We start from the raw sequence: 136,415 nt of genomic DNA on the forward strand, positions 1-136,415 counted from the left end.
AATAGATCCCCTCAGTTCCCCCTTACATGTTCAAGTGTCCTCCATTTCCCTCTGTGTGCACCCAGATCTCCTCTGTTCCCTCCTCAAACACTCAGATCTCCTCTGTTCCTTTCAGTGTCTGCATAGGGCTGACTTCTCCCTCTGTGCATACTTACATCCCTCTTTTCCATGACCAGCACCACTCAGGTCCCCACCAACACCCAGATCCCATCCATCCCTTCCGTGGGTGCTCAGTTCCTATGGACTCCACTGTCAGGTCCCATCCCACTCTGTGCATCCTCAGTTCCTCTCCACCAGCTGCTCCAAACACTGTCCCACACGAGTCAGTCTCTCTGGGAGCCTTGGGGCTGCTCAGACTTCCCCACCAAGAACTAGGCTGATGTTGTCAAAAGCACATTAAACCAGAACCAATTGACCTGGCAGCCCCTGTTTGTTCTCCACGCTGGTTGGTGACTGGCAGTCAAGTGTTTATTGACTAAGCTGAGCTCTTCAAAGCTCCCAGATATGCTGTTCCCAGGGGAAATTCCATCCAAGGAGCTAAGCACTCATAGAAGAGACCATTCCAAGGACTCTTGCTGGCAAGGGGCTTATTCACAGCTCAGGAAGCTGTGCACATAGAACCACAGGCGTCTCCGACACTGCTTGTGTTTTATAAGGGCACAAGGGAAACCCAGCCTCATTTCCTCCTTCAGGACAAAGGAAGCCAGGGGTGGACGTAGGACCATTCACTCCACCCACCCCAGAGAGCACTACAAATGCCTCTGTGAGCCCTGCTTTGTGCTCCAGACGGCATTCCTGCATGGACACCATGGGTGAGTACAGGGCTGGGAAGTGGGGTGCTCCTTGCTAGCAATGGGAGGAGCACAGTTTGGGCAGCTCAGCAAGAGGGACTCACACACGGCTGGGGAGCAATGGCATTGGTGCCCTCTGAGGGCATCCTGCCTGCCACCCCTTCAAACACCAGCAGCTTGTGCCCTGCCTTCTGGCTTACCCCAGCCAGTCCCCTGCTTTAGGGGCCAGGAATGAAACCTGGCTCTGCCAGCTGTTGGGTTCTCTGCTCCATCCCAAACTGTCTCACACAGGAGCTTCTGGAAGCTGGTCAAGGGGCAGAGGCAAGGTTGTCTGCTCCTTGAGCAAAAGAGTAGAGGCCTTTAGGCAAGCTTTCCAGCTTGCACAGACCACTCTGGTGCTGTCTGCATGCGTGGAACACTTGGTCCTGTTACATAGTGCAGTGCTGAAGCCATGGGATTTTGTGCCTCTCTAGAGGGAGGGTCACATCTCAACTTGTCTCTGTCTTTTCCCTTTCTAGCAGTCCAGTGCCTTCTACTCCTTGCTTGCGTGCTGGTCTTGGCTGCCCCAGGCCACTCCGTGCCTGCACAAACCCTACACGGCTTCAAGAAACCTCCCTCCAACACTTCGACCAGTGCTCTGAAGAAAACCAGTAGGTACCATTCTGAAGGCATAGCAGTGCTCTCACCAACCCCTTCAGTGCCTTGGTCTGAGTCAGCCCTGGCTGGTGAAAAGCCCCAGCCCATGCTTTGGGGCAGTGGAGGCTTGATAAAGTGGAACTCCTGCCTGGGAGAGGGTGTGCTGTGGTGCTTCAGATCCAAAAAGCACCTCCATAATGTATACAGGCAGGAAGGCTGGAGAGATGTGACATCAACCCCAGGCTTTGCTCAGCTGGGAAGAGGAGCTCTGCCTATCTGGCAGGATGATCTTAACTGCAGTGGGAGGTCCTGCAGTCAGCAAGCTGAAGGCATGGGGACACCACACCTGCAAGTACATGGGGGAACCCAGTGTTGTGTGCTCATGTACATCCAGCTCCAGGTGGGGAAGGGGTCTATACCATCCCCAGCCCTGGCCCTGCTCCGGGATGGTGGATGTGAGGAGATGTGCCCAATGCAGGCTGCAGTGCTGTGTATGTGTGTCTGCGTGTGTGTGCACTTTGCAGACTGGTTAAGGGTGTCTGTGTGCTTGAGGGGTTACTTGTCTCCTGTTCCCTTGGTCACAGGCAGGGGCAAGGTTCTCTTCACCTTCCCCACAACGTGATCCAGTTTTAGTAGCACAACCCTATTTTCAGGAGACCCAAAGAAGCCCACTAGTGTCCTGGCCTGATAGCAGCATGGCCCTGTGTGTCTGGGGTCTTTCACTGGGGCTACCTCCCCTTAGGTGTCCCAGATGGAAGAGGAACAGAGGCTGAGGCTAACGTACTCTCACCTCCAGCTAAGCACATTGACCTCTCTAGGCTGGGATCCACCAAGTACACTGGCCAGATGTCCCTGTGCCACAGGGTGAAAAATGGTCTTGTTTTGTTGCATAGGGTCTTGTTAACTCACCCTCTCTCCCATCCCAGGTTGGCCTAAGGACTGCAGTGAGGTCTCTGCTGGCAGCCCCAGTAGTGTCTACATCATCCAGCCCACAGGACTGGACCCCATCGTGGTGTACTGTGAAATGACTGAGCCAGAAGGGGGCTGGACGGTCATCCAGAGGAACCGGCAGAGCACAGAGATCACCTGGGCTGAGTCCTGGAGCACCTACAAGTACGGCTTTGGGGATGTGCACACCGAGTACTGGCTGGGCACTGAGTACATCCATCACATCACCAAGCAGAAGGTCTACCAGGTCAGATTTGTCATCTGGGATGCCACAGACAACATCCATTTCGCAGACTACAACCTCTTCAGTGTCGAAGATGAGCCCCACGGCTACCGGCTGAGGCTGGGATCCTACTCAGGGTCAGCAGGGGATGCCATGACCTCAGACAATCCCAGGAAGGTGCACAACAACATGAAGTTCTCCACAAAGGATCGGGATCAGGACACTTACAGAGGGAACTGTGCCTCCCGCTATGGGGGTGGGTGGTGGTATTCAGCCTGTTATTCTGTACGGCTGAACGTCAAGGGGGGCATAACGTGGGGCAGCCTGTGCAAAGGGAACTGCAAAGCTTCTGCCATCCTCATCAAACCAGCTCTGTACCATTAGTATCCTTTCCCCCACCGTCAGCATTGGGCAGACATAGGGAGGCATTTTTCTGGCCTGGGGGTGAAAAGGCTTTTTCCTGTATATAAAAAGCTGTTTTCTTTTCCTTTTCTCTTGAGCAATACCAAAGTCCCATGTTTTCTCTGGCCTGTGGTGGGTTTGTAGGGATCATTGTTGGGACAAGTCTTTATAAATGCTGTGGTTTCCAAGCGTGTTCCTTCTGGGGAGAAAGCTGTGCTCTGAAACCTAAACCCCTCCTGATCCAGCCAGGTCTTACTCTCTTTGCTTTGTGGGTATAGATAACTTCAGCAGCAAACTATCAGTCATCACTAGCTAACCTGCTGTAGGCTGCTCTGAGCCCAGGCAGGCCATGTACACACCATATCCCTGCCGTGGTCTCTGTTCATCCTGCAGAATAAAACTGCTTTCAGAACCCGCACAGACATCACGAGTGTCCTTCTCTGTTTGGCAGCTTCTCACAGGTGCTGCCAGCTTTGTGCCAGGAGCAGACCTGAGGCTCCTGCTACAATAAGACTTCCAAAGGGAATTGTCTTTGTAAGGCTCATGCTGCTCCCGCGTGCCCTTCGCAGCACAGTGCCACCTCAGCGGGTTTGCACCATGGCCATGGGGCAGGCTGTGTGAACATGGGTCCAGCTAACTGGGAAAGAGGTGCTGCCTAAAGCCTATGTGCTCCCTGGCTTCTGACCAAAACACAGGCACGGATCACCCATGGCCACCCAGCATCACTGGCTCCAGGGTGGGAAAGCTCTGGCCATGCAGCAGTCAATGTGCTGCTGCCCCCAGGAGCCCCACAGCCCCTTGCCCCCCACTGCAGGAAGCCCAGACTGAGCTCCATGGAGCTGTCCCAAGAACCCCTACCCACCCTGTGGGGTCTCAAAGCATCACACCCACCCCATGGCAGGAACCCCACTCCTGGTGACTTGAAACCCCTCAGGGGCATCCCTGACCCCCCCACCCCCTTGCTCCAGGATGGAGCTGGGACCCCAGCTCCCCTTGCCATGGCATGGAGCAGTGCAAGGAGAGAGTCTCAGAGAGGGATGCAGCAAATAGCATCCCCCTGCCATGAACACGATGCCCCCTCAGCATCCTCCATGGCCCCAGGACCTTGACTGCTCCTGTGTGTGTGCGGTGACACTGTGGCAGGTAGGCACAAGGCAGCCAAGTCTGGCTCCAGGGTTTATTGCAGCTGACTTCTCCCACCATGGGTAGCAGAGCTGTGGGGTGCAGGAGGCCCAGGGAGGGAGCAGGGCCTGAGCAAAGCAGGGATACACTGATTGCACAGGGAAGGGAACTTGCACTGCTTCCCTCTGCCCAGGGGAGGAGAGGGTGCACCCACCCCAAGCCAATGCCTGCACCCCAGCGCAGGCCAACAACACAGCACTGAGCGAAGCTGCTCCAGGCAATGGCTTTTGAGCCCCAGAGCTGCTGTGTTTCAGCTGGTGCTGGTGCAGAGGCTATGGGCAGAGCAGGACACACAGAGGGACTGGCACAGAGCTGCTGGCAGGCTCAGGAATGGGGTGCTGAGCTGGGGATGGTGGCACTCTCCCAAGCTCCAGGGGGGCCGGGCACTGCGGCACGGTCAGCACACGTCTGTGGGTTTGACCAGGATGAGGGAGGATGCGCAGTCGCCGTTATCACAGAATCCTGGCCAAAGGATGCGGTTTTTGGCGTTGAGCAGGACATTCTGGCATCTGTCGTACCACCAGCCCCCATAGCTGCTGGCACAGTTCCCACTGTACTGGTCCTGGTCCTTGTCGGTCGTGCTGAACTTCATGTTGTCATGGATACCCCCCTTCTTGGGGTGATAGAGGGTCAGGTAGTCATCCCCTTCACCAGAATGCCGGCCCAGCCGCAGCGGGTACCCACTGGCCTCACTCTCCACCCTGAAGATGTCGTACTCAGCAAAATGGGTGACGTTGGCTTTGTTCCGCACGATGAATCGGACCTTGTAGGTGCCCTGCTGTGTCAGCAGGTGCAGGTACTCGGTGCCCATCCAGTGATCGCCCTGCACGTTCCCGAAGCCGTACTTGTAGGTGGTCCAGGATTGCTTCCATGTGAGCTCAGTGTCATGAGAGTTTCTCTGGACAACAGTCCAGCCCTTGCCTTCGGTGTCCATGTCACACCACACCACACGTGGGGGGGACCGTGCTGGTTGGATGACGTACACCCCACTGGGGCTGTTCTTGCGGAGGTGGCTACAGTCTGCGGGGAACCCTGCAGTGGCAGCAGAAGCAAACACAGGTTGGGGTGGGAGAGAGAAGGGGCATATGAGGCTTTCAGTGTAACAAGAAGCTCCTGCAGTGAATGAAGACTCAGGACAAAAAGGGCTGGTTTATCCGTGGTCTATTCCACAGCATAGAGTGGTGTTTCCACTGGTTTATCCATAGGGCAACCAAAGGTCTCTAAGACAATGGCCCTGGTAAGAGACCTAGGATCTATTCATCATGACTTTCATTTAGAGCCTTCTGATGCATCTGACCAAGAAAAAGGGGAAAAACATCTTCCTGATGCCAGTGATGTCCCCAAAGCATATCTAGCCCTCACACAAGACCCTTGATATATTGAGCTGCAGTTCTTGCAAGGACCATAAGTGCCCAAAAATGCTCCACTGGATAAGGCTATGTAATTAAAATGGATGTTTTCTCTAGAATCATGGCATTGCAAAAGAAGGCCAAGTTTCTCCTTCATAGGGACCTCTTCCATCAGCTTGTTGCAGTTTATCTGCTGGCATGACTTACTTGCCAAACTAATTTGCTGTCTAGTTTGGTTTTCTTTGTATCTGATGAAGGACAATTTGCTGTGGGCAGTTCCAGTTCAGCACAGGAATTTCTGTTTCCCTTGGGCACCCGGGTCCTGCAGGGAGTGTAACCCTCCCTTGCGGGGAGGAAGGGAATGCTCCTAATCCAACTAAACTAAAAGAAGACGCTGGAAGCATCTCTCCTAGAACTGAAGTATAAAAGCATCCCAGAGCAATCCTGCCAAGTTGTGGTGTTTGGACAGAAACCCCTTGGTTTCAGCATGAAGCTACCAAGGAGGTGAGGATGGTGTCACACTGCTTACCTTACCAACCATGGCCCAGGGTTTCTGTGTGTGCATCAGCCTGGGTGCATGATGGCCCCCCTAGCACTTAGCAGACCTGACAGTGAGTGCTGAGCTGAGGAGGCACTGTCCTGCTCCACAGCTTGGTGCCCAGCCAGTGTTCCCCTCATACTCCATACTCACCACTCCGGGAGCTGGCAGTGGGTGCTGCTGGGCCAGCACTTGCACCAAGGAGAAGCATCGCCACCACTGTGGGTAGGAGGAAAAGGCCCCCATGGAGCAAACTCGTCCTAGCCTGGAGCCCTGGGAAGGGAAGCAAAGGGCCCAGCTCCATTAGGATCCCTGAGCAGTTCCCTCCACCCCTGCCAACAGCCGCCATGGAGCTGGGATGAGGGAAGGCAGAGCCATGCTGTACCAGCAGGAGCAGGGAGCTCCCAAAGATGATGGGAGCTGTGGCTCCAGTGCAGGCTCTGCTCCTGCAGGGCTGAAGCAAGGTGAGAAATGGCTTTGTCACTTTTCCAGTCAATCCCTTCCCTGCACCATACAGTAACCTGCAGATCTGTTCTTGAAACCTACAGCCCAGGAGTACCTTAGAGGACAGTGGGGAGAGTAGTTTGCTGGGGAGGAAGACTGCAAGAAGAAGTTCTATCTGGAGTAATCACACTTAAGGCTGTTACACAAACCACTCCAGCCCAATGACAGCTAGTGAGAAACCAGAGCCAACAGATGGGTCCTGTTGCACATATGCCAGCTCCCAAGCAGACAGGAGGAAGTCTCACAGTGACACAAGCCCAAACCCTCTGTGCTGGCTACCAGCACACTCCTACAGCTTGCACTAGCTCAGTTACTGGGGCAGATGCCATCACACCTGGGGAAGGAGCCCTGTGCAACCACATGTGCCACATGCATTGGTCAGAAAGGGAAAGCACCATGTGGAAAGCTAGGTCTCCACATTAACCTCCCTTGACAGGACATGAGAATACAGGGCATAGGTAGCATGGGGAAAGCATAGGCAAGCACCAAGCACTTGGTGCTTTTGCCTTGTGTCCCTTCTGCTACCATAGTGCCTCACAGCATGCATCACCCAGGCAAGATCACGGCTGCTGTCCTGCTTGCCACCTTGTGCCTCTGTATACTCACCCCAGTCAGGTCTTGTGTGAGCCCAGCACCACACATGAACTAAGTGTGCTGCTGGGAATGTAACTCACCCATCACAATAGCACAGCTGAGCGGAGAGCAGGAACCCAGTGGTGCACCCTCCCATGCTGAGTTATCCACAGTGGCTTTATAGGCACTGCACACACCCACTTGTGTTCACACTTGGTATTTGTAAAGGCACAAGGAGGCACTTGCAGACTGTGACTCGAGCAGTTTTCAGATCTCATGACAGCAGAGCAGCTAAACCCCTTGAGGACAGAGGCATGCCCTTCCAGCCGGAGTACAAAGTAATACCCTCCCTGATGGGGGATTTCAATTATTGACTGTCCCAGTTACACAAACACTACACATGAATTGCTCACTTGGAGCAACTTCTGGAGAGCCGTGATGAAACTGAAGTGGTGAGACCCAGCTTTTCTAAGGACATACACACAGCAATTAGCAAAGAAGGAAAGATTAGGTCTCCTATGTGCCCAGTCCCAAAGGTGACCTTGGAAAGATGAGGACAGGTCCTCAAGAGACAAGCCTGCTCGCTAACTAGTGCCAGCTAACCACTGGGCAGGCTTCGGTATCAATGGGTTGTCATTGAGCTAGAACCAGGGTGAAGCAGCCAGAAGTCATTGTCCCCTGGCACCCCATTCTGCATGCTTTGAGTAGAGAGCAAGGGCTGCAGGTAACAAGCAGGTGACTGCAGGTCCCTTCACCACTCTCCAATCTCTGCCTGGTGAGACCCTGCAGATCCCCAGAAACATTAACCAGGGGTTGCTCCCTTTGCAGGAACAAAATGCTCTCAGGATTGATTGTCTGGGAGGACTGTACAGACAGCCCCAGCACTCTGTCAAACCAATGGCAAGAGGATAAAGATGTTTGGATAAAGATGTTTGTTCAAGAGGACAAAATGTACTTTCTTCTCCTGTGTTGGTTTCAGTGGCTTGCTGATCAGATGTCTTCTTTATGGCAAGCCAGTCTCCAGATGAGGCTCCCACCAAACCTTTGTACTGCAGGAGCCCACATCAAGCAATGCAACTTGCAGGTCTGGATGGGCAGCAGCATCCAGACCTCTCCAAGGGAAGGGATCCATGGATCAACTTACATCTGAATGCTTACATGACACCCCTGCTTGCTGGGTTAGAGGCTGGAGCCCTTCTCTGCAGCCTCATTTATTTCTCATCTCCCAGTGGATGGCCTTCAGAATTGTCACAGGTTTTGTGATCCAGGCTAACATTGGACCTCTTTCTAAGAAGACAACCACAAAAGGACCTCTGAGAAGATACAGGTTGGAAGCAGAGTTAAGCCCAATTACCAGTGATTGCACTCCGGAGAGGCAGAGCAAAGGGCACCCCGGACACAAGGGAGGAGGATGAAGGTACAAGCAAGCTCTCTGGGAGCAGCAAAGGCTGGCTGCTCCCAATGGGCAAGCAAGTCAGAAGCCAAAGGTGCACCCCATGGAGGCAATGCCTGCAATGGCAGAGCTCCATCCTAACGGGTCTGAGAAGAGCAAGCAGAGCTGTGTGTTGGCAACAGCTCCAGGCAAGGCATGCAGCCAACTGGACAAAAGGACACAATGCAAAAGGCAGGGTCGGAGATAAATCTACACCATGAATCTATCCATCCAGGAAATAATCTATCCACAGTGTATGTCTAAGATCCATCTGGAAAACAAGGCCAGAGAGGGAACTGGAGACCAGTACTGACAGCCCAGTGCTGGGCAGGCACCATGGGCCTAGGTGCAGGTCCAGTTTGGTCTGATCACCAGCAATTAAGTCCTGCTGGTGCACACAGGGTGAGGAAGAGCAAGTCCCACCAGCCTGGCTGGCTGATCTCATGCCCCATGGGCCCTCTGGCTTCTGCTGTAGCTCTCTGGGCTCATCAAGTGGCTTCTCAAAGACGTTCTGATGCAGGCAGCTCTGCATCTAGCACAAGACCCAGTGTCATGGCTTTGCTCCTGCAGATATACAGAGGCATAAGGGCTGGGGAGGGAGCTTTCCAAAGAACCAGAGAAGCACAGAGGCCAGAACTGCTGAATGCCTCTGAGCTCATCTCAAGGCCAAAGCGGTGCCAACTTCGCATGGGTTGCTTAGGGTCATGTCTGGCTCAGTAGTGAAACTGTCAAGGAATGGAGTTCCCACAGCTTCGCTCTCTCCCCATATACCCCAGTCTTTGAACACCCTTAGGCTGATTTTTTTCTGTTCTCTGATTTCCCTCCCTTCCTTCATGTCCATTGCTGCATCTCATCCCTGTGCACCTCCAAGGAGAGCCATGGAATCACAGGAACCACAGAGTGAGAGCTGGGAGAAATCTCTGAGAGTTCAATCCCTGCTCAAAGCAGATCTAAAGAACCAGGTCCTTGTCCAGTCAACTCTTGAATACCTCTAAGGGTAAAACTCCCACAGCCTCTCTCTGGACCATGTTCCAGTATTTGACCAACTTCATGTTAAAAAACAAGTCCCTAATTCTAACTGGAATTTCCATGTTCCAGTTTAGACCCATTGCTTCTCATCCCATCCCCATGCACATCCTTGAACAGTTTGGCTCCATGTTGTTTGCATGCTCCCATGAGGGAGAAGTAGTCAGCAACAAGACCTTGTTGCCTGCTCTTTGAGTGGAGCAAGCCCAGCTCTCCCAGATTATTCTAACACATCCTGAGCTCCAAGCCCTTGAGCAGTCTGGTGGCTTCCACTGGATGTGCTCCAGTATGTCAGTATGTTTCTTGAAGTGAGGGGTCTAAAAGGAGACACAGTGCTGTGAAAACCTTCACTCTGCCTGCTCCCAAGGAACAAGGGATGGGACAAGAGGAACCGGCCTCAAGCTGCACCAGGGCAGGTTTAGATGGAGCTGAGGAACAATTCCTGCCCCACAGGGTGCATTGGAACAGGCTGTCCAGGGCAGGGCTGCAGTCAGCATCCCTGCAAGTGTGGAGATGAGGCCTCAGTGCCATGGGGCAGTGGTGGCCTTGGCAGTGCTGGGAATGGTTGGACTGGATGATTTGAAAGGCCTTTTCCAACCAAAGTGGGTCTCTGACTCTAAATCCATGCTGCAAGCAGTCCTGTAGCAGAGAGGGACTTGCAGTGAGACCGTTTTACATCAGTGTCACATCACAACTCCCAAACTCCGCTGTGATTGCTGCAAGGGCCATGTGTCAGGGCAGACCGCACCAGGCATTGTGCAAGAGGCAGCATGGTGGTGGTCAGCCGGGCACGTCAGCAGGCACATGGAGTGGCACTTCCCGAAGCTCGGTGCATGGGTTCCCAGGAACACCAGAGTACCTCTTCTCTGGAGAGTCTAACGGGGTCCCCAGTGGCCCCATGCCCGTGACCTGATGTTTGATTTCCACCCAGGAGGGGGAATGGCATTTGGCTATTTACTTATGAGTTGAAATGGGCAGCGGTGCCCAGAGGATGCCATTCCCTGGGGAAACCCTGCCGGTGGAGGGGGCAGCCGGGCACTGTAAATCACAGGTTTGGTTTAAGGCGTTTGCTTATTGGCACCAAAGTATTTGCTTTGCCTCTGAAGAAAGCTCTTCACCTTTGTGAGACGCAGCCCCCGTTCCCTGAGGACATACACTCCATGATACAGAGCAAATAACCCTTTAAACCATTAGCTCTGTTGCCAACCAGAGGACAAGTGGTTTGCGTCTTGTGCCTCCTCCCCCTCACCTGCTGAGCCCTATAACTTTCAGGCTGGACACCCCTCCAGCCAGGCCAAAGCCACCCGGCTTCCCACTCCGCAGGGTCCGTGCAGTGACGGCATGGGTGAGTGTGGGATGGGATGGGATGGACAGCACTGCTGCATGCAGGATCGGATGGGATGGGATGGGATGGACAGCACTGCTGCATGCAGCATCCCGGCACTTTGTCTTCTGCAGGGCTCCCTTCTCTCCACCCCCTGGCCACCCCAGCACTCAGTCCATTACATTGTCCAGGCTCGCTGTGCCCCAGGCTGGGAACTGGAGCCAAAGTCTGCATGTTCTGATGCTTTCAGGCTGTATCAGTGTATCTAGATTGTCAGCCCATTTTAAAAGCCTCGTATTTATCAAACGTTCTTCATAATTTTCAGTTCTCCAAGGAAAGTATTGAATACCCTAGAATAGAAAACTAAGGTTTTAGATATTCTTGCTTTAGAAGCAATACTGAACAGGTATCAAGATCTGGAGTTTGGATGCTTGAAAGCATACTGTCCCCAGAAGAACAGCCAGGAGAGGCTGATACTCTTCCCTGCATCTTCCTCCTATTCAGACCTTTCATGACCATTCATGAGGGAATGGGCCAGCAGTGGAGTGTCCATTGCTTCTGTAGGGCTTAAAGAAGCAATGTCTTTAAACATGCCTCTAAACACAAGTGTATGAAGACACTAAATGTTATGTTCTCATACCCCTCTGAACTAGAACAAACCAGAGCATCTGGCTACCGGTGGAAATTCTGAAGCAGCCTTATAACCATATAAAACACACAATTTGCACCAGCCAGGCAGAAATTCAAGACAGTTCATGCTGCTCCTCTCAATCATGCTGCTTTCACCCAGAGCAGGGAAACGCACACAGCCCTTCCTGACCACAGACCTGGCCTGGAGGCAGGCATGGTCCCAGCTGACACCATGTGAGTGTGTTATGAGTGTGAGATGGGAGCTGGGAGGAAAGGGGATTCCTCACTCCATGCTCACCCTGTTTGTTACCTCCAGCTCCAAGACTTGGCTTTATAAGGATTTCTGGTTGCAGTCACCTTGAGTGTGGACAAGGTTTTCGCCCTTCTTCTGTCTCAAAACACACCAACGGCAGATGCCATCACTGATGACTCCTGTCAATGAGCATGTGTTAGCTCATCTAAATAGTGAACTGGGGCTTTGAGCTCCAAGAGGGAGCTCTACACATAAAGCAGTTGATTTTCCTATTTTATTCTGCAAGTCAGGGAGTCAAATGGGATTCATGGCTCTCCAATGGAAAGGTTATGACCACTTTCTGCTTTTTCCAATCTCTTCCCATTTCAGCTTCCCAGCACCTTTGTCCCCTGATTTTCACCTGCCTGCTGGCCCTGGCATCATGTCTGCCTGCCTTGGACATAAGAAACTTGCATCTCCTCAATGGCACGCTGGATGAAATCATGAATGTTCCCTCAGAGCCCTCCCAGTTCGGTAAGTGTACTGCTTAGAAGTGAGGGGCAAACAAGGTCACATTCAGTCAGATCCTACACAGACCTCCTCACCAGCCTAACCAGACCCCTGTAACATGGAGGAAGGACTAAATACTATGTGTGTGTAATGCCAATGTAATGTAGACAGCAAGAGACACCTCAGAGTCCTCCTCTGCTTTCTGCTTGTCTCTTCTCCTGTCTGGCATGAAGTTCTTCTGTCCATAAGTGAGTACAACAGCCTAAAGCCAGAGTTCTCAGAATCCCAGGAGAAGGGACAGGTTTGGTCTCACTGGCAGCAATACCAAGCCAAAGGTGTTGCAGGCATGGGCTCTTTCTCAGAGAAGCAGTATTGAAGATGTTAAGGCAAATAATCACAGTGTGTTTTGAGGACACGAAGAACAGTAGCTGCCTCTGGAAAACACAAGGCCAATGGAGGACTGAATTCAAGAGAGAGAGAATACAAAAAGGAGCTAAATGAAGTTAATACAAAGAGTCTAAGCAGTAACACTGACACAGAGCAAACAGCCAGTTGATGGCATAAAGTAACCTACAAATACCAGGTCATACAGGGGCAATGAGGTTATGCAATAAAACTGAGGGCTGTGGGTGGGACATGGCCCAACAGAAACGGCTGGTTCCCTTCCAAGAGAGGAGGAAGGATTCTTCCAGGAGAGCTCGAGGTCCATGTGTTTGATGCTGGTTTCATGTCAGCCTTCGTTTCAAAGCTCAGCTGTCAGGGGAGCTGCCAATGCAGGGAGTAGCCATGGCTGTGACAATGGGCTTCACCAAGAGCAGCAAGTCTGAGTAGAGAAAGAGGGTGTGCTCTGGGCTTCACACTCATCTCTCACTCAGATCACTCCGAAAATGTGAGCAGCATAAGTTCAAGATGGGTAAGGAGGGAGGCATGCCAGGGAAGACAGGGTTGACTTGTGGAGAGGCACTTCCAAATGGATGGGAAGTGAAGGCAGAAAGGAGCAGGGGCAGACTGTGGCTTACAAAACAAACGGGAGTGATTACCTTCATATGCTTGTGAGTAAAAGTAAATACCATGTTACATGAGTGTTTCTACTGCACTCTAGCAGCTATCTTTCCAGTTTTTTCCAGATCCCTTAAGTCTTTCCCAAACAGTGTGTCCAAGTCCTTCTCACCAAGGAAGCATCTGCCCCATTCTAACACATAAAACCCACTAACTACCGACTGGCTGATATCGGAAGTGGTAAAGTCCTGATGGAATTAGGAGCAACAACAGCAAAACAGGAATACCATCTGGAGAATACCCTGCTCTCCCAGCAGGCATTAGAGATCTATACTCTCAGCACTCACTCCTGTCTCCTCTGTTCTTGTTAACTCAGATAACGACACCCAACATGTTCGACAGGTCCGAGACGTTGCTCCTCGCCCACCAGCAGGTCATGGTGAGTCTCTCCTCAAGGAGTACATCTGCTCAACAGGTTCCACTATTGCTGGGCTCACAAGGAGCTCTCAGCCACCTTAGCCCATGTCCTGTGTGCACACTGGCTTCTCCCAGGAGAAATGTGGGGTTACTGACAGGCTGCAGAAGTGGCACAGCTCATCACCTTGGGGGGACCCCAGTAATAACCATGCCCTGGGCTCAGTAGCTGTGAGGATCTTTAGCAGGGGGAATTTTCCACCTAAAGATCCAAACTGGAAAGGGATGATTCATTACTGGCCTCTGGGAAGCTGTGATTGGTTATTATTCTCTTTTCACTAAACAGTTGATAGAAGGCTGGGTAAGGCAGGGACTGACTGTGTCACTGAACTGACTGAGTCAACAGCAGCCCATAGGACCACAAGATAGATCCTCTCTGGGTAGGAATAATCAGCATTCTCCCAGTGTTCCCCTGGGAAGTGGGAGCAGAGCAGGCCTCTTCCCAGAAGTGTGTAGGTGCATTCAGCTGTTTGCTTCATAAGGTGCTGATGCTCTGGAGCATTGAAAGGCCATAATAAAATCAAATGTCAGGAAGTCCCTAAAGAGCTGGTCAGGTAATCCCACAGAAAAGTGATGGATTTTCCCTAATGACATCACAAGGGCTGATTTAATCGTGAACAATATGGTTGTCTTGACCACACTCCAGGGTTTCTGAGACTACTATAAAGTAATATAAAGCTCTAAAGCCTCCATGCTGTAACAGCAAATGGCTTTATAAGCCAGGCTTGCACTTGTCTGTGCAGTGATACATCCCCTGCACGCTACAGACAAATCCCCACAGCACTGCAAGACTAAATCCAACCTGGCCTAAGTGCATTGTGTGCTGTGTGAAGGCAATGTCTGCCTTGGTCTCACCAGGCCAAGACATTTTGGCAGTGTGTTCCCATCAGTTTGAATTCTGTCTTGGAGAGATATGAAGCCCAAGTCTTATGTCGATCATTTCAAGATTTCAATTTCCTCCTGCAAGCACATGGCAGGAATATAGCCCAAGAATGTGTGTGCAGAAGGACATAGGAACAAATAGATACCAGATGCTTTCAGTGTCTCCTGTGGCATTTAATAACCATCTCTGCTTCCTGCCCCAGGCTGGCCCAAAGACTGCAGTGAGCTTCCTGCTGGCAGCCGCAGCGGCATCTACATCATCCAGCCGAAAGGGCTCCACCACATCGTGGTGTACTGCGAAATGAATGTGACACATGGGGGCTGGACAGTCATCCAGAGGAACCAGAAAGACACCCCAGTCACTTGGGCTGAGTCCTGGAGCACCTATAAGTTCGGCTTTGGAAACGTGCGCACCGAGTACTGGCTGGGCACTGAGTACATCCATCAGCTCGCCAAGCAGAAGGTCTACCAGGTCAGATTCGTCATCCAGGACTCCTCAGACAACACCCATTTCGCAGACTACAACCTCTTCAGTGTCGAAGATGAGCCCCACGGCTACCGGCTGAGGCTGGGATCCTACTCAGGGTCAGCAGGGGATGCCATGACCTCAGACAATCCCAAGACCATGCATGACAACATGAAGTTCTCCACAAAGGATCGGGATCAGGACACTTACAGTAAGAATTGTGCCTACAGCTATGAGGGTGGGTGGTGGTTCTCAGCCTGTTATTCTGTACGGCTGAATTTCAAGGGTGGCATGACCTGGGGCAGCCTGTGCAAAGGGAACTGCAAATCCTCCCTTATCCTCATCAAACCAGCCTCATACTGTTAGTGCTTCTTCTCCTACCTGTCCATGCTGGACACTCTGCAAAGGCTCTGCATGGCCAAAGAGTTCAAGCCTTTCTGGAGCGGAGAGAGGAGCCCAAGGGTAGTAGGGTTGTAGTGAAGTGTCACTTTCCAGTTACCCTCTCTGAGTGCAGGCTCCCCCTCTGCTCTGCTATTTTCCCCTATGCTTGTCAATGATTCCTTGTTAGTACATTCATAATCAAGAATAAACGATCACTTGTGAAAAGTGTGGGTTCCACACGTACCTTCCCTGCGGTTGGAAGACACTCAGCCCTGGAGTGACTTTTCATCAGTTTCTTAGCTGCCTCCATAACTCACAGCAACCAAACAAGCTACATGCCACAGTTTTCCATATGCTCTGTGCCTCTGCATTGTCCGGTGAAACACCCTAATAAATGTGCTTCCTTGAGCTCATTTGCCATAAATAAACATCTGTCCTGTTTCTCTGATGTGCTCTCACTGAGACCCAAGGGTGCCAGGACCCAAGCCAGGTGCTAGGACTGAATCCTGGAGCTTATGGAGGGGAAGAAAGCCTTGAGTGGTTCTCACAAGAATGGATGTAAGAAGTTACATCTAGTTACCCTGATCTAAACCACCTGTGATCTGCACAGCAGGGTTCAGAATGAACGTGGCATGGCAGAGAACTCTTCCCACGTCATTACCACACAGTCCAGAGGCAAGAGCTGAGCCAGTGTCCTGGTACCAAGGTTCCACTCCTGCCACGAGGCTGCATCTGTCAGGATTTGTTCCTTGCTACCTGTTGGCATAGTCATGCCTTGGTCCTGCAGAAACATGACTTCAAAGCCATGGGTAGATCTGTCTGCTGTGGCCAAGCAGCAGTGAACTTAAACAAAAGCAAAAGAGAAGTAGGTGGGTATTAGGAGGCACTACAGAGGGAAGAGATCACTACAGGAATAGGTTCACCATAGCCAAGTTTCCAAGAACAATTTAGATGGGCAAAGGTACAAGGTGAGTTTCCAGCAGAGATGTCCTGTAACAGAGCTGAGCCTTCAGGCAAGTTTCTGCTCCTTGAGTGTACCTTTTAAGGTCTCTGAACCCCTACAAACATTAGAGACCTCAATATTCTGCTGCAAGCAGCTCCCCATCATGAGTGGAGCAGCATCTCCCCACATTTCCCATCCCAGGGGATGAAGGGGACCTGCCCAGAGCTGGCATCTCATGGCTCCTGAGCAGCTGGGCACAGCAGTGTCAGGATGTCCACAGGATGCTCAAGTGGGTGATGGCACTGAAGTGACACATGGGATGTGCACAGTGGGGTGCAGCATAGGGCACACAGAGTGCAGTGCAGGATGCTGCACTGTGCAGCAAGGGATGCACACAGTGTGGTGCAATGCAGGATGCACACAGCAGTGTGAAGGCAGAGGATGCACGGAGCTGGGTGAAGAGCAGGATTCTCCCACTCTATTGAGCTCTGGGGAGACTTCCCCTACAGTTCTGCATCCAGCAACAACAGAAGAGGGATGTGGAGCCGTTGGAGCGAGGCCAGAGGAGGCCATGGAGCTGCTGCGAGGGCTGGAGCAGATCTGTTCTGGAGCCAGGGGACAGAGCTGGGCTGGGGCAGCCTGGACAAGAGAAGGGGAGACCTGAGAGCAGCTCCAGTGCCTGAAGGGGCTGCAGGAAACCTGGAGAGGGGCTTGGGACAAGGGATGTAGGGACAGGCCAAGGGGAATGGCTTGAACCTGCCCCAGGGGAGACTGAGCTGAGCTCTGAGGCAGAAGCTGTTCCCTGGGAGGGTGCTGAGGCGCTGGCACAGGGTGCCCAGAGAAGCTGTGGCTGCCCCATCCCTGGCAGTGCTCAAGGCCAGGTTGGACACAGGGGCTTGGAGCAGCTGCTCCAGGGGAAGGGGTCCCTGCCCATGGCAGGGGTTGGAGCTGGAGGAGCTTTAAGGTCCCTTCCAACCCAGACCCGCCTGGGGCTGTACGTTCCTGTGCTGACTCTATGACACCCGGGGGTGCGGTGCCGGTTTCCTCCCTCCCCACCCGGGGGCGGTGCTCTGCAGAACCGCAGCACCTTATTCTCAGCTACGGCTCCTTTAAGACCGGCGGCGCGCGGCGGGCACGGGGCGCGCCTGGCTCCCGGTGCCGGGGGGGGGGGGTCCCCTGCCCATGTCCCGGCCCATGTCCCGGCCCCCGGTGCCGCCCGGCTCCCCCCGCCGCCTCGGAGCGCTCAGCACCGCGCAGCTCCGCTCCCTGCTGCAGGACGAGCCCCGGCTGCAGCGCGCCGCCCGCCTCAGCAGGAAGGTAACGGGGGGGGGGGGGGCACAGCCAGACCCCGGCCGGGGGGGGGGGAGCCGGCCGCAGCACGGGCACCGGGCGCTGCGGACCCGGGGGGGGCTGATCCGCGGTGCTTGGATCCGTCCGGGGCTCTGGAGCTGAACCCATCGCTGCCTTGCGGGGAAGCCTCGGGCGGCGGCTGCCTCGGGGGCACTGGGCCCCAGAACAGATGCCCAGATGCGGGCAGGCCCTGGCCCCTCGCGGTGCCCTCTGTGCCCGCACCCCCCGCGGGAGCAGGGGCAGGGCTCGGGATCCTCCTCAGCCCCATGTCAGGAGCAATCCCTGGGCACAAGCAATGGGAATAAAATAGAACATCCTGGCACAGCGCAGCCCAGCTCCACCCCTGCCCTTGCCGGGATGAAGGTGTGTGCGCAGCCGGGGAAATGCGCGGCCCTCTCCTAACGTCCTCGGTAGCCAACCATGGGGTTTGCCCCATTCATGGCGAGCTGCCTGGTGCCATGCAGCCCCCCAGACACAGCCTGCGGCTCTCACTGGTCCTGCCCGTGTCTCCCGATGCTGACACACAACCCCTGCTCCCATGCCCACAGTTCCAGAGTCTGCAGTTGGAGCGGGAGATGTGTTTGGCTTCAAACTGCACCCAGGCCAAAGTGAACCTGTCCCTGCGCCCGCAGCTGGAAGATGGGAAGGCTGCCCTGGCCATCAAGTATCAGGAGCTGCAGGAGATACGAGAGGCATGTTGGGACAAGCAGCAGCGCCTGGGTGAGTGGAACACAATTGATAGGACGAGGCAGAGCATCCCACCCAGGTGGGCTCAGCATCCTCAAACCTGCTCCAGGGAAACAGCCTGTGATGCTGCTTGCAATGGGATGGATTCCATGGTGGGACACAGGGATGTGTTTAGGGGTGTTTCAGTTCAGAGAGGGAGGGAGCTGATGCTTGGGGATGAGAGGGAGGGAGCTGATGCTTGGGGATGATAAAGACCTCAGCACCAGGAATAGGGATGTCCTGGTGAAGGTTTGTTGGCAGCCCTATCCCTTCCTGACACAGAGGCGTACCTGGAGAACTGGAGCCCGCAGAGTGCCCTGGGCAAGCTCCAAGCCAAGCTCGATGCCTCCGAGGCAGAGTCAGAGGTGAGTCAGGCAGGACCCCTGGGCTGCTGCCTCTTCCTCACCTGGGCCCTGGTTACTCTTTGTGCCCTCCCACATGCCAGGCCCTGAAGGGTGCTCAGTCATCTGGGCTCCTGTGGTCCCACAGCTCTCTTGCCTTGGTGTCCCCCAGGCACAGGTAGAGCAGTTCCTGGCCCAGGACCTGCCCCTTGATTCCTTCCTGGAGTCCTTCTGCCAGAGCCGCACACGCTCCCATATCTGCCGGACGCAGCTGGAGAAACTGCAGGAGCTGCTGCAGAAGGACTGGGGGGGCAGGGATCCTGCGGGCCCCACAGGCTGCCGAGGGGCCCTCCCTAGCCCAGCACCAGCCCGCCTAGCCCCACTGAAGAATGGAGTAGTCCCCAAAGCCTTCAACCTCTCCTATGGCTTTGTGCCCACCTTTGTCATCCCCTCGGAGGCCGTTGTACCCTTTGCCGTGCCAACTGCACCTCCCAGGCACCATCTCCCAGCCCTGGGACACCAGCCAGAATCTCCCTGCTGCAGTATCCCCAGCCCTGGTTCACCCCTGCACCTCGTCGGACCCATTCCCCTGCTCAGCCCTCAGCCCTCCTGCAGGCAGCAGGAGCAGAAGCAGGAGCTCCCGCACCGGTAGCGGGGCAGGGCTGGGGGATGTCCCTGTGATTCCTGAGGGGCTGCGGAGCCTGTGGGGCAGGCACAGGGTGGGTGCTCGCAGGATGGATGTGCTTGGCAGGGGTGGGATGGGGCGGGTGCTGTGGCTGGGCAGTGGGTTCTGCACTTGGGAAGCTGCCTGGGGGAGGTCTCTGCATTCACAACAAGAGGAGCAGTGACAGGAGGTGGGGGCTGGTGGTTTGTGGGGTGTCAGTGGGCTCAGGCAGGTGGGAGGCAGCAGGGAGGAGGACCCGGGAGCACTGGGCACCATGTGCTTTCTAAATAAAGGCTCTTTTCCATGCTCTGTGTTACTCTGGCTCTGGCTATGGACAGAGGGATGGGACAGGCAGGGGGGAAGTGGTTCCAGGGGGGACACTTGCAGGGGGCTGAAATCTAGCAGAGTCCTCCAGCCTGGGGAGCCCTCAGGCACTGGACCTGCACTTGGCTCAGCCCATCAATGCCCTGCAGTGTCCCTTATGCTGTTTCTAGCTTCTGATTTGGTTTCATGTCCCTCTCATGCTTTCAGCTCATCTGGTTGTAGCATTTTTTCCCCTATTTCCCACATGCCTGCCCACCCTGCAGCTTGGCACTGGTATGTAGATTGCTTAGAAAACAGTTTATCCAACCCTGGTGTTGGTCCTCATCCAGTTTGGAGCACGTACTGCCCCAGAGCAGTGGTCCTGGCAGTGAGTGTAGGTGCAGCATTAGTGCACCCATAGCCTCTGGGGAACCTGGCAGCATTGGGCATCTGCCTCTTCACTCCTAGAGTGTGCAGTCAGCACCTCGCATATGGCAGCAACAGTCCCTTCAGCAGGGCCTGGGCTGTGGATGAAGCTCAGCAAATCACAGACAGAAGCAGTGGGAAACAGGCAGGAGCTGGCAGCAGCACAGGGGCTTGTACAGTGCCTCTCCTTGCCTGCACCAAGTGCTGCCTGTCCCGCAGGGCCACCTCAAAAGGAGTCAATGTGCCCCCACTCACCTCGGGGAGGAGGAGGAGGAAGTGTTGCCTTCAAGCGTGTACCTGCATTCATTTCTGCACGGCCCCGGCAGCAGCCTGGGGGAGCTCAGCCCCAGTGCACAGCCAAGGCCCAGCAGGGCAAGCAGGGACCCGGCCTCCCCAGCCCCTCCAGTGCAGGAGGAACAGGCTCCTGGGGGAGAAGGGGTGTCCCAGCACAGCTGCAAGAGACCCTTTGAGGCACAGCCCCAGGGCTGTAAACCCCCCAGGCTGGGCCCCTGCTGTGGCAGCACCCGAGAAAACTCGGATTAACCATTAACTCCATTAACAGAAGTCACTGCAGGAGATGCTGTGGAAAGGAGGGGGAGCTGCCCCCACCCTGTGCACACAGCCTGCAGCTCACTGTCCCCCGGGCACCCACAGACCTGCAGGAGCCCAGCTTAACCCCTTCCTTTCCAAAGAGCAGCCCAGCTTCTCCAGATGGAGGGGAAAGAATCAAGAGAATCCCAGGTTGGAAGGGACCTCAAGGAGCATCTGTCCAACCTCTCTAGGCAATGCATGGCCTAGACTAGATGTCCCAGCACCCAGTCCAGCCCAGTCTTAAGTAAGTGTCCAACTCTGGGGAGTCACCACTTCCCTGGGGAGACCATGCCAACAGCTGGTTGTTTTCATTGTGAGAAATCATCCTCTTGTGTCCAGAATCTTCCCAGGGGTAACGTGTGCCCATCGCCTCTCATCTTTTCATTTCCCTTGTAAAAAAGGAGTCTCCATCTTCTTTGTAGCCACCCTTTAAATACTGGAAGATGATGACAAAATCTCCCCTGACTTTTCCTCTCCCAAGGCTGAACAAATCCCATTCTCTCAGGCTTTCCTCACACATGCTTAGCCCTTGGATCATTTTTGTGGCCCTTCTATGGATCCTCTCCAGAGGGTACATCACACGTACACAGCAAGTACTGTGTCAGAGGCAGCACAGAACAGGGCTACAGCGGGCAGGACTGAAGTCCACAGTGTCTTAGGGAGGCCATTCTACCCATTCCCACTGACTGCAGGCAGCATACCCACCCCTCCCAGCACGACCTCAGGGAAACAGGACCCCCTCTCCCCACCCTCTTCCTCTGCCTGCTGCAGACACCATGTGGAACACCAGCTTGAACAATACCCTCCAACTTGCCAGCAAGTACAAGGAATATTTACCACCCAAACCCATCAAAAGAAAGATATGTCATTTTGTCACCAGCTTATGGCTGGGTATCTTTAATGTTCAAGAGACTTTATGGAGAAATGGAGAACCAGTAATATGAACTGCCACGCAGATTAGCTCCCTCATGGTGCCTTGGTACTTCACCCCCCAACTTCCAACCCAGACATCCCACACAGAGCAGCTGGCTTACTGGAGCAGCTCTTCTCTGTCCCAGTGTTATGGGGCAGAAGGATTCAGGCAGTACATGACCTAGCCTGCTCCTGCTCCATGCTGTACCATACCAGAGCCTCTCTCTGCCAGGAAGCTGGTTCAGACTCTGCCTGTAGGAACAGCCCCAGGCTTCAGCACTACACACATTCAAGAAAGGTCAATCCAGCCTGGGAAAGAACATTTCCTGCCAAACTTAGCCAGAGAAGCTGCCTCTGGTCCTTCAAATGACTTGTATACCACAAAAATGCACCAGCATGTGACACAGAGCCACAACGCTGGAGACTTTCACTCTGTAACTAATGCTCGGACAGCCAGAGGATCCTGGAAACCTCTCTCTGTCCCTGGGCTGAATTTGCTCCAAACACACAGCAGACTCCACAGTCTGCAGCTGGAAGTGGTACAATGCTTCCCAGACAAGGCAGAAAGCTCTCCTGTACAGCACATACCCTGTACCATCAGACATTACAGTCCCTGCCACGCTACTGCTGCAGGCTCAGTTCTGTACCACAGAATTCCACAGCTGGAGAACACAGGGAATTTGCTTGTAACATCTTTATGTTGGGGGAATACATAACCTGGGAACACTGTGGTGACAGGCCAGGGCTTGGCTCCTGCAGGCTGCTGCCAGCCAGACCCAGCAAAGCCAGTGCAAAGTAATGCAGATGAAGTCTTTGGACACTCAAGAGTTCAATACCATGAAGCTTCACTAACTTCATGTAGTACCAGCATAGCCCAGGTGAAGCTCTCACCTGAGGAAAGGCAGCAGCTCCGAGAGACAAAACCTTCAGTTCTTACAACACTCCAGTACTTAAACAGGCAAACACTCTTATGTGCAAATGATGCTTAGATACATGTAAAACACAAGTAGTGCCACTCAGTGCTCAGAAGTGTACCACTCCCAGCCACAAAGGCCCATGTGGCATGGGCTTGTGCAAAGCTCCTGGCAAGCCCTAGACAGGACAGGTTCTTCCGAACACAGAAGTGTTTTGAGCAGCACCTCCAGGTGATGTCACACACACTGACCAGGACACACGCTGCCACGAGCCCAGATTTCTTTCTTCCAGGCTGCCAATGCCAAGACTTCCTTCCAGGGCAAGCCCTGAACAGGGACAAACAAAGGCAATGATGCAGTGTGGAAACCAACACTCCTAAGATTCTCCAAAGATGTAGGTGTGACAGCACAGAGAGGTAATCTCTTGGATTAACAGAAAATCACAACAAGCCATAAATCAGCACCAGTGAGAACAGCCCTATGAACACACACCACACACAACCACCACTAACAGCCATTTAATCTCTGCTGCGGTTTAGGAAAGGCATGTGGCTCCCAGCAAGGTCAAACAGTAGTGCCAGTGGAGGTGACATGTCACAGTCCACAAAGCAGAGTCCATGAACCGCATTCACTTGTCAGGCACTGTGTGTAGGCTGTATCAGCAGAGGGGGCACACTGCAGCCTGTTGGTTCTCTACACGCATGTACAGGATCATGCTACCAGCAGAGGTTTGTTGCAGCCTGTGGAGCAGAGCCCACAGATGACATCCAGAGGTAACGTGCCATTGACAGGTCACTCTCGCAGAGGTCACATCGTGTGTGTACCATGCCTGCTGCATCTGAAGATGAGGCTGACAGCAGGGTCTGGTCACACAGCATGGAGCAGGGCCTGCACATGGAGCCTGCTGGTCACGTACTGGGTCTGAGGGGAAGTGTCACAGCCTGGGCAGCAGCCCCTGCACACTGTGAGACCGCAGGGGCTGCCCGCAGCTGCGGTGTGTCACCGGCAGCCATCCAGCCGCTGTGTCCCCGCTGTGTCCCCGCTGTCACTTGATGCCGTAGAGCAGAGCAATGCCCAGAAGTAAGAAGAGCCCGACCGAGAGGTCAGAGAGGAGCCGAAAACGTCCTTGGGCAGCGACCCCCTCCCGTCGGAGGCGCAGCTGCTCCCGCCGGGCCCGCAGCACCTGCTCCCGCTCCAGCTGCTCCCCGTAGTGCGCTCGGTAGAAGGCGTCGAAGTCGAAGGGCGTCGGGCCGGGCCCGCGGCGGGCGGGGGCGGGGGGCGGCGGCGGGGACGGGGCTGTGGGGCGGCCGGAGGGCCGCGGAGCTCCGCGCAGGTCCTGGGCGCTGAGCAGCCCTCGGTCGTACTTCCGGCGCAGGGCAGCGCTGCCCAGCACCCGGTAGGCCTCGCTGACGGCGGCGAAGCGAGCGGCGGCGGCGGCGCTGCCGGCGTTGCGGTCGGGGTGATAGCGGAACGACTGCTCGTAGTACGCCGTCTTGATCTGGGCCGCGGTGGCTGTGGCCGGGACTCCCAGCACCTCGTACAGGTCCTGGCGCTGCCGCACAGAGCCCCCAGCACCGCCCTGCGCTCCGCGGGCCGGCGGCGGAGCAAGGCCCGGCCGAGGCAGCCCCGGGCCGGCGGGCAGGAGCCGCCACAGGCGCCCGAGCGCTGCCGGCTCCATCGGGAGCGCTGCCTCAGGGGCCTCCCGCCGCCATCTTGAGCGGCACGGCGCGGGGCAGTGACGTCACGACGCGGTGACGTCACGCGGCAGCATGGCCGGCAGCGGGCGCAGGCCCGAGCACCGGGGACCTCCCGAGCTGGTGAGCGGCTGGAGGGGGGGAGCGGAGCGGACACCGGCGGAGGGGGCACCGGGTCCGGTCGGGTCGGGTCCGGTCTCATTGGCTCTGTCGCTTTCCCCTTGCAGTTCTACGATGAGGCCGAGGCGCGGAAGTACACGCAGAAGTACGGTGCAGTATTGGCAGCGTGGGGACTGCGCTGCCTCGGGGCACCCGCCGGGGCTGGGGGGGGGGGGGTCCTGCCGTGAGACCGGGGTGGGGAGCGGAGCCCTGCGGGGAGGTGGCGGCTGCCCCCGGCTGCCCGAGCCCCGGCCGTGCCTTCCAGCTCCCGGGTGGTGGAGATCCAGGCGCAGATGTCGGAGCGGGCCGTGGAGCTGCTGGGACTGCCGCAAGACCGGCCGTGCCTGCTGCTGGACGTGGGGTGAGCACGGGGGGCGGCTGGGGCAGTGCTAGGGCCTGGGGCACCTGGGGCACCGGTGTCTGTTGTGGCACGGAGGGGAGCAGGCTGCCGCAGCGCTGGGGCTGCCAGCATCGCCCTCGGAGCAGGCCCATGACCACCCTGTTGTCCCTGTCTCCCTTCAGCTGCGGCTCTGGGCTGAGCGGGGATTACATTTCTGAGGAGGGGCACTACTGGATCGGCATGGACATCAGTCCTGCCATGCTCGGTGAGCCGGTTCCCCTCCCCTGCTACCCCTGCCTTTGCCTCAGGGTGGTCCCAAAGGTGTGAGGTGGTTGCCTGAGCTGTGCTCTGTCCTGTCCAGATGTGGCCGTGGAGAGGGAGGTGGAAGGAGACCTCCTCCTTGCAGACATGGGTGATGGCATTCCCTTCAGGCCTGGCATGTTTGACGGCTGTATCAGGTCAGTTGATGCACTTGAATGAATTATTTGAATACCTGGCCTAAAGCGGATGCTTGGTGATTCTTCTGTGCTTGAGTAAGTACTGCACCCTGCTGGGTTTGGGCATAGTGAGTCTCCAGAGGGATTTGTGTAACTGCAGAACAGAAGGTAAAGCTACATGGAAAGAATTAGTGCTGGAAGTACTAAGGGAGGTGACAGGCTCTGCAAAAGAATTAATGTCTGAGTGTCCCAGGAGTCTTGTTTTCTTTCCCAGTATTTCTGCAGTGCAGTGGCTTTGTAATGCTGATAAGAAATCGCAGAGCCCTCCAAAACGCCTTTATCGATTCTTCTCAACTCTTTATACTGCCTTGGTAAGTTTCCCAGTCAGGCCTCTGCCTACTTTTACATCCTCACTGGTGCATTTTATCAAGATAGTCTGGTATTTGAAGTAAATGCTGCTCTGGAGGACTGGGAGGAGCACCCATTTCCTATCTCCTTGCCTGCCTGTGCGGTCTCTCATGCTTCTCTGATCCCTGCAGTTAAGCCTGTGCCTTGTGCTGTGGAGGAGCAGGCTCCCCAGTCTGAACAGCTGTCCCGGGAGACTTCTCCAGGAGGCTCTGGGGAGGAGGGTTCTAATGTCTAGGCTGGGAATTGAGTGACCTGCACTGACTCACTGACACTATCTCCTGTAGGCCCGAGGATCCCGAGCTGTCCTGCAGCTGTACCCTGAGAACTCAGAACAGGTAAAGACATCACTCAGTGGGGAAGAGGGACAGGCAGAGCAAGGCAATGAAGCCATGTGCTCTTTGGGGCTCTGAATTTCTCCACATGAGATCTGTTTCTCTGTCCTTCCCACCCTCTGTAAAGCTCTTCAAGAGCCCTAAAAAGAAACCTATAAGGAGAATGCTATTTCTGTGGCTTCACAGGTTGTTTTGAGGTGAGCCTTAAAATTAAAGAAATTGGCAGGACAGAATCTGAATCTGCTGTCCTGGATTTTGTGTTCTGTGACTGGGATTGAAGTCTGGCCTGCAGTCATCAGCACTGTCCTCTACCTGCCTAGAGCTGTATCCAGCCCAGTTTCCCTCTCCTAGTAAGTGTGCTGTGCCAGTGAATTCAGGTTAGACTGAGCAGCAGGGAGAACCAAATGAAGGCAGTAGAACTGGTGTCCTGATGGTACTGCAGAGCTGAGAGTGTGGTGTAGAGTCAATCAGGAGCAGGAACAATTAATCTTTGGCATACATAATTAGCTGTGGCCAAGCCAGGAGGTCTCTTGGGCATTGCTAGTGGATGACTACTAAATAACTCTTGCATGTGCTTATTTTTCCAGCTGGAGCTCATTACTGCCCAGGCCATGAGAGCTGGCTTTACTGGGGGAATGGTGGTAGATTACCCAAACAGCACCAAAGCCAAGAAGTGAGTCTTGTGCATCTGTGTATGTGGGTGTTTGGGGGTGAGGCCTGGGTTTAGCAGTGATTTTCTTTTCCCCAAGCTATTCATAGAATCATAGAACAGTTGGAGTTAGAAGACACCTTAAAGCTCATCCAGTTCCAAGCCTCTGCCACAGGAGGGTTGCTCAAAGTCCAGTCCAATCTGGCCTTAAACACTTCCAGTGATAGTCCTGGACAGAGGTTACAGATAAGAACCGACTCTGTTACAGACTGTTACAAACAAAAATCTGTCTTGCTTGGGGACTAGGAATTACATGCTGAATCCCAGCTTCATGCTCCTTATTCTTGTTCTTTTAGGTTCTTCCTTTGTCTCTTTGTTGGGGCATCTGGCACGTTACCAAAGGTGAGCTGCTCCACAACAGCAGAGTTGCCTTCCTGGCTGCTGGGTAATGTGGGCAAGAATGGGAACCAGGCAGCTCTGCACATGCAGAGTGATTTCATGTATACATTTGCTGTCAGCCTCACCAGCCCCTGCTCTCCCTGACATACAGTTTCTTTGCCACAGTTTCTGGAAGACCGGTTTGTTCCTGCTCTGGTCCTTTCTCTTAGAGAGCCCTGGGTTCACCTTAATTTAGGTGACATGACTGTTAGCTCTGTTTGTTCCAGACGAGGGCAGAACTTGCCAAATTTGCTTTTCAGGGCCTTGGTACTGAGTGTGCTGATGGAGAGGAGATGCACCAGGCAAAGTTCACCAATGAGAGGTATTGTGTAGGAGGTGAAGTTCTCCCCAAGTAGGGGGGCTTATAAGGGCTGAGTTTTCTAAGAAGGGGTGGGGTGGCTTATAAGGACTGGGTTTTGCTGACTGAGGGCCACAGCACTGCCATGTGACTGAAGAGAGGAAACTGGGAGGACCCTTGGCAACCCACATGGGCACTAGTTTACCTTCTTGAAGGAGCCCAGTCACAAGGAACAGAACAGGTTAGTTTGGAGGGCTTTGCTGTGGTTGATGCTTATCCTAGCACTTTCTGTCCAGCTCCTGGCTCCCCAGCTCAGTGCTGTAGTAGTGTAGGCCAGTGGTGATGTGAGGGGGGCTATTTACAGTGCTGCTGATAGCAAGCATAGTGGTTTCTGCTGGGGAGGCAGCCTGCTGTGCCTGAAGCCTGGTGTTGCCTTTCTTTTGCTGTCAAATTGTTTGCTTAACTCTGCTTAGCTGTGGCCTCGTGGGTTTCTCCTGCTGTCCAGGTCTCCTCCCATGGTAGTGGTGCAGGGAGAAGCCCCTCCTGCAGCCAGTGGGAGAGACAGAGAACAGAAAACAGAGGAAAGTCGTCATGGCTGCCAGGAGCTTGTGGCTGGCTTGTTTTCCTGCCTCTTACACTGCACTTCTATGCTCACTCAGTCCAGGGGGTACCTCGTGGTGGAAGGTAATAACAGAACTGGCAATTTGCTGGGAAGCCAGAGCTTTGTCTCCTTGCTTTGGAGTAGAGCAGACAAGGGGAAGGTGCTTGTGCTTAAGTCTGTATTCCCTCAAGATCCCACTGCCCAGCATACTGCTGAAGTGTCAGAAATGGCACAGGGGAGTGCTGGCCTGCTGCAGCCCATGGAGGGTGGGTGTCCCTCAGTTCAGAGCCAGGGCTGGAAGCAGCCTCTTCCTCAGTGCGTCTGGAGCAGGACTGTTTGACCACCTACCCCACTTCACCCCAAGGGTCATAGGAGAGGTACTCGCTGGTTTTATGAAGCAGAGGGCTTGCCCAGTTCTGGGTGGCAATCCTCTAGGGCAGGAAACTGTGCTCCTGCACGTCAGTTCCTCTCCAGCTGCCGTCTGCTTTCTGTACAGGACACGGTTCAGAAATGCCAAGGGCAAGTCTGTGAAGAAAAGCCGGGACTGGATCCTTGAGAAGAAGGAACGTAGACGACGACAGGGCAAGTAAGTTCAGCTGCTTCAGCTGAGGCTGTGCTGGTCTGGCCTGCTGTCACCTGGTCAAACTCCTGCCAGAAACCTGCTTCCCTTCCCCTCCCAGAACAATTGTGCTCAGTTGCTCTCTGGTTTTCTCCACAGGGAAGTGCGAGCAGACACAAAATACACAGGTCGAAAGCGCCGCCCTCGCTTCTGAATTCCTCCGGACACTGCTGATGTGGAATATAGCATGTGGATGTCTCCAGCAAGCCTCTCATGGATGCATAGATGGACACTTCAGGCCTGGGGCTTGCTGGGACTGATCTTTGTGGCTCTTGAAGGTATAAACTGGCTCCAGTGCTGTCCAATAGCTGACTGTGAAGCTTCCAGCCTTGTTTTCCTGGTGAAGGCAGGCAGTGCTCAGGCCCCTTGGTGTCTGCAATGCCATTGTTTATGTTCTTGAGAGTGCACTGAACCACCTGAAGCTCCAGGTGAGGCAGAACATTATGTTCACCCTCCACTAAACAGTCAATGAGGCAGAACTATCACTGGTCTCCTGTATCTTGCGCTTATTGCAAGGGAGTACTGAGGTAGGAACATAGCACCTAGTTCCTTGCCAGCTTCTCAGGCACCATCAAGGTGTGTCCCATGAGGGCAAGTCTGCCTTGTGGCAGAAATGTTATTCCTGTGGCAGTCAGTCCTGTGAGCACCCTGCATCAGGCCCAGCTTGTATGCTTTAGTTCTCCCAGGGCTGTCTGCACTCCAGCCCTTGTTCCCCATCATCTCCTCCCTTCCCCTGAAACAGAGGTGCCAGCCGGAGCTTTACAGTTACAAATGTTTATTCTACATAAAAATTCCACAAAATGGGAAGCTGTTTTGCACCCAGAGCTTTGGGAGAAGGGGAGGCTAGCAGGAAGGGAAAGGGTGAAGGAGAAGAGAGGCGACATACAGTGTCATCCAGCCCAGTGAGACAGAGCAAGCCAGGGTCAAGATCCACATAGAAAACAAGGACACTTAGCTCACAGTACAGCAACAGTACAACTCCACGGGGAGAGGGGACTTGGAAAGCTTTCAAGTACATATAATTACTAAAAAAACCCCAAAATAATCCCCGGTTCGAGTGCAAGCTGTGCGTGCCCCACACTGTTCGTGGAATACTGCATCGACACGCTCCCGGTGCTGGGAGGGCAGGTGGCACTTGGAACAGAGGTGGGGTAACCCAAAGGACAAGCGGTCTGAGGTCGGGGGCTGGAAAGAAAAAGTGAAATGCCTCCCCAAAGCACAACCACACTGTTGGTGATTTGGTCTGTACATGCAACAACAGGTAGGTAAAAAGGAACTGAGCGGGGCTTCCCATAGTGCAGGGGTAATTATTGCACCAAAACACCCTCCCCTCACAGCGAGGACAGTGTGAACCTGCCTGTGGGGCAGCAGTAGCAGCCTGCTCCTCTGCCTCCCATGTTCTGGAGCCTGGCACCACCACTGCCTGCAGGATCCCAGCAAAGTGCCAGTGGCGGAGCTGCCGACTGTGGCCCCATCCAGCTCCTGCTGCTGGCGGGCTGCTGGTGGTGGTGGTACCAACAAGGAAGGAGCAAGTGCCAGAGCCCCCTCATGCTGTTCTTAGCCTTGTGCCTTGACTCGGGTGGGCCACAGCCCTGATGTCATGTGAGCTTGTGCCACAAAAGCCGCTGCTTAGAAGATAAAAAGATCATCTTGCACTAGCAGTGGGCATCGCTGCAGGGCGAGAGCCTGAGAGGAGCTTTCCTGCCTGCCCTGCCAGCAGTGTTATTGCTTCCCAGAGGAGGGAGCCCAGCGTTCTTGCTGGCTCAGCACAGCAGCGTATGGTGACAGGGAACTGTACTGGGGCAGGAGCAGCAGGCAGCTCCCTCCCCTTAGATCAAGGACCCTGCCCATGCCTGCCTCCTGCCCTGGAAGGGCTCCAGAGCTGGCCTGCTCCCTCTTGTGGGGCTCCCTGTGCCCCAAGCCCTTTTGTGCACACAGGCTGCAGTGCTGTAGCTCACATCCGTTGTTGTGGGAATGTGAAAGAAGGGGCTCCAGAGTTGGCTGTTGTCATGGTTGCACCCCTGGGCTGGGCAGGGGACTGGGCTGGACACGCTTCCCAAGGGCAGCTGAATGCAACCAGGGGTTCTGCAGTGGGACTTTGGGTAACAGTGGTAGGGAAAGAGCCATGTCTGGGTTGCTGCTGGGCAGGGCTGTGTCTGAGGAAGGTAGTGTTGTGTCTTGGCTACAGCCCTCTTCCTTGTCCCCCAAGCCATGGGCACCACACATAGGGCCAGCTCCTGTGCTACAGCACCCAGCAAGGGTGGAGGAGCACAGGGACCCTGGTTGGAAGCAGAGAGGTGAAATGCAGCTGCAGCTGGAGTACTCATTGACATCAACTGCCCTTTTCCTCCTACCAGCACCTGGGCTTACAGCCAGACCCTGTCCCAGTGTGTGGCTCCAAGTGCCTGCCCTGCTCTGGGTTCCTCAGTGGTGCTTTGGCATGTGCATGGGCCAGCTGCAGCCCTGGAATCTACAGAGGAATGTAAGGGCAGAGCCCTGCTCCCAGCCTGAGGAAAACAGACAGTGGCACCACAAGGTTCTTGGGAGCTGCCGGTAGGCTCAGGCCACCACAGTAGCTGTGTCCACACAGTGGGTGCAGCAGAGGGTACCCAGGTGCCTCCACAGCATCCTGCCATGTGTGGGTCCTCTCCAGATGGCCCAGGGGATGAGCAGGCACAAGGGCCTTGTGCCAAGACTGGAAGGAGCAGGTGGGTGCCAAGAGGTGGCAGAGAGATGCAAGGGGGAGTCAGGCACTGCCCTGCTCAGGAACTGGTAGGACCAAGGAGGAGGAAGGCTGCTCCTCTTAGCTAGCAGGGGTGTGGATGCAACACAGACTGCTCCAGGGACCACAACAGGAGAAAGCTTGGCTGCCTCCAGCCCCAGCCATAGGTGCCTATGTGGAGAAGTGAGGCTGGATGCAGCCCTGATCCCAGGCAAGTGCTGCCAGGGACTGTGGGCATCAGAGCCAACTCCCAACCCCAGCAGACAGAGCCCAGGCCTACAGGCAGAAGGAGCCAGGGCCATTGTGTGCCAGGGCTGACAGAGAACAATGAGGCTTTGGTGCAGGCAGAGCAACCAGTGAAACGTGCTGGCCTTAAAGTACCTACCAGGCCAACACCAGCATGCAGCACATGTCCCCATGTGGCCTGTCCCCATCCCCAGGCACCTGATGGCCCAAAGCAGCAGCCCCTTATCCTACACTGCTCCATCAGGCACCCACTGTCATCAATGGAACATCCGTCCTCTGGCACCCACACTGGGGTGAGGGCTTGCCTTGGAGGGGCAGCAGGGATGGAGCCCTGCAGCCAGGCACGGCCACAGGACAGGGAGGGACAGGAGCAGGCAGGGCCTGTCTGAGCACACCCCTGGGGAAGGGTCCCGTGAGAGAAGCAGCCCAAGGAAAGGTGTTTGTAAGCACAGACACAGCTGACATGAGAGCTCTGGCTGGAGGTAATGGGGAGGCTGGGGGAGGCTGACTGGGCACTGTGCTCCTGAGGAGCCCTGACACCCTGCATCCTTGGTTCTCACTAATGCAGACTGCCAGCACAGGAGGAGCAGCAGTGCCCAAGGGCACCCCTGTCCCCAGCCAGCCATGCAGGCTGGAGCAGTGATGAGAACTCGGGTTCCCTCCCAGGGTCCCCCTCCTGCCCATCACCATCCCCTGCACCCTGCCTATGCCCCGGGGCTGGCGCTCCCTCCATACAGACGCACCGCACCGCACACACAGCGTCACAAACAACCATGCATTAGAAACTGAAATGCTGCTGGGAGGCTCCGGGGCTGCGTGGTTTGCTCCGGTGCGGCTGCGGCCCCATGGCACACGCAGCCCCATGGCACACGCAGCTCCGTCCATCGCACACAAACAGTCCCGCGGGGTGAGTCTAGCCGAAAATGCCACCGAAGGTGGAGGCGATGACGATGCCCAGGATCACACAGCAGATAATGATCATGATCTTCTTCTGCTCAGGTGTCCCAGCACCAGCAGGGAGAGAGGGGAGAGGGGGGTGTGAGTTTGGGGGTCTGCAAACTGAGAGCTCAGGGTTGCGCTCTGCCCCATTCCTGTTTCCTCCTGCCAGGCTATGAGCGGCACCCTGGGGGCCAGAGGGGCAGGGATGGGCACCCCAGCTCTCCCTTCAGCCCTGGGCTGGCAAAGCTGAGCTGGTGGCTCCTAGGTCCCTGAGCTGACACAGGGCCAGGCAGCTGCCTCTGCACTCAGGGTCAGAGCAGGACCATGCCTGTTTACTGCATTTTTGTCAAGGGATGTGGCTCTCACAGCAGGATCCACACAGGATCTCTACAGGATCCATCCACCCTTGTCCCCTTTTCTATCCCCCCAAGCAGCACCTCTGCCCATGGCTCATTGGCATTGTTCACACAGCTTGTGCCAGGGAGCTCTGCCTAAGCTGGTGACACCCATGGGACCTGTGCTGCACCCAGTGGTGTCGGGCAAAGCAGAGTCCAGGCACCTGTGAGGCTGTGCCAAGCTGCCCGATCCTTGGGGCAGGCAGTGGGGTCAGAGAGGTCAGCCAGTGCCGTGACTCACCCGTCTGGCTTTGCTCTGGTACTTCACTGCTTTTTTGGTGTCAGACACCGCTCGCTCCACGTAGTCCACTGAGTGCTCCACGTTGTACTCGATGCGGTCAATCATCTCGCCCTGCAGAACGGGGACAGAGCCCACGTGCCCGCACGCACGCAGACGTGAGCTCCTTCCTGCTCTGTTCCCCAGCACCGTGCGGACGCTGCCCTGCCCAGCAGCCCTGTGAGCGAGAGAGGGACCCTCAGTTCAAGCAGGCAGTGGCTGCCCCACAGTGCCCTGGAGTGGGGGCTCTGTCCCAGAAGGGCTGGGACCAATGTGCACATCCTAGCAGGGAGGCAAGAAAGGGGAAGGTCAAGGGGTCTCCAGCCCGGTCTTAGCCTGGTAGCTGCCCTACCCAGTATCTCCGGTGACATCAAAGCCACAACAGGATCTGCACCGACACCACGCTGCTGAAAGCAGAGGCATGGCACGGAGCAGGGACCGCATCAGCAGTGCCACGTGGGATGCTCACAAAACCATGCACATGCAGGGACAACCAACTGCTCTCATCTGCACCAGCACCCTGCTGAGAGTGCAGGGCCTCCCAGTGAGGCTGCAGGGCTGGGCAGGGAATGCAGACTGCTGTGGACATGGGGACATGGGTTGGTGTGCGCTGCCCATCCTGAATACACAGGGAAGCAGCCAGGTCCTGCAGCAGCCGGAGACAGAGCCTGACAGTTCATGTCACTGACAGGGGGTGGGTGGCTTGAAGCCCAGTGCCCTCCTGCATGGCACAGAGGGGCTGCAGAGCCAGCGGGTCCTGGAAAGCAGCTCTGCAAAGCTCATTTCTTGACCTAATGCAGGAGAGCATTGGGTGTTATCCCCAAGGCACTGACCCCCACCAGGCTTCTGCTGCTCCCTGCCTTGCCTAAAGCTGCTGCTTCTCCTTCCCATCTGTGCCATGCGTAGGGCAGAGCAGGCAGCTGCCAGCACCGCTGCCAGCCCAGCACCCTTCTGCCCCTGGTGCCAGCCTCCCACCCCACAGGGCAGTGCAGGGTGCTGGCACAGTGCAGCCCTTCGAGCAGGTCAGGGAACTGCAAACCCCATCTGTGCTCCAGGGCAGACAGAACAGGCACCAAGGCTGCCCCACACAACCGCCCCTGCCTGCCCAGCACAGGCAGGCCCTAGCACCACACGAGAGCCGCAGGCATGCAGGGCATGGCCATGCACAGCAGAGCATGCAGCACCGGCAGGGGCTCAGCGGGGCTTTACCTGCCACTGATGTCTCCTCGGGCCATGGCAGCGTGGTGGGCAAGAAGTGGGGTGAGCAGAGACACCGAACACGTGCCCAGCTCAGGGGCCGAGCACTGAGGCCGGTGGCAGGGCAGGGGCAGCCTGGCAGGACCACCACGTCTGGTGGCACCCCAAGCTCACCCAGCAGCACCCAGTGCTCCAGAGGAGATGGAGATCTGCATCTGCATGGCAGACACCCACTGCCCTCCTCCTGAGCCCATCACTGCACCTCTCACCCTGGGAATGCCACAGCCCCCAACTCTGGGTGGCTCAGCCCTGAGGAGCCCAGCTCAGCCCCAGTGGTACCCACATCAATCCCAGATGCAGTTTTTCCTCTCAGCACCCATCCAGGCAGCCCCATCATCCTTCAACCTCCCCACGCGAGCCAGCCACAGGGCTGCAGTGTCTCCCTACCTGGCTCTCCACCAGCATGGCCATGTCCATGAACATGTCGTGCAGCTCTCGGATGCTGTTCTCCAGTTTGATGATCTCGCTGTGCCGTGTCTCAATCTCATTCAGTGCCTGCTTGGTGATGTTTGAATCCATGATGATCTGCAAGAAGACGGGCCCAGTGAGCAGTGTGCTTAGCCCCTCAGATGCTGGGCATCAAGAGAGGGACACCCCACTCCACCCTCTGCTCAGGCAGCATCCTCAGGCGAGACCCAAGAGCCCTGCTGCACTCTCCCCTGTGGCAGCACATCCCCCAGTGCTTACCCCAGAGGAGAAGATGGCTGGGTTGCCACTCTCCAGCATGTCCTCCAGCTCCTCGCTGGTGGTGGTCCTCCCAGCTGCAAGTGACACAACACAGGTCAGCCGTGAGCCACAAGTCCTGCAGCCTTACTGCACTGTGCTCCCGTCTCCATGGCCTCTCCCTAGTGCAGCTTCCAGCCTGGAGAGGGCACCAGGTGGTTCAGGGAGCTGCCATCCCATACCCTGGCTCTGTACCAGCCCTGCGACCCTCTTCTTTAGGGGGGTCAAGCAGTCAGCTTGGCCCAGCTCACCCAGAAAGCCCATCTGCCACTGCCTGTTCCTGTTTGGCAGGGAGCGGTGCCAAAGGAGCAGCAGACACCAGGACCCAGTTGGTGGCGAACTTCTAACTTGTCAGTATTTTATAAATCATTGATATTCTGCAACTTGTACAGAAATTTGGATTTATTACTTATGGAAAGTCATTAAGTATTATAACAATTTATGGTTTTACATTCACATTTTTCTCCTGTGATGCTACAATGCAGGTGAGTTTACCCTGCTCTTGCAGGGGCCTTGGACGAGATGATCTCTCGAGGTCCCTTCCAACCTTTGGGATTCTGTGACTGAGAGCAGCAAGCCAAGAGCAGGGATGCTGCAGATCCCGGGCTAGCTGGAGGTGACGAGGACACTGGGCTCAGCAGGGTTTGCTGGCTGAGCAGGTACTGCTGCAATTGCTGGGCTGCCTGAGTTCTAGCGCTGCAGCTGCCTATCAGAAACCAGTCTCTGCCCTTCCCCCTGCAACACAGCCCTCCTCCTTTGGGAGCAATTCACCCATTGTGCATGGCTGCCTTCCCTTCCTCATGGACACACTCCACACTCCGACAGAGCACAGGCAGATTACTCACTCCCTGGGTTACACTGAGTCTCCAGCATGAACAGTGCTCCTGCTTCCAGTGCTGCTGCACCAGGGACTGGGGGAGATGCCACAAACCTTGACCCTGGTCCAAACCTTCACCACAAGTGTATCAGTGCCCAGGGAGCACGGAGGAGGGACCTGCCTGCCCAGCCATACCTGGCCACCACCCCACAGGCATGGAACACATTGCCACCTTGCATGGGGAGTTCCTTAAACAAGGACACCTTCACACTTCACTACATGTCTCTTTCTATGCAAGGTCCTGCACCTGAGGCAGGGCAATCTCCAGTACCAGCACAGATTGGGGGAGAGAAAGAGGAAGGGAGGAAGGGAGGAAGAGAGAAAGGGAGGGATGGATGGATGGATGGATGGATGGATGGATGGAGAGCATCCCTGTGAAGAAGGACTCAGGGATGCTGGTGGGTGACAAACAGGACATGGCCCAGCACTGTGTGTTTGCAGCCCAGAAAGCCAAGTGTCTCCTGGGCTGATCACCAGCAGTGGGACCGGCAGGGCCAGGCAGGGGATGCTGCTCCTCTGCTCTGCTCTCCTGACACCCCCTGGAGCTCTGCGTCCACCTCAGGGTCCCCAGCACAAGACAATGGTTTTAAAGTGATCAAGAGTAGGGTGAGGTTGGACATAGGGAAGAAATGTGGTACCATGAGGGTGCTGAGGCGCTGGCACAGGGTGCCCAGAGAAGCTGTGGCTGCCCCATCCCTGGCAGTGTTCAAGGCCAGGCTTGAACATGTGTGGTGGCCAGGGCAGTGTTACCCAGTGCAGCTCGGACAGGTTGACACTGCCTGCAGGGTGGTTGGGATGAGCTGACTTCATCTGTAACAGCCCAGCATGTCACAAACTGCACCAGCCTCCCTAGCCCTTTGGACCCTCAGTTGGCTGCAGGGGCCAACTCCAGCGCTGTGCTGGCATTTCCATCCAGCGACACACTTCCAGCTCAGATAAACACTGCTCATTCCCGACCAGTGTCACAGGAATCCTAAATCACCCATCTCAGCACCACGTGAGCTGCCAGGGCCAGAGCAGCCCCCAGACCTTCCTGGCTGAAGGGCAGCCTGGGTACATGCGCAGCTTGCCTCTCTGTACATCAGTTAACCTCTTGCGGAGTGAGGCAGAGGCTGATTCATTCTCACAGGGCTTTGGAGACAGCAGATGCCTTATTGTTGGCTCCTTGGTCTCGCATTTAACAACACTGTTCACAAAACCAAGTAGTTCTGTGCAGCACCTCCACACCCAGCAGAGAAAGCTCCTCTAAGCTTCAAATCCAACTTCCCCGGAGCAAAACCTCATTAGATTTGTCACAATGGCCAAAACAGTGAGGGAAAAAGCAAAGCAGCAACACTTCCCAGCACAGGCAGCACAGAGGCTCCCAGCAGCAGACACTGCAGTGGGGACACCGCTCGGTCCAGGCAGAGGACAGCCCCCAGCTGCTGTGCTGCCATCACCAACCCTGGGGCACAGCCCATCCTGGGATCCCCCCATGGCATCTTCAGGGCAGACCCTGGGAGGGCTTTGGGGTGCCCCAGGGGGTGGCTATGGCCTGGGGCAGTGACTACACCACCACTTCTGTGACTGCCCTGCTTCCAGAGCAAGAAGCAGACCCCAGCAGGCTGCAGAAGCTCAGCAGGTGTGGGGAAGCCTCCCCAGGGCAGCTGAGAAGTCCCTGCTCTCACACTTTCAAAGCCTGAGTGATTTGCTGACTCCAGTGTCAGAGCTCTTGGCTCTTTCTATCTTTGGATTCATAGCTGAAAAGAGAGCTGAGGATTTCATAGAGCTTCCTGCAGTCACCACACTGCAGCTGAGCTCCATTCCAAATAACATGCCCAAGAGCCCCCAGAGCAGCAGGGACTCAAGGTCCTCACTGGAACACATGAGGACAGAGCCCTCTGCCCAGGAAGCACTCTTGTTGAAGCTCAATAATCTTGTGGCTTTTTGTCAGAAGGGATTACCCAGTGTCCTGACAGAAGAACCCAGCTCTTGCAAAGGACTGTGCACAGGATCGTGTACCTTCCCAGCACCATCCTGCCTCCGCATCTGCTCCACACCTCCATGCAAAGGGGAAGCTGGTCCCTCATCATCACTAACTAGGACACCTCCTCTGCACCCAGCCACTGCACCAGTGTGTCCTGAGAAGCCTCAGACTCTGCCAGGCACTGACAGCCCCACAGGATAAACAGAGCAAAGAAAGGGATCATTTAATATAGCTCCATAATTTAAGCAAAGCATCAGGATCCTTCCAAAATCCAGGAGTAGAAAAACAAGAGGAAGGTTTTAGCAGGTCTGCAGACAGTAAGGACCTAAGTAAGCCCTTTCAGACTTTCTCTATTAGAAGGGAGGTACAGGGATATCTCAATTCCTGTTTCCATTCCAAGCCATCCCTCTCGCTGGAGGGGTAACAGCCTGGCATTAGCTGATGAGTGAGCCGGTCAGCTGGAGCAGTGACACACTCATCCTGCTTTACATGAAGGTATTGCTGAGCTTTGTGTCAGCCAGTCTTTCCATTCAGCCAGTGTGAATCATTGCTCTTATTATAATAGTTCATAAAGAGTAATCTCAACAGAGGAGAGGCTTGCACAGCCAACTCTCCTTCTAGCCCTTCAAAGAAACTCCCATGTGCTACTGCACGCAGATCCCTGGGCACCTGCAGCTCCTGAAGGACATTCCCACAGGTGGCTATCAAGGACACCATTCTGACTCAAGAATCTCCTACTTTATTATTCACTGTGAGTTGTGAAAGGGAAGAAAACCACACATTTGCTTGCGAGAAAAAACCCAACCCTGGACTAGGATTCAGACCCTTTCATTTGAGCCCCAAACCCACGAACACATCTGAAAATGAGATTATTTGCAGAAATCTCTTTTAATCCCTGCATTCCCTGACTTCTCCCTTGCTTGCTTATTCCCCTAATCACAAGGGTGGTGTGGTTCTTCTCTGCTGGGAGATGATTAAAACTAAACTCAGTGTCACTGATGGCCACGGAGACCCACCAGGACACAGCAGGTTTTGTGGACAGGCAGGACCAGGCTTCTGATCTCAGCGTGTGCTGGTGACATCCTTGGAGGCATCACCTGCCATCCACCTTTGGACACCAGAAGACACCACTACTGCTGTCAGGAGCCACCAGGGTCCTGGAGATGCCTGGAATGGGCATTGAGGCTTGTGCTCCTTATCCAGCAAGGGGAACTGCTGGGAGCACTGAGTGCCCCCATTTGGAGAGGTCTGTTCTCTGGTTTTATGTTCAGTTCAGTTCACTGGCAATGACAACCACCCAGAGGAAAGGCACAGCAAGACATGGGAGTCAGGAATCCCCGCCAGCTGCTCGGAATTCAAAATTAGCTGTAACCAAGGAAGGAATTGTCCTCCCTGTGCTCTCTACCCAGCAGTTAGGAAAACCTGAGGGGAGGTTTTTCGTGCTTAGCTGGATGCAGTTTGACACTGAAATGCAAATAGCACCACATGAAGTCCCTGCTCATTGCAGGGGGGTTGAAATAGATGACCTTTGAAGGTCCCTTCCAACCCAAACTGTTCTATGATTCAGTGATGCTGTGACTATGTCCCAGCAGGAGCTGTGTCCTGGTTGCTCCCACGGGTGAGAACACAGCCCCCGTGCACTGTGGGTTTCCAAGGGGGAGCTCTGCACAGTGGCAGGAGCTGCTTGGATCTGTGGGAGCCCGGGCAGGACATGACCCCAGAGCTTGGCTCTGTTCCCCCTCCAGGTTTACTCACTGATCTCCAGCTGCCTCTGGATCCTGCCCTTGCAGCGCTCCCGGTAGTCAGTCTGCGTGGCGTTGTACTCGGACATCACCTCCACAAACTTGCGTGACAGTGTTGAGTGCTGCGGAGGGGAGAGGAAGGGAGAGTGGGGTGAGGGTCCTGCAGGAGGGAGAGCCCTGACACCCCCGAGCTGGGGCAGGCTCAGCCCTGAGCACCCCCTGCACCTCCAGCAGCCCAAAAAGCATTTTGAGCCCAAAAGCTGGTCCAAGGAGGGGGATGAAGTGCAAGGGGCAGCAGGGGATGTGGCCCCAGGGGCATGGACCAGATGCACTCCTCACCCAAAACCAACCCAAGCATAACCTTCAGCCCCCAGAAGACAGCCTATGGTGGCGGCAGACCTGAGAGTCATGGTTGGCACCATCCTCCTCACCCAAACCACAGCTTGTGGCCAAGCAGCCCAGAGCTGAGGCCACAGCAGTGCCCTGGGTCTAGCCCTGCTGGCCTGGCCACACTGCCAGGATGTGCTGGACGTGGCACAGCACAGGATGGGCACACAGCAGTCACTCTGTGGTGCTGGGGTTGGGAGTGGAGGTCCTGGGGGAGCCCTGTGCCCTGAGCACCAAACCCCGACCTGTCTGCACATGGCTGGTGGAGGAAGCCCAGGGCTGGAGCACACAGGCTTGGCCAGGGCTTGCCTGGGGCCACTGTCCTCACTCCAGAAGTGAGGTCCCACTTTTCCTCCTCACACTGGAGGGCTCCCCTGGGCACCACAGGGACACAGGGGATGCCCACCTGCCCCAGGCTGAGCGAGCTGCCAGCCCTGCATGCAGAGCACGCTCACCTTGCCAGGCTGCTTCCCCTTCTCCAGGAAATGCACCAGAAAACCTTAGAATTACACTGACCATGGGGCTGCTGAGCACTGACCCCCCAGGCTGGCCCACCTTGCTGTCTGACCCCGCTGTCAGGATGAGCTCTACCAACAGCCCTGCAGATGGTCAGGAAGGGCAGGACAGAGCATCCTTCATCCAAACACATCTCTTGAATTAGCCCTTTCCCCGATATGCCAGAAATGGAGTTTCACAGTATCAGAACAGTTGAGGTTGGAAGGGGTCTTCAAAGATTCAGTCCAACACTCCCTCTCCCCCGCAAGTAAGCAGGGGCATCTTTCACTAGATCAGCTTGTGGGAACATTAAAGCCTTTGGACTGCTCCTCAGGGCTGTGGAAGGCTTTGTTTGGAGGTAGTTTTCCTTGCAGTTAAAAAAGGGCATTTCTTGTTCTTGATAATGGTTGAGCTGTTTATAAAGATGCAGAAAAACCCATCCCACCGCTGGGAGCTTCATTATGGCCAATGACACTTGCACAGCCTGAAGAACCACCAGCAGTAGGACATGGGGCTCAGCCATGCAGCTCTGCTGCTGCTGCCCTCACATCATGCCAAGCTCCTTGCCCTCCATGGCTGCTGGCAGCAGCATTCCAAGCACTATGCTCCTGTCCCCTCTGCTGTCCCAGCAGGAAGGGCTGGCAAGGGGGTGTCACCGGTCACCCTTGGTGAGAGTCATGTTCTGTCATCCTAAAACATGTAATGGTGGCAGGAAAACAGCTGTGGACCCTTCCCAGGGCTGGGGGAGAGTGGAGAGGCTGATGACCCAAGGGGATGCTGGCACTGTGCAGCTCATCAGAGCTGTGAGCGCACAGATGGCAGAGCTCAGCCCTCACCAGCAGCTGGGAGCTCACACAGGGCTCAGACAGGGCTCAGGCTGTTCTGCTGCAAAGCAGCAGCTTCTCAGGGCATGAGGGGTATTCATGAAAGGATCATGGACTCACAGAATCATCTGCATTGGAAGGGACCTTCAGAGATGATCCAGCTCCAACCCCTGCCCCGGGCAGGGACCCCTTCCACTGGAGCAGCTGCTCCAAGCCCCTGTGTCCAACCTGGCCTTGAGCACTGCCAGGGATGGGGCAGCCACAGCTTCTCTGGGCACCCTGTGCCAGTGCCTCAGCACCCTCATGGTACCACGTTTCTCCCGTATGTCCAGTTCAAACCCATTGCCCCTTGTCCTTTCCCTGCAGGCCCTGATTGAAAGTCTCCATCTTTCCTCTGAGCCCCCTGAAGTCCTGAGCAGCCACAGGAAGGTCTCCCTGGAGCTGTCCCTTCTCTGGGCTGCACAGCCCCAACCCTCTCCCCTTTCTCCACAGCAGCTGTCCCAGCCCTTGGGCTGCTTTGAAGGCTTCTCTGGATCAGGGAGACCAGCACAATGCAGCATCTCTGTAATGTCAGACATGCCCAGGGCACACCAGCATTCAGGTGTCAGTACACCCAGAGCAGCCCATGAGACAGCACTGGAGACTTCTTGAGGATATACTTGTGTTTGCTTTGGATATACTTGTGTTTGCTTTGCAGTGACTCTGAGCAAGCAGCAGCTTGGTATTTATGGCAGAGACTCAGAGTGAGCTCATTGTATTCCTCCCGGGCTGGCAAACCTCACACAAAAGCCCCCAGCAGCTCCAGCTTCCGCAGGCAGCCTCTGCTCAAGAGGTGCCTGGCCCAAAGCAGGGTTAAAGCAGCTCCTGAGCATCGTGGCTTGAAATCCAGCAAAGATGTGAGGTGCCATCCAAGAGACTCTTCCTCTGCCTTCTCCACATCCTCTTCCTAAAATCCAGTTCATTCTTATTAAGCTAAAGAGAATCAACATATTGTTTATCTGCAGCCAAAGATAGCCTGGCTGTTACATGACAGCCCTTTCTGCTGAGCAGTATACCCCACCAGGCCTCTTTTACTTAAGAAGTTATTTAATTTAAGGTTTCTCTTGTCAGATTGTTATTTTATGTTCCCACAGGCATCCCACATGTCTGAAAAATGCATTTGATTTTTGAAGGAACACAGAGTTTCACGCAAAATGGGCTGGAAAAAGCATTTTAAATGGCTTTCAGTCATGCAATAAAACTTCCTGTATATTCAGGGCAAACAAAAAGCATATCAAAACGTACCTTGTATTTGAAAGAAACTCACTATACAGGAAATATTAACTGAAGTTAGGAAATGGGGTTGTTGCACCTGGGTCCAGCAACTCTTCACTTCCCAAGCACAGGAGAAGCAGCCCAATTGCTGGATTTCCAAAGAGCTCACACAGCTCTGGATACCCTCACAGGGCTTTGACACCCCCACAAAGCATCCAGTGAAACCTGGAACCTTGGCCTTCAAGGTTTCTAATGAAGAGAAAGGCATTTCTATAGTGCTCATGCTGTGGGGGAGCTGGGGGATGCCAGCAGCAGCAGATCCACATTTGTGTTTGCTTCAGGATTGAGCCCGACACCAGCCAGATAAAGCAAGCACAAAAGCAACCAGAGCAAAAGCTGTTCTGAGTAACAAGGACCCAAACTACTGCTATTTGCTCTGTTAGAAACAAACAGAATAGGGACAAACAGAATAGTTCAAATGTAATGAATTAAGAACATGATAACAACCGTCCCTTGCTGCGCCCTGGCAGAAACTGGACAGCAAGTACTATCTACCTGTTTGGGTGTACTCTAGGGAATGATGGAGAAGTTCTGCTGCCTAAAAGTAGTTAGGACATCTGGCAATTCAGTACCATATACTGTTTCTTAATGCAAACTCACTCCACACTGTTTCCCACATGACAGCTACAGCCGGTGCATTGGTCCAGGTCACCAGAGCTCTCAGCCCCTCTAACCCACACTGTGTGGTGACAGGCAAAACCAGCAAGAGAACCCTGAGACAACACAAGCTCAGCATCAGCCTCCATCCCATCCTGTGCACACGAGTGTGCAAATGGCACACAAAGCACTAGTCATGGGGTCCCAGCAAGGGTCAGCATTCCTGAGAGGATGAGCAGCTGCAGGAGCCTAGAGCCAAACCAGCCAGGCTGGAAGCCAAAGCCCCAAAGCGGAGCAGTGTGCTACATCACCCACCTCAGCCTCCCAACACTGCGCAGGGGAGCTCCTGTCCCTCATTACCTGCAGCAGAGCCTAAAGAAATGCTCAGAAATGCCCAAATTACAAGAAAATCCCTCACTTCCTTGACTGAATCATGCATAGTTTGGGTTGCGCAGCTGTCAGAAGAGACCGGTCTGGGGGGACCTCACTGCAGCTGTTCAATATATAAAGGCAGCTTATAGGAAAGATGAAGAAAGACTTTTGACCAGAGCCTACAGGGACGGGACAAGGGGTGACAGTTTTAAACTGAATGAGGGTTGACTGAGGCTGAGGGTGCTGAGGCGCTGGCACAGGGTGCCCAGAGAAGCTGTGGCTGCCCCATCCCTGGCAGTGCTCAAGGCCAGGTTGGACACAGGGGCTTGGAGCAGCTGCTCCAGTGGGAGGGGTCCCTGCCCATGGCAGGGGGTTGGAAATGGATCATCTCTGAAGGTGCCTTCTGACCCAGATGACTCTGGGACTCTGGTGGAGCAGAGCCCTGAACCCTGCTCTCCTACATGCCACCATGATGTCCCAACTGCAGCGTTTCAGCATGGAGCAAGAATAAACCCTGCTCAAATTCAGGGCCCTAGGCTACACAGCACCAGTCTGTGGCCAGCCCTAGTTTCATCAGACACTGCAGAATCAATACCTTTCCCTGGGAAACATGGGCACACCATGAGACAGCCACTGTCCACTGCCACCTCCCTGCTCTCCCCTCCATGCCACTGCCATTCAACACCTCCATTTGAGATGGCAAACAGCTCCTGAAGGTCACAGTGGAGAACTCAGCAGAGCAGAAAGCCCAGTGGGGGTTTCACAGCACTGCTGTCAGCACTCTGCAGTGCCTCCAGAGTGGTAAATGCAGAGATGCTGCTTTGCTGTGTGCTGTTGCACCAGCCTTTGGTTTGCTTTTGCTGTGCCCCAGCAATTCTCCTTCCCACTTGTTTTGGAGACAAGCATTTCCCTCACCCCCCAGTTGCAGAGGACTGGTTCTCCACAGACTTAGGCTCGGCTGTGACAGCCTCTGGTGCAGGGCCAGGGAGATGCTGGGCTCCAAGCTGGAAGCTGCCTCTGCAGAGGTGAGCATTTACCATCCCCGTGGTAATGATCCTGCACCTACTGCAGCCCAGGGCAGATAACACAAGTGGCTTCCCACACTGAAAAGTAGATAAAGGGGAAATGCCAGAACTCCACAGCACAGTGCTCTCTGAAGGCCACCCCTCCTCTAAGGCTAGAGTGAAATTTCAGGTGTTACCCAGCTGCACTGAGCCTTGGGCTCATTTAAGGGCTGCTCAAGCATCCTTCCAGAAACACAGAGACTTGAGGTTTCTGAACACACTGAGGACAAACATTCTCCCCCTCAAAGCTGGAACTTCAGAAGGTTTATGTGCTCCACTCAAAATCACCTTCAGTGAGATGCTTCATGTGGATGTGAAGAAGCCTACCCCTGTGTTCATCCACGGAGACATCCAGACTTGCACACAAGGACAAAGCACACTGCTCTCCCCTCCACAGCTGCCTTGCCACATACTTAAGTCACAGGTCCTTCAGGCTGGCTTTTGCACTCCCCTATTTGGCACCATGCTGCATTCCTTTGCCCAGTATGTGCACACCACAACTTGACTGCTCTAAAGCTAAGCCCTCCTCTCCCATCACCTCTGGGAACACAGAATCCCACAACTGTCAGGGTTGGAAGGGACCTCTAGAGATCACCCAGGCCAACCCCCTGCCCCCAGAGCAGGTCACACAGGAACAGATCCAGGTGGGGGTTGAATGTCTCGAGAGGGAGACTCCAGCCCCTCCTGGGGAGCCTGTTCCAATGCTCGTCCATCCTCAGCAGAAAGAAGTTCTTTACACTGAAGACCCCTCCACTACCTCCAGCCGCATCCTCTCCTCCCCATCCCAGTGCCACAGGGCAGAGACTGACCTGAGTCTTCCTTATCCGCAAGTCAGCAGATGACCTGTTCAGTCCTTCCTCTTGTTCAATGCTCTGCTCAATACCTGGTCAGGGGAGAAGGGCATAGGTTATTTCATGCTGTTTGGAGAAGGAAAATGAATTGCTTGGCAAAGGGACTGTAAGAGATTGATGTTTGTGAACTGAGAAGCACCTGGCACTGAGCACTCCCCAGCTCCTCACCCTAGCCAGCAATTCAGCCTGGACAAGCAGCAAAGCCCCGTTCCATTACTGCAAAGCACTCGGTGCCTGGCCACCAGCTGAGGCTTGGTGCTGTGGAGGGCAGCACCTTCGTCCCCCAGGCTGGTAAGGGAGGATTTAAATGCAAAACTGATGGAATGCTTGGGTCTGATCTCCACACTTTACAATATACAAACAACTGGGGGGACCTGATGGCTCCCTACAAGTGCCTGGCAGGAGGATGGAGCCAGGAGGGGCTGGGCTCTGCTCCCAAGGAACAAGTAACAGGACAAGAGGAAACGGCCTCAAGCTGCATCAGGGGAGGGTTAGATTGGAGATGAGGACAAATTTCCTCCCTAGAGGGTGCATTGGAACAGGCTGCCCAGGGCAGGGCTGCAGGCACCATCCCTGCAAGTGTTCACACAGCATGGAGACGAGGCCTTGGTGCCATGGGTTAGTGCTGGCCTTGGCAGTGCTGAGGGTGGATTGATGATCTTCAAGGTCTTTTCCAAGCTGGGTGATGCCATGATTCTATGGAGTGCTGTTCTCCCCCTGCTAGGCACGAGGAGGAATCACAGCTAAAATGTCTCCGCAAAATACCAAAGCTCAAACTTCTCCAGGGACCCTAAAAGGTGTCCCAGCTGCCCATTCGTGCCCAGGCAGGACCCAGCAGGATGGTGAGAGCGTGCTTCACCTTGCTGCACAGTCCTCTGCAGCAAAGCATAGCTTTGCCCTTTTAATTATGCCCAGTAATGCAACTAAGTGAGATGAATTCTTCCCTTGTCCAAAACCCATAAATGACAGCAGGCAGCAGCACTGCCCTGCTCCGCATCCCATCATGATTTGGGCAGGGAGAGGGCAGGGCAGGAGGTCGGGCACAGGCTGCTCCTTGAGGCCAGCTTGGGACACACTAATTCAAAACCTGAAATGCAGGGACTTCAAAAGCCTGTCAGAAAGCTCCCAGCAGCAGGCTGGTCCAGCATACAGAGATGCATGGCACCATGTAGACCACCAGGTGTGAGCTGGTGGTGTCCCTTGAGTTTGGCTGATGGCACCTTCCCAACACAGATGTCCCACAGCCCTCTGTCCCCAGCACCTCCACAATGGAGTAGGTCCCATGAGCCCAGTATGGGGCAGGTTTCACCTGAAGCAGGGACTCCCCATTCCCTGGAGCAGCTCAGTATCTCCCCATCACCACTCAAGAGTGGCAAGGTGAGAGCCTGGGACATAACCACACGATGGGCATCTGTTTCTGCTGTGTGCTGGTTAGCATGTGTGGCCCCACAGCAGCAGCCTGTGGAGAGCAGCAGCACTGTGAGGAGGACTGTGGGCCTGGGGAACCCTCTGTGGTGCTGGAAGAGGTGTCCAGTGGCACAGCTTGCTCTGGGGAAGGGCTGGAGAACATCAGCACTAATTCTGCATTCCCTCCTATTCTCTCTTGGAACTAGCATCTGACCTACAGCTTATGTGAAAGGCTCTGTCTCACACAGCCTGATGGCCACAGAACGTCTCTGTGCATGCTCCTGCCTGTGTGCACATTGCCTGCTGCCTGCCCAACATACTCTGTCAGCAACTGGTCTTCCTCCACGTTCGTCACAAACTGTTCCCAAGGAACAGTATTGGCAAACATTGTGCGTTTATGATCATTAATAAATTCACATTTTCCCAAGAAGCTGGTAATTAGACTGAGCCACTGCATGAGCAACGTCTGTCCTAAAGAAGTTCATTTGTTGTCAGCAGATGGTGGTTTTGATGAGCCCTGACTGTTTTCTTTCATTGATCATGCTGGCCGTGACATGGGACAAAGCACAGGGACTAACATCTGTTGCTCCAGGTAAAAACGGTACCAGTGAGTCTTTTCTGGAGAAGGAAACAGGAATCGGAGCCTGTCCTGCAATCCTTCAGGCTCCTGAAGCACCCTAAAAACCACAGAACAAACACCTATAGGATGACACCTATGGAAAAGGATTTTTGTTTTGCATGGGCTAAACCCTGTCTGCATCTGGACACCAGGGAGTGATCCCAGTATAGCTGGTGGAGCTCTGGGCCATGGGAAGAGGTCCCCTGGTCTATGAAATGGGTAAGCTGATCCTTAACTCTCCTTTCTGGGTCTACGTGAGGGCATGTGTCAGGAGGACAGAGGGTAGCAAGGGGACAAAGCAGGTACAAGTCACCTTCTGCCATATGTATGGGACATGGCCAAGCCAGTGGTGACAAACCTAGCAAACAGATCTAGCCATATCTAAGCTCTCCATGACTGCAGGGCTCCCACGAAACCCTGCGATTAGGGGGAATGTTGCTGCCATGGGGGAAGCATCAGCTCCTCTCTGATCCTTCAGACACAGCCAGGTCTCCTACAACAGTCGCAACCAAATCCCACACTGATGTCCAAGGCAAATCTGAGCTGTGCTGGGAGGACCTGCCTCCTACCTACCATTCTCACTGACCACCTGCATTCCCTGGGATCTGATCTTGAGTTTCTGGGCTCAGACAAGTGCTGCAGCACAGCCCCAGCCACCAGCAGGCTGACAGTCACGTTGTTCTCACTGTCCACTTGTCAAAGACATTGATTGACTCTTCGATGGTGGAAACCAACAGTCCCACTGACCATGCTCTTTCCATGCACTGCCTAAGCAGAGGCATGCCAAGACAACAGGACATGTTGATTAGACAGGATAACCTGCGTGGGACCCCTTGGTGCTGCACCTGCCTTGGCTGCCTGTGCCAACAGGCTCATCAGGGAAGGGCCAGCTCTCCTTGGAGGCTTGCACATTCCCCAGCAGCACCTCTTCAACAGCTCAGCCCTGGCAAACCAACCTTTGGCCATGCTGGGGGTTTGCTCACTGCAAGAGCCCAGTGCCTGCCAGTGCTCACAGCCCCACTCCATCACCTCCACCTTGGGACTGGGGCACAAGGGGGCAAAATCACAAAGGGCAAATAAAAGCAGCTGGAGGATGCTAGGGGGACAGAAAGTGACATCCATCCCCAGGAGATCCCAGCAAAGTAACAGCAGATGTCTCTTCCCCATGCTCTGCAGCTCCCAGTGCCAGCTCAAGCTGACACCAGAGGATGCACAGATGGGGCAGGGCTGTGGGTCTGTAACCTGCCCTATCCCACCCGGAGCAAACCACCACAAAACTGTCTTGACCCCGTGTCACACCCCAGGTGCTGCCAGCACAGGGCTGAGATGACAGCCAGGGCCCCATGGCATTTCTGGTCACGGAGGATGAATGGTGAGTGCTGGGCAGTGGAGGCATGGAGCAGGGCAGCAACGCTCCCTGCATGCTGCACCCCTGCCCAGTGGAGAGCAGTGGGCAGAGCTCCAGAGCAGCATCACAGGCAAATACTCACTCTTTAGCTTGGAGCGTACTTTGTTTGCTGTCTTCTTTATGTCAGACATCAGCTCTTCCAGCTCCTCCTTCGTTTCTGAACAGAAAAAAGGAAACACAGATGTTTTGGAGACTGCTGAAATCTGCTGCCCAGCCCCTTAGCATCTGGAGACGAGTACTGCAAGCACCCCCAGCTCCAGGCTGGGAGCACTTCCACCCCAAGCATGCTGCTGGACTCTCCTAACAGTCCTGAGCCTGGAAATAACCAGGCTAGAGGCAGGAAGCCATCCTGCAGGACCAGCTGTCCGCACAGCCCTAACCTGCCCTGTATCCAGTGTTCTGCAGAAAGAGGAAGGAAATGGATACACAATCCACAGTGATGGTTCCTGCAGTGAAATGAAAACCACTGCTGGTCACCAAAAACCTTCTGCTCAGTGAGGCATTCAGCCCTGTGGAGAAGGACTCAGGGATGCTGGTGGGTGACAAACAGGACATGGCCCAGCACTGTGTGTTTGCAGCCCAGAAAGCCAAGTGTCTCCTGGGCTGATCACCAGCAGTGGGACCGGCAGGGCCAGGCAGGGGATGCTGCTCCTCTGCTCTGCTCTCCTGACATCCCCTGGAGCTCTGCGTCCACCTCAGGGTCCCCAGCACAAGACGTGCATGGACCTGCTGGGTCCAGAGGAGCTTTCAAAGCAGCCCAAGGGCTGGGACAGCTGCTGTGGAGAAAGGGGAGAGGGTTGGGGCTGTGCAGCCCAGAGAAGGGACAGCTCCAGGGAGACCTTCCTGTGGCTGCTCAGGACTTCAGGGGGCTCAGAGGAAAGGTGGAGACTTTTGACCAGGGCCTGCAGGGAAAGGACAAGGGGCAATGGGTTTGAACTGGACATAGGGGAGAAACGTGGTACCATGAGGGTGCTGAGGCGCTGGCACAGGGTGCCCAGAGAAGCTGTGGCTGCCCCATCCCTGCAGTGCTCAAGGCCAGGTTGGACACAGCGCTTGGAGCAGCTGCTCCAGTGGAAGATGGCTCAGCGCACTGGTACACAACTGTGCCCTGCCTGTGCAGCCCATGATGCTGTGCACTGCAGAAAGACTGGCTGGTGGCACCAAACACCCTGTGCTCATCCATGGGCTTGTAGCTGGCTTGCCAGGGATGTAGCTGTGCCCCAACCACGGTGCCAACCAATCCCAAAGCTCAGCCTTGACACCAGCATGTTGCAGTATCTCGAGATCCAGATGCAAATGAACGTACAAACCGCCTGCCATTCGAATATGATTTCTAGAGAAGCTGCTACCCCAATGCTCCCTCTTGATTCTGATGAGATCAACACTTACTTAATTAAATAGACTTTGTTTAATAGACTCTAGGCACATTATCTGAGTCATTCCAGTGGCTGTGGTAGCTCTGTGCCATACGCTCCCACCTGCCAGTCACAGGCATAATGAGAAAATCAGGATGATGGGAATGTGCTGGGGAAGGTCACATCCTATGGATGCTGTATTCATCTCTGACTCAGAGCTAAGAGCTTCGATGCTATTGTGAAAAGGAAAAAGGGAACACGTCTGTCAATACGTTCACCCCAGGCTCCAGGTATTCTGAGCAAGCCAACACAGCACCTTTCCAGGGAGAGCGGTACAGTTATGTATGAGCTACAGAATAAGCACAAAGGCAGGGAAGGAAGAGCTCATCCCCAGCTGGAGTTCTCATTTGACTAATTATTTATCTTTTTCCCCCATTCCTGAAAGAACTTGTGTTTGATGAGGAAATAAACCAGCCCAGGCTGAGGAACTGCTGCACCCGGACAGGCTGGGGCCAACTCCCAAGGAAGCAAAGACCCAAGAGTGCTGGGGGACAACAGGCTGCCACAAACACAGGGTCAGGCCAAGAGCCAGGCTTGTTCACCAGCAAAGGGGAAGGCCAAAGGGGCTCCTACTGCAGCCTGTGACTCCCCAGCAGGAGGATGGAGAGAAGCTGGAGCTTCCTGGAATCCTTGGACATAACCTTCTTGCCGAAGCCTGGAGGAGCACAGGGACAGGACAATCAGCAGTGAGCCAAGCTGGGATAAGGAAAATTCATATCAGACATTAGGAAAAGAAAATGTCATCATGAACGAAGTCAAATACTGGACCCAGGGAGTCTGTGAGCTCCATCCTTAGGGACATCTTAGCATGTGGCTGTGGGTGAAGGCCTGAGTAACCTGACTTGCTGGAGGGTACTGGACCAGGGGCCACCAGGGTCCCTTCCCACCCATATCCACCATTGATCCTAAGAAACAATTTCACATAACTCACCGCAATGTCATTTCCCCTCTTCCTGTCAATGTGAGCTGAGGGATTGGCTGCAGTGATGCCAGAACTGAGGATGCACAGGGCAAGGGGTGAGCACAGGTGAGAATCTCCCCAAGCTGGCTGCTCAGGAAGGGGACAGGACCATGTGGACAGATGGAGGGGACACAGGACAGGGAGCTCGGCTGCCTTTCCTTAAGTTATTTCCAACTGAGCAGCAAGGAGAAAACACTGCTGCTGCCTTTGAGTCACGGGATGTGTGAGGATTACTTGGCAACCTGGCACCACAGATTTCCCAGACAATTATTTTCACATCCATAGCGTCTGTTTAAGTGACTCACTCAAATCTATTTAACTGTTCACGGCGAGTGACATTCAGCAACAGGAGCTCAAGTACCACAGCATCACCCCAGCGAGCAGAGCAGATGTGATGCTCAAGAGGCCAGGCCAGGCTCCCGCATCCCACAGCCCACCAGGGATGTCTGCTCCACTCCTGCTGGCACCGAGCACAGCAGAGGAGCGGGGATGTTCCCATGCTCACCAGAACATGGGCCATGTCCCAGGGATTCCCTGTCAGTGGGGAGGAGGCTTTGGTCTGGGATGGAGACCTGGGCTGTGACCTGCCCTGGGGGGGGGGGGGGTCAGGAAGCACAGGGGAGGGGGGTGCAGGCAGGGGAACAGGCAGCAGTGGAAGCTCTTTCTCCTCCTCTTGCCAACAGCAAATGGGGCACCTGCAAATGCTCAGCCCAGGCTTGTAACACCTCTCAGCTCCATCGCAGCCTCAGCTACCTCGGAAGGAGGAAACCCCAATTCCCCTGTGTCACCTTCCCCACATCTCTCCAAGTTCCCAAAAGCATCTCTCAAGCAACAGGAAAAGAGGCAAACACAAGGAACTGGCACCCAGAGCTGCCATGCAGGATGCTCCTCAGGGCAGGAAGGAGAATCCGCCTGCAGCCCAATGCTCATCACTGATGTTCACCATTATCCATAAAGAAGGAAGAAGCCTCCAAACTGCCAATGGGAGGGCAGCAGCAGCAGGCACCAGACCTTCACCCTTCACAGTTAATGGGAAGCACAGCACGTCTGAGCATCCTGCTGACAGTGATTTTGCACACTCGATACACTTCTTGGCTGTCAAAGCTTCCTCACTCACTTATTGCTCACATTAATGAACTTCCACCCATTCGTGACCTGCAATTCATTACTGCCAACAATCAACCTACGTAATCCAGAGAAGTACAACTGCAGGCTCATTCATAACTGAGTTACCTGGCAAAGCTGGAAGAGGAATCTTTCTGACAGTTACCTCTTTGAATTCTAAAGGAAAGTCCTGACCACAGCTCCTCGAAGGACATGTAACAAAAATAAACCTTACAACTTGTCTTCTGTCTCTCGCAGGTTGCCATGGATGTGGCCCTTTACAGAACGTAGGCTATCTTCTGAAGGTGAATGCAAAGAGGAAGCTCAGACCTGGCAGCCCCACAAGCTATCTGGCCTCTGGGAATAAACCCCAAGGAATCCTTCCTAGGAATATACAGCATGGGTTGAAATATTTTCCATGGTGTTCTATGGCCTTAAAGTAATAAAAATCAAACCTGTTCTTAAAATCATCAGGGCAGAGATTGGCTCGAAGGGCTGCTGCATCCCCAAGATGGGAACTACTGATCAGGCAGCCTCACCTCCAAGCCCAGTAAGATCATGGAGCATGGTCTCCTCCTGGAAGACATGTTGATACATATGGATGGCAGGGAGGCGATGGGAGACAGCCAACATAGCTTCACCAAGGACAAATCATACCTTAGCTGGTGCTCTTCTATAATGGAGTGACTGCACAGTGGACAAGGGAAGAGATACAGATGCCATTTACCTGGACTTCTATAAGGCCCTTCATATGGTCCCCCACAATCTTCTTGCCTCTTATTTGGAGATATAAAGATTTCATGGATGGTCTATAGATGGATAAGGAATTGGTGGGGTGGGCACATCCAAACTGTTGCAATTAATGGCTCAATGTGCAAGTGAAAACCAGTAACAAGTGGTGTCGTACTCTGACCAATACTATTCTGCATCTGCATCTACAACACAGACAGCACAATTGAGGGCACCCTCAACAAATTAGTGGGTGACACTGGAGGGAAGAGTGGCATCAGAGGGACCTGGGCAGGCTGGAGGAGTGGGTCTGTGTGACCCTCGTGAAGTTCAACCAGCCCAAGGGCAAGGTCCTGCACCTGGATCAGGACAATCCCCAGTACCAGCAGATGGGCCAATGGAGGGACAAAGGGAGGGACAGATGGATAGATGGAGACCAGCCCTGCAGAGGACTTTCCATCTCAAGTCCCATTTGCCAAAAGAGATTCGGGATATCAATGACCTCTGTGCAGTCCTTCAGTTCCCTAAGGCTGATGACCCCTCCTGGAAATGGAGCTCAGAGTCTGACATTGCAACTTATTTATTCAAGCTCAGTATAATGGGACAGAACAGGGGAGCACACAGAGGGCTGGGCAGGAGAGAGCTGAGTGACCATGAGCAGAGCCAGGATTGTCCCTTCCACACAGAAGCAACACAAGGAGCTACAGCTGCTTGCTGAGCTGCAGAAATAGGACACACTGATGCTGTCCATCTGCCTTTGCCAGGAGAGAGGGCACAGAGACATCCAGTGCCATCATGGAGTGCTAGCAGCCCCGGGATTTGTGACTTCCAGCATGCCAAGAGGGACAAATCCTGCCAGAGGTGCAGCAAGGAGAGGCACTGCCAGGGATCAACGTCAGTGCAAGACATCACAAGGTTTTTACACAGAGGTGATGCCTGGAAGGGTCTAAGAAGCTCTTACAGACCCTCTGGGACTAAAAGTGCTCACTAAAACCCATCATCTGCACCACCCGGCTGCGTTTGGAGGCGATCTGCATCAGACTAAATTGTACCTCTTGACTTTCCAGGTCACTAAAAAAGGCAGCAGGTGAATAACTGATTTTTCTGTGACACCTTTTCAGGTAATTAAAAGGTGATAACATCAGTGGGACTGTACTTATAAAACACTGTTCTGCAGAAGCAGTGATGGATCCTGTTTCACACACCCTGTGAACCCAGTGTGCTCCTCACAGCTGCTGGTCCAGCCGGGCAAAGGTGCTGAGCTGCTGTGGTCACCAAGGAACATGGAGAACAAGTCCAGTGGCTGGACACTGAGAGCTCTGCAGCAATGGAATAACCCTTTCACAGCCTGCTGCTGAGCTGGGCAGCACCTCAGCTTCCCCCTTGGGTGTTCTCATCCCACAGCCATGCTCCTCCTGCTGCTCCAGGCTGGCAACAGAGCCAGAAAACCCCCATGGGAAACAAACCTGAGGATGAAGGGAGAGCTGTGCTATGCATTAACTGCTTCTGCAGCCATGCTTGTTGGCTGCTTATAAGCCCATCAGCACAAATAAGGGGATCAAAGTTTGCTCATAACAAAGCATTTTGGTGATGAACCTGTACAAAAGGTGGAGGGACAGATGGTGCAGCACAGTGACTGCTCCCAGTCCCCCCTTTCAGAGCAAGTGTTGGTCATAAAGAGCTAGGGATGAAGCGGAGCCAGGTAACCCTGCCTGGACACATTCACGTGAGCTCAAATCCAGTTTGTGCTCCCAAGATCTGCTGCCCGTGCTGCCTGCAGCAGGCTCACAGAACCACTTCCCATCACAGCCATGGAGGGAACGGTTCATGTGCAGCAGCAAACCTTGTGGGACCTGCAGCTTGCCTCCAGCATCCCCAGCCATGCTGGTGCTCCAGCCTACAGCAGGAGGCTGCTAAGCTGTCAGGAAACAGCGAGTAGTGATAGCTCAAAGCTGGGGGGAGTAGGATACCTTTAAATTAATTTCTCAACAATAATGATGTACCCTGACTTACAATGCCAGCTGAAGAACGTAGCTCTCTTTGCACAGCAATAAGGTCCTACTATAACACAGCTCAAAGCAAACAACAGGCCTGAGGAAGGCACACCAGCTTCCCACACAACCGACCTGCTGGGTGCTGGGTGGGTGAGGGAACTCCCCATGGCCCACCATCAAACTGACAACTGAGACCTCAAACTGTATGTGAATGAGCAGCTTAGAGTGGCTGCCTCTGCCAGCTGCAATGTGTCCATCAGAGATCTCCAGCCCTGGGTGTCTCACAGCATCCCTCACAAGGTTTTGGGGTGCCCACCTCTCTGAGAGCAGTATTTAGCTGGCTGAAGAGCAAACAGCTTGCTTTCCTCCCTGTCCTCCTCAAGCCTCTCCATCCACCCCCATTAGCTGCAGGGTGGCACTCCATGCCCTCAGGACCTTTTCTACATCAGCACCTTGCTCCTAAACCGGCTGCTCCCACCCCACCTGGGGAGCTGCAGGAGGGATGCAGGGTGCAATGGGATGACAGGGCCAGGGCTCACAGGCAGTAAAGCAGACTGAGCTCTCCTGCAGGCACACAGCAGACAGAGGTCCCAGGTAAAGATATCCTTACACCACCAGGTTGCATTAATTGTATTACCCTCCTTTCATTCTCTCAATTGAATTCCACTTCAAATACTCCATTGTTTTCCCCAGAAGGAAGGTTGGGTTAATCAGTAATTACTCAGCTCATTCCCCATCTCTTCCTTTCAAAATCCAGTGCTGTGCTACCTCTCAAGCTCCTGATGCTCCTGAAGTCTGTGGAGACTTGCTGGAAATGAACACTGAGGCACCATCTTACTCAGCTCTTGGAATACTTCCCGATGGATAACTTCAGACTGGACCCACCAGTGCCTATTTTTGGTGCTGACTGTTTAGCAACAACCAGAATTACTGTTGGAATGTAAGAATTTAACCATCATAAGATACATCATGTGCTTTCCCCTATGTTTCTGTCTCTTCTGCATTATTCTGCCATTCTTCTTCATTAATGCAGGCACTTCACAACCATTCAGCCCATACTTTGGGCTGCTGCTTGCTGGGTTTTCCAGCTGCCTGCCACTTCCAGCTCTAGCTTCTGTGCCACTGGGAGAAAGTGGGAAAACATTCTTCTCCTTCCCACTACGTATGGGAAAATGGGAGATGAATGTATACCAACGGCAAGTAAAACTCCAAAGGGAGTTACAGGAAAGTTGTAAGAAATGCATAAGGATGCATCAAGGATGTAATGCTTTAAATTTATTATGTGCACACATGACATAAAGGAGCAAGTCATAGAATCATAAAATCATAGAATCATAGAATAGTTTGATTGGAAAGGAGCTTGAGATCATCCAGTTCCAACCCCCCTGCCATGGGCAGGGACACATCCCACTAAACCATATCACCCAAGGCTTCATCCAACCTGGTCTTGAACACTGCCAGGGATGGAGCATTCACAACCTCCCTGGGCAACCCATTCCAGTGCCTCAGCACCCTCACAGTAAAGAATTTCTTCCTTATATCCAATCTAAACCTCTGCTGTTTAAGTTTGAACCCATTACCCCTTGTCCTGTCACTACAGTCCCTAATGAAGAGTCCATCCCCAGCATCCCTGTAGGCCCCTTCAGACACTGGAAGCTGCTATGAGGTCTCCATGCAGCTTCTCTTCTCCAGGCTGAACAGCCCCAACTTTCTCAGCCTGTCTTCATACGGGAGGTGCTCCAGTCCCTGAGCATCCTCGTGGCTTCCTCTGGACTTGTTCCAACAGTTCCATGTCCTGTTTACGTTGAGGACACCAGAACTGCACACAATGCTCCAAGTGAGGTCTCACAAGAGCAGAGCAGAGGGGCAGGATCACCTCCTTTGACCTGCTGGTCACACTCCTTTGATGCAGCCCAGGACATGGTTGGTTTCTGGGCTCAAGCGCACACTGAAGCTGCTCATGTTCATTTTCTCATCAACCAAGACCTCCAGGTCTTTCTCCACAGGGCTGCTCTGAATCTCTTCTCTGCCCAACCTGTAACTGTGCCTGGGATTGCTCCAACCCAGGTGCAGGACCTTGCACTTGTCATGGTTAAACTTCATGAGGTTGGCATCAGCCCACCTCACAAGGTCCCTCTGGATGGCATTCCTTCCCTCCAGTGCATCAACAGTACCACACAGCTTGGTGTCACTGGCAAACTTGTTAAGGGCACACTCAATCCCACTGTCCATGTCAGCGACAAAGATGTTGTACAAGGCCAGTCCCAACACCGATCCCTGAAGGACACAACTTCCAGCTGGACACTGAACCTTTGAAGTCATGATTATCATGAACCAAAGGTTCTCACTTTTTGTCCTGTCTTTGGTTCCCCATTATCTGCTGTGACAAGCTAGGGATTCTATGGTTCTATGACATGCACTGCCCAAGCTGGCTGCCTGCTTATTCCACTGTTGTGTCCCCATTCTCCACACCCTGGGCCCTGAGCAGTGGCCATCTGACAGCTCCAGAAGATTTGGCAGGGCAGCATCCTGACCAGGTCAAGCAGTTGTTGCAACCTGCAGCTATGTCAGGTGTCAGAGCAAATGGCTTTGGGCATAAGGAGGCCAGAAAGGTTCCTACCCACTGCACAGCAGCCCACTGCATCTCCATAAACAGCAACCCACAGGCAATAATCATAATGCATATAATCAACAAAGGGCTTTGGTCATTGGACCAAATTTGGTCATTTAGCAGCAGCCCAGGCCACAGAGCATCACGAGAGGCAGCAGGAAACGTATAGGAAATGTCAAAAAGGGAAACCCAACACCTCACAGCTACGGGCGCTTGCTCAGGTATCCTTTCCATAGAGCCATGGCCTCACAGCATGGTTTGGGTTGGAAGGGACCAGTCCTCCTGCCACCACCACACCAGCATGTCCCTGTGCCTCTGCAGGCACCGCTGCTGTGAGCCCCTCCTGCCACCACTGCCGGAGCCATGCTAGGGGCCGGGAGCTGCAGGCAGGGCTGACGTGCTCCCCGGCACGCTCACTGCAGCTGCCCGCTCCTCCCAGCACAGCTCACCCGCATGTCACCGGCATCACCTGCCTGTCACCGGCATCACCTGCCTGTCACCGGCATCACCCGCCTGTCACTGGCTGCCTGCTCCATGGCTCTCATTGATTCATTGGAGGGGAAACCTCTGATGGAGGAAGAGGGAATCCTGAGAGCAAACCGTGCTTGTTCGCTGCTTCACTGCTCCCACCTTCCCTTGCTGTCCTTGCTCAGTGCTCCTCGGATTGGGGCAGGTTACCTCTGACTGCTTGAAATAAAGCCACAGAAACTGGGAATCGTGGTAGGAAGGGAGGAAAACCAACTTAAAAAAGATGAAATGACACAATTTGAATGAACAAAAAACAACAGGGACCCTACAAAATTACCTCAAAACAGCACAAGGATGCATTCAGGCTGTTCAGAATGGAAGGGGGAAATAGAATGGATGCGGGTCTGGGATTGCACAGACCAACTGCCAAGTACCCATTCACCCTCTTCAGGTCTCGCATAGGAGGTAAGGACAGTTCTGTGCACTGTCTGGTGGTGGCCTGCACATTTCCTCCTTGGCTCACCCAGCCCCATCTCTGCAGCCTCCCTCACTACCTTGGCCTCGTCGGTCTCACCTAATTACAGATCCCCTTGCACGTTCCCTCCCTCCCCACGCTGGATTCCACTCTCCCTTCCCACTTCACTCTCCAGACTCCTTTCTTTGCCAGGATTTGCCTTCAGCATTCGCAGCACTGCCCTTATTAGCTCTTAGCTAACTGCCCAGCAAGACAGCGGGCTCTGTCCTGCGGCTCCCATGCTTTGCCCCAAGCATCCGCTGTTGGCACCTCCCTGGCCAAGCACTGTTACCTGTCAAATCGTTTGCATACTTAAAACAAAATCTCTTTAAGGTTTAACTGCTGTGCAAGGGAAGGCATCCGCAGGCAGTCCCTGCTGCACCTCCCTGCTGCAACACCACAGGCAGAAGCAGGACCTCATGCAAGAGAATAGGGTCATAGAATAGTTCGGGTTGGAAAGGACCTTAAGATCATCTGGTTCCAACCCCCCTGCCATGGGCAGGGACACCTCACACTAAACCATATTACCCAAGGCTTCATCCAATCTGGCCTTGAACACTGCCAGGGATGGAGCATTCACAACCTCCCTGGGCAACCCATTCCAGTGCCTCAGCACCTATAGCCCAGAACTTATGCTCCCCAGGACCTCAGCAACCCTGACATGGCCACAGGAGCTCTTCTCCTTCCCATCTTGCCCAGGAAAAGACATCCCCCCCCCTGCAGGTTGGTATTTCTGCCTTTTAGACAGCATGGTTTATATTCCCAAGGTGAATCCTCGGGGAAATCACAGACTCACACATTGGTTTGGGTTGGAAGGGACCTTAAAGCTCCTCCAGCTCCAACCCCTGCCCCGGGCAGGGACCCCTTCCACTGGAGCAGCTGCTCCAAGCCCCTGTGTCCAACCTGGCCTTGAGCACTGCCAGGGATGGGGCAGCCACAGCTTCTCTGGGCACCCTGTGCCAGCGCCTCAGCACCCTCACAGGGAACAGCTTCTGCCTCAGAGCTCAGCTCAGTCTCCCCTGTTACAGGGGCACAGACACCTCATACTGGGCTGTCTTCTAAACATCTGTGGCCATGCCCAGGGCATGCCGGGTCACAGAACATGGCTGTGCCCCCCACCCTGTGCACTACAGTCATGGTGCATCCTGCTCCTCCTCACCAAACCCTAACAAACAGAGGCTTTTCTTCATTAACTGCCTTCTTCCTAAGTTATCCTTTTCTACATTTCTGGCCCACGGATCCAAACCCGAAGTATTCACATGCAGGGAAACACAGCAGAAAACTCCAGCTGTTGCAGATGTGCAAAGGGCACTGCTGCTGAGCGTGCTTCGGAGGGGTGGGTCCAACACAGCTCAAAGCAAAGCTGGGGTCAAGAGATGGGAAGGTCTTAACTAAAGCAAAACATGCAATAAAGGAAAAGCAGCAAGGAGGGTATCTTGGCATTGCCTGCAGTATGGAGCAGGGACATAGAGGTGTATCACATCCATGCTGTCAGGCTGGACACAGGGACCAGATGATTAAAGAAGCAGAGTCACACTGGGGAAAAAGGATGAATGAGTCCCATGCAGGGGTCACTCATCAATTCAGTAGCTTCAATAAGAGCTTGCAGGCTGGAGAGAAATCCATTCACCAGCTTGCAGAGGCAGCACAGAGAACTGTGCTTGCTTCACCTATGTGATTTAAAGGCACACTTGATTAATGACAAAACCAGCCTAAAAAGCAACTACAGAGATACTGAAAAAGGACAAATCTCAGCTGGTTCCTATGGACAGCAATAACCCAACAGCCAAATACACCTCCAGGTCCTTGCATCCACTTGCACACTTGGGAGGACAGCTAGCAAGCAAGGCAGCAGCCGACAGCCAGAGCAGCTGACAGCCAGACAGCTCGTGCAGGGAATGAAGGCATTTTCTTCTTGGGAAAGGCAAATCTGAGCAAGAATCAGGCAGACAACTGCCTCCCTAAGCTCAACACAGCACCGTGCTGAGGATGCGCAGAGCAGACAAAAAGGGGCTGTGATTCCACCTCCAAACACTACACTGACCCTGTGTCCCAACAGCACTTCCACATTTCCCAGATGGGGATGTACAAGATAAAACTAAATGAAGCAGAGGAGAGAAAGCAGGATTTCACCAAAGGGCTGGAGCAGCTCTGCTCTGGAGCCAGGGGACAGAGCTGGGCTGGGGCAGCCTGGACAAGAGAAGGGGAGACCTGAGAGCAGCTCCAGTGCCTGAAGGGGCTGCAGGAAACATGAAGAGGGGCTTGGGACAAGGGATGTAGGGACAGGCCAAGGGGAATGGCTTGAACCTGCCAGAGGGGAGACTGAGCTGAGCTCTTGGGCAGAAGCTGTTCCCTGTGAGGGTGCTGAGGCGCTGGCACAGGGTGCCCAGAGAAGCTGTGGCTGCCCCATCCCTGGCAGTGCTCAAGGCCAGGTTGGACACAGGGGCTTGGAGCAGCTGCTCCAGTGGAAGGTGTCCCTGCCCATGGCAGGAAGGTGGAACTGGATGAGTTTTAAGGTCCCTTCAACCCAAACAATTCCATGGTTCTATGATTCTATGAATCATTTTATTTGCAGTTAAGAGCAAACATTTGGATGAGAGACCGCCTGGGAATCCCAGGTGCTGTAGGCTTTTTTCCAATAATAATGATAAGGGAAATAACAAGGGAAGAGAATACAACCGCTCACCACCCGCCGATCGATAACTAACCCAACCCGAGCAGTGATCCCACCCTGCCGGGTAACTGCCCCCAGTTCCTATACTGGGCATAATGTGCTGTGGTATGGAATACCTCTTTGGCTAGTTGGGGTCAGGTGTCCTGTCTCTGCTTCCTCCCGGCTTCCCCTCCTCCCTGGCAGAGCATGAGACTCACAAAGTCCTTGGTCAGACTAAACATTACTGAGCAGTAACTAAAACCATTGGTGTTATCAGCTCTGTTCCCAGGCCCAAAGTCAAAACCACAGCACTGCACCAGCTACTGAGAAGGAGAAATATGGCTGCTCCTGCTGAGCCCAGGACAAAGTTACACATCCTTTCACAGCTAATTCTCGAGAGCTACTGCATTTTATGGGGCTCCACCACTGCAGAAGTGGAACTGCTAAACAGGATATTCTTAAAACTCAGAGGAAAATAAGGTGGGTGATGTTCTGCTTATATCCTTCAAATCACTTTCCCACCAGGCTGCCTTCCTGTAGCACCATAAGCTATTAAAAGCCCTTGCAGTACTGTCAAGGCACAGAATTATCTTCCAGATTGGGAGCTCCAGATTCCTTTTGGTCATGGTGAGATAGATAATCCACACATTACCCACTCTAAGCACCATCTCTGCAAGAATCCAGATGGATGCCAAGAATAAGGCACTTCTTATAGCTGTAGCATTTGCAACAGAAGTTAACATGCTTTGCATAAAACTGTCCTGATTTTTGACTTGGATTGAACACATATGAGTCACTCAGCTGCATTCTTCTAAAAGTCTTGACCTGTACAGAAAATTCCCAACTTCTCTGTCACACACCCAACCTGCTTAGCAAAAAGGGCATAACCAAGACATAGACATGACAGGTTTTTCTTCATTATTCAAAACCTTTAAGCTCTCAATGGAAAAAACATTACTACACCCATCGTTTCCAAACCCCTCAGCTTAGGATGCCACTCACACAGTGTCATCTGGTACCATCACCACAGGCTTTTGCTCAAAAGGGCCTTCACTCCTGAAATTTAGGACTCAGCCTGAGGTTTGAATTGTCTTTCCTCAAAAACAACAGTATATGGGGTAAAAGAACTGACACAGACTCCAGGGCTCCCTCCAAGCTGAGGTACAACAGGGGAGATGTTCTCCAGCACACAATGACAGGACTTTACTGCCTGCATTTAGAGAGCAGATTCAGGATTGGGGTCTCTCCATTGCTCCTCCTCTAAAAAACGCTGCCTCCAAAGTCTCACCATTGTCAATTCTTCCCAAACCCTTTCTGCTAGAAAAGAACCTTGTTTCTTCAATGGAAAATACTCGAAGAGAAGACCTGGCTACCTGGGAACAGCAGCACCTGCAGCTGGGAAGAGGATGGCAGCATCAGAGTTCTACCAATGGGCCAAAGGCAAAGGGAGCACAAAAAAAACCCACTTCCATCTAGTCTGTCCCTGCTCTGCTTTTGAGCCAGAAACTTTTTAGGAGAACCTTGTGGTTTCCTATCCCCTGATTAACTGAAGCAACCACAGACACAAACTGCACTGTCCACCCAGCTCTGCTGCTTAGCTCTAAACAAGCACTAATGCACACTGAGCTGCTGCAGCCACTCTCAGGGCTCCAGGGCCTCCCAAGGGTCACTCCTTCTTGAACCCACGTGCTCTTTATCTGACTTAGAGGTCTTTTTGCTGAGCCTTTTCATGATTACAGCCATTCAGACAGCACTTACCTGGTTTAGGACATTAAAGAGCAGTCATTTTCTGAAGTGGGAAGTAAGACCTGGAGATAAAACCAGTGAACGTGGAACCCCCAACACAACAACACAACACAACACAACCCATCCAGTGCTGCAGACCAACTGCTCTGTAGCATTCTTAAAAACTAAACCGGCTCTAAACCTTTCCATTCTGCAGGAAAAGCTGAGCAGTATTCAAAGCATCATCCACAGGCATGGAATGAGTGATGTGACACATGGGAAAGGCTGGAAATCACACAGGCTCTGCATGTGGACATGTCAGCGTTTGAAAACTCCCCACTAAAACTTCCCTCCGGAGCTGTTCCTGTTCATGGCTCTGCTTCCAGGGACACAGGAAGAAGTTTCAACACTTGTACCCACCACTTCTGAGCAGACCCAAGAGGAAGAGACTTCCCACAGGCTCAGACTGGGAGCAAGGAGGTGACAGCTATGAGAATGCCAGCAAAGAAGCCTTGTAGGAAGTGTCACGCATGCCCCCAGACTCCTGCTCAACAGCTGTTTTGGAGATAGCTTCCATCAAAACAAGACTAAAACAACATCAAGGGCATTGGAACGAACATCTCTGATCTGACCAGTCTCACATGGGATCAGGAAACGGGTGGGTCCCCTGTGTATTGCCAACAGCCTCCCAGAACACTGCCATGGGATCCACCATGGGACAACCTTCTAGCCCTCCGACTCACCAGTGCACTGTGTGGCAGGGAGGAGAGACACTGCCCAGCTGGGTCTGGGTAGCAACTGCTATAGGGAATTAGCAGGTCAATGTGTCTCTCCTAAGGGCCTCCAGCTCTAACGGGGGGCCCATGGAGAAAACAGAAGGGCTCTAAGGACAACTAGGTACATACAGAGCCTTCCAGAAGCAGGCTGCTTGAATTAGGGAACACCATGTTTTACCGCAGGGACAGAATGCCAGTGCTCTTCTCTAAGGCAGAGAGTGAACCTGGTACAGAGATCCATCACCACACAGAAAAAGTGGAATAATGCTAGTTAACAAATGAGCAGGATTCTCACTCATCCCATGCTTCTCCTTGCAGCTTTCACCCTTTCCAGGATATGAGGTTTCACTTTGGCATGGATAAACGTTTTCACCTCATCCCGGGTAAGAGTCTTCTCATCCATACTGTCACATGGCTGTACTCAGAACCAAGCAACCCCACTCAGCCCCACCAACAGGAGCATGAGAGAGCTCAAAACACAAGAGCAGAGATGCTTAACCCCTTTCCAATGCAATGTGCAACATCTTGGTGCCATTTCTCATCTCCCCTCTGTGCTGTACAACTTCTCTTGCCGATGACCAAGTGTTCAACCATCAGCACCGCACACATCTTGCTCCCATTCCCACAGCCTGCCCCTGGGCACTGCCACCAGTACAGGGACACCGGGATGGCCTTCATCTCCTCTGTTCCTCAGTGCCAAGCTTGTATGTGGCACATGAGCTGTACTTCCCTTCCCGTGCAGAGTTATTGTAGATTTACAGGTCAAAACCACTACCAGCCATGACAACCTCCGGCAGTCTGAGCCAGGAATGATGGATTATTCTTCTCATTAGAACTATAAAAGAAGTGGTTTGCAAAGTGCTGGAGGCAAGTAATAAATAGTATCTATGCAAGATGGTCTTGCACACGCTTCAGCGGTGCAGACATCAGTATTTACAGATCAGAAGCCAAGTTAGATCCTACACCAGTTATTAATTATTTACCTTAAAACTAATTAATCATCTATTAACTCCTTGTGAGCTCTTCTACAAGCAGCTGTCCTCATGAAGTGACTCAGTGAATGCTTCTAACGGCTACAGCTTCACACCATTAAGAAGAAAAATTGTTCCTGGGAGAGCCCCAAGCCAGAAATCAGAGGAGGGCACATCCCAGCTGCATTTTATCTTCTTTCCCTGACAATTACTTGGCCTTGCCTGCCCTTTCATTTCTGCCACATGGTGCTCACAGCAGAATGCTTCCCATGGTGCTCACAGCAGAATGCTTCCCCAGACACACGTCTTCTTACCTGCAATCAAAGCAGCTCTTTTATTTGCTAATAATCTGATAACTCAGTTAGGGAAGTACAGTTATGCTCCACCTCTGTGGGGCCTGGGAGCTCAGGAATACTGCTAAGAGATTGCAAGAAGCTTAAACCTATTAAGCAGGCTCTGATGGCACTCAAAGCAAGCTCAAGGTGTACACTGCCTGTTATCAGATGACATTTCTGCCCAGTGTACCCACAGGAACTGAAGCAGGATCAGTGCAGGTCAGCAAGGCCATGGGTACAGAAATGGCACCACAAGGGCCATGTACTCTCCTCTGAAAGGCTCCAGTGCTGCCCGGCTGCAGCCTCTGCAGCCATCCTGCCTGAAACCGCAATCGTTCTCCCCATTCCCCCAGCCAAATGCAAATGAAACACCTCTCAAACCCCAAAGGTCTCAGGGTGTTTCTGCTGAAACACCACAGCTGGTCACCACTTTGCTTCCCATCAGCGTTCATAAGCAATGTGCAGGTTCTCCCTTGCTGTTTAACTCCACTGGTACTTGCAGATGCTCTGATACTTCTCTTTTGTCAGAGGAGTTCTCATTTATGCTTAATTCGAGGCTGTGCTGGGAGAACCCATGGCCCAACCTAACACCACAACTGTAAGAAATAAGAGCCAAAAGCGATGGGGACATCATCTGGCCATCACCACCCACCACAGCAGCCCCTTCACATGCTTGGAGGTTCGGCAGCTGCTTGAAGAGAAGCTTCCAGTCAAGCCCCCAGCCAAGCCCTACACAGGGTGACCCCTGGACACACAACAGCTTTCCTTACACGGTACAGCCACATTTCCATCCCAAATGCACCTCTCCTGGAGCACTGCCATCCAGCACCCCTATCCTGGGGGCAAAACCATCGGCAACAAGGGCTCACAATGTACCCAAAGTCCTCACTGAATAGCAAGCACCATGAGCCCACTCAGGAAGTGGGGCACGAAGCCAATACTTCCAGCACTCCTCAGACTCTAATGGGGACCCCTGTGAGAACCATAATTTCAATACCCAGGACACAGCAGATGATTTCAACATCAAACTGAAGCCCCTGTTGATCACACACATCTGGTTCTCACTCACTGGATTCCCATCATGTTGGACAGGGCTTTGAGCAACCTGCCCCATGGCAAGGGGGCTGGACTGGATGATCTTTGAAGGTCCTTTCCAACCCAAACCACTCTGTGAGTCCATGATTCTGTGGCGAAAGCCAAGCTGCTACAGGGGGAAGCAAATCAAATACATGGAGAGAGCGTTAGTGTGAAGCACTACATATATTGACCAACAGACCTATTGGGGAAATGGAAACCCTTGAATGAGGGTCACTACTCCTAATTTACAAACAAAACCATTAACAGTAGCAGAGACCCTCACATACTGGGAAATAAAGGAGAGCTTTGGCACCTTATCAAGCAACTCCAGATGAGATTTGTAATACTCGACTGAATACTCGAGGCATTTGTGTAATTGATACTGGTATTGCAGCATATATTCCATCAGGTTACTTTGGTTTGATAGCCCCAAAGTCTGCTTTAGCCATCAAAGCTGTTCAGATACCTGGGGGCATCATTGATCCAGATTATCAAGAGGAGATCAAGGTGATTTTGTTTACTAGTGGAGATCAAGATATCTTCATTCAGCCACGAAACCGTGTTGCCCAAATGTCAACTTTGCCTGTGTTGAGAATGCAAGTGAGTAAGGGGGAAGCCCCACAGAAAAGTATGGCTCAAGGGAACTGTGGGTTTGGATCCATTGACCAGTTGAATAGTGGAGCTAAAGTTTGGGTCCAAACACCCAACAGCCAACCCTAGCTGGCTGAAATTATTGCCACTGGAAAAGACAATGTGGTATTAGTGAGTAAATCCAGACAAGAAAAATGGAGCTATGTCCCTGCAAATAAATGCTATTTGAGAGAATGCTATTACTGTGGTATAGTTTTGTGTTGTACAGACACTACAGATTCTAGCCATCCTCCTACATCTTATGGCCACTTTGGGTGATGCCATTACCCCAGGAAGGTACCTGAAAAGGACTGACATCTTGCTTGTGCACTGGAAGTGGAAAAGCAGCACCAGACAAGATAATGACACCTGAGACATGAATGAACTGAATGAACCTTCCCTTCGTAACTAATCAACGTTTTCCCCAGGAGTACATCTGTGGACAACCCGTTTGTCAGGAAAATGCTACAAACGATTGCTTGTGTAACATCAAATGGAATAAGTAGTAACTACAGCCAATGCTAGTATTGCTGCTACAAAACGTAACCCTTTTAGTGCTAATAGTACTGAGAATGTACACAACATGAGTAGCAGTAGTGTGAATAAAACTCTAGCATCCCTCAGTGTGCGTAACAGTTGTTATTTTATTAACAATATGGAACTGCTGTCTATGGTCCAACCATGAGACATCGTGTCTCGTGTGTCTCCATCATGATCAGGAATCAAAGGACTGAGTGTAACGGATGGGAACCTCGCTGACAGTTGATTCTCTCTCATGTCTGAGAGACATAACAAATATATGTTTTTGTCAAAGTGTATTTGGTGAAGTATATATGTTTGCAGTCCTCATGACTGCCAATGGAGCTGATCAGCCCTTGGCAGGCAGCACGGCTCTGCCTGCACAGGCTGGAGCTGGCAGCTCCCAGGCACTTGCTAGGAGGCAGACCCAGGCCACCCAGCTCCCTGCGGGGCTCCCAGGGAAGGGCAAATGGGATCCCTGCGGGGATCCATCATCTCCCTGGGTGCAGAGAAACCACTACTGGCACCTCCTGCATGCAGCTGGTGCTGCACCCACACAGAGCAGGACATGCAGCACCCAGGGGTGGGCAGGCGGGCAGCACCCCTGGGAGCAAACCAGGGGAGCAGTAGGAGTGTGGTGGGCAGAGAGCAGGCAGAGGGGGCTGGCGAGACGTGTCCTGTCAGCAGAGTAGGCAGGAGCTGCATGGTGATGGTGGGCGGTGTTGTGAGGCATAAAACACGGGGATTTTGGGGGGAGCTTGTGGGAAAACAGGAGACACTTTTCTGTCTGAGGATCTGCTCCTAAAATGAGCGTTGAAAAGTTTTGGTGCAACATTCTAGGATTTAAGCACTTGATTATTGCAGCAATTCAAACGTACAGCAGCACACTGCTAACTGCCTTTTAGAAAAGGAACAGGCTTCTATTCCAAACCTTCCCCAAGAACACTTTTTGCCTTAGTGCATTGCAATATTAGGGCACGCTTCTGTACACTGTTTTTGAGTACTGGGTAAGATATCGGTTTGGGTCTCCAAGCCAAGAGTGGAGATTCTCTCTTTTTTCAGCATTCTCCTTGATTTGCCACTCTGAGCTTGGTGGTTTCTGCCCCTCTCAGTGCAAGTACACACACCCCACAGACCCACTGCTGTGTGATGGGCCAGCACAACTGGCCTGCACTATGCTACAATCTGATTCTAGGTGTCTTTATTTGGTCATTACGCAGAAGTAAAAACATTGTAGGTATCTCACAAACTTCCAGCCACACTGTCACAGAATCACAGTATCAACCAGGTTGGAAAAGCCCTTCAAGCTCATCCAGTCCAACTGTTGCCCAGCCCTGCCAAGTGTACCACTAACCCATGGCACTGAGGGCCTCGTCTGCACAGTCTGTGAATGCTTCCATGGACAGTGACTCCACTGAAGCTATCAGGGATGCAACAGGTACCCCATCCCAGCAGCGAGCCACCTACCCTGACATCAAACCCGTTGATACACCATCAGGGCTTTGCTTCCTGCACCTGTCTCCAGCACTGGGTACCATGGCCACCAGCCCTTCAGTTGCTCATCCAGATTCCCCTCCACGTCTTTATCAGTTGAGGCACATTGTTCTCAAACTGTGGACACCCCAACTGCCCACAGCACCAGCATCAGTTCACCCCAGAGGACAACAGAGAAGAACCAGGGACTCTGTGTTTCCGACTGTCACAGCCTGGACATGACACAACCCAATGGGTAAGAGCAGCTGCTTCTAACAGACTCCAGCCTGGTCTAGCATCAAGTCTCCTGGGCTGAAGCCACAGCCTCCACTCCTTGGCCCATGACTGTTACCAAACAAGCCCAGCCAACAGCAACCACGCCAGGCACCTGCCCTTCCTCCTTCAGCAGACCCAGCTCACCTCACTTCTTGCTGTGGTCCTTCAGCACTTGGATTTCCTGCTCCATCCTCCTGTTTGCTCCCACTTGCCTAAAACCAAATCCTTCTCCTCCCCTTCCTTCCACCTGGAGCAGAGCAATACACACCACCCCTGACATCCTCAACTACCAATAAGTTAGCTATAGATTTGGACACTCCACCCCCACCACAGCAGGAGCCCCTTGTTGCAGCAGTGCCCACAGAATGATGCTGGGGACCCAGGAAGTGACAGGACCTCTGGCCACCCTCCTGCCTGCACCCCTGCCCTTCTCTGCTGGCTGTTCCCTGCTTTTGGCATGCCTAGAAAGCACAAAGCCTTCCCCATGCCACAGCATGCGGCAGCGCCAAAGTAATCCTGCAAAGCACACTAACAGGATTTATGGCTTGCTCATATCAGCCCTCCTAAACTCATTTCTGCAAATAACAGATTATCCCCCACGTCAACACTGAGACAATGGAGATTTAGCAAGAGAAGGCTGAGATCCAGCTGCAAAGCTGGGATTGCATGAGGTCTGCTGGAGAGCATTGTGCTGCACCCCCAGGAGCAGCTCAGAATGCAGAATCCCAGGTTCTGCTGTGTTGTCTGATCAGATTCCAGGGCTGCAGCCAGTCTGGGTGTCCACATTGAGAACAATGTGCCCCAACTGACAAAGATGTGGAGGAGAAACTGGAAGAGAGCTGGCAGCCAGGGTACCCAGTGCTGGGAGAGAGGTTGTACGGTGATGGGACCAGTTCCAAGACACTCCTCTCCTGCCTGTGCAAGCAGCACCCGCAGACTCTCATGGTGCATCAGCCCCAAGGTGAGGGCACATCTCTTTGCTAGGAATTACAGAAACCACTCTCTAACTCAAACCTTCTCCAGCAGATGGAGAGCTTGAACAAAGTCACCCAGGACCTGTGCCTAAAGCCACCACCTTGAGTCTGCACAGCTTAAAATATGAAACTGGAGGTCAAGTGTACGTGGAACTGAGCCCCGCATCCATCCTGGTGCAGAGCCATAATGGGACTGCTTCCAGATCTTTACTGGGTCTTCTGAAGCCTGTGGAGATGGGCTGAGCTGACAGGCTGAAAGACACGACTTTGATTTGAAGATTTACATTCCTAGAGGCAATTTATTCAGCGAACATCATCCGTCACGTAACACAGCGAGAGGGCGCAGGGAGGATGCAACACAGAGAGGAAGCGAACGGCAGAGAAGTCCTTCCCAACCACCCCAGAAAAAACCCCAACAAAACCATTACTTCATTCCTCTCCAGCTGGCGACTTGCCACTCAAAGCCACCTCCCCTGGGAAGTGGCTCAGACGAAGGACTTAGGATGAACAGCCTGCCGCAAGTGCCAGGAGCAACAACAGATGCAGCAGCTCACCAGGAAGGACTTCAGGAACAGGTTTACCAAGACTGCAACTCAAATCAGAAGTAGCAGCAAACCAAGGAGGAACACAGCCCCTTACACAGCCCCTTGGCCACTCTGAGCCCATCTAAGTCCCAACATGATGCTGCCTAACTTGGAGCTGCAAGCACAGGCAGGCAGGCAGGGGCTGTCACCTCATTGGCATGATGGCAAAGCCAGCCAGCTGCCCACCCACCAGGCACCAAAATAAGCCTAGGCAACAGTGGCAGCATGGATCCAGGAACAGTCTGTGCAACCATAACAGGGATCAGCTGGAAGGGAGGGGATGGGAGCGGAGGGATGAGCTCTCTGTGCAACATGGATCCAGCCCAGGACCTTCACCCTGTGGTGGGCAGGTGGGTAGATCACACAGACACCCAAACCTCACCTTCTTATGCAAGAACAGGTGCAGGAGAGCATCAAGAGCTTACATCTGCCTTAGCACACAGTCATTTAAGAAACAGATTCCAGTAGGATTGTACCTGTGGAGTCTATCAGTGACCCTGAAAAAGCAGCAATGAATTTAGCCCGCAGACACTGTACATCCTTCCCTCCTTCCCCTTCTCCCTCCCTTCTTCCCTCCCTCCCTCTCTCCACTCAGTGCTCCAAGAGCAACTCCAATCACTGTTCATCTGTTTCCAAATTGACCAGCCCAGCTCTGCCCTGATCTTCTAAAGCCCCACTCCAAGGTCCTCCAGCTGTAGGAAGGACTTGCCAGCAGTGCTTAAGGAGAAGCTACAACCTCACACCAAACTGAGCTGCACCACACAGCACATCTGCTTCCAGACAAGAATGAGAAGTCTGTGCCTTTCTTCTGATACCCTGGAGGGTGATCAGCCATCATCTTGTAGCGAAGGTTTCACATGATGCTACAGTGCACAAAGATCACTCATAAGTAACTAAGGAGCTGTTCCAGGGGGGAGGAAGCAGCACCCAAACTCCTTGTCTTGCCTTGACTGTCATCGCAGGTATCATCCACTTACATGCTGGATTCAGCTGTAAGTTACTCTTCTCCTTCTTAGTAGCTGGTGCAGTGCTGTTTCTGCAGTTCCACAAGCATACCCATCACTGAGCACCTGATCAGACCCGCCTGATACATCAGACCCAGAACCTCCTGAACACACAAGAGTACAAAACACTAACCTGTAAACAAGGTGTGGGCTCCTATTTCGCTGCCCAAACAGGTTTTGGCATTATAAACTGAACTTTCCACGATACCAAGGCAAGGTAACACTGTAAAACAAAACCATGAGGACTTCCAACGTCCTGGATGCGTCTGGAAGTCATGTCAATGTCACCGCATCCTGTTCACTGCAGATCTCAGACTTTTAAATAGATTATGCTTTTAGGCCACAAATGCCCTTTGCAGCCTGAGCTGGGGCTCAGCCCCAAGCAGTCCCTGTGCCAGTGCATGCTGTATGAGCCCAGTAGCCACAGGCAAAGCAGTGACAGCTCTTCTCTGAAAACACCCAAACAGACACTGCAAGACCTTACAGTGCGAGTGCAGTCTAACAGAGCCTGAAGGATCACTGTCAGCAGCCTGAGACACGTGAATTTCCTTGAGAAGATCCCTCATTTCCAGGCTTGCCTAAGTACATTTTAGCTGAGGAGCAGCTGCCAGGGGAGGAGAGGGTGAGACAGTTCTGCAAGCACCGAGTTCTTCCAAGCAATTTTCAGTATCTATTGATTTGTCCCAGGGCTGGACACAAGAAAATGTGTGCACAGCTCCACAAACAACCCACAGTCAGAGACAAGTGCCCTGGAAGGGACAGGCTCTGGCCAGCCAGGAACAGAATGTCCTTCAAGACAAGGGAGGCTGGGTCGCAGGTGCACACTCACAGGCAAGCTGCGCCATTCCTGGGCCAAGCAGGCGATGCTCAGCCTGTTCTCTAACTGCTGCCTCTTCCCCAGGCAACCTGGGACAAGGCAATGGCAACCAGCACAAAACCGTTTGCTCTTTCATCTTCCACCCTTCAGGAACTCCTTCCAGCAGCCTCTCTGGACCCTCACCACCTCTCAGCACCAGAGAGCCATCCCTCCAACTCCCCACACAGGTCCGAGCCCTTCCTCACCCTGGCCATCAGCCACCTTGGCAGCTGGTGGCTTTCCAGCTGTGGCCACTGAAGACAAGAACTTCTGCCTGACTCCATCCACCCCACAAGTGGCCCAGTCCCATGCAGCCATGTGCCCACAGGCACATGGAGCTCCCAGCTCACTCACTCTCATCGGGGTTAGGCGAGGCAAGGATGGCGCTGTGCTTCCTCTTCACTTCCTCCACATTCTCTGAGATCTTATCGATGAACCCTCGAATTTCTTCCACCTGTGAGGATGGGACAACCAGAGAAGTCTCCTGTGAGATACCTGCACCTTTGGGAAGGGGAGGGATGATTAACCCCTATCCCAAAGCAACCATGACACATCTGACCCACAGCGAACATCCTCCTGGACAAGTATTTTCCAGTTGGATTCTCAAACTGCAGGACCACTGTGAAAACAGACCTTCCACATCACAGCAGCAGCTCTGCAGTCACAGCAATGGCACACAGACTCTGTGTCCTGTATTCTTCGTGATGCAGTGAGAAACATTTGGGGTTTATTTAAATTAGCATCAGATCTATGGATGCCCAGGCCCTGCACCTCCGCATGGAGAGCACTACTGAGGCTGCACAAGACAGGCTCAGTCCCCCATGGCTCTCTGCTCCAGAAGCCCAGTTTGACCCTCATCCCACAGGCCAGGGAGACCATGTTTGCCAGCAGATCCATGCCAGCATCTTCCCTGCACTTCTCAACCAGGAGACATGCCAGTATTGCTGAGAGGGGAACATCTACTTGTGCCCTCTGCCTGCTGAGCTGCCCACCTTCCAGCTCTGTCTTCTCCTTCGACTCACACCACAACTTTGCTCATTTTCTCCCATCTGCATACGAGGTTTTTTTCATTCCCCACTTCATTGCCTGCACAGATACATTTTAACACCCCCTACACACATGCCATGCTAAGGGCGTGCTAAAAATCCGCATGCAGATCTTACAGCCACCCACATGCCAGAAGACAACCTCTTGTTTGGTAACGAGAGGCACAGAATTAAACCAATCCCATGCAGACACTGCTACTCTGCAGAGATGCCTCCAGGAGCCGTCTGGGAGCTGGTCAGCTTTAGCAGCAGGCTGGAGGTTGGGCAGCTCCCGGGCTCCACTGCCCCACTGGTGTCTGGAAGAGCACGTGGAACAGTAAAGCATCCATAGGGCCAGGTAAGCCCCAGACAGCCACAGGTCTGCATGGAAGCCTGGTTCCTGCTAACTGGCACTCTGAGTGTAACCCCCAAGGATGCCCAGCATGAGCTGAGCAGCATCAGCCAGGGCAGGGACCCCTCCTCACCTCTACTGCTGGCAGTGGGAGCCTGGACCAGAGCCCTGCAGCCTCCTCCAGTGCTAACAGAAAGGTCTGAGCTCACTTTAGAGCTACACTGGAGCAAAACTAAACCTCTCACCTGCTCAAAGAACTCGTCCATGAAGCGGTCCCGGTCCACGCTGACGGTGACTTCATCATCATCATCACTGTCCTTCGCCTGCAAGGACACAGAGAGAGGCATCAACAACTGCTTCCTGCCAAGTTTTCAACCCCATTCCAGGAGCCCCTCAGGGCACCTTCCCCTTCTCCTCTGCTCACTTGCTCCCAGGAGCCACAGCATGGGACACCCCAGGCACCAGAGCACTTATGGACACCAAGAAAGCAGCTCCATCAATAAAGGCACAATGCAAAACACCACAGCCAGTGACACCCATGCATTTACAGAGCTGGGTAACGTTATGAGCTATCCTCGGCTGTGCGTCAGCACAAGGCCTCTGCAAACAGCAGTGTTGGGAAACACAAGGGATGCTGCAAGGAGAAAGCACAAGGGATGCTGCAAGGAGAAAGCACAAGGGATGCTGCAAGGAGAAAGCACAAGGGATGTTGCAAGGAGAAAGCACAAGGGATGCTGCAAGGAGAAAGCACAAGGGATGCTGCAGAGTGCAGAAGCAGTGGGAGAGAACAGAGAATACAACAGAACTAGTAAAGCCACAGCAGGCAAATGAGGGGTTGTCTGCTGAAGCATGTGTGTCATTGTCACTAGAAATGAAAACACCTCCTGTCCCAGCAAGGCAGAGGACACAAGCTCACAGGGGAAAGAAAAATTACAGTCCTCTGTATAAGGTGACATTTAAAAGAGTATTATCCAAAACAGATACATGATGGAGGGAAAGGGAAAATTAATGGGGTGGAAAAGTTTCCCTTTACTCCACCTTCACTAGAGAAGGAACCAGTGGAATGGAGAAGATTTAAGACAGAGAAGTGTCTCTGCTCATCTCGTAACTGTGCCATGTTTTGCAGCGGGTTACACATCACCCTGTAGCCCCCCCACACTTTGCAGAGAGCTCGTCAGTGTGGGCTCCAGTGAGATGCTGCTCACCTTGAGGTAAGTCAGATGAAACATCCATCCTTGCCCCTTAAATTGTCTTTTCTACTTAGGGTGATTGACCTGGGGAGTCACCCAGGGGAGACCTCAGCTTTCAGCCTTACAGCTGCCCATGGCACCCTTTGGTAACCAGCAAATACACCAAGATTGGAGAGCTACCACGATTCCAGTGCAAACCTCATCCTGACAAGCATTAGGAGCAGTGCTGCACTCAGCCCACGGCTCTGTGAACACAAAGGAACCAGGAGTCCAGAATCTGCCCATTTGGACCACAACCAGGCCCCCACACCAGGGTCAGCAGGCAGGAGCTGCCTGCCCAGGAAGGCAGGGACATGGCAGAAGCCACAAGCCTGGGAAAGGGTTGGTGCATTTAGATTTTGATGGACGTCAGCAACATTAACCCAAGGTCTTGAGTGAAAGACAACTTCAACTGAGTGAACACCACCCACAGTGTCTGTCACTGGGGCTGGAGCAGCTGCAGTGTCTTTCACTGTGGTTGGAGTGGCTGCAGTGTCTGTTGTCGGGGTTTGAGTGGCTGTGTTGTCTGTTGCTTTGCCATCAGATCCAGAGACATCTTTCTCCTGCTCCTCACAGAGCAGGGTTTGTAGGCATGGGCCAAACCCCACGATGCTGCAGTGAGTTGTCCATGCCTGGCATTGCCAGGATGCCAGCACACCTTGTCTAAGCTCACTTGAAGGCAGCTGGCCCCTGGGGCACAGCAGCGTGCTGATGCACCAGCAGGGTGATGGCTATGTAGGGCAGGACGTGGCACTGCCCCACTGTGCACAGCACAAAAACCCAGCTGGGAGCCCTGCAAAGAGGAAATGACAGAGATGGAGCCGGCTGCTCGCAGGGCACGTGTCACTCCGGGCACCATCTGTCCAACCCACGTCACTGGGAACACCCTCCATGCACAGCGCCAGGCTGGTCTCGGGGCCCCACCACCATACCCTGCACAGGGGAGCAGCAGCATTGGCTATGGGGCTGAGCAGGACCCAAGGGGGAGCAGATGCCACCAGGCTGCGGGCACTGGAGGATCACCTGTGCCCAGCATCCCTGTCCATCCCGCAGCTCAGCCCAGGCACACTGCCAGCCCTCACAGGCATTCTCACCCTGGCTCGAAGTGGTTTTGCATACACTGCTGCCAAAGCAGAAACAAAACCAAAATACTCCTCCTAAGGATACCTAAAATGTCCACTCAGCCAACAGTGTTTTGGCTTCCTGCATCCCAGCTGTGAGCATCCCAGGTTTTCAAAGCCACATGGAAAGCTCCGATCTAGGTCAAAGCTACCCTCTGGTGCTGCTTAACACAAGCAGCAAATAATTCACAGCCTTCAAAAGCCCGGGCTTGCTTGCCAGTGACAGGCAAGCAGCATGCAGTCCCAATGCCACATAAGCACACAAGGCGCATCATCCTCCCAGTGCTTCCCAGCTGCCAAAATGGCCATCCTCCATCTCTGTATCCTCCATCTCTGCATCCTCCATCTCTGCATCCCCCATCTCTGTATCCTCCATCTCTGCATCCTCCATCTCTGTATCCCCCATCCCTGCATCCTCTATCTCTGCATCCCCCATCTCTGCATCCCCCATCCCTGCATCTTCTATCTCTGCATCCCCCATCTCTGTATCCCCCATCCCTGCATCCTCTATCTCTGCATCCTCTATCTCTGCATCCTCCATCTCTGCATCCACCAGGTGCACACGCTGCAACCTCAGGCAGTGAAGGCTGCACCAAGACTCCTTAAAGGGGGAGAGGAAACAGCCACAGCAAAAGGCTGCAAGTGTAAGCACCTTTCTAGAGCCTGCCTCTAAAACCAGCTTACAGCAGGTAACAAGCCCTGCAGCTTTGATGGATCACTGGTGTTGCCTACTTTGATATAGGTACCACATGGCAGTGCTGATCACCCCCACTTCACTGGTACTGGGGACGGGTGCTCTGCCACCAGCATGTCCAGAGCAGAAGAGCAAGAGGGGTTTGATCAACAGGGCCTAGAGCAACCCTGCTCCAGTGGAAGGTGTGTGAGCCCATGGCAGGGGTTGGAACTGGAGGAGCTTTATGGTGCCTTCCAGCCCAAACTGGGCTGTGATCCTATGACACCCACTCCTGCCTCAGGCACTCTCAGGCAGCACCAGGGACTCAGGGTCTCTGGGCTTTCACCCCACACACAGTGTAGGTGAGGATAACCCTTCTTTTGCAGGGCTTACTCCTGGAGGCTGCAGGGGCCAGGCAGCACAGGCAGCACAGGCAGCAGCAGACAGCACAGGCAGCACAGGCTGCAGCAGGCAGCACAGGCAGCAGCAGACAGCACGGGCAGCACAGGCAGCAGCAGACAGCACGGGCTGCAGCAGGCAGCATGGGCAGCAGCAGGCAGCACGGGCAGCAGCAGACAGCACAGGCAGCAGCAGACAGCACAGGCCGCAGCAGACAGCACAGGCAGCAGCAGACAGCACAGGCAGCACAGGCAGCACAGGCAGCATGGGCAGCAGCAGGCAGCACAGGCAGCACAGGCAGCAGCAGGCAGCACGGGCTACACAGGCAGCAGCAGGCAGCACGGGCTACACAGGCAGCAGCAGACAGCACAGACAGCACAGGCAGCAGCAGACAGCACAGACAGCACAGGCAGCACAGGCAGCAGCAGACAGCACAGGCAGCAGCAGACAGCACAGACAGCACAGGCAGCACAGGCAGCATGGGCAGCAGCAGGCAGCACAGGCAGCACAGGCAGCAGCAGGCAGCACAGGCAGCAGCAGACAGCACGGGCAGCAGCAGGCAGCACAGGCAGCAGCAGACAGCACAGGCAGCACAGGCAGCACAGGCAGCACAGGCAGCAGCAGGCAGCACAGGCAGCACAGGCAGCAGCAGACAGCACAGGCAGCAGCAGGCAGCACAGGCAGCACAGGCAGCAGCAGGCAGCACAGGCAGCACAGGCAGCACAGGCAGCAGCAGGCAGCACAGGCAGCACAGGCAGCAGCAGGCAGCACAGGCAGCAGCAGACAGCACAGGCAGCAGCAGGCAGCACAGGCAGCAGCAGACAGCACAGGCAGCACAGGCAGCAGCAGACAGCACAGGCAGCACAGGCAGCACAGGCAGCACAGGCAGCAGCAGACAGCACAGGCAGCACAGGCAGCACAGGCAGCAGCAGACAGCACAGGCAGCAGCAGGCAGCACAGGCAGCACAGGCAGCAGCAGACAGCACAGGCAGCAGCAGGCAGCACAGGCAGCACAGGCAGCAGCAGGCAGCATGGGCAGCAGCAGCACACCAGGCTCGGGCAGACACTGCCTCCCAGAGCCTCCAGTGCTGCGGAGCACAGGGAGCAGGATGGGGAGTGCAGCTCAGCCACAGCTCCCCAGCCCCTGTCACAGGGTTAAAGGTGTTCTTCCACAGGGGCTGAAACCCCACGAGGAGGCCGAGCAGAAGTGCTGTACCCTCCTCTAGCCGCCTGCAGGACAGCAGTGAATGGGAAGATGGTCCAGAGCCCAAGGCTTCCCTGGGGGTTTGCAACAAGCACACTGCTAATAAATGACTCATTGAGCAGACTCCATCCCTGTCTTCATCCCAGCCCTGTTCCCTCTGCAGGGAGGCAGCAGACACCACAAACCAACCGAGCAGACTGAGCCTGCTCTCTTCCATAAAGCAGGAGACAGGCAGGGTGAGCTGCAGCAGGGCCAGTGAGCTCCCTATGGCTGTGCGCAGGCTTTAGCTCCTGCCCTCTTCTGTTAGAGCTGCAGGTGAATGTGACTGTGTCCAGACCCATCTGCGGAGCGGGTACAGGCAGCAGAGCTGCACCAGGGCACAGGAGCAATGGGCTCAGCCCCTGAGCAGCAGTTCTGTGGGCTTGGCAGTGCTGGATTAGCAGTTGGACCCTACGAGCCTAAAGGTCTTTTCCAAACAGAATTCCATGATCCTAATAATCACCAAAGCAGCCCATAGCTCCCACTAACAACTTCCCGATGAATAAAGGTTCAAGGCACAAGTGACTTTAGCATTCAGCATCCAGCCAGCAGTCATTCCCAATGCCCAACACCAGCAGTGCAAGGGAGAGCAAGACTTCCAAGAGCTCTGTCCTTAGGTGTTGGCTTTCACTGCTGCAGAATTACGTCCTCAGCCTCTGGCTCATAGCCCAGCCCTTTTGTCAGAGCCATGCTCAACTCTTCAGCTCACTCCAGGAGCAGGCAGGTAAAATTCCACTGAACTATTAAGAACAAAGAGAGGTGAAGGACACAGCACCAGGCCTGCAGAGGGCAAGGCTGAGCTTACTGACCTCCAAGAGCCCTAGAGCACGGACTGTGATCTACCAAAGACATCATTACTTTACAGTCAACACTTTACAGAGCTCAGCACTCAAGAGAGGTTTTTGCCAGGATCACCACCAGGCTTTTGTATCTACCAAGCACTCTATAATTGACTGTCAAGCCCTGGTGATGCCCAGCGGTGACCACGAGGTCTCTACCATACTTCCCACTAACTGGAAGCTGCTGGCAAAGGTGAAGGAAAGCCTTGGGCAGAGGAGGCAACACAGATGGCACCAGAGATCACACAGCCCTTGTGACCAGGAGAGCATCAACACATGGTAGTTCATAAAACGGTTCTCCTTCAGACCAGGCTGCACTGCATACAGACACTCATGGAACGTGTTGGTTTCAAAGGGATCTTCAGAGATCCACCATTCCAACCCTCCTGCCATCACCAGCAGCATCTTCCACTACACCAAGTTGCTCAAATGGCTGCATATGCTTCAGTGGGAATGACACTTCCTTGGTGCTCCTGCCTAGGCCATATAAAGCAACCTCAGCACCATGCAGGTGAGACACCAAACCTCCCCGAAGGCACATCTAGAAAAAGGAGATGAACAGTCATTTCATACACCACAAACTGACAGGACTTGATGGAAACCCAATAGCAATGGCAGGTAAAGACTTAAAACAAGAAAATCCACAGTAAACATCACAGCAGAAGTACTGCACATGGAGACCTCCTGGGGCCTCTCAGGACTTGAGGGGTGCTTAGAGGAAAGACGGAGACTTTTGACCAGGGCCTGCAGGGATGGATGGATGGATGGTTAGATGGATGGATGGAAAGAAGGAAGGAAGGATGGAGGGATGGATGGCTGGATGGATGGATGGATGGATGGTTAGATGGATGGATGGCTGGATGGATGGATGGTTAGATGGATGGATGGTTGGATGGTTGGATGGATGGATGGATGGATGGATGGTTAGATGGTTGGATGGATGGATGGAGAGCAGCCCTGTGGAGAAGGACTCAGGGATGCTGGTGGGTGACAAACAGGACATGGCCCAGCACTGTGTGTTTGCAGCCCAGAAAGCCAAGTGTCTCCTGGGCTGATCACCAGCAGCAGGACCGGCAGGGCCAGGCAGGGGATGCTGCTCCTCTGCTCTGCTCTCCTGACACCCCCTGGAGCTCTGCATCCACCTCAGGGTCCCCAGCACAAGACGTGCATGGACCTGCTGGGTCCAGAGGAGCTTTCAAAGCAGCCCAAGGGCTGGGACAGCTGCTGTGGAGAAAGGGGAGAGGGTTGGGGCTGTGCAGCCCAGAGAAGGGACAGCTCCAGGGAGACCTTCCTGTGGCTGCTCAGGACTTCAGGGGGCTCAGAGGAAAGATGGAGACTTTCAATCAGGGCCTGCAGGGAAAGGACAAGGGGCAATGGGTTTGAACTGGACATAGGGGAGAAACGTGGTACCATGAGGGTGCTGAGGCGCTGGCACAGGGTGCCCAGAGAAGCTGTGGCTGCCCCATCCCTGGCAGTGCTCAAGGCCAGGTTGGACACAGGGGCTTGGAGCAGCTGCTCCAGTGGAAGGGGTCCCTGCGATTGGCAGGGGTTGGAGCTGGATCATCTCTGAAGGTCCCTTCCAACCCAAACCATCCTTTGAGCTCCTGACACACCACATTCCACAGCCTATACTCTGCTCACAGCCATCAGGTTGGGGGGCAAAGCAGCACCCCTATTTCAGACACCAGCCCTGCCATTATCCACTGAGGGCAGAGGCCCAGCGCTGTGCACACCACACCTGCCCTCTCCCCCTGCTTCCAGCTCCTCAAAACTTCCTGCTCCTTGTGCTTCCAAAGTTGCCTCCTTTCAAACTTCCCAAGCCTGACTCTGAGCCTGCTCTGACACAGCATCACCTTCCCGCAGCCTCCGTTCCTGCTCCAGCATCTCCTGCAAGGATAACCCGCAGCTCCAAGGACATCCAGCCATCCCCTGCTGCACATCTGTCCCGGTCACCCCACAGCCATCCGGAGCCAGGACACTGCTGCATGCTCCATCCTCCCGGATCTTCCACCGGGGCTCACTCTCCTCTTTGCTAATCCACGTTGTTTTCTGGAAGCAGCAATTCCTCCCAGCACTCATCCTAATGAGCCTGCCTGCACACGTGCTGCCTGCACTGATCACTTTGCATTTCCTGAGAAATCCTGTTAACAGGGAGATAAACAGCAAAAAACACACATTTGTACAGCTCCCGAGCAGCCTGCACAGACACCTGCAGTTAAACCAACGGGTTTAACCTAACCCTAAACCTAACTTAAACCAACGGGTTTAACCTAACCCTAAACCTAACCCTAACCAACGGGTATGGCTCTGAACCCCTTTGGCTTGAGCGCTTGTAGACATCCAGCACTCAGCCAGCACACGGCTTGTGAACCAGCCTCTCCATTACTCCCTGGCATCCCCAGCACAGCACCAGGTTTCGGGAGGCAAAGTGTTTCTGCATTGAGGTTGACTTCAGTGTGAGCACCAAGCCCCCACTGCATTAGACCTGGAGCTCCCCAGCAGACACCAGGGACCCCCCAACTGCTGGGGAGCAGAGAAACATCTCAGACAAAGAGCACCAAGGCAGTTGTTGCAGACTCACTGCACATCACCTCTGTTACCTCCCACCACAGCATCACAGGATCAGCCATAGGATCAGATCATAGAAAAGCCCTTCAAGCTCATCCAGTCCAACCATTCCCAGCACTGCCAAGGCCACCCCTGCCCCATGGCACTGAGGGGGGGTGAACCCTTGCAGGGCCAGTGCCTGCAGCCCTGCCCTGGGCAGCCTGTTCCAATGCTGAGCACCCTGTGGGGCAGGAATTGTTCCTCAGCTCCATCTAAACCTGCCCTGGTGCAGCTTGAGGCCGGTTCCTCTTGTCCCATCCCTTGTTCCTTGGGAGCAGAGCCCAGCCCCTCCTGGCTCCATCCTCCTGCAGGCACTTGGAGGGAGCCATCAGGTCCCCCCTGAGCCTTCTCCATCTGAACCCCCCAGCTCCCTCATCCATGCCCACTGACAGGCACAGCAGACCCCAGGAGCACAGTCTCACTGTACCTCACCCCATCCCACTATCCACGAGCACAGGGGAGCCAGTGAAGCAGCTCCCCTGTCCCAGAGAAACATGCTCATGGCACAGACACAGTCAGGCCAGGCTCGGGTCAGTGGTCAGAGATTCCCCAGCAGCTTTGTTCCTTTCAGCCCCCAGCTTTTAGGCATCACAGTGATGTCAAAGCAGAGCTGGTCCGGGCAGCTGTGTGGGCTGCGGACACACGACACGGAGCCACTGTGCACCAGCTGAACTACTTATGGGAGCCCTTTAGTGAACAGAGGAGCTTGAGAATGCACCAGGCAACCAAGAGGGTTAAAACAGGAAAGACAGCAGCTAAATAAGCAAATGTATCTGACTCTGGAGGCCAGCAGGGACTCGTGCACCGAGAGTGGCTCTGGCAAAGCCCCACTGCCCAGATGGAGATGAAGGAGACTGAACTGCTGCAAACAGCAGCCTTGCTCCACATCTGTGCCCCAGGAGAGGAATCCTCAGCAGGGATTACTGACAGCAGGGATGGAGCAAGCTCTGGCTGCAAGTCCTCAGTGCCTGTGCTGCGGATCTCAGCTCCTGCAGGAAGGAAGAGGTGGATCCAGAGCTGGACCCGGAGCCAGCCTTGCTTCCTGCACCCTCCTGTTGCTAACACACAGCTCCCGTGGGCCCGAGGCAGTGCTTGAACCTGGAACATGGAGGCAGGAGTGGGGATGGGGTCAGTCACTGGGACATGGACATGGACACTGCGGGAGAGAGGCCCTTGGAAACCTGCACGGGAGGAAAGGGGCCCAGGAAATCATTGGGAGCTGGAGACCTGCAACAGTGGGTCTGGGTTTGTGCTCATGCCTCTCTTGTTGGCATGGGCAGGGAACCAGCTCCCTACTCAAAGGTAGGTATGATGAGAAACAGAAGGCAGACATGAAATAAAGAGCAATGCTCCAAATCCCAGAGGGATCATTCTCAGTCAACACCCATTGGAGCAAGGCAAGTCCTCAGACCCAAATGGAAGGTGTCCAGGAATGTGACCATCACTTGGTACTTAGCAACTGCTTCAGTCCTACAAACACTCCTGCAGCCACCCAGTCTCAGGCAGACAACCGGTCCCAGCACACAAGGTCTGTGCTGGGGACCCAAGGGGGGCCTCCTGTCACCTCTGTGGGGAAGGTCCTCCTCACACTGGGGGGGCTTCCACCACCACTGGAACCCACCAGGCCTGCACACTGGCCTTGCCAAACCTCTCCCTGCAGCACCCAACCCACGGTGTGGGCAGTGTCCATCTCCAGGAACACTTCCACCAGGCAACATCAGGTGAGCCCTGTCTGGTAGGGAATGGGGAGAGGATCTGCCAACTGATGAATGGTCTTTGCCCACCCGAGCAGAGCACAGTGATTGCAACCCTGACCCGAAGCATCCAGGTCCACCCAGCCACCAAGCCCCATAGCCCTGCAGCTCCTGTGTCCCCTCGACCCCCCAGTCCTGGCCCAGGCAGACATCTGGCAGCAGCCTGCAGCACTTCAGCACTGGGGAGCAAACACTCTGGAACCATGAACTGCCAAGTGCCACCTCCACAGCCAGCCTGACATCTTCATCACTGACAGAGCAGGATGAGCAGCACCCTCAGCACCTCTGCAGCTGACAGGGAACACTGGTGCAGTCAACAGGGAAGGGTGGCATCAGAGGGACCTGGGCAGGATGGAGGAGTGGGTCTGTGTGACCCTCATGAAGTTCAACCAGGCCAAGGGCAAGGTCCAGGTCTTGGATCATGGTAATCCCCAGTACCAGCACAGACTGGGGAAGGATGGACGGATGGAGGATGAATGGAGGGATGGATGGAAAGAAGGAAGGGTGGATGGATGGATGGATGGCCGAACATATGGATGGATGGAAGGATGAACTGAAGGACAAATGGATGGATGGATGGATGGATGGTTGGACATATGGATGGATTGGATGGAGAGCAGCCCTGTGGAGAAGGACTCAGGGATGCTGGTGGGTGACAAACAGGACATGGCCCAGCACTGTGTGTTTGCAGCCCAGAAAGCCAAGTGTCTCCTGGGCTGATCACCAGCAGCAGGACCGGCAGGGCCAGGCAGGGGATGCTGCTCCTCTGCTCTGCTCTCCTGACACCCCCTGGAGCTCTGCGTCCACCTCAGGGTCCCCAGCACAAGACAATGGTTTTAAAGTGATCAAGAGTAGGGTGAGGTTGGACATAGGGAAGAAATGTGGTACCATGAGGGTGCTGAGGCGCTGGCACAGGGTGCCCAGAGAAGCTGTGGCTGCCCCATCCCTGGCAGTGCTCAAGGCCAGGTTGGACACAGGGGCTTGGAGCAGCTGCTCCAGTGGAAGGGGTCCCTGCCCATGGCAGGGGTTGGTGCTAGAGGAGCTTTAAGGTCCCTTCCAACACAATCCTACAACACTCACACATTTCACCTCTTCCCACTCTCTCTCTAAACAAAATTCATCACTATTTCACCAGCTGGACCTGTCTCACACCCCAAACCCTGACATCCCACACAGACTGTTGTGGCACTGCCCAGGCAGGATGGAGCCCCGCAGGCCACTGCAGCCCTGAAGCATCCAGCTGGGATTCCTGTTTGAGCCCAGGCAGCAGAGCTCTGGATCTTCCCTCATCTGCAGCTGCTGACAGCTCTTTACATGCAGCACCCTCAGCATCACCCTCCTCAAGCTTCCAAGAACACAACACAAGCAGAGCCTAAATAAGGGCATTCTGGGTGCCCAGAGCACAGGGTCAAGAAGCTTAGAGACTGTTCCAAAAGCAAAATTAATTCTTTTTCGGGTATTTCTGCCCCATCCCTGCTCTGTCACCAACACCTGCAGCAGCAGGGCTGCTTCTGCGGGTTTCAGGGAAGGGGACTGGCTCCAGCCCCACTCCAGATGGGCAAAACCACCACCCATGGCCAAAGCTGCAGCTGACAGCGAAGCTCTGCTGCTCTCCTTCCAGGCATCCTCTGCCAGCCCTTGCTGTGCTGCCTCCACATCAGGAGCACGGCTTTCAGCTGGATTTCCTGCCCCTGGCTTGGTGCTGGGGGCACCACCACAACCCCCCACCCCACAGGGCACAGGATAAGCTTGAGCAAGTCTGAACACAACCAGAGCCCCAAGGCTCAGAAAAGACACAGGATGAATGCTTTGAATTTCAAGTGCCATTTTAAGCATCCCGTTAGGACGTGAAGCTCTTGCTCTGTGCCCCCTCCTCAGCTCCAGCAACGGCTTTAATCTGATTTTTATCATTCCTGCCGTATCTTAGAAGCTGTATTAAAACGGGAAGAAACCGGCCCAGGCTATGGATGAGGCTGGCTGCAGGCACACAAACCAACCCAGCCCTGCACTCCCCATACTCTGTCCACTGCAGCATCCATCTCCTCTCAGGTGACTGCCACCACCAGGGCTGGAACCCCACGTTTCCCACAGGCTCTGCCCCAGCATGGACATCCGGATGCTCCAAGCTGGACTCCACCCATTCATCCCCAGGAGCCCCCGGATGCAGCAGGGAGCCCTCGGGAGGATGCTGCACTCTTCAGCATCAGGCTGACGAATAAGGATCAGCGGCAGGAGGGAGGCAAGAATGTGTCTGATTTTCCTCAAGATGTATTTAAAGGAATGGAGAGGTTTTAAAATACCCCACACGGCATCACTTCCCAGGCAGCGCCGGCTGCCAAGAGGACATTCGTGGGGCTCATCTTTACTATTATTATTATTAAAAAGCCTATTTTCCAATCCTATTACACAGCCTGTGCTGTTGGTGGAGAAAGAGCCCCCTGTTTGGATGCTTTCCAGGCTAAGTGGGGGGTGCAGTTCTTTATATAGCCCCTTCCTTCCCCAGCCCCGACAGCCATCCCTCAGCACCAACAACCACTCCTCACCCCAACAACCACCGCTGAGCCCTGCGCTGGCATCACCCCAGCTCCATCCTCCTGGGGTGTTCCAGATGGAGCCGAATTCCCGTCTGAAGCACCTCCGCTGACGGTGTCTGTGGGGACCGACCCGGGCACCCATCGGCATCCCTCCCCCGTGAAGTCATTCAAACCAACCACGGCAAGCAGCAAAGCGAGCGCCGGGTGATGGCACCGAGGGAGGATGCTGGAGCAGCGCCCCGGCCCTGCGAGCTCTGCCCCCCCCGCATCCCCGCTGCAGCGCTCGGCCCCGTGCCCTCGGGGGGCCCCGAGGGGTGCGGGTGTCCCCCCCCCGCCGCACTGCGCGGTGACAGCGGGACCGGGCGCACCCCCGGGACGGGCTGGAGCCTCCCAGCGCACCCCGAGGGCACCGCACCGGGGGCTGCGGAGGCCGATCCGTGCCACGGGGGTGCCCCCCCCGGATGACATCAGCGGAGCCCGGAGAATGAAGAAGCAAACGGGGGCGGCCGGGGCGTGAAGCGGCCCCGGGGGGTACCGGGGGGGGGGGGGGGGGGGGTAACAGGGGCTCGGGCCGCAGCCCCACACCCCACGGGCGCTGCCCCCCCCCCCGCCTGCAGTAATGAACACCCCGTTCATGGCCCTCAGCCCCCGCCCGCAGCCGGTGCCCCTCGAACCGCCCGTGCCCGGGGGAGAACCGGAGCGGGAGGGGCCGGGGGGATGCGCGTCCCGAGGCTCGGGGGGTTCCGGTTCCAGCCCCCCCCCCCCACTCACTGCGCGCAGCTCCCCGGTCCGGTCCTTCATCCTGCCGCTGCGCCCGGCCGTGCGCGAGGGAGGGGCGGCAGCTGCGCCTGCGCGGAGCGGGGCCGCCACCGGCACCGGGGGGGGGGGGGCAGTCCGCCGGGGCCACCCGCGGGGCTACCGGGCACATGGAGCCCCGGATGTACCGAGCATCGACGGGGTGGGCACTGATGGGTGCGCCTGGTGTGGGGCCTCGTGCTCCAGAGCCTGGCTTTGCACTGGAGCAGCGTTTGTGTCCTAAACCGGGTGAGAATCAGGCGGAAATGGCATCGTACAATCAGACTGGTTTGTGCTGGAGGGACCTTAAAGCTCCTCCAGCTCCAACCCCTGCCCCGGGCAGGGACCCCTTCCACTGGAGCAGCTGCTCCAAGCCCCTGTGTCCAACCTGGCCTTGAACACTGCCACGGATATCCCAGGAAAACCTTACTCATGCTCCCTGCAAAACATCTGCCATCCAAACCCAAGTGTCTGGAGAAAGACCTCATCCCGGGGTCCTCCAGGTTCATGCTCTGTGCACATAATCCCTGGAACTGGAAGCCTGTATCTCAATGAGAAACGGCCTTAGCAAACCCTAAATGGGTTTAAATGTCCCGTGGGAAAGCTAAGATGCTTGGGACCCTGACATCTTAGAGAATGAAAACGGCAGGAGACTGCAAGTATGGCAAGAGCTGACACAATGGGCAGAGCCACCACTGACCCTAAGATCTGAGATATGGGCATCTCCAAGGCTCTTGGGAGAGCAGCAACGCAAGAGCCCTGGAGATGGAGGGACCAAGCGGAGGAGGCTCAGGCTGCTCTTCCTTTGTGCTGTAGGGACTGCAAACACACAAGAGTCAGAGGCACACTTGTCTTGAGCAGTGCCTGTGTCTGCAGCACCTGATGTACTGCCCAGCGTTCAGGTGAGCCAGGCAGCTGACAGCAACTGCAAATGCAGCAGAGCAGCCGGAGGAGTCACACGTGCTCCACTTACACAGGAGAGATCACCATGGGATGTGTGCAGAGGCTGCAGGATGCTGGTGGATGTTGTGGCTCGTCTAAGATCAACCCTGATGTTCCTGAGGGCTTGCCTCCATCAGGAGACTGGACTGCAACTGCTGCTGGGAGAGCTCAAGCAATGCAGAGTGAGGAGATACAGCATTAATCCTCACCAGCAATGCCCTTGGCCCTGAGCAAGGTTGACAGCATGGACACAACTGAAGCCCAGAGCCTGGCCAGGCTCCCTGTGACATGGGAGTGGAGCAGCAAGACCTGCAGCTTGGCTGCGGCTCAGGAACCACCTGGAGTTGTTCATTCATTCTGCATTGACTGCTACCGCTTGAGGGACACTGTTCCCTTTGGAGGCACAGGACAGATCCTGGAGCAGCTGTCAGAAGTCATACGTCGAGGAATAGACTGGAAAGCCAAGACTGGAGGCAATGAGTGCAGCAGGGCTGAGGGAGCCTTCCTCAGTGCCAAGAACACAGGCTAAGTCCTGTGCCATGGGAGAGGCAGGATCCTGGAGGCAAGGCAGGGATGAGCTGGTCAAGATGGGCTCCCTGTGCGGGAGCCTCAGCGCAGCACTCATGGCCCATGCTGCTCATGCCCATCAGGTGACGCTGGCAAGGGGAGGACTGTGGCATGTCTGACAGCCACAAGCCACATGTTCCTTCTCCCCATGCTCGGGGAGCAGAGATGATGCCAACAGCCATAACTCCAAATGCTTCTCTCCATGTCAGAAGTCATTAAAAAGTTGCTCTTGAAAAGCCAGTATTGTCTACAATCTCAGCTGCCCAAGTGACAAGAGGATGCTTCACCATTGCTTTTCCAAGGACAGGACTCCTGTCTCCACACTGCCCATGACCAGGAGTCCTGCCAAGCCCCAGAAAAGCAGGAAACCAGTGAGCAAGGACATGATGTTAGCAGGGAAGTGACACTGCACTATTAGTGCTTGAAGCAACACACCCAGAAAGGCACCTGACTGCTGTGGGAAAAGGGAAGCTCTGTGCCCTGTGCACAGCCTCTCTGCTGGCTGCAGCTTTGGATGGCCCACATTGGTGTCTCCTACCACTTCCAGCCCATCCTGTCCTGCACACCTTGTACCATTCTGAGTGGTTTTGCTCAGCCCTGGGTTGTGGGAACCCTTGAAAGGTGGTGATGGCACAGCAGATGCCACAGTATCACAGCTCAGTTCCGCTGCCATGGGGTGAAAAGCTGCAGAGGCACACAGGGCTTTGGGTGCTAACAGAGAGGAGTGAGTGGCATAGCAAAAGCAGGGCCAAAACTGCATCCAGGATCAAACTACAGAAAGGAACAGACAAGATATATACATATACAGAGGTCTATGTGTGAAAGGACAGGCCAAGGGGAATGGCTTTAACCTGATAGAGGGAAGACTGAGCTGAGCTCTTGGGCAGAAGCTGTTCCCTGTGAGGGTGCTGAGGTGCTGGCACAGGGTGCCCAGAGAAGCTGTGGCTGCCCCATCCCTGGCAGTGCTCAAGGCCAGATTGGACACAGGGGCTTGGAGTCTGGTCCAGTGGAAGGTGTCCCTGCCTGTGCCAACGGGTGGAACTGGATGAGATTTAAGGTCCCTTCCAACACAAACCAGTCTGGGGTTCTATGATTCCATGACATGCACAAAAAGAAGAAGATCAAAATGGGACAGGAAAGGGGAAAGGCTGGAGGAGAGGTGACCAAGGGGAAGAAGGAGGGAATCCAGGCCTTGCAAGCACAACTGCAGTGGAAACACTGGACATTGTAGGTGAAGTGTCGAGAAGCAAGCTGGGCTGTGTTTCCAACAGCAAGAGAAGTGGCCGCTCATTTGGGTTACAGTTTGTCTGATCTCTCAGACTCCAGATACCACCTCCAGAGCAGTTAGAGCGTCACAGTGCTCACAAGGATACCAGCAGCAGAAAACAAGATATCACAGGCACTGGCAGTGTGGGATGGGAACCCCCAGAGGAACAATAACCACCTGGCAGGAATCACACACTCCCTCCTCTTCACGCCTCCAGCAGCAGCCCAAGCACGGGCTTTGCTCAGCTCAGGCACAAGCTGCCACTGTCAACTGCTCTGTACAAGAAAATTTGCTATATAAAAAGCAAACCAAACCCCATCTGGAAGGGGTGATCTGTAGTCTCCATCTTCATGTACAGAACAGGTTGAACAAACATCTCTTGGGCTTTAAGTCAAGCTTATGTTGCCTGAAGGAAAGCAGTGGATTAGATCTTAGTATCCAACTTGACTTTGGACGTTTTCCAAGGGCAAGTGAAGCTGCAGGAAGGCCACCATTCACTCCTGGCCAAAGGACCAGTCCTCTCCTTGTCAGATCCGGAAAGCTTGAAACAACCTGGAATCACATCTCCAAGACAAGCTTTTCTCTCACACACTGCGGAAACTGTTTTGAAAGTCAGATTTCTTTTAAGCTTGTGAATAAATTAGAGAGAAGTCTGATTCCATCAATTCTTTCTCATTTTTTTTGTGTTACTGTAGAAACAATGCTGACAGATGAGAAAGGGAATCACCTCCAGTCTACACAGCACTAGGGCTCACTTTCAAAACCTGCGCAAACCAAAGCAGTGAGGAAAATGCAGTCAAACTAAAGCAATCACTTCACTGCAGGAAAAGGGCCCCACAGACACTATTCTTTGACTGATTCAATGGAGTGTGATTTTGCTTGGGTCAGTTGTACTCTGCCTTGCACTGAAATACTGACATCAGCTTTAGGAACACAGGCTGCACCCTGAGAAGACAATAAGCGTAATAAAAAGGCAGCTGGGGGTGAAAGGCAAAGCAGCCCAGTCCTTCACTTCCCGGCCAGGGAGCTCTCCTCTGACACTCCAACCCAGGGGCTAAGGTGAAACACACTGAGACAACAAGCAGCCACCAGTAATTGTTTAATAACAAGCACTGAGAGCGCACGGTGCAGATGAAGCACTCCTCTCCCTCCCCACATGCTACACAGCAATGAATCTCTGCAGGACATATGCCTGCTGCAGCTCCTTCTGCCCCAGGGCAGCCCCATAAGGGGAGGAGTGCTGTGGCTGGGGCCCTCACAAGCACTGGGATGGGACCAAGCCAAAGGAGTGGTTGAGGTTTGCTGGCAAGGCTGTAGTATGAAGTTATCATAGCCCAATTCCTCCTCCCATCCTATCAACTCGTGCTCTCCTGTCCCAAGCTCTGGTGCACCCAAAACTGTCTCTTCCTCTCCCTTCCCTCATTGAGTTTCACTGCAAAGGCTCTGTACAGGGGAAACTGTCAGGGCTGAAAGGGAGGTCACAGGCCTCTGCTGCCCCCATGGGCCATCTCTTACTTCACCTGTGCATACCTGGTGAATACACAGCCCCTGCTCCAGCTCGCTGGGCTCCTTGGCAAGCTCAAAGCACAAGCCCTGCACCAAAAACCAGTTTTGACTTAAAGATCAGTGACATTCCCATACAAGTATACGTACCTGCTGTTTACATTTATGAAAAGCATATTCAAACAACATCTGCTGAAGGATTTCTCCAAAACATCATTTATGAGCACCTTTTTGTTCTGTCAGGCCAAGGAGGCTGCAAGTACAAGGGTGAAAATCTGCTAACAATGCCTTACTTTGGAAGAATTGCCTGTTTGGGTAAATTTTGCTCTCCCAAGTTCCTGTGAGATTTTACACTCTTAAGTGTAAAGTTAACTATTTAACTGGCAAAAGTCCTACCATGATGTAAACCTTACTGCATCTCTGTGTGACCTTAGCAGCTAATACACTCAAATACATCAAATCCTGGCTCATAGAAGCACTGAGCAACAAGTATGTGTCAGGAACGTGATCTTCTAACCAGTACAGTCCAGTCTGTGACAGGCTCTGCCATTGGCATGATCTCCATCAGAAAGGTGTTCTGTTACATTATTGATGAAAAGAGTATTCTCTCAAGCTTGTAACTCAGTCCTGAAAAGGGTCTCTGAGACGTGCAATTCAGCTATTATAAGCTGAATTATTTTTATAAGCTGAATTATTTCTATAAGCTGAATTATAAGCTATATAAGCACAACAGAAACACCCAGAGGGAATCAAGCATTGCTTAGATAGCCTGCAATAAACACACAGGGCCATGGCATGAATGAGGATCAAAAACCAAGAGATAGCAAGTGCTGCATTCTCCCTGAGTGCTTCTCCCCCTGGGCACTGAGCAGGTCAAGCTCTGCAAAATGTGACTGTTAAAGACCATCATGAGCACACACCTCAATTCTGCTACTCCAAACTGGGCATGAGCCTTCAGAGCCACAACATCACAAGTGGAGACCTGACTCATACGCAAGACACATCATGCAGCTCGAGGCCAAGGACACTGTGCTCTGCTTAACAGGCCATGCTAACTAATCCATGCTGGCAGCCTCTGCCATCAAAACAGAGGGGCAGCAGGCGAGGAGGGAGCACAGAACTCCTGTTGTAATTGAAATTGCCAGACCTCCAAACTGACAGATGCAGAACTTACAACAAAGGTCAAAGAGGAACAAACCCAGGAGCTTGGTTTTCCCAGTGAAGGCTGGGACAAGATCAAAACAGCAAGAAGGGAGCAAGGAAGACAGAAGACAATGGAGTTATCAGGGAAGAGGAGAAGGTTTTAACAATCACACACAGCTGCAACCATGACCCTCATGTTCCCTGCAAAGGAAGAACATGCAGAGCACAAGAAGGAAGGCCAATTCCTATTCTACATTCTGCCTGTGAATTCTAACTTAACAGAAACACTCAGACCTGCATAGTCTCAGCCTGAGATTTTTCTTCCTATCCTTTGTGTTGGGAGCAGAGAACACACGGAATTGTGACTTGTGCACAGATCAACACAGCACTGTCAGTCTGCAGGCAGCCTTGAGACAGGAACAAAAATGGCAGCGGAGGGAAACCAGGCTGAGAAAAGAAGAAAGTGGGTAGAGACTGGGTACACACATGCTTCCCAGGAAGCAATGCAGCATCCTGCAAGCAGAGATGGAACAATGAACCACAACTCAAACAAACAGCTCCAACAGTTCAAAGTTCAGCTGCTGTGCAAATGTTCAAACCTGCTCTTATCTGCAACCCGTCTAACCCAGCCAGAGTTCTACTGGGAACTAATGGGAATGCATGTCTTCAGCTGGATTTCTGGACAGAAAGAATCCTGCTGATCATCACTGCAGAGTCAGAAACCTGCACATACAAGAAACTACTGAATGTAAGCCTCTTCACCAGTTCTCCATCTGCCAAACACCATTGCTTTAGTTGGAGTTCATATATTACATGTGGCAGAAAGCTCTCTAGAGGAATGAATCAATCTTAAGGCACAAGTGGACAGATTCATTTTACTATTGACTGACCTATAGCTACAAATACTAACAACAACTATCAGAACTTCTGAAGTTCTCTACTCATTTCAATAACTCTCAAGCAGCATTTACACCCTGACCTTCAAGATCTTCTCTTCTTGAAGAAAAATAAATATGCCACATCATGCAGACTTGATTCTTATCATTTACTACTTAGTTCTTGAAAAGGCATTCAAGGCTGCACAGGTCCCATGTCACTATTTTAGTCTGCTCAGCAGAAAAGTGAACAATTGGCTGTTAGGGCCTGGGAACAAAATGCCTTGAGAAAATGGGGCTCATTCCATAGCTACCTGTGGAAATGCAGCTATTTAGGATCTGCTACAGGCTCCTGCCCTCACCCAGGGAAGATGACAAAGGGCTTCAGAAGCTTCCCAGCACCAGCACCGTGACTCCTGAACAAATGGAGCTTGTGTTGGAGCGATGTTAAACACTCCCCTGCAGCAGAGGTGGTCGATCAAGGCTCCTGCGACTGGTGCACAGTGGAGGCAGAGGTGCTGATGAGGTCCTGAGGAAGGCTCTTGCGTGCTTCCTGCATCCGGCGTCGCGCTCTCTGGAAAGCCTCTATAACACAGCAGGTAACAGCAAGCCAGAATGCATCAGACAGTCCCAGGGAAGGGAAAGGGTGACTCTCTCTAGTGAGCATCATTTCTCCTGGCCCTGGAGCCTCACTTCCTATTTCTAGGTGCCCTTGCAGCCCTCTTCACTTATTTCTAGCACTGTCTTTGCCCCATGCATAACAGAATCGGAAGCAGAGCCTTTGCATCCGTGCCACAAGCTATACTGCATGCCCAGCATAGGCTTTGTCCTCACAGAGTGGTTATCCCTCACGCCTCCTGCAGTTTCCAGCTCAGATTTAATCTCTGCTATGGAGTCAGAGAGCTCATGATGCAGGGACCAATTATCCTCACAGTAACAGATTCTCCTGCCTTCTCTGTAAAAAGGGGGCAAATATGAACCAAAGGCTCATCAGGGAGAATGACACTGAAAGCCCTACCCAAAACACTGTAGACAGAGCTCTGCTGGCTGAAGCCTCCAAGTTGGTCCAGGACACTCTGCATGCGCTGCCTCTTGGCACTGGTTTCCAGAAAGGCCCTGCACAGAGGTACAGGTTAGGTCAGGGCTGCCAAAATACAGCACACAAGATGGGGCTCGTACCCTGCTGCACTTACTTAGACTGCTGCAGGCAGTAAAGCCGGAATGTGACGCTCCCGGTTGTCTCTGTGCGAAAACCAAAGCGGCTCAGACGCTCTCCCTGCAAAGGCAGCACAAGTTAAGAGAAACTGCAGCCTGCTACAGTAGGCTGAGCCCAGGAGTACTGCCCACCAGCAGCATGCACTCCTATGGGGACAGTCTCTCCTTTCCCTGCTGCACATGGAAAGGAAGGTTAGAAAGAAGGGCTGTGCTGGGGCAGGTCCTAAACACAAGTGTAGTGGAGGAAGGTTTCAACAACTGCACCAGGGTTTGTTCCCACACAAAGCTGCCAAGGCCAACTTGCTCATTACACCAGCAAGCACTTCTGCAGTTTTAAGAACATGAGATCTCTGCCTGCCATACACCCATCAATGTCTTGCTTCAAGAACCTCTTCTAGGCACAGTACAGCTCAGATTCCTCACCAAAACACAGGAAGCAGTCTATAGCTGGTAACAAATGCTGACCTGACAGACACTTTTCAGACAGGGCCAGCACAGGCAGGGTAAGTCAAGGTTCTGGTCCATGTTCACCCACTTCTCTAAGCTGTACACACCTGAGAAGGCAGAAAGCTCTGCCTCAGCATTTGCCCATTCCTCTGTTCATTGCCACAAGTCTCACAGAGGAGACACTTCTTTACTCAGAGGGACTGGGCCACCACCTCATCCTTGTTCAAACCCAATCTAGGCTGTCTGGACAGCCACAGACATCTGAAGCCAAGAGCATAACCTATCATCTCAGAGCAAGAGCAATGCCCTGGCAACTGAGCCCACCTTGAAGGTTGATGGTGTCCTGACGTAGGTTATGTCCTCCAGCTCAGGAGATCCTCCAATGAAAAACCTCCTCAGCTCAGCAACTGTTCCCAGCTCCACAGGGCGCCAGGTAGGGATGGTGAGGTTATGGACACCTGACCCAGGACAACAGGACAGCTTTAGCAGCTATGACCAGCAGCCTACACAGAGCCACTACAGGCAGCATGGTAGATGGATACCTGCTGACTCAAACCACAGGAGGCTGAAAATGGAAACACTGCATAGTATCTCTAGAACATTTTCCCAATGAGTCAGCCCCATCAGTCACACAGCGTGGAAAGAACCACCTGCCCATGAAGAGCATCTCCTTACTACACATGGATGTCACAACAGGACCCTCAGAGTCCGTATGGGACAGAGAGTTCTACTGCTGTGGTAAAGACGGATATGCAGCACCACCCAGAAGCTTTATCACAAAAGGTTTGGTGATACAACCACCAAAGTAGCAAGAACAGCAACACAAGGCAGAATGGTGCAGGATGCAACAAATCCTTCTTTGCTGCCCCCCAGACAGCTAACTATACCCTGCCAAGCCTTGCCAGGACCAGCTGGATCCATCCCCAAGAGAACCACTCTCCTGCCCTCATTCTGCCCAAGTATGTTTTACCTGGAGATGCTGGCAGCACCAAAGAACCATACCCTTCCACACGGTATCTCTGCCAGAAATCCAGGGACAGGACCTCAAAGTAGATAACAGGCCACTGAGGGAGACTCTCTGCAAGGAAGGGAAGCAGATCACAGCTTTGTGACGGAAAACTATCCTAGAGAAAAAAAGCCAAAAGACTAAATGCTCAACTCCACAAGCAGGACATCCTTCCTTTATTTCTTCTACAGCCACTAACTCACACATATTGGTCATTATTTTCCCTCAGAAAAGTTGAACCCTCAGGCTTGAGGATTTCCTGCTTTTGGCATTTAAACTACAACAGCAGATGAAAACAGAATTACTGATGTTCAAAATGTGGGAACATCCTTTGCTCTGACAGCAAATCCAAGCTGGTTCCTCAGTTATCTTTGAGCAGACAAGCCAACATTTGTAACTGATCTGATGCCAAACAGACAAAACTTCTATCTCTGACCCTTCCCACCGTTATTGGGGGATTATTATGCTGGATTCTCCTATGGGTCTCCGAGCATTTCTTTTTTCCACAGTGAAACAACTCATAGAATAACTAGGCTGAAAATTCATTAGTGCTGCTTGAATACTCGAATCCAACACGTGCACTGGATGCAAGTGGCAAGGCATGCCACAAAGCTGCCCCTAGCAATTGCAATCCAAAGAGCAACCAGGGCTGGTGAGGAAGCAGCAGCTGCGCAGTGAAGCAGCAGGAACAGGCAGCAAAGCCCAGCTTAACAGAACTGGAAGTTTCAGAGTGACATGAACTACACAAAGATTACACAGGTCACTGAGTGTGACTACAGATGTAAGGCTTAGCACAGAGCTTCAGTCGTGCACAAAAAATCTGCCTGTTTTTCCTGCTGTGCTATCCCAGGGCTCTGCACAGTACATGGGGCATGGCAACACTGCTCAGCATGCCAGCGATCCCGAGACAGAAATGGGAGCCAAGATGTCTTTCAACTGGATATAGCTGACTATGGCCTGGAAGCAGAGCAACACCAATGCACACATACAAATGCTAATGCACTGCTGCGCAGGGCAAATACAGTATGTATCCAGAGGCTGTGTGGTGACAGGGTAAGCAATGGCTGAAAGATCAACAGTTCCCTTTATTTAAATCTGTCCTTTCATCTTGGTGAGGGGCCAGCAAAGTGCCAGACCACACCAGGTCTACACTGCATCAAAATATTTCAGTTTTACACATCAGAGCAACGAGGAAATTTGTGTGGAAGTGAGCAAAACCAAAAACCCACCTTCTGATTCAGCTCCTTGGGTGAAAAACATCTCCAGAGTGAAGGGGTAGCTGAAGTATGCCATGTCCTCCTAAAGAGGGAACAGAACAGATCAAGTGCCTGGACATGAGAGCTCATCACCAGCACTACAGGGGCACAGACAGAAGGGACAGTGATGTCCAAAGGTATCAGTCACATCACACTAACAAACACCTATCTGCACAGTGCACCTCCTGAGTTCACTCCCGAGTGCCATGAGGATGGAATGGGCTGTTCAAAACAATGAACAAGGGGAAAGAGCAGCACCCACAAATCACAATTCAGCCAACTGCAGAAGTACTACACTGCCACTACCTTTGCATGAGCCGAGCAAAACGCTTCAAACCATGTACGACAGAAATGCTGTATGGTAATTACTTTTGTGAGATGCAAACTAGCTCACATAAAAGCCATTTAAAAGTTGATAAAATTCAAATTTTCTAAGAGAAGAGCTGGAGATAGCAATGGAACCGACTTCCCACACAGGAGGAGGGTTCATTTTGTGAAATCAGTTTTGACTTTGTGCATTCCTGCCCCAGGCCAGCCAAAACAATGCTTTGTTAACTGAACATCTGAGACACAAAATCAGAACTCCGAATTTGAAACACAAAAATCAAAGCTCCAAAGGCCATCGATCAGCTAGAAGGAAGAAAAAAGTGAGGTTCCAGAAACTGTTTTGAAGCAGTTTCATTTGATCTAGTTTAATTTGGAACCAGTGGCACTATGAAAAACGGCAAATATAACTAGAATGAGGAGAATCCCAAACATGCTTGGCCCTTGAAGGGAGTTCTCAAGTCAAGACCTTTGCTAAATATATCTGTAACTTGTTACACCTATTCCACTTCAAAGAACGCCTGTTCAAACTGCTCTGCACGTCTGGAAGTGTTCTTACCCAGCCCAATGCCTTGGTGGCACAGGTCTGCGTCACTCCTGATAGCTGCTGGGACGCTGGGCTCGACCACTCTGGGAGGAGAACATGAGCACAGCAGTGAATACTTTGGGTGATGGGGAGGACTCACAAACCAGAGCAGCTCAAAGGAGAATGTCAGTCCCAGATGACTGGGTTAACAGATAACATCACCCCCACTGAATATCCCCTGTCCTGTTCCAGGCAATGGCTGCTCCCCACAGCCTCCTAGAACAGGTGATGAAAAACACCAACCCTTTCTTAACAAAAAAGTACAACCTTCTCTAAATGCCCTGAGTAGCAACAGTAGTACCCATGTGGACAAACATCAGGGTATGAACACGGAGGGAAGCCAGAGCAATAGCTTTGGGGTAATTAAACATGCAGCAGGGCGCACCTGTTAGCGCTGGAGCCTTATTTGTAAGTCAATATTCTTATTTATCAGTCAATTTTGTGGTAGTGTCAGCTCAAAATATGGAACATGATGGCAAGCACTGAAATCAGGCAAGGTCACTGCTAAGATGGACAAGATAGTAAAACTATTCTCTGCAGGATAAGGAATGAACTTTGGGCAGGCTGCTGGACCCCATCACCACTGGTTGAGAAGCCTATGGACCTCTATGTCCCAGCCTAATTTGGAAGAGATGAGAGAGGAAGATGCTATTTTCTCCCAAACGTTAATTTAGTCCAAAGTTATGCAATTTTAGCTCTGAAGACCTCTGACTAGATCCCAGCTCACACATTAACTTTTACTGACTTATAGCAGAGCTGATCTGATGGACCAGCGGAAGCACATTTCATTCCTTACACTGCTGTGATACGGCTGGAAATGTGAACACTTACGATCTGGCAGCTCCACGAAGAAATGAACATAGAGGTTGTCATACTCATAGCCTTGAGCTGAAACTGAGAAGAGAAAATGAATGTCAGATGCTCATTTCCACACAAACTCCTCCAGAACTCACTGAAGACTTTTGGAAGAGCCAGCTCCAATAACCTCAGGTTTTCTCAGCTACTGCTGGAAGCTGGGAAAAGCCAGAGCCTTCAAAGTAACAAGATATGACCCTCAGAGAAGACTTCTCTACACTAGTTCTGTTGTCGTATCACTAATCAGATTAGGGAGGTCACATATTTAATTGCTTTCTTTGCTATAATCTCTATTAACTTCCCAATCTGCTGTTTTTCAGATCTGTTTGTCTTCCTAGAACAGCTGCAATATTTGTAACCTCCAATCTGTAAACGTCACTCAAGGCCTTAGTCTGCAAAAACAGGAGAGAAGGAGAAGTGAAGGATTCTAGGGCAAGAATCATCTTCTCTGGACCAGGCTGTGATCCAAGAACCCTTGCACCCTTCAAAGCCTCATCCATCCCAGCAGATCCACATCTGCCCCTGTAGTTACTGTTTAGAATAAGGACTCACCTATTTCTCCATTGACAAACAGCTGCAGTGTACCAGGAAGGATCTGTAAGAATGAGCAGACAAACAAGATAAGATGCTCAGTGACCACTGGTGGAACCTCAAACAATCCCATCCCAGCAGGTCCTCATCCAGGTATGTCACAGATGTTTGTACATGAATGATTCAGACTGCTGGCCAGGTAGGAGCCATGGCTTCTTGTATGACTTTCCAGAAGTGAGCAGTGCCTCTGGAGAGAGGCTCTCTAGAGACCAAATTCCTTGGCTGCAGGAGTTTACTGTTCTGTAAATCAGTCTCTTACAGACTTCAAAACGGATATAAAATGGACTGAGAAGCCACCTGCAAAAATCATAATCCTGTTTCTCCTGAGGTGTTCCTGCACTTGCCCCAAGTGGGGGAAACAGGAGAAAGCACAGGACAAGCTGAGACACTCTCCTGAAGTACAAGAAAGTAAAACTTTCACATTCTGACAAACAAGATTTGAGCAAAAAAAAAGACTAGTCTGGGTAATTCAGTGAGAAGGGAAACTGCAAGAGTTTGGGGGTGGGAAGGGCTCTTTACTCAAACAAAGTGGCACGAGGACATGTTTGACATTCAAGAAGTTAACAGCAATCACTATCCCAAGAGATATAAACCTTTTCTTCTTAAAGTGTTACAGTCAAAGGCCTTCACACAAAGCATGCGGTCTCACAGAGGCTGCAGTGCTCAGCACGTGCTGCTGCTGGCCTGACAGACACAGGAGGGACCTCTGCAGAGCTCACATCCATTGTAACCCACACCTTTGGACCTTTACTGCAAGGTAAAGGCTGCCAACACCCTAGAATGAAACAGTCGTTGGAGACTGTGGTACAAACAGCAGCCATGCTAACCAGGTCAAGAGTCTCCAAAGGCAGCAGGGCTTCAGATACTCACCGTTTCAAACTCTGAACCTACAAGACCACTGAGGTATTCCTTGTACCGCCCGTACAGCTGCAACCACAGAACAAACGCATTAGAAAAGTGTCTGATTATATTTTTACTTATTGCAAAATTTGTAATGGATGTAACTTAACCCCAATTTAAGCTGTCAACAGGCTTAGTACACAGGGGTTTTAATTGTTATAGCAGGAGGGAAACAGGAATCTACAAGAACAAAGACGTATAACTGCTAACACTGCCCAGAGCTTCAGCTTCAGAGAACACCTCACCAAAGGCCACTCTAAGGGAAAAAGAAGCCACCCGTGTGCTGGGCTACATCAAAAGCAGCATGACCAGCAGGTCAAAGGAGGTGATCCTGCCCCTTTGTTCTCATGAGACCCCACTTGCAGCACTGTGCGCAGTTCTGGAGTCCTCAACATAAGAAGGACACGGAGCTGATGGAGCAGAAGAGGTCAAGAGGATGCTCAGGGGCTGGAGCACCTCCCATATGAAGACAGGCTGAGAAAGCTGGGGCTGTTCAGCCTGGAGAAGCTGTGTGGAGACCTCATAGAAGCCTTCCAGTATCTGAAGGGGGATACAAGGATGCAGGGGAGGGAGTCTTCACTGGGGACTGCAGGAATGGGACAAGGGGTGATAGGTTCAAACTTAAACAGGGGAAGTTCAGGTTGGATATAAGGAATAAGTTCTTTACTGTAAGGGTGCTGAGGCACTGGAACAGATTGCCCAAGGGAGTTGTGAATGCTCCATCCCTGGCAGTGTTCAAGGCCAGGCTGGATAGAGTCTTGGGTGACATGGTTTAGTGTGAGGTGTCCCTTCCCATGGCAGGGGGGTTGAAGCAAGATGATCTTAAGGTCTTTTCCAAACCTAACTATTGTATGATTCTAATACCTTTATGAACTGCCACAGCCAAAAAGGCAATTCAGAAAGATCAGTCCATGAGATCTAAATATACTGAAACATTCCAGATAACAAGAAATCATTCAGTAAGTATATAGGAAGAAAGGAGACTCAGTAAAGTGTCTACCAGCTGCTCAAAAGCAAAGGAAAACCATTGGCAGGTGACAGGAGAAAGACATGAATTTAGGTGGTTTCTAGCATCATTTCTCACTACATCACTGCAGAGTTGTGCAGTTGCCAACACAACTAATACCAGGCAAGGCCTCTACATACAGTAAAGAACGAAGCAGTTGGAGTATTTGTTGGAGTTTTCAAATTGTTGGGGCTGTCTGTGAGTGATCCTTGTTTTGTCACCTTTAGGTGTCTACTGCACAATAACATCTCCATAAGGGTCACAGCACAATTACATCTCCCTTTGTCAGTATGATCAGTGGAGGCTGGTCCTTACGTCTCTGAACACACGCTGCTCACGTTCCTCCTCCTCTGGCTGCATTTGGACAGATACATTCTCAATGGTGTATTTCCACACCTCGCGCTTCTCTCCATCCATCTCAATCCTGCAGAGGCCCGAAACATGTGGGCAAAATTCCCCCATTAAGCAGAGAATAGGCAGCAATGGCATCAACTGTGCCAGTAGTCCTCCCTCCATGAGGCCCATGCAGCATCCAAGGGCACTAATGGCCCTCTCCTCACTCCCAAGTGCCTGCTGGCATCAATGACTCAAAAAGGGAGACTTGCCTGTGTCCAGCATATGCATAAACCCCATCCCTAGGGACTGGCACCAAAGCCTCACACATCCCACATGCAGTGATGCCAAGCACAAATACAGAATAATCTTGTAACTTAGAACAAGTTAATAATAAAGTTAAAAACACGGAATAAAGTTAAAAAACATCCCTCAATTTAAGTGCTGATCCACTGCCTGAAGCAGGACCAGGAAACAGCCATTTCAGCCCTCTCTATCAGCCCATGGAGGTTACCAGCCCTGCCCCACTCACTGGTAGGCTCCTTTGGTGCCAGTAAAGTCCGGCTTCACTGTGATCACTCCATTGTCATCCACCTTGATTGTGCAAAGAACATGTTCATACTCCCTGCGACCAAGCCTAATGGAAGACATCAGGAAACACAGTCTAGAGAGAGACTACTCTCTTGCTCTGGAGCAGCAAGCTGGTAAAGGCCCATGGGGGTACAGAAGAAAACAAACACACCCATACTTTCCTACACTAGCTTGAAAAGCCTTTTGGAGTGATACACTCAGTTACCTCCCAATTGAGGGAAGAGGCAGAAAGAAACAGCAGTCAGTTACCAAACTCTTGGAATTCTCTCCCCTTAACTAATGAAAGAAACAAGGATTTGAGTAAGGAGGGAAGAGAAGTTTTCTTCTGGGGAATTAAGGTCACTTCAGGATTTTACTTACTTCCCATAAGGTCCCAAGTCCCCCATGATGTACATGGTCTGGACAGGAGTGTTAATCACATGATTGTTCCTTATAAATTCATCTGAGGGCTCCCAGGTGATGATTTTCGACTTCAGAGAACTTGCTTCTCTGTCAACAACAAAACAGCACCAGTCCCAGCTCACTGCAGCAGCCCAGCACAAGCAGCACCACTCCCTCATAACAAGGAACTGCTGGATTCCAAGCTCAACTTCCACAGAACCAGGCTGCCCTGTGGATGGGGCACCAGCCCCAGGAAGCCTGCACCAGCAAGCTCTGAGCCCCTGTTTGCACTCACATTGGCCTGCAGTCTTGTCTTCTCCTCCTCACATTGGCCATCCTCTCTGCCAGATAGGATGGCACCTCATGTTCTGAGTCAGTTACCTTCTGGCAGTGCTGGAGGAGAGAAACAGATGGGCACTAGCTTCATTGTACCAGGACATCCTTCCCACAGCTTCACTTCTGGAGCAGAGAACAGCTCACCCACATGCTAAAAGATTTTATTTGCTGGGTTTTTAGTAAACTACAGCTAAACTCCACCTGATACAGGGGTAACCAATGTACAGGGGGGTAATACAGAGAAATTGTACAAGGGGGTTAAAGGAATTCCTCTGCTTAAACAAAAGTATTGTCTGTCCTAAGTACCTGCCATTGCCATCTTGCCAAGGCATTGATCACTGCTGGAGGGGGAGAAGCAGATGCAGTTCTACTGACAAGGGACAAAAGCAGATGATTGGTTCTACTGGTAAGCCAGGGAGAGGCAGACTGGGCACTGACCAAACCCTAAGGCCATGTCTGAAGGTTAAAAGGTGTAAAGTTTAAGAGGAAGACTCATTTACTTCATCTTGAAGACCTCTACCCACAAGAGGAAGACTCATTTACTCCATCCTCAGACCCCTGCCCATGACCAGAAGGGGCACTGTGCAGGTGCAAAGGACCATCCGGCTCATTATAATATGAAGCAGGGATAGATACTAAATATGTATAGACAGATTGAGCAACCTCGTGTCTATGTATGCCTTAAGAGAATAAATGTAAAGGGAGAACAGCCCTGAGGGGTGCATGCTTTGGAGGAGCTATCCCCATGCACCTCAGCGCTGAATAAAAGCATACCTACTTTAAAACTTTAACGAGTTGTGGAGTCTGTCCGCGCATCACACCCAGCATGTTACCTACAAAGCAATGTTACAAAGCCAAGTCCCTCCAAGCTCAGGGGCCATCATTCTGAACCAGGAAACTCTCATCCCGGGTCTGGGCACCATGTGAAGCTGCTCTGCAGAAGCAGTATGCACTCCTGCATACAGGAGATCTGCCTTGCTGCTGCATGGCCAGGACCTGACAAATGCTCCCTCTGTGGCAGGTCCGGTGGTTCCGACAGACACTGCTGTATAAATGATGTGTAAGTAAGACCGGTACCTCCTCCAGGTTGGTGAACCGGTCGTGATCCGTGTAGGTGAAGATGCGGCAGTTCTTCCTGCCTCCAGCCTTCTCCAGCTTGAGGATCTCCTCCCAGTACTGCCGGTCCAGGGGTGTCTGGCAGGCAGACTCATGCTGGTACAGATCCACCTCAAACTGAGAGCACAGCACGTCAAGCATCAAACCTGCCCTTCCCCAGCTACCCTAACCCTTCCCCAGCACAGCCCAAACACTTCCCAGCGAGATTCCCAAGCACACAGAGGTAAGATCCTTTAGGAATACCCGCTGACAGCCCCGGTACCGGCTCCGGCAGTGTCCGGAGCCCCCCGGGGGCCCTCGGGCAGCGCCCGCAGCCGCAGGCCCACCTGGCTGAAGAGCTTCTGCTGCCACCGCACCTCGGCCTCCTCCTCCTCCGGGGCACCTGCGGGACACGTCTCGGTTACCGCCCGCCCGCTCCCCGTTCCCCCGGCCCGGCTCGGGCCGCACGTACCGGTCCCGGTGCGGACGGCAGGGCCCGGGAGAGCGGGGCCGGCGAGCGGCGGCGGGGCCTGCGGCAGGAAGGGCCCGGACGTGGTGCTCCGCCAGAGGCGGACCCTGCGGAGAAGGAGGGAGGGTGACGGAGGGTGACGGAGGCCGGTGCGGGGCTGGGGCCGGGCTGGGCCGGGAGCGGCCGCTCACCGGAGCCGCAGGTTGCGCACGGGGTCCCGGGACCGGTACACGGCGCCGCTCGACACCGCCGCCATGGCCCCGGGCCGCCGCCTCGCCATGGAGACGGCGCGGCGCGCACAGCGCCCCCTGGCGGCGCGGAGGAATGGGCTCCCCGGGAGCGCTCCGGTCCGTTCCCGTTAGAACGGGCAGGAGACACGGTCCGTTCCCGTTGGAACGCTGCAGGAGACACGGTCCGTTCCCGTTAGAACGCTGCAGGAGACACGGTCCGTTCCCGTTAGAACGCTGCAGGAGACACGGTCCGTTCCCGTTAGAACGGGCAGGAGACACGGTCCGTTCCCGTTAGAACGGGCAGGAGACACGGTCCGTTCCCGTTAGAACGCTGCAGGAGACACGGTCCGTTCCCGTTAGAACGGGCAGGAGACACGGTCCGTTCCCGTTAGAACGGGCAGGAGACACGGTCCGTTCCCGTTGGAACGCTGCAGGAGACACGGTCCGTTCCCGTTGGAACGCTGCAGGAGACACGGTCCGTTCCCGTTGGAACGCTGCAGGAGACACGGTCCGTTCCCGTTAGAACGCTGCAGGAGACACGGTCCGTTCCCGTTGGAACGCTGCAGGAGACACGGTCCGTTCCCGTTAGAACGCTGCAGGAGACACGGTCCGTTCCCGTTGGAACGGGCAGGAGGCACGGTCCGTTCCCGTTGGAACGCTGCAGGAGGCACTGACCGTGAGTACAAACCCTGCGGGTCAGATCTCAGAACCATTCCCTACGGTGGGCATTGCCAGGTATCAGGAGGCATTCCCAGGTCCTGAGCATCAGCTGACACTGGAGATCCCAGAGACAGGAAAAGCCATTTCCGACAGAAGAGCAGGGAGGTGATACAGCTGTACCAGTCACAGACAAACACCCTTATCTCCTGGGCAAGTACAGCATCAGAACAGCTCTCTAAAGCTCTCTAAAGTCTAGTATCAGTAAGTGGTAATGGGATCTATGTTATTAGACAAATGCAGCACATCTCTGGCATCGGAGACAGAAAGAAGGTGTAATTATGTGGTAGATTCTCATCAGGTTTTTGCACAATCCAAGCTTGAACAGCCCATACTGCTTATGTCAAATCTGACATGACAGGATTGGGCTGTCACACACACACTGTACTGCAGCTGTTTGTTGACTTCAATACTTCAATAGTCCCAGTTAGAGTGAGAAAATATCACTGTCCAACAGCTTGAGTGGGTACAAATGGGAGCAGGTACCAAAAGAGAGGAGCACAGGTGAGAGGCATCAATAAGGGACCTGGACAGGATGGAGAAATGGCTGCCAGGAACACCAGGAAGTTCAGAAAGGAAAACAGCAAAGTCCTGCCCCAGGCACCAGCATCTGCTGTGCAGCAGCCCAGTGGGTACCAAGGTGAGCTTGAACTAACCATGTGCCCTTGCAGCAAAGACTACCCACATCCTGGGCTGTGTTAACAGGAGCACTGCCAGCAGGTCAAGGGAGGTGATCATTGCTCTGCACTCAGCACTGGTGACCACCGACCAGCTCTGGGCTCCACAGTACAAGACAGACATGGACATACCAGAGAGAGTCCATCAAAGGGCTGTGAAGAAGAAGGGACTGTAGCATCTGTCCTATAAGGGAAGGCTGAGAGGACTGGGACTGCTCAGCATGGAGAAGGCACAGGGGGGCCTGACTGATGTGTATCAATATCCAAAAGAGGCATGCAAAGAGGATGGAGACAGGCTGTTTCCAGTGGTCCCCAGTGCAGGACCAGAGGCAATGGGCACAACTGAAACACAGGAGGTTCCCTCAGCATGTGGAAGCAGATGTTCCTGTGAAGGTGATTGAGCACTGGCATGGGTTGCCCAGGGAGGCTGTGGGGTCTCCAGCCATGGAGATATTCCAAAGCCAGCTGGCCACGGTCCTGGGCAGCCTAGGAGGCCCTGCCTGGGCAGGGCTTGGATGAGATGACCTCCAGAGGTCCCTGCACCACTCTGAAATCCCACACTGTCTTTGTCCAGGAAGCACATTCCTGCCACCCCTCATGCCAGCACTAGCACTGGTGCATTGGAGCCTGTCAAGAGCAATGATGTTTTCCCCATTACACTAAGACCAACCTCTCCTTGCTTGTCTCTTTAGCCCCAGTTCCAACACTGTTCCAGATGCCTGCTCTGTGCTGCACAGACATCAGTGCTTTGCTGGATGTAGCTGTTGTACTGCCCGGTCACGTACCCTGCCATTCCAAATGTTCCTGTATCTCCTTCTATCATGCAGTTATCTGACAAGGAATGGGCACCTTCAGCCTGTTTAAACAGCTCTTCCAGCACCTCACAGGTGATCTGTGCAATGCTCTCCGAGGCTTTTCTCCATTAGATAAAACATGACATCATCTATTTGCTTGGCATTACAGACCATGCTGGTCAACACCCCCTGAGGGTTTGGTTCTGAAAACTGCAGCCCCTGGGGTGAGTGGACTGGAGGAAATCCAGGAGCACCCAGGCCATGCTCCTGTTCTCTGCCTGCTCCAGGCACAGCAGTGGCAGGTTTGTTCAGGGTGAACTGTTGCACTTGTGGGAAGCTCCCACTTTAGAAGCAGCACGTGTCACAGACCGGCAGCCCCATGTCTAAACCAAACCAACCCCCCCGAAAGCACGTGGGAAAGAAGATGTGAGCAGACAGATCTGTGTGGCTGCCTTCTGTTTCTGTTTCTGTTTCTTGCTTGGAGGCTGTTGCTGCTTACAAACCCCCTTATCTCTGTGCAGCTGTAGGATTTCCTGGCGGAACCATTGATTCCAATGACTGGCTGTGCACAGGCATTGCTGCGCAGCCCCCACCGCCCTTTGGAGGAGACTCTAGCCTAGGAGGAGACTTGCACCCACCCTTCTCATGCAGGGACACCCTCACAACGTTCCCAGGGGTGTCCTGCCCCCAGGGAAGGGGCTGATCTCCCATGGGAAGGACAGGTTCCCTTTTCTCCCCAGTGAGCAGTACTTCTGCTGGTCCATCTGCCTACAGCCAGGACCTGCTCCATGGGTACATGGGCTGTGATCCCCCCATGCAAGGGGCCCTGTCCCTGTGGTGGCTGGGCTGACTCCTGTGTGCTGACACAAGCAGGAATATGGGGATCTGCTCTGCCTGAAATCCTCTACCCCAACAATGTTAGCTTCTGCTCTCCTTGTCTCGATGGCCCCGCTCCAAGGTCTGGTTCCCAGCACAGATTGCATCAGGCTCAGTGCATGCAACACTGAGGCAGCAACAGAGGAAGGCTGGGGGTGGTTTGGGGGTCAGAACCTGCCCTAATAGACTGTTCAACTAAGGCCATTGTCTTTTGAAGGTCTAACACAATCCAGCAGTCACTGATCATGGGAGTCTTGCTGCAGACAGTGAATGCTGGATCAGGTCTCGAGCTCAGCTCAGTGGTACTTGCAATATTAACAGCTTTCTTGAGATGATTATTGTACATCTGTTATATACTTTGCAAACAGACACAAAATGGGCAGTGCTTATGCTGTATGTAAAGAGGATGGAATTCTCTGGGAACTGGGTACAAGCTCATTACTTATGTGTTCCTAATGACAGGTATGCTGCTGCCACAGTGGGAGACCAGGGGTTGGACCAGATGGAGAAGCCCACTTGCAGCATAGCATCTCCTACACCCCTGACTGGTAAAGCACAATGTATGTAGCAAGGGGAAAAGACACCTAGGAGCATCATCAGTCTTGTGATGTATAGATGCCTATGTGTGGGATAACATCTCATCCCAAAGCTAAACCTGGTGCTGCTCCAAAGTAACAAATAACAGCAATTCAAAAACATTAACACAAATCATCTCTCAAATGTGCAGCTTCAGATGACAGCTCTGCCCATCCCCAACACACAGACAAGCCCTAATGCATCTCTTACAGTGACTGTGCCACAGCCTTCCTTCTGAAAACCACATTCTCATCAAGCAATTGGATATCCTGCACCAAACACAATCAGGAAATCCATCTTCTGGAGGTGACCCTGAAAACACAGGTGAAAAAAGAGCAAAATCATAAACAGAAAAATCAGCAATTCCCACAGGCATCCATAAGGCAGAACTTGGAAACAAATAATCCATGGGCTGTGTTTAATAAGAAACCATCTGTTTGCTACAGATGGGAGTGGTTTTGTGCTATACAAGGACCTGGAATTCCACGTCTCTCCCGTGTGTGTCAGAGCTTGACCTACAGCCGCAGCCCAGCTCCACAGGAGCACTGTAGAATTCCCACTGCCCTTGGCTGCTGCTGTTCCCTGGGCTCTCAGGGCCTGGCATGTGAGAGTATCTGTTGGTCAGCAGCTGTTGTGGCTTTTACAGCTCAGGTGATTCTGAAATAACCAAAGTCTTCCACCTAAACATAACCTCCAGGCCAGGCACAGCCAGAGCTGAGCTTCTCTTTGCCCCATGTCCCAGCCTGAAGCTCCAGTCACCCTGAGCAGGGTGCAAGCATTAGCTTCCTGGGAGAGATCAATGCATCAGATCGGACTGATCAGACAGTCAAACTGACACACGCATCCTCTGGCCCTGCAGGGGCCAACCACGCACTGCCAAGAAACAAGCCAGGGATGCTGATGATGCTCTAACAACCCCCAGCAGATTGGAGCATCCTAAACTGTGATGTGGAGCCACCGAACAGCAGGACCCTGACTGGTGGGGATACAGGAAACGTGCAGGGAACTGTTATGATGCTCATCAATTTTTCACAGTGGTGCTAGTTCTGTGTCTTGTTCTTTACTTGTAGTAACTAGATCTTGACTAATAGTAATGCTGTGATTAGAGTGCTTAGACTTATTGCAAGGGCAGGTTGGACAGGGCTTGGAGCAACCTGCTCTAGTGGAAGGTGTCCCTGCCCATTGCAGGGAAGTGGACCTAGATGGAATTTAAGGTCACTTTCATCTCAAACCCGTCTTTGATTCTATGATGATGGATATTCCTTGCAGAGTTCTTCACTTCAGTATGTATTGTCTCTTTGAAAACCAGGACCTTCTCAACCATCAGTTTGCCCCTCTTGAAAAACCTGGAAGTAACATCTTGTGTTCTTTTCTGGATCACGGTATCTTTTTTCCAGATCTCTCTTCTAAAACTATTTTCCCACTATCTACCATCACCTCAGACCAGTTTGTGTTCAAGGTAACCCTCACCTGCCCTTCTCACCTGCGCATCACGATCCTGAAGTAATACATGATTACAAACACTTCACCATTACACATGGCAGTGTGAGAAAGAAAACCAAAACACCTCAAGCTGAGGCTTCCATGCTCAATTTAACCAACCAGAACATAAAAATCATCTGCAACACACAAGTAATTGGGACTATTGTGAACACCAACAAAAATCATCTAAATTCAGCTGATTTACCTGGCTCTTTTGCATATTGTTATCATTTATCATCAGCTAACTATTGAAGCCCCTCAGACCTGCTCACTGGAGCCAGGCTGAGAGAGCTGGGCTGGGGCAGCCTGGACAAGAGAAGGCTCCTGAAGGGGAGACCTGAGAGCAGCTCCAGGGCCTTAAGGGGCTGTAGGGAACATGGAGAGGGGCTGGGGACAAAGGATGTAGGGACAGGGCAAGGGGAATGGCTTGAACCTGCCCGAGGGGAAACTGAGCTGAGCTCTTGGGCAGAAGCTGTTCCCTGTGAGGGTGCTGAGGTGCTGGCACAGGGTGCCCAGAGCAGCTGTGGCTGCCCCATCCCTGGCAGTGCTCAAGGCCAGGTTGGACACAGGGGCTTGGAGCAGCTGCTCCAGTGGAAGGGGTCCCTGCCTGTGGCAGGGGTTGGAGCTGGAGCTTTAAGCTCCCTTCACACCCACTCCCCTCCCTGGTTCTGTGATGTGATCCTGCCTGCGTGCCTACTGCCCATTTAGAGACAAGCTCCTGCTGAGACCTGCAGAGCCACCTCTGCCCTGTGCAGGCTCTGGGCCGTGCTCAGCGCTGCCCAGAACGCAGCAGCTCTGCATGGTCCCCCCTGCCACTCCCCCCCCCCCGACACCAGGCACTGTTATTTCAAATAGTTTAATTTTAAAAATATTCTATTCAGTGCTAAAATAAGTTTGACTCCGCGCAGCCGCGCTCAGGCTTCGCCAGGCTCGCTCACAGACTCGGCGGGACATGCAGTGGCGGCAGGGGGGGGGGGGGGACGGCCCGGAGGTGGCGGGGGCACGGGGCACCCTGGGCATCCTTCCCCGCCCGGGATCGGGGTCCCCCGGGCACGGGAGAGCGGCTGGAGGCCCCACCGGGGAGAGGAAGGGGCAGGGCAGAGTGGCAGCAACCCTGTACCTACCCCATGGGGGGGAGCACCCCCGCCTCCCAACACCAATGGCTTACACGAGCGGGTTATTGCACAGCGTCCCAGCGGGGCCGGCCCCCCCGGATGGCTCCGGGCAGGTGGGAGGTGGCTCCCCCGTCCCCGGGGAGGGCGGGCACGGGGGAGGCACAAGCAGGTAAAGAGCATCCACCGTGCGGCAGGGCTGCGGGGAGCCCCAGGACAGCCCTGCACGCAGCCACCCGCCCAGCCCCCGGCTCCAGGGCAGCTCGGTGCAGGGAGAGGGAGCCAATAAATAGAGGCAAATCTGCGGGTGGTGGCAGGGCCCCGGGAGCGCAGGCGAGGGCAGGGCAGGCGGGGCCGGGCGGCTCTGCGAGGGGCTGGCGAAGGTGCTCTCCCGGCCGGGCAGGCTAGCTCTCCGAGGCCGTGTGGCACACAGAGTTCTGGTCAGCACAAAATCTCTTCAGGGGTGGTGCACCAGAGTCCTCCTCCTCTTCAGTTACCTGCAAGAGACAGAGGTCACAGGGGCTCAGCTGCCCGTTGTGCTGCATCATGCTGCAGGGACACCCCAGATGCATCCACCAAGGAGCTTTTGGGTACCAGGAGTGTGAACCCACTTCAGCCCTGGAGCCAACTGGAGCCACTGTTTTATCATCCTCACTGCATCATTTCTTCATGCTTTATCACCTGACCCAACCTACTCTAGTGGAAGGTGTCGCTGCCCACAGAAGGGGGTTGGAACTGGGTGAGCTTTGAGGTCCTTTCCAAATCAAACCATTCTAGGATTCAATGACATGAGCCAGGAGATGGCTCAGGACACCAGATGTGGGAACCTCCCAGAGGACACTGAGCAATGCAGAGCAAATCCATCCATCAAGATGTTTCTGCTACATGGGACAGGAATGACAGTGAAAGCACAAAAGCAGGTCTGTGTGTATTCAGACATGGCTACAATGCCCCTTTCCTTACCTGAGTCTCAAGAGGGACCGGCTCTTCCTTTGTGAGAGTGGGAGGCTCATCTGCAACTTCCGAGGAAGGCAGGGAGGGCTCTGGAGAAAACAGGGGGTTAATGACACTGCCCAGGAGCACAGCAGATCCAGTTATGTAATAAGCCAGGAGAGGAGACCTCCATCCCCATTTTCCTGTCCACACCCAGCCACATCTCAGCTGCCCACTGGACAAGCAATGGCTCCTGCAGGATGTTGCCTGGGCCCAGCTGCCCTTCTCCCCCTTTCCCAGGCCAGCACGCACCTTCCAGCGTCTCCTGCCCCAGCGTTGGTGGCTGCGAGTCATCCGTGCGGAAGTCAGACGTGTGGGCAGGACTCATGGACTCGCTCTGCTGGGGGCTGGGGCTGGAGTTGGGGCTGCTATCCACCTTGAGCTGGTAGACATCTGACAGCGAGCTCTGGTTGCTGTTCTCATCTGCAGAAACAGCACCTAGTGAAGAAGAGCACCTTGACCCAGGGACACAGGCAGCTGAGGACAGCACCGAGACCGGGTCTTGGGGAGGAGGAAGAGCACGGTCAGAGGCAGTTTGAACACAGAGGATTCACTGCAACCCAGCAGTGGAAGGGCTGCCTGGCACAGGACTCTCGCCAGGACACAGCTGTCACCAGATACACAACAAGCCAACAGCACAGGGAGTGCCCCTGCCAGGGGCACTGCCCAATCGCACACTTGCAGCTTGAGGGGCCCTCAGGCAGTTGATGGCAGGAAACCCTTGCCTGCACACCAGGGCTTTGTACCACTTCTGTCTGCAAGGTGTAAACCAAGGCCCGGAGCAGTGCTCAGTGCCCACCTCCCGTGGGGCAGGCAGTCCTGGCACACACCTTTGCCAGGCCAAGTGCTCTCAAACCGCAGACCTCCAGCACCAACCCCCTCAGCCCATGTAATGGAAGTGTCAACATACTCCGCAGTTCTCCCTGGTCACACTAACTGCTGAGGGCAAGGCCAGGCTCAGGTGTATAATTCACTCCAGCAGGGAGTCCATAGGCTGTGTGAGCCTTGCTTGGCTGCACCAGAGCCCTGCCTGCTCCTGCTGGCTGCAGCGCTCAAGGATCAAAAGCAAGGTGACAGAGGTCCTGCACCTTTTCATTCTAAGGTCCTGCTGGAAGCAGCCCACTCAGCTGCAGGCAGGTGCCTGTTTTCCTCCAGAAAGGACTGCAAAGTGGGAATGGGAATCACTGTTTCTCTGATTCCCCATGAAGCTTTCCATGGGAAGAATCCCAGTTTCTCAGCAGGGACAGAAGGGGATCAGCACAACCTCAGCTTCTCCAGGCCTTAAACTCTGTCCCCAGCTGCACTGCCACACTCACCTTGGAACTCCAGGAGGAGAGAAGAGTTGGCAGAGGTGTCAGCTGGGAAGCCATTGGGTTCTCGGGCATTGCTGCTACTTGACTTGGATTTCTCTTTCTTGAGAAGGAACAAGAAAAGCAGAAACACAAAGTTAGAAGGGCCATGGCTGGCTCAGGATGCGGAGGTGCATGAACTGCTCCAAAGCAGCTGCTTCCCCCTCGCTCTCCCAGCAACCTGCAGGGATGTGCCCGTGCAGCCTATTCCATTTTAGACTCATTCATAACTGAGCGGCAAAACTTCAGCTGTGAATGTTCACAGTCAGGAATGAAAGAAGCTGACACCAGTACAAGAGTACAACCGAATGAAAATAAGTAATAGAACCATGGAATGGTTTGGGTTGGAAGGGACCTCAAAGCTCCTCCAGCTCCAACCCCTGCCACGGGCAGGGACCCCTTCCACTGGAGCAGCTGCTCCAAGCCCCTGTGTCCAACCTGGCCTTGAGCACTGCCAGGGATGGGGCAGCCACAGCTTCTCTGGGCACCCTGTGCCAGCGCCTCAGCACCCTCACAGGGAACAGCTTCTGCCTAAGAGCTCAGCTCAGTCTCCCCTCGGGCAGGTTCAAGCCATTCCCCTTGGCCTGTCCCTACATCCCTTGTCCCAAGCCCCTCTCCATGTTCCCTGCAGCCCCTTCAGGCCCTGGAGCTGCTCCCAGGTCTCCCGGTACCCACCTCCTTGCTGTCGGCCACCGGCACCCACTTGAATATCCGCAGGGATGTGTCTCCCACCGTCACCCACTTCTTCTCCCTGCGGGACAAGGCAGCAATGGCAGCGGCTCCACAGGACCTGCAGGCAGGGTCTCCCTCTCCCTCCCCTCACCCCCCCACCCCACCGCCCTCCGATTGGCCCAGGGGAACGCCAATCAAGGACAGCCCCGCCCCCGCCCTGTCTCCCCCGCACACCGCGCTGTGATTGGCCCTGCTGCCCGTCCATCACCGGCGCTTCCGGTCCCCCCCAACCCCCGAGCAGACAGGGCGAACTAATTGGCTGTCGGCTCTCTGTCCCCGCCCGCTCACCCACGCAGCACGCTGATTGGACGCTTGCTGCCGGAGCGCCTCCGCCGGCAGCCGTGTGGCGCGGTGATTGGCTGCGCGCCGGGCAGGCCCCACCCCCGCGGCCCCGCCTCTCACCATCTGCGGACGCGCTCGATGGCCGCCATCACTTTCTTGATGTCATCCTTGGCCCGGCTGCGGGTCTCGGCGCGCACCGAGCGGCCCGACATGGCGCCCACAGCACCGGCAGCCCCGGCTCCGCCGCGCCCGCCGCCGCCAGCCGCGCATGCGCAAGCCCGCCTCGCTCCGTGCGTGATGCGTCACCGCGCTCGCCACGCCCGGAGGACGGGCGGGGAGAGACCGCGGTGACGCACAGTGCGCATGCGCGGCTCGCCCCGCCCCTTTGCGGGCTGAGCCGTTGCTTCTGGCTCGGGGGGCGGAGCGTCCGGGGCACCGGTAGCGTGGGGCAGAACATAGAGAGATAGGAACATAGAATAGTCAGGGTTGGAAAGGAGCTTGAGACCATCCGGTTCCAACCCCTGCCATGGGCAGGGACACCTCACACTGAACCATGGCATCCAAGGCTTCATCCAACCTGGCCTTGAACACTGCCAGGGATGGAGCATTCACAACCTCCCTGGGCAACCCATTCCAGTGCCTCAGCACCCTCACAGTAAAGAATTCCTGCCTTATATCCAATATAAACCTCTGCTGTTTAAGTTTCAACCCGTTACCTCTTGTCCTATCACTACAGTCCCTAATGAAGGGTCCCTCCCCAGCATCCCTGTAGGCCCCTTCAGATACTGGAAGGCTGCTATGAGGTCTCCACGCAGCTTCTCTTCTCCAGGCTGAACAGCCCCAACTTTCTCAGCCTGTCTCCATACAGGAGGTGCTCCAGTCCCTGAGCATCCTCGTGGCCTCCTCTGGACTTGTTCCAACTGTTCCATGTCCTGTTTATGTTGAGGACACCAGAACTGCACACAATACTCCAAGTGAGGTCTCACGAGAGCAGAGCAGAGGGGCAGGATCACCTCCTTTGACCTGCTGGTCACACTCCTTTTGATGCAGCCCAGGATACGGTTGGTTTCTGGGCTCAAGTGCACACTGAAGCTGGCTCATGTTCATTTTCTCATTGACCAACAGCCCCAAGTCCTTCTCCGCAGGACTGCACTGGATTTCCTTTTTGCCCAAGCTGTAGCTGTGCCTGGGATTGCTCCAACCATATTGGAGATCTTGGGGTCATGCATCCCCTCAACCAGGCTCGGCTGCAGGAGCCCTGCCGACAAGCAGGCGGCAGCAGAAACACCACTGATAGCATCAACGTTTGAGCTTGGGCAGCAAAATAAATTCCAAACCCTCTCCTGTTAAGCCCAGAAAACCCTCCCCAGCCCCATCTGACCCCTCACTGCGGTGCAACGAGGGTTAGAGCACCGGGAGAAGCCTGTAGCAGAGGAAACACACGTGGCACCCCAATCTCCTCGCCCTGTCCCCCCATCCCATCAGTACAGCAGGGAAGCAGGAAAGTGGCAACCCGGCTCTGACCAAGCTCCTTTATTACAGCCTGTTCAGTGTTATTAAAACCCCCAGTCCCTGCAGGTAGCACGCGGTGCCAGATGCCCGTGTGCAGGGTTCAGTGCTTCTTGCCATAGATGGCAGCCAGGGCCTGACGGGCACTGGAGATCTGCTGCTCCAGGCGCTCCCGTGTGGCTTTGTTCCCAGTTCTTTTCAGGATTGCCTCCATCTCTTCCACCACCGCTCGGTGCCCAGCCGTGTTGTGGAAGACACGGATGGCCCGGTCCCCGCACGACACCAGGTAGCGACTGCTGGTGTCAAAAGCCAAGTCTGTGATGCACTGCCCATGCACACCAATGAAGCGCTCCTCCTCCTCACCTCTCCGTGTGTTATACACCACGATGTCTGTGCCGCTGGAGATGGCAACAACATGAGCATTGGGGGACAGGGCGATGCGGCAGGGCTCTGCCACCTCACACTTTCCTGTCCGCAGGAGGTACGGATCCTGTTGCTTCTTATATTCCACATCTGTGTCCCAGAATTTCCACGTCCCATCCTTGGAAAGAGTTGCCATCCTGCAGCCAGGAATGGAGCACAGTGAGTGCCAGGAAGTCTGGCAGCATGCCCGCCCCAGCCCTGCCTGCCAAACAGGAATCCTCTGTGGAGAGAGGGCTCTTTTGGGAAGTGTGAGTCTGTGCACTCACACAGCCCTCACCCTCTGTCCAGAGCAGAGAGAGTAGACATGTCCAGGAGAAAATCCATGGGGAAACAGCACAAGCCCTCTGGGGTTCTGTGCTCAGGGGTTTTCGCCCCCTTAACAGGTTATGGAAGCAGCAACCTCATGTGTCCCAAGGGCAGAGCGTGCTGCTTCAGGCAGCAGTGACAGACCCTTACCTCCTCGAGTCATTGGAGAAGGAGAAGGAATGTATGCCAGCAGCATGGCCTTTGAGCTCAAAAGCCCTGGCAACCTCCCGGAAGTCTCCATTCTTACCAAAACACACCTCCCACACCTTCACGTCAGGGGTAAAGCCGCAGGATGCCACAAACCTGTGTGAACAAGTGGAGACACAGGGGATCCATTACCAGGCAAGGCAGGCTTGAGGGGTAGGCCCCGTGTCGAGGTGAGCAGTCAAGGCTCCATGGAGGCAAAAGCATCCAGAGCCCATAGTCAAACCATGGCTTGAATCAGCTGAAAACGCTTACACTTCTCACTGACAGCAGGCTGGGAAAGGGAATGCCCCCAGGAACCAGAGCAACTTCAGAAGTAGAGACTCTCAAGCCAAACTAAAGAACCTAAATGGTTCTGATCTCCAAATGCACCGAGTTCAGAACACAGGAAGTCCTCCTGCAGCACCAAGTTAGAGGCAGAGTGAAGAACAAGATCTTCCAGTAAACAAATCTCCCAGTAATAAAGATCTTAATTTTATAATTAACCCTTGAAAGGTTACAAACACAAGCTGGAAATGCTGTTTGCTTTGTGCATGCTGTTTGCATTGTCCTAGCTCTGCTCTCCTGACTTTGTAGGAGATAGTCAACAGGACAGCAGCACCAATGTACAATGGCAACTGAGCATCTGAGCTAGGAAGGTGAGAGGCAGAGCTCCCACAGGGCTGCTGCCAGGGGCTGGAATCCCTTTGAAAAATGTGGAGCCCTCAGAAAATCACATTAATATAGCAGCCAAGTGCCAATGAGCTCAACAGGCATCCTCCTGTTCCCACCCTGGAACACCTCCTGCCTCTCACCTCCCGCAGGGCGACACTGCGGCATAAGCATTGCTCATCTGGTTAGTGTTAATGCTGGCCAGGACTTCACCCTTTGGGCTCCAGATCATGATGGTAGTGTCATTGGAAGCTGTCATGATGAACTTTCCTGGGGGAAGAAAAGACAAACATTAGGAGAGCTCCCAGGCATGATGCCACCACAGACTCACCAAAGGCCCAGGACAGTCCCCAAGCAGGGTGACCCCTCCCTGCACCCAGTCAAGAAAACCAAAACCAGCACCAAAAGTCAAGGAGTGGCAATCCCCTAGGCCAAGGCAAAGAGCTTCAGCTCCCAGTCATGCCTTGGAGCACCCTGGACATGCAGACCCTGCATGCTCCTTGCCCTGCACCCACAGAGCTTGGTACTTCACTGGTTCTGCAGCACGAATGTTCTGCTCAGTCTTCCCCAGGTGGCTAAAATGCAGTTTCAAGCAGTGGGTTGCAGCAGGTACGTGACTACAGCCACACTGCTGTTGTCCACATTTACTGGTCAGGTCAGCAGTTAAGACCTCTGTTTGTCTCTAGGTTTCCCTCTCTCCCAGATGGGGAACTGCCTATCTACCTTTCAGCTATTCTTGCAGGTGCAATTTTCACTCTCACAGCTGAACAAAGGTCTCAGTTAACCTGCTCTCTGCTCTGCTGTTACAGAGGTGAACTCACATCCACCGACTTCTAACTGTCCACTCTCTCAAGCCCTCACCATTAACACATACTCCCTCACACCCCGTTCTAGAAGATCCCAAAAATTTCACATAGACCACATGAACTCACTAGAGAGCTTTTTGACTGGTTACAGACTGGTGGACCAGAGAACAGTGAGCCTCTCAACACTGAGACCAGACCTCTCTGCAAGTGTGCCTGAAAATGTAAATGAAGAGAGTGGGCACACTGGGCTAGTTCTGTGCTTCCAGGAATAGAGTCTGTCCAAGAAGGACATCTTTCAGGTCAACTGGTAGTAAATAAAGACTAAAAAGTGACACCTAAGAGACTACAGAGAATGAAATACTGGTGAAGAAATGAGCCTTGAGACTGCCAAAAACTCTAACACTTCCAACCCAACACCTCTTGCTGTACAGGAGACATAAAATCTGAGTTGTGATCTCCAGCTGAAGACCAGTAACAAGTGGTGTTCCTCAAGGATAGGTGTGGGGATCAGTCTTGTTTAACATCTTTGTCGGTGACACGGACAGTGGGATTGAGTGTGCCCTCAGCAAGTTTGCCGATGACACCAAGCTGTGTGGTTTGGCTGATCCACCAGAGGGAAGGAATGCCATCCTGAGGGACCTTGAGACACTTGTGAGGTGGGCTGATGCCACACCTTGGTTGGAACAATCTCAGGCACAGCTACAGCTTGGGCAAAGAAGAGATTCAGAGCAGCCCTGGGGAGAAAGACCTGGAGGTCTTGGTTGATGAGAAAATGAACATGAGCCAGCTTCAGTGTGCGCTTGAGCCCAGAAACCAACTGTATCCTGGGCTGCATCAAAAAGAGCATGACCAGCAGGTCAAAGGAGGTGATCCTGCCCCTCTGCTCTGCTCTCGTGAGACCTCACCTGGAGCATTGTGTGCAGTTCTGGTGTCCTCAACATGAAAAGGACATGGAACTGTTGGAACAAGTCCAGAGGAGGCCACGAGGATGCTCAGGGACTGGAGCACCTCCTGTATGAAGACAGGCTGAGAAAGTTGGGGGCTGTTCAGCCTGGGGAAGAGAAGGCTGCGTGGAGACCTCATAGTAGCCTGCCAGTATCTGAAGGGGGCTTATAAGGATGCTGGGGAGAGACTCTTCATTAGAGACTGCAGTGGTAGGACAAGGGGTGATGGGTTAAAACTTAAACAGGGGAGGTTTAGATTGGATATAAGGAAGAAATTCTTTACTGTGAGGGCGGTGAAGCACTGGAATGGGTTGCCCAGGGAGGTTGTGAATGCTCTATCCCTGGCAGTGTTCAAGGCCAGGTTGGACAGAGCCCTGGGTGACACAGTTTAGTGTGGGGTGTCCCTGCCCATGGCAGGGGGGTTGGAACTGGATGATCTTAAGGTCCTTTCCAACCCTAACTAATCTATGATTCTATCTCAAGCCCCAGAAAACAAGCAGATCATTCCTGTACCTGTCTCTGCAACTCCTATGTTGATGATGGGAGCTTTGTGCTTCTTTGGGAAGTCCCCAGCAGCTGCAGTGAAGGTGAAGTTGCCGTCATCCTTCTTGGTCATTTTATAGACACGAATTGTCTCGCTGCTCGCCAGCCAGACAACAAATGCCCTGTGGAAGCACAGATACTCTGAATCATTTCGAGATGCCTCAGTTCACCTTGGCTACAGCAGGGAAGCTACAGTGAGCGCCACTGGCACCTGAGGAAAATTATGCACTGGCAGGTAAAAGGCTGTGTGCTTCACAAGGGCACCAAGTTCTCTGTGTCAGCAAAACTACAACACTAAATGGAAAAGGACTTGTTACTCCACATCTGGAAATGAGATCTCTTCCTCTAAGAAATGCCACTTGCAAAATGCCAAGGTATGCTTTTCCACTGCTGTTTCCAGTCAGCTCTCTCCCAGCCAAAGCAAGGCTCAGCAGCCTAGCCCAGCTGCAGGATGCTGGAAAGCACCTTGACAAGCCCCTTCCATGTGTGCAGCAGGCTGGGCACTAGGATATTTGCCTGGAGAACCACATTAAAGTGACAGCTGCTTTCATGAGAGGGCCACAAATCAGCAGTATCACTGAGTCCTTGTGAGGGAGGTCACCCCCATGCAGCCCAGAGGACACATAACTGATGGCAAGCAAGGTTTGCGCTGTTTGACTGGCACCTCTGTCCACAGGACATGGGGATATGGGATGTGGCCATAGCTCCAGGAAGACCTTAAGAGCGTCTTACCATACCTAAAGAGGCCAACAAGAAAGCTGGAGAGGAGCTTTGAACAAGGGCCTGTAAGGACAGGAAAAGGGGGAATAGCATTAACATGCCAGAGGGGAAACTGAGCTGAGCTCTTAGGCAGCTCTTCCCTGTGAGGGTGCTGAGGCGCTGGCACAGGGTGCCCAGAGCAGCTGTGGCTGCCCCATCCCTGGCAGTGCTCAAGGCCAGGTTGGACACAGGGGCTTGGAGCAGCTGCTCCAGTGGAAGGGGTCCCTGCCCGTGGCAGGGGTTGGAGCTGGAGGAGCTTTAAGGTCCCTTGCAACCCAAAGCAGTCTGTGGCTATGCTATGATTCCATAACGTCCCGGTGCCGCTATGCCCCAGGAGGTTGCTGTGCCAGGGCTGTACAAGGTGTGGCCGTACCGTGAGTCGGGGCTGAAGCGGACGAGCTCGGCGTGCTCCAGCCCCATGTTGGCACGCAGGCAGTGGTGCTCCCGTGCCGCAAAGTCGCGGGTGCTCCATAGTCGGACCGTGCGGTCATCGGCGCACGACGCCAGGTACTTCCCGTTGCTGCTGAAGTCCAGGCAGGAAACATTGCCACTGTGGCCCTACAGAGAAGGCTCAGTGACCGCAAGCAGAGGCCCGAGGGGGCAGGAAGCGCCGGGCCCGGTGGGGCACCGGTACCGGGCACACACGGTACCTTGAGGGCGGCGACCAGCAGCCGGTGGCTGAAGCTGTGCTGCTGCGCTCTGTCCCTCCGGGTCCTCGCCGCCGGCTTCGCCTTCTTGTGCTCCCCGGGCCTGGCGGCGGCGGCGCCGTTGGCTCTGGGCTCTGCGGGGCGCGGAGGGGCCCGGGTCAGCGCGGCAGGGCCCGGCCCCGCTCCCCCCCGTCCCTGCGGTACTCACGGTGGGGACACGCTGCGGGCACCCCCCGCGGTCCGGAGCGGCGGAGCACGGCCACGAGCAGCAGCAGCAGGAGGATGAGGAGCAGAGCGATGGCACCGGGCAGCCCCAGCGCACCCACAGCCACCGCCTCCATCTTCCCGCGCCGCCACCTCAGCGGGGTGGGACACTGCGCGCATGCGCATAGCGCCGCGCTCTGCCTGCCAGCGACCCCTGGCGGCGGGTGCGTGGTAACGAACAGCGCCGGGCCTGACCACCCCTGCCTGCCCCTGCCCGTGCTCCTGCCCGTGCCCCTGCCTGCCCCTGCCCGTGCTCCTGCCACTGCCCGTGCCCCTGCCCCTGCCCGTGCCCCTGCCCTGCCCCTGCCCTGCCCCTGCCCCTGCCCCTGCCCGTGCCCCTGCCCCTGCCCGTGCCCCTGCCCCTGCCCGTGCCCCTGCCCGTGCCCCTGCCACTGCCCGTGCCTGTGCCCGTGCCCCTGCCCCCGCCCCTGCCCCCGCCCCTGCGCCTGCCCCTGCCCCTGCCCCTGCCCCTGTCCCTGTCCGTGCCCCTACCCGTGCCCCTGCCCCTGCCCGTGCCCCTGCCCCTGCCTGTGCCCCTGCCCAGCCCCCGCCGCAGCTCTGCCTGTGCTCGTGGCCATTCTCCTGCCCTGCTCAACCCCTGCCCTCCCCGTGCCCCGCCGCAGGAAGCACCACGCTGGGCCCTGTGGGCAGTGAGCTCTTTATCAGCCAGAAGAACCGGGCACCGCCGGCCGCAGCTCCCGCTGCCCCGGGCACGCAGGACCCCGCAGCTCCCGCTGCCCCGGGGACGCAGGACCCCGCAGCTCCCGCTGCCCCGGGCACGCAGGACCCCGCAGCTCCCGCTGCCCCGGGCACGCAGGACCCCGCAGCTCCCGCTGCCCCGGGGACGCAGGACCCCGCAGCTCTCGCTGCCCCGGGCACGCAGGACCCCGCAGCTCCCGCTGCCCCGGGCACGCAGGTCCCCGCAGCTCCCGCTGCCCCGGGCACGCAGGACCCCTCTGCGCCGCTCCGGGCACGCAGGCCCCGGCTGCCGCCAGCCATGCCCTTCCCCGCAGCCCGGCCATGGCAGCGCTGCCGGCGGCTCCGTGGCCAGCGCTGGGGGGGGCTCGTCCTTCGGCACCGGAGGTCTCGCAGGGCCGGGGAAGCCGGGCCTGGAGCGGCTAACAGGAGCCCCCCCGGCCCAGCCCCGCCACCGCCCGCGTCGCCTGCTCGGGGATGCAGCCTGGATCGCTGAGGATGGAGGTGGAGACGCTCAGCTGCCGGAGGGAGCTCAGGACGGCTGCGGGGAGAGATGTGGGACGTGAGCTGCCCCATGTCCTGAGGGCTGAAAGGGTTAAACCCATCCTGGGGTATGGCTCTTCCTGACACCTCCAGGACAGCCCACAGCAGGAAAGCTGGAGGGAAACCCCTGCCCCGAGCCCTGCCCAGCTGGGACACCGGCTGCAGCAGGGGGGTGAAAGGAGCATTGGAAAGCACCGAGCACACAGCCCCAGGGCACACAGCGGGTGCTTCCCTCCCGTGCAGCATCAGCTGGTGCAGCACCAGCCTCACTGCCCCCCGGACACCCCAGTCCTCTTGCCCTCCGCTCTCTCCTCAGCCCATGCCGTGGGCCAGCCTGGCTCCTTCAGCCTGCTGCAGACAGCCACAGGGACACCTACTTGGCCGAAGAGCTGGGAGGGAGCAGTGCTGATCCAGCCAGGCCAGGGACGTCTGCGTGAGGCTCTCCATGCTGGCCGTGGAGACCATGCCATTGAAAGACTCAAAGAGGGGCCGGATGATGATACTGAACTGATGGGAGGGGAGGAGTTAAGGGCCAGCTTTGCCAAGAGCATGGATTCCACCTGTAAGGTTCAGGCAGCACTCTCCTACAGGCAGCAGGACAAACCTCCCTGCCCAGACCTGCTGTGTCCCTTTCTCAGCACAGCACCATGCTGGGCACCAGCCCATACTGCTGGAGTGATGGGGATCTGTCACCCAGGAGCAGTGGGAGAGCTGTGTCACCCCCATCACAACTGAAGCTGACAGAAATGGTTGATTAGATACAAGGCAACTCTTTAAGGAGACTACTAGCGCAGTGTCCTCTGGAGTGACCAGGATGACACCAGTGTGTCCAGTGTGCTCCTCTGCTGGGACCACCACTGGGGACTGGTGAGTTTGTGCACTGCTTTGGCCGCCCATTCCCTGGCCCTTGGTCTCCTCCATTCTTCCAACCACATGGAACCCAGACTTGTGTCCCAGGCATGGACACACCTGGGTCTCCAGTGTGGCCACCAAGACCAAGCCATCATGTCCCTTCCTAATCTCTAGCTGATGGCTGCTGCCTCCCAGAGCCAGTTCCCACATTACCAGGAGCCTCTGCCTGCATGAGCTCAGCTCTGCCAGTGACTCCTCCCCAAGCACTGACCATTTACACTTACAAGGTTTGCTCCTTTGTAACAGAAGCTGCCTCCTAATCTCAGCATCTCAGCCTGTCCCACCATGGGCCCTTGGCTGGGAAACATCTCCCCATGGCCACCAGAGCCTCTTGAGCTGGAGGGACCCCACAGACCCAGGAGCAGTGAGTGGAGCAGAGGACCTGGTGTCTGGTGGAGGGTTCTGAGCAAGCTGCAGGCACTGATCCCAAAGGATACGATCCAGAACTTCCAGTTCTGCAGCGTGGAGGAGCGGACGTACTCGTCAAACATGCTGCGCATCTGGTCGAAGCGCTGGCGTGTGATGGGCACCCCTGTGGCTGGCAGCTGCTCCTGGCAGAGGCTGTGGGGCACCAGCACTGCTGTGGGTCCATGGTCAGGAGGCTGGGAGCCACAGGAGCTGCCCTGTGGGGAGGGGCTCCGGCAGGACCTGAGCTCTCAGCAGGGGTGAACAGGCAGCATCCCCCTCCCAGGGCAGCTGTGGGGCATGGCCCCATGCGCTGGTCCCACATGGCACTGCCTCTTGAGCATCATCCCTCCTCCAAACAGGGTTTGAGGTGGGGCAGTCAAGTGCAGGTCCTGGGAGGTGCTCAGGGACCTGCTGTGTCCTGCTGCCTCCCAAGCCTTTGCCCTGCCTGGATACCCCAATGCAGGCAGTGGCTCCCTCCTGCCTGCCCCAGCCATGCCCCCCCTTACTTGATGGAGCCATTGAGCTCCTCAATCTGCTCCCGCAGCCGCTGTGCCTCGTCCTGCAGGGCTGCCCGCTCCTGCTGCAGCTTGCAGATGTACTCAGCTGTCTTCTGCAAGGTGGTGGCCTTGCTGACCTGAGGGGCCGCAGGGTGAGACAGTGCAGGGAGCTCCTGGGACTGGCAGGGTGTGGGGCACCCGGTGCAGCAGGGCTGGCAGTGCAGGAGGTGCCCTGCTCCAGTGCCCACACCACCCTGGCACAGCTGCACCATATGGGCCTCCATGTGGGATTGCAGCCTCCTGCCCCAAGGGCTGGGGCACAGGACAGGAGCTCCCTGCACTGGGGCAGGCTGGAGGTGCAGCATCTCCAGGGGACACCCCTTGTCCCTCCATGCTCAGGGCTGCCTGTCCATGCAGCACTCACCTTGATGCTGGGCTGGGTGTTGAGCGTGCTCACCAGGCTGTGCAGGGTGTTGAAGCCCAGCTTGATGTTGAAGCGCCTCTTCTGCTCAGCAGAGATGTGTGTGATGCGGCGGCTCTCCACCTGCCCGTGGAGGAGTGCTATCAGGCCCCAGGTTTGTAGTGAGGCTATGGGGGAAGCTTGGAGGGCAGCAGGAAAGGGGGGTACTTATGGGGTTGTTGTCTCCCATAGCTCCTGGTGTACCTTGCTGTTCTCAGGTCTGCCCCGACATGACACGGGATGGTGCAGGGGGATGCCAGTGCCCAGCCCTGCAGTGGGTCTCGGGGAAGCCTGGCCAGGCTTGGGCCAGTCAATGCCTGGAAAAGGGAAAGTGATGCTCTGGGGAGAGCCTCTCACGATGGGCTGACATCAGGGTCCCACGCTGGGATGGGCAGAGGAGAGCAGCCTGCAGCACTACCCCGGTCCCAGGGCACCTGCCCCAGCATCCAACCCAATCTTATCAGCTTCTCTTATCCCAAATCCCACTCATTTTTTACAACGGCTCAGAAATGGGAACATCTGGAATGTGACATTTGAAGTTCCCAGTGTTTCTTGTAGTGGAATTTGCCAGGCGAGCAGACTGAAGGCAGCAAGGCTGTGGTCTGCAGCACCAAACTGAAACAGTGAGACCAGAGCCTGGTTTCCAGCCGCTGCTCTGGTTTCTGGGGTGAACGCAGGGCACTTCCTGCTCAAAACCCAAGCTCCGGGTTTTCAAAACCACAGCCCGACATTTTGATCCTCTTTGTCTTTTCCTGGTTCTGCTTTTGTCCCTGTAGAAGAAGGTGAAGGGACTGTGCCCTCCCCTCACACAGAGAACCCCTCCATGCTCAGCCGGGTAAATGTACATATCTGGGACTGAAGTAAACCTGGAACACCCCATAACGTGTAGTGCAGGCTCCCTGCACGGATGCCGTGTCCTGGCGAGCTCACTCACCGCAAGCCGATGTGGGGGACAGCCGCTCTGCCTTGGGCACCACCAGTGGGCCCGGCCTGGGGCCTGCCGGCGGCACCGGCACCACCTGGGAAGGGCTGGAGCCAGGAGCCAGCCCTGGGCTCTGCTGGGCCATTCTGGACAGGAAGGTGGTGGGGACGTCGGGGACAGTGCTCTGCTGTGGGGAGAAGGCAGAGGGAAGGGGGAGGTTGGGGACCCAGAGCCCCACATACATCAGGGACCAGACCTTCCCTTTGGGTTGGTCGGTGCCCAGGCACTGACATCAGAACATCTGCTGGGGACAGACCATGCAGCTCCTTCCCACCATCCACAGGGCAGCCCCAGCCCCATCGCCCTGCAAGGGGGTGCTGCCCACCTCCACCCTGTTTCTTTACAGGTGATTCCTGCCCCACATGCCACCCCCTTCCCCCTGTGCCTGCCCAGCTCCATACTACAAAGGGTGATCCCACAGAGCCCCATCTCCCCCCTTGCCCTAGCTCTACCCCTGCCCAGCAAGCAGGAGAAGGCAGTGTCTGACCTGGGGAGGCATTTCCCAGCGCGGGGGCTTACCGGGGACACAGGAGATGTGGGCACGAGTCCTTCACCTATCGGGCTCGGGGCATCCAGGACTGGCTCCTGCTTGGCTGCAGAGGGCAGGGAGCAGAAGGGAGCTGCTGTGTGAGGGTGCTGGGGCCTTGGGGACCTATCCTGCCCTGCAGGACAACCAGCCCCCAGCACCGGCATTGCTGCAGCCCTTCCCTGCCTGTCTGCATCAGAGAGGGGTGAAGCAGCCCCCAGAGAGCTGCCTTTGCTCCCTACAGCAAGGTTATCTTCAGGGCCCTTGGTGCAGGCAGGGACCCCCAGCCCACCCCAGACATCCATGACAGCCTCCGTGGGGCCTGTCCCATCTCATGTAGGGCAGCAGATCGGGCAGGACCCCTCAGCCCATCTGTGCCAACAGGAGACCAGGCTGGGGACACAGGGACTTGTCAGTGGTGCCCATGGCTGAGCCCTGCAGGGAAGCCTCCCTGGGCATGGCTCCCCCCAGCTTTGGGGCTGCCTCAGTGTGGGGACAGCCACACGCCCTGCCCCGCATCCCCAGCATCCAACCCCAGGGAGGTAATGGGGTCCCACATCTGATCCCCCCCCAGCATCTCCCCCCACCAGTGCCTGGCCCCGGCCCCCTTACCTGCGGTCAGGAGCTGGCTCAGGCAGGGGTTGGGCATGGCCAGGGCTGTCGGTGGGGGCAGTCCTGGCAGCCTCTTCGCCTTGGTGCCATTGGGCTTTGCCTTCAGCCGCCCGCTCCTGCCCTGGGGCAGCCCCTTGGGGGGGACGAACCTGGGGTCGCCCAGCAGGGTGGGAGGCAGGAGCTCGGGGGCAGCCGGGCGGGGGTACCCCGGGGGCACCATGCCTAGCGCATAGCCCAGCTCCGGGGAATGGGGGGCGAAGCAGGGTGCTGAGAGGGGGGATGTGGGGTGGACGAGGAGCGAGGGGCTGGGGGAGCTGGGGTAGGGGAACTTGCAGCGAGGTGCCGAGATGGGGGAGCACAGGGGGTCCGGGCTCAGCACTGATGTCCCGGGGGACAGGCTGGGAGGGGGGTAATGGGGTCCTGGTGGGGGCCCGTACTGCAGCAGGGGCTTGTGTTGGAGCTGGGGGCTGGGGTCGCTGGGCACGGTGGGGGGGGTCAGCAGGGCTGGGGGGAGCTCGGGGCCCAGGAAGGAGCTGTGGAGGCCAAGCTGGGAGGCACCGGCAGGCTGCAGGAGACACAGCATGGTCAGAGGGGGGCCAGGGCACTGCGGCCGTGGGCCATGGGCTGTGGTCCTGCTCACCTGGAGGAGGGCGCTGGGCGAGAGCGGAGCCTCGGGGCTTGGGGGCAGCCCCCGAGCACTCAGCAGGCACCCCCCATCACCGAACAGGGGCTCGGCCATGGGCATGAAGCAGGGTGGCTCCTGGTAGCCTGGTTGCATCTGTGATGGCAGCGGCCGGTGGCTGGTGAAGATATCTGTGGAGACAGAGTGGTGGGTGTCAGCAAACCTCCCCAGGGAGGGGGTGTCAACCCCAGGGCACATGGGGTCAAGCTGTACCCCATTACCAGCACTGCCAGAGGTTTACACCTGTGGCCAGCCTTGACACGTCAAGGGGATAGGAACACCCACCCTAGGGAGGGGACCCCATCCTGACACCCATCCAGGCACCTCATGCTCCACAGCTGCTCCCAGGGCTATGTGGCTGTACAGCCCCTGGTGAACCAGCTCCAGTGTGGGGCAGGCACCGTGACCCCCAGGCTGTGGGGCAGCTGCTGGCTTGGAGGCACAGCTCACAGCATCCCCCAGCCATGGGGTCGTTCCCCTGCAGCCATGGTCAGTGTTTACCCCCCCCAGCAGTGCCGTGCGTGCAGCCTGTGGCTAACCACATCCCATGGCCTTCCCGAAGCTGAGCCCCGTGACCCTGTGGTGACTCCCTCTCCCTTCCTCTCCCCTTCCCACAGCCCTGCTCCTTCCGCAGACCCAGACGCTGTGGTGCAAGGGGCTGGTCTGATGCTTTGGGCCACCTCCTTGGGGAAATGAGCTCCCCATGCAAGCTTCGGTTTGGTGCTGGTGCTGGTGCTGTGGCTGCCTGTGCTGGTGCTGGTGCTGTGGCTGCCTGTGCTGGTGCTGGTGCTGCCTGTGCCAGTGCTGGTGCTGTGGCTGCCTGTGCTGGTGCTGGTGCTGCCTGTGCTGGTGCTGGTGCTGTGGCTGCCTGTGCTGGTGCTGGTGCTGTGGCTGACTGTGTCGGTGCTGGCTCCAGCAGTGCCACCAGGAGGGTTTCCCCTGGAGAGGATGACTCTGATCTGGGGATGGGGCTGCCGGATGCCTCCCAGGAGGATGGGGCAGGAGTGCTGGTTGGGTCTGCAGACTGAGCAGCTCCCCTGTGGGGAGCACCCAGCCATGCTCCCAAGCCCTCAGCTGCCATGACCATCACTGCCCCAGGCTCCATCTCACTTCCTGCAGAGCCCAGCTCAGTCCATATCCTGTCCCTGGTGCCCACATGTGTAGCTATGCCCCAGGACTCTGCTCTGCCTCCCGTGTGGTGCAGCCTCTGGCACCCAGGGTGCCCTGGCTGGGACCTGCAAGGGTCTGAGACCCTCCTGAACCTCCATCAGAGAAGCAGACATGCCAGCAGAGTGGGATGCTATGGAGCTGAGCATGGTGGTGACTCCAGCGGTGCCATGTGCTGGCAACCAAGGGTAACCCCAGTGCGGGACAGTGCAGTGCCACCCCTGAGCTGCCCCACGCAGCCCTGAGCCTGCCCCTTCCCACTACCAAGGATATGGTGAATGCCAGGGAGCGTGGCAGAGCCACCCCTGCCGTTCCACTCACTGGGAGCTGTGCTGTCAGGCAGGGTCCCAATCTCCCAAGGGTGCAGCACCCAACTCCATGTTGCCCCCAGCTCTTGGCCATGCCCACACAGCACACTGAAGCTCTGCGGGTATTTATAGGCATTTCTGGTGCCCAGCTCTGCAGATTCAATTCCTCTTGTGCCTCTTGCTCTGCTGCAGGGATGGAAGGTGGCTGGCTGCCCCTAAGAGCCCTGTGTCCCCTTCTCCTTACCCCTTCCCCACCCAACAGCTCTTGCCCACGCTCTTCTCCACCATTGCATCATCCTGACCTCTCCCCAGCAGTACGCTGTGGCCAGGGCACATCACTGCTCACTGGAGAAGAGCCCGTGCAGATGGCACACCACACCTCTGGCATCCCATTCAAACCCAGGGCTGGGACTGGGGCTACAGAACCCATTCCTAAACCAAGAACACTCCAGCATTGGCCCCAGGCCCCGTGTGAGCCCTGCAGCACAGTGGGGTGATGCCACCCCATGGGATGCCAGTGCTGCCCCCTGCACCCCAGTGCCCTGTATGGGTCCTACCTGGAGCGCAGCGCCAGCAGGGCGCGGGGCCCGGCTGCTCCCTTGCCTCTGCCATCAGGACTTCTCCATCTGCCCCACACTGTGCTCCGGCTGTGAGCACGAGGAGCTTCCTCCTTTGGGGATGGGTTTGCCCCTGCTGACTGACAGGGGCTGAGCTCTGTCACCAGCACCAGTGACCCTGCGAGCCCTGTGCTGACCGCTGCAGTGCCCACCCTGCACGTGTGCCCACAGTGCTCTGGCAGCCTGCACCCTGCATTCAGCACCCATCTCCTCTCCCAGTCACCCCACAGCCCTGTGGGTTCATGACCTGGCACTGCCCATCACATGGGGTGTGAACACCCCTGCCCCACACACTCCCTCTGCCCAGCGCACACTCACATCCCACAGTGCTGTCACAGGGCTGCTCTGCACAGCATCCCAGGAAATGGGACAAGACTCCCACTCTCAGGAGCACAGAAGCCCTGGGGCACACCGGCCATACCTGGGATGCTGTCTCTGACCCCAGCTGGACTTGAGACCCTCCCCAGCCCCAGCAGTCCCCCCATGTGCATCTCCAGGGTTTGGGCAAAACACGAACTACAGAATCCCATCATGGTTTGGGTTAAAGGGACCTTAAAGCTCCTCCAGTTCCAGCCCTTGCCATGGGCAGGGACATCTTCCAATAGAGCAGATTGCTCCCAACCCCATTGAACCCGGCCTTAAACATTCCTTGGAAGAGATGCTCTCCTGCAATGAAGTGGCTGCAGTAAGACCTGTTCCATTCCCATGCTGCACCCTAGAGCAAAATGCTGTCCTTTGCCCCAGGAAACAAAAGACAGCTTGGCTGCTAATAGAAATGTATTGGTTCAGATGGGTACCCCCTGCCCCTTGCCAGCTCCTGCTGAGCATGAGGCTGTGCCGTGTGGTGGCACTGATGGCACTGATGGCAGGTTCTGGACCTGCTGCTGTGACACTGTTGTGGTGAGGAGCTGCCAGCACTGTGCAGGGTCTCAGGGCATGGGACACTTGTGTGTCCCTGTGACCCATTTGGAGCTGTCCCACCTACCAGTGACTGGCACCTGCTTGGGGCACCTGGGGACAAGGGCAAAGGGCCAGCAGTGGGAACAGACCCTCTGCCCGGAAAGGGGCTCACCCTGATGGGACCTCTGGAAGGAAGGAGCCAAGAAGACGCTGGCAAGAGCCTTCCCATCACATCCCTCCCTGGGGCATCCCCCCACCTGCCCCAGCCCATCAGGGTGTCCCAGCCTAGTCCCTGGCAGCATCTTATCTTGCATCACACCATGGCCATGCGGTGCACGCACGCCTGTTTCCTCCTGCCAAAGGAAGTGGAATGGCTGTGGAGCTCAGAGGATGGATGCACAGAGGGGTCCAGAGATGCTGGTGCTGCCCAAGGCCACCAGCTACCTGGGGAGGCTGCAATAACCAACCCATGCTGGCTTCCCCCCTGGAAACCATGCACAGGCCACCAGCTCTGGCATGGTTGAGGGCAGAGCAGGTTCCCAGTGCAATGTGTACCAGCAGCACCTTGCCCTGGCATAGGAGGACACTGGGGAGCAGGACACGTCCCAGCTGACCCCACAGCACTCACTGGCACAGCTCAGAGCCTGCATGGCAGCGCTGGTGGGGGAGGCTGCTATTGCCCACTCCCTGGTGTGCCCTCAGCACCCCTCTTGCCCCAGGTGGCATCAGTGCCGGGTTTGTCACTGTCCCTGGCAGGGTCAGAGCACTGCCCAGCACCGGGACCCACTTCTAAGCCAGCCCCATGGCTGCTCAGCCTGGCAATGGTTGGCTGAGGAGGGGGACACTGCAGCACAGAGCCTGCTCTGCAGGGGTTCCCCTCTCCTGTGCAGGACACTTGTGCTTTGGCTGCAGCCGAAGGGAGGTTCTGGCACCCTGGGAACCACCAGATCTCTCTTTGTGGCAATGCAGAGCTGCTGTGGTTCTGCCCTGGGTGCAGGCAGGCAGCAGAGCCCCTGCCCCACAGCCTGCCCATGCATGCTGCTCTCTCCATGCCAGTGCATGTCTGCTGCTTTCAGGCCACCCCTGCAGCTGCTGCCTGGCCAGCTTTGGGCTGCAGCTGGGTGCACACCATGCTGGGCTGTGTGGGATGCGGCTGGCTCTTACCTGAGGTCTCCATATCATCCAGGCTGGGCTGCAGCGGCGCCAAGTCCGGCTGTATCATGTCAGCATTCCCAACATAGGCTGGAAGAGGGCAGAGCTGCAATGCTGGGGCCCGGGCACAGCACCCTCACTACCCCCTTCAGGGTTCCTCCCACCCCTGCCCTCATACCTGCCTGGCTGTGGCCCCTCGTGGCACCCCAGAGTCACCCTGTGCTGCTGCTCCTTGCACTGGCAGGGAGGTGGGTGCCCCTCTGTGCAGACCCAGGACCATCCCATCCCCACCATCCTGCCCACCAGTGCCCCTGGGACCTCATCCAGTGCCCAGGAACTGCAGGGAAAAGATGATCCTTGGCACAGGACCCACCTGGTGCTGCAGGAGCTCCAGGGACCTGGCCAGGCAGGGGCAGCAGAGTGTGGCCATGGAAGGCAGGACCTGCCTGCTCCTCACCCTCATGGGTCTGGTGCTGCCTGGGCAGCTCAGCACATCCCACCTGAGGCAGTCTGTAGGGAGCCACCCAAGGAGGGGATGCTCCCACCCGTCCCAAATGGAGCTCTCACTTTGCAGCATCCCCCCAGGAAGGATGCCAGGGGATCCTCTCTGCTCAAGACACAGCAGCTCCAGGGTTAGCCCCAGAGGCAGCAAGGTGCTGCTGTGTGTGCTGCCCACATGGACCTCCTCCACATCCTGCCAGAGCATGCTCTGGAACACCTACCGTCCTCGGGGAGTGCCTGATGGGCACTGGGCGTCTGGGTCATGGTGAAGAGGGTGTCAGAGATGTCCGAGAGGAAGGTGTCCAAGTCAAAGTGCTGCCTACCCCCCGGCTCCTCCTCCTCATCCCCCAGCAGCATGGGCACCACGTTGCAGAAGAGCTGGTTGCACCATTTCTCCATTGGCCTCCAGAGATCTTCATCCTGAATGAGATGAGCAAAGGGGTGGGAAGGGCACATGCCTGGCTCCCCAGCTGCTCTCCTGCCATCTCCCATGCTCCCTACACAATTTATCACTCCAAAGCTTCACACCCGGCACATTGATGCTTCCAGAAGTATGAGTGCGACATCCTAAGGGCTCAGCATCTCATCCCATAAGGCCTGGCATGCCCCAGTGCTTTTGCCTGCCCTTCTCCCAAGCTGCCAAGTGCAGGGGTTTGCATTGTGCCCCCCTAATGCCCCCTCCCCACCCTTCCCCAGCACACTCACCTGCTTTGGACCAGAGACCTCTTCCTCCCGAGTGGTCTTCCGGAGCTGGAAGGTGAAGACAGCCCATGTCACCTGCCCAGCCAAGGCAGTCACAGTGTGGGGCAGGGCCACGGGCAGGGCAGAGGGGAGCAGTACTTAGGATGGAGGTCCCTGGAGGGCTCAGTGTGGCTGCCATGAGCTCACATCTGCCTTCACTCCACCGGGTTTGGGCTGAGCAGCGGCAGCAGTGGGACCAGTGCTGTGTGTGACTGCCAGCACCCTGCCTGCCCCTGTCACCCCAACCTTTATGGGTCCTGAGCGAGGAGCTGGGGTGAGGCTGGACCAGGTTCCACCCCGTGTGGCAGGAGGCCAAGGCTGCGGTGCCAGCAGAGGATTGGAGCCATCCAGCCTGCCCGGCAGCACGTGCTGGCAGGGTGAGATGTGGCTGCCAGCAGCATGCCTGTGAATCCCAGCCCAGCCTAGTGCTGGCCCTGCTCATCCCACCCCAACACGTGTGCTGCGGGTGCGCTGCCAAACCCAGCCCCGGACGGTGCAAAAGGCAGGGCACAGTCAGCCAGAGCACAGCCAGCACTGCAGACAGCAGGGGATGGGGTCTCCATTGAGCTCTGCCCCACCAGCACCATGTGAGCAGCCAGCATCCCCTCCACATCCTGCTCCCGGTGAGCCGTGGTTCCATGCTGGGTATGTCCTGCCCCACCACTGGCACCACGATGGGACAGGCAGCATCATGGGCAGAGACACTCACTCGCTTCTTGTAGTAGATCCTCCACTTGTGGTACTCCCTCATCACCACCTCGATGCGGCGTTTCCAGTAGTTGCCCTCCAGCACAACAGCCTGGTGGGGCAGGATGGGGGGTGAGGGCTGATCCCCACAGCCCCCAGACCCCCCCAGCCAGGCCTGTGCCCCATCACAAACCTCTTTCCCAGCAGATCTGTGCACCCAGCGAGCTCTGCCCCTGTGTGTCCCCCTGTGCTGCACAGACCTGCTCCTGCACAGGACCATGCCCTACCTCTGGTTTTCGGTGCTCATCAGCTTCCGAGCCCTCCAGTGGGGTGATGAAGCCACACACAGGATTCTTCCTCCTCTCCACATCTGCACAGGGAAACACGGAGCCGGCTTCACCCATGGCTCCATCCCTGGGCAGCCCCATCCCGCCTGGCATCGCCCGCACTCAGCAGGCACTGGGGTCTGGCTCCATACTCACACTGGATGTACCAAGCTCTCCAGATAGCATTGTTGAGACGAATCTTGTCCCGGCAAAGCAGCCGCAGCCCCTTGAAGTTCTTCCACTTTGGAGACACCAGCTTCCCACTGGAATACCGAGCAAAGGAGAGGCTGAGGGGCCCCATCCCAGAGCCTGCCCCGGTCAGGCTCTCACAAGAGGGGCCCAGGCCACCAGCCTGGGGGCACATCTGGAGCAGGAGCAGCCATGTGGCTGTCAGCCAGGCGCCAATGGGAGCCCCCATGAGAGCACCCTGAGCTCACGTTCACCTTGGGAGCAGCACAGACCTGACCCATGAGCTTCACAGAGCCACATGAGGCTCCTCAAGCCCCTAGGACTAAAGCAGATTGAGGCTCTAACTCGGCACCAAGGAGGGACCCCCCTGTCCCCACCAGCACATCTCCATCCTGGCCCCATGGGATGTGAAGAACATTTCCTGCCCAGGAAGGATGCCCAGGAGATGTGGTGCTGTGGTTCCTGCCTCACTGCAGCATCTCCCCCTCTGCTCTGGGCAGAACCCCCTGCAGCCCTGATCCAGCTCTGGGGCAGCAGCACCAGAGGGACCTGGAGCTGTTGGAGCGAGGCCAGAGGAGGCCATGGAGCTGCTGCGAGGGCTGGAGCAGCTCTGCTCTGGAGCCAGGCTGAGAGAAGAGCAGGCGTCTGCATGGGTCTGGGAAGGCAAGAGAGCAAACTGGAGTATGTTATAGACATTAAGGGACCCTCACTTGTGCCCCAAGACAGGCACGGAGCGGGGCAAGCTCTGCCCCCAGCCCAGCACTGCCCTGAGCTCTTCTCCACACCCATGCCCTATAAACCTGTGTCCCCCATTGCAGCCCCCAGCCCTCCCTGCTTCCTGTTTCCCAGCTCCCAGCACCAGCTGTGTTTGTTCTGTAGCTCTGTGCTGCGGTGATGTCCCTAATGGGGCCCACAGTGCAGGCAGCCTCATCTCCCTGTTTCCTTCCAGCTGAGGGGACATGACCTGGTGTGCACTGACCAGGGAGCTCCCGAGGGCTCTGCTGCCCCACGAGCTCCAGGGGATGCTGGGGTCTCTCTGGGGTCCTTTTCCCTCTGTCTTGGAGCTCAGCAGCTGCCCTGGCTCTCCCACCCATGGGTGCACAGCCTCAGGGCAATGTCGGCTGCACGGAGGGGCCCTTTTGGGCAGGCTGGAGGCTGCACAGCATCCCTGCCCAAAGTCCATGCTGAGAGTTTGCCCCTTAAAGAGCTCGGTGCTATTTTGGGTCCCACTTATGCTGGGCACACGCATGGAGGAGGGAGGGGGGATGCTGGGCTGGGTTTAGGGATGCTGTATTCCCTTGTTGCCAGCATCTCTGGGGTCCCTCAAGATGCTGTCAGTCCATGTCCCCAAGGAGGTGCTAGGGATGAGAGCAATGCTTTAAGTAGCAGCACACTTGTTCACACAAGCTTGTGAAACCTCAGAGCACCCTCGAACAAAGACTGACCTATTCTGCATTAACCTGCTTTTGAAACCCACCCCCATGGCACAGCAGAACAAGTGGGGCTCCCTCCTCTGCAGCAGCACCAGCACGGAGCTGGGTTTCAAACAGGCTGTTATCCCGAGGTTAGAGCCTGAAGAGGCAGCAGTGCAGGCAG

General features: G+C 54.7%; 11 protein-coding genes across 16 annotated transcripts in view; 4 read left to right on the forward strand and 7 right to left on the reverse strand.

Moving 5' to 3' along the window:
* The first annotated feature begins 808 nt into the window (after nt 1-808).
* LOC101872659 (fibrinogen-like protein 1-like protein) lies at nt 809-3,365 on the forward strand. The gene is made up of 3 exons (XM_013130842.2): nt 809-812; nt 1,310-1,441; nt 2,354-3,365. The coding sequence occupies exons 1-3, from the start codon at nt 809-811 to the stop codon at nt 2,980-2,982; spliced, it is 765 nt and encodes a 254-aa protein (XP_012986296.1). The 3' UTR covers nt 2,983-3,365.
* Nucleotides 3,366-4,579: 1,214 nt separating this feature from the next.
* On the reverse strand, nt 4,580-10,504 carry LOC101872491 (fibrinogen-like protein 1-like protein). Its single transcript, XM_031042474.1, has 4 exons — nt 10,464-10,504; nt 7,248-7,333; nt 6,223-6,342; nt 4,580-5,214 (listed from the first exon to the last, which is right to left on the reverse strand). The coding sequence occupies exons 1-4, from the start codon at nt 10,502-10,504 to the stop codon at nt 4,580-4,582; spliced, it is 882 nt and encodes a 293-aa protein (XP_030898334.1).
* A 441-nt stretch (nt 10,505-10,945) lies between these two features.
* On the forward strand, nt 10,946-15,656 carry LOC101872332 (fibrinogen-like protein 1-like protein). Its single transcript, XM_005141732.2, has 4 exons — nt 10,946-10,949; nt 12,181-12,324; nt 13,676-13,738; nt 14,859-15,656. Exons 1-4 carry the CDS (start codon nt 10,946-10,948, stop codon nt 15,485-15,487), a joined length of 840 nt encoding a protein of 279 aa, XP_005141789.1. The 3' UTR covers nt 15,488-15,656.
* VPS37D (VPS37D subunit of ESCRT-I) lies at nt 15,203-19,614 on the forward strand. Of its 2 annotated transcripts, none has more exons than XM_013130850.2 (4): nt 15,203-15,332; nt 18,344-18,515; nt 18,804-18,886; nt 19,035-19,614. In XM_013130850.2, the coding sequence occupies exons 2-4, from the start codon at nt 18,371-18,373 to the stop codon at nt 19,512-19,514; spliced, it is 708 nt and encodes a 235-aa protein (XP_012986304.1). In that variant the 5' UTR covers nt 15,203-15,332; nt 18,344-18,370; the 3' UTR covers nt 19,515-19,614. The 2 variants fall into 2 exon arrangements, with proteins under 2 accessions (XP_012986304.1, XP_033924798.1); XM_034068907.1 differs by lacking the exon at nt 15,203-15,332 and adding an exon at nt 17,640-17,762.
* Nucleotides 19,615-23,174: 3,560 nt separating this feature from the next.
* On the reverse strand, nt 23,175-24,384 carry DNAJC30 (DnaJ heat shock protein family (Hsp40) member C30). Its single transcript, XM_034068874.1, has one exon. The coding sequence runs from the start codon at nt 24,348-24,350 to the stop codon at nt 23,718-23,720; it is 633 nt and encodes a 210-aa protein (XP_033924765.1). The 5' UTR covers nt 24,351-24,384; the 3' UTR covers nt 23,175-23,717.
* A 38-nt stretch (nt 24,385-24,422) lies between these two features.
* BUD23 (BUD23 rRNA methyltransferase and ribosome maturation factor) lies at nt 24,423-29,132 on the forward strand. The gene is made up of 12 exons (XM_034068736.1): nt 24,423-24,489; nt 24,594-24,631; nt 24,791-24,886; nt 25,048-25,130; nt 25,227-25,323; nt 25,577-25,673; nt 25,995-26,045; nt 26,630-26,715; nt 27,048-27,093; nt 27,390-27,451; nt 28,525-28,614; nt 28,747-29,132. The coding sequence occupies exons 1-12, from the start codon at nt 24,442-24,444 to the stop codon at nt 28,799-28,801; spliced, it is 849 nt and encodes a 282-aa protein (XP_033924627.1). The 5' UTR covers nt 24,423-24,441; the 3' UTR covers nt 28,802-29,132.
* Nucleotides 29,133-29,405: 273 nt separating this feature from the next.
* STX1A (syntaxin 1A) lies at nt 29,406-87,383 on the reverse strand. Of its 2 annotated transcripts, none has more exons than XM_034068735.1 (10): nt 87,326-87,383; nt 74,401-74,478; nt 73,133-73,232; nt 49,212-49,286; nt 45,654-45,727; nt 39,805-39,913; nt 35,171-35,244; nt 34,871-35,008; nt 33,191-33,301; nt 29,406-32,606 (listed from the first exon to the last, which is right to left on the reverse strand). In XM_034068735.1, the coding sequence occupies exons 1-10, from the start codon at nt 87,353-87,355 to the stop codon at nt 32,529-32,531; spliced, it is 867 nt and encodes a 288-aa protein (XP_033924626.1). In that variant the 5' UTR covers nt 87,356-87,383; the 3' UTR covers nt 29,406-32,528. The 2 variants fall into 2 exon arrangements, 1 of the variants encoding a protein (XP_033924626.1); XR_004550209.1 differs by having other exon boundaries at nt 32,577-32,606; nt 33,191-33,404.
* Nucleotides 87,384-93,632: 6,249 nt separating this feature from the next.
* Nucleotides 93,633-105,318, reverse strand: MKS1 (MKS transition zone complex subunit 1). Of its 2 annotated transcripts, XM_005141729.3 has the most exons (18): nt 105,229-105,318; nt 105,041-105,144; nt 104,916-104,971; nt 104,551-104,706; nt 103,433-103,530; nt 103,117-103,245; nt 102,698-102,802; nt 102,148-102,256; nt 100,797-100,853; nt 99,888-99,930; nt 99,312-99,374; nt 98,454-98,524; nt 97,544-97,613; nt 96,279-96,386; nt 95,633-95,766; nt 94,840-94,922; nt 94,665-94,762; nt 93,633-94,231 (listed from the first exon to the last, which is right to left on the reverse strand). In XM_005141729.3, exons 1-18 carry the CDS (start codon nt 105,315-105,317, stop codon nt 94,125-94,127), a joined length of 1,680 nt encoding a protein of 559 aa, XP_005141786.3. In that variant the 5' UTR covers nt 105,318; the 3' UTR covers nt 93,633-94,124. The 2 variants fall into 2 exon arrangements, with proteins under 2 accessions (XP_005141786.3, XP_033924808.1); XM_034068917.1 differs by having other exon boundaries at nt 104,916-105,144.
* Nucleotides 105,319-111,229: 5,911 nt separating this feature from the next.
* BCL7B (BAF chromatin remodeling complex subunit BCL7B) lies at nt 111,230-115,141 on the reverse strand. Of its 2 annotated transcripts, none has more exons than XM_034068849.1 (6): nt 114,978-115,141; nt 114,519-114,594; nt 113,811-113,907; nt 112,747-112,932; nt 112,465-112,544; nt 111,230-111,998 (listed from the first exon to the last, which is right to left on the reverse strand). In XM_034068849.1, exons 1-6 carry the CDS (start codon nt 115,067-115,069, stop codon nt 111,906-111,908), a joined length of 624 nt encoding a protein of 207 aa, XP_033924740.1. In that variant the 5' UTR covers nt 115,070-115,141; the 3' UTR covers nt 111,230-111,905. The 2 variants fall into 2 exon arrangements, with proteins under 2 accessions (XP_033924740.1, XP_033924741.1); XM_034068850.1 differs by having other exon boundaries at nt 112,747-112,917; nt 114,978-115,140.
* A 1,229-nt stretch (nt 115,142-116,370) lies between these two features.
* Nucleotides 116,371-122,023, reverse strand: TBL2 (transducin beta like 2). 2 transcript variants are annotated; one of them, XM_034069048.1, is made up of 7 exons: nt 121,858-122,023; nt 121,653-121,783; nt 121,376-121,560; nt 120,214-120,365; nt 118,094-118,220; nt 117,246-117,398; nt 116,371-116,926 (listed from the first exon to the last, which is right to left on the reverse strand). In XM_034069048.1, exons 1-7 carry the CDS (start codon nt 121,988-121,990, stop codon nt 116,470-116,472), a joined length of 1,338 nt encoding a protein of 445 aa, XP_033924939.1. In that variant the 5' UTR covers nt 121,991-122,023; the 3' UTR covers nt 116,371-116,469. The 2 variants fall into 2 exon arrangements, with proteins under 2 accessions (XP_033924939.1, XP_030898341.2); XM_031042481.2 differs by lacking the exon at nt 121,858-122,023 and having other exon boundaries at nt 121,376-121,522; nt 121,653-121,775.
* A 991-nt stretch (nt 122,024-123,014) lies between these two features.
* Nucleotides 123,015-136,415, reverse strand: part of MLXIPL (MLX interacting protein like) — a 19,126-nt gene continuing 5,725 nt past the window's right edge. Inside the window, exons 2-18 of the mRNA XM_034068851.1 lie at nt 134,787-134,893; nt 134,592-134,674; nt 134,327-134,416; nt 133,582-133,626; nt 133,098-133,296; nt 132,388-132,465; nt 130,264-130,353; nt 128,190-128,362; nt 127,550-128,114; nt 126,931-127,004; nt 126,364-126,538; nt 125,634-125,746; nt 125,394-125,513; nt 124,979-125,106; nt 124,502-124,625; nt 123,530-123,659; nt 123,015-123,150 (exon numbers count right to left, since the gene is read on the reverse strand). Of these exons, the coding sequence (XP_033924742.1) occupies nt 123,032-123,150; nt 123,530-123,659; nt 124,502-124,625; nt 124,979-125,106; nt 125,394-125,513; nt 125,634-125,746; nt 126,364-126,538; nt 126,931-127,004; nt 127,550-128,114; nt 128,190-128,362; nt 130,264-130,353; nt 132,388-132,465; nt 133,098-133,296; nt 133,582-133,626; nt 134,327-134,416; nt 134,592-134,674; nt 134,787-134,893 (2,413 nt within the window). The 3' untranslated portion in view covers nt 123,015-123,031. The remainder of the gene's footprint in view (nt 123,151-123,529; nt 123,660-124,501; nt 124,626-124,978; nt 125,107-125,393; nt 125,514-125,633; nt 125,747-126,363; nt 126,539-126,930; nt 127,005-127,549; nt 128,115-128,189; nt 128,363-130,263; nt 130,354-132,387; nt 132,466-133,097; nt 133,297-133,581; nt 133,627-134,326; nt 134,417-134,591; nt 134,675-134,786; nt 134,894-136,415) is intronic.

The sequence above is a fragment of the Melopsittacus undulatus genome, chromosome 13 (assembly GCF_012275295.1).
Source record: "Melopsittacus undulatus isolate bMelUnd1 chromosome 13, bMelUnd1.mat.Z, whole genome shotgun sequence".
NCBI classification, from domain to species: Eukaryota; Metazoa; Chordata; class Aves; order Psittaciformes; family Psittaculidae; genus Melopsittacus; species Melopsittacus undulatus.

Coding starts and splice junctions, on each gene's coding strand:
- LOC101872659 (XM_013130842.2), top strand. Junction 1,442..2,353: donor CAGTGCTCTGAAGAAAACCA/GTAGGTACCATT, acceptor CTCCCATCCCAG/GTTGGCCTAAGGACTGCAGT.
- LOC101872491 (XM_031042474.1), bottom strand. CDS start 10,504: ATGGGGCCACTGGGGACCCCGTTAGACTCTCCAGAGAAGAG. Junction 7,334..10,463: donor TTAGACTCTCCAGAGAAGAG/GTACTCTGGTGT, acceptor GGGTGTGTGCAG/TGCCTATAAAGCCACTGTGG. Junction 5,215..6,222: donor CACTGCCAGCTCCCGGAGTG/GTGAGTATGGAG, acceptor CTGCCACTGCAG/GGTTCCCCGCAGACTGTAGC.
- LOC101872332 (XM_005141732.2), top strand. Junction 12,325..13,675: donor CTCAGAGCCCTCCCAGTTCG/GTAAGTGTACTG, acceptor TTGTTAACTCAG/ATAACGACACCCAACATGTT. Junction 13,739..14,858: donor TCGCCCACCAGCAGGTCATG/GTGAGTCTCTCC, acceptor TTCCTGCCCCAG/GCTGGCCCAAAGACTGCAGT.
- VPS37D (XM_034068907.1), top strand. CDS start 17,640: ATGTCCCGGCCCCCGGTGCCGCCCGGCTCCCCCCGCCGCCTCGGAGCG. Junction 17,763..18,343: donor CCGCCCGCCTCAGCAGGAAG/GTAACGGGGGGG, acceptor CCATGCCCACAG/TTCCAGAGTCTGCAGTTGGA. Junction 18,516..18,803: donor GGACAAGCAGCAGCGCCTGG/GTGAGTGGAACA, acceptor TTCCTGACACAG/AGGCGTACCTGGAGAACTGG.
- DNAJC30 (XM_034068874.1), bottom strand. CDS start 24,350: ATGGAGCCGGCAGCGCTCGGGCGCCTGTGGCGGCTCCTGCCCGCCGGC.
- BUD23 (XM_034068736.1), top strand. CDS start 24,442: ATGGCCGGCAGCGGGCGCAGGCCCGAGCACCGGGGACCTCCCGAGCTG. Junction 25,324..25,576: donor ATGTTTGACGGCTGTATCAG/GTCAGTTGATGC, acceptor TTTCTTTCCCAG/TATTTCTGCAGTGCAGTGGC. Junction 28,615..28,746: donor CGTAGACGACGACAGGGCAA/GTAAGTTCAGCT, acceptor TTTTCTCCACAG/GGAAGTGCGAGCAGACACAA.
- STX1A (XM_034068735.1), bottom strand. CDS start 87,355: ATGAAGGACCGGACCGGGGAGCTGCGCGCA. Junction 35,245..39,804: donor CCAGAGGCAGCTGGAGATCA/GTGAGTAAACCT, acceptor TGTCACTTGCAG/CTGGGAGGACCACCACCAGC. Junction 35,009..35,170: donor CAGCCATCTTCTCCTCTGGG/GTAAGCACTGGG, acceptor GTCTTCTTGCAG/ATCATCATGGATTCAAACAT.
- MKS1 (XM_034068917.1), bottom strand. CDS start 105,317: ATGGCGAGGCGGCGGCCCGGGGCCATGGCGGCGGTGTCGAGCGGCGCC. Junction 102,803..103,116: donor GACTTGGGACCTTATGGGAA/GTAAGTAAAATC, acceptor GTCTTCCATTAG/GCTTGGTCGCAGGGAGTATG. Junction 99,931..100,796: donor TAGGTTCAGAGTTTGAAACG/GTGAGTATCTGA, acceptor TCATTCTTACAG/ATCCTTCCTGGTACACTGCA.
- BCL7B (XM_034068849.1), bottom strand. CDS start 115,069: ATGTCGGGCCGCTCGGTGCGCGCCGAGACCCGCAGCCGGGCCAAGGAT. Junction 114,595..114,977: donor ATCGAGCGCGTCCGCAGATG/GTGAGAGGCGGG, acceptor CTTGTCCCGCAG/GGAGAAGAAGTGGGTGACGG. Junction 112,933..113,810: donor TCTCCTCCTGGAGTTCCAAG/GTGAGTGTGGCA, acceptor CTTCTTCACTAG/GTGCTGTTTCTGCAGATGAG.
- TBL2 (XM_034069048.1), bottom strand. CDS start 121,990: ATGGAGGCGGTGGCTGTGGGTGCGCTGGGGCTGCCCGGTGCCATCGCT. Junction 120,366..121,375: donor CGCTTCAGCCCCGACTCACG/GTACGGCCACAC, acceptor GTGCTTCCACAG/GGCATTTGTTGTCTGGCTGG. Junction 118,221..120,213: donor CATAGGAGTTGCAGAGACAG/GTACAGGAATGA, acceptor TTCTTCCCCCAG/GAAAGTTCATCATGACAGCT.